Raw genomic sequence first — 130,597 nt, forward strand, 5'->3', positions numbered from 1 at the left:
GTCTCCATCCCGGGGGGGGGGTGTTGGGCTCCTCGCCCCCTCCCCAGCTCCGTACCTCGCTCTTTGCCATCCGATTTCTTCCTGCGCGGGCGGTCCCGGCCCCGCAGCCGGGAGAAGGTCCTCCGCAGCAGCGGCTCCGCCATCGGCCCTGCCCGGACCCCCCCCACCCCCCCCCACCCCGACGGGGGTCCCCTCGGCACCCCAGGGACCCCTCAGCCGGGTCCGGTCCCGTTCAGCCCAGTCCGTTCCCGTTCAGCCCAGTCCGGTCCCGTTCAGCCCGGTCCGGTTCCCTTTAACCCGTTTCTCCCCAATTAGCCCGCTCCGCCCCCCCCCCCCCGCCCCCAGCCCGGTTGGGTGGGGGTCTCCCGTTCCTCCCGGTGGTCCCGGGACCCCCCCCCCCCGGTCAGCACGGCGGGGCCTGGAGCGGCGGCGGCGCCATCCGCGGAGCGAATTCCTGGGATGCCGCCGGGAGCGCTGCCGGGAGCTGTAGTCCGGAACCCCCCCCCCGAGCCGGACCCCCCCCAAAACCCCACGGGGCTCCCGGTAACTACAAGCCGGGACCCCCCCGCCCCGGTTCTAGCACCCCCCGGCCCCGTTCTCTGCACCCCCCGGCTGGGGGAGTCCTCGGGGGAGTTGGGGGAAGACCTGGGAGGGTCTAAGGGGGGGGTGGGGGGGATTTGGGGAGGCTGTGGGGGGTGTTTGGGGGGGCTGGGGGTGTTTGGGGAGCCTTGGGGGGTGTTTGGGGGGGGGGCTGGAGGGGTATTTGGGGGGTCTGGAGGATGTTTGGGGAGGCTGCGAGGGCATTTGGGGGGGCTGGAGAGGTATTTGGGGAGTCTGGGGAGGTATTTGGTGGGGCTGGGGGGATATTTGGGTGCCTGGGGATGATTTGGGGAACCTGGGAGTGGGGCAAGCCCCCCCCACCCCACGTCTGCAGAGGGCTCCGATGTGGCATCACCCGCAAAATCACCGCTGCTCCCCTGGGGGGGACACCAACACCCCGGGGCAGCCCGCACCCACCCCACCCACACCGTCGGGGGGCGCTCATCAGATCAGGGACCTCACTCTGTGCACCCATTTATTATCCCACGGGGACCCCCCCGGTGCGCCCCCAACACCAAATCTCGCCCGGAGTGAGTGGAGGTGCTGGAGGCCGAAGCGGCGAGTGGCGGTGCTGCGGTGCTGCGGTGCTGCGGGGCTGCAGGGCAGACGTGGCGATGGGCTCTGGGGCAGTGACGGGGACTTGGGGGGGGGACACAGACCCTCGAGGTGCCCCCCCCCTGCACGCTCAGGGCTGCCCCTCGCACACCCAGGGGAGCTGACTTGTGCAGGGGTAGTCGAACCACGTGCCGTCCACGCGCACCACGGCGCAATTCTCCTGCTTCCCCCCATTGGGCTCGTCCCTGTGCCAGGAGCTGTGTCGGGAGAAGGGGGGAAGCGACACGGTTTAGGGGGTGGCCCCCTCCGCACCCCCAAGCCCCCCTCGCCCTGTCCCCAGCGCCCGTCGGGCTGTACCTGCGCTCCTTGGGCAGGACGGAGCCGTCTGCCCGCTTCCAGGTGCCCTCGACCTCTTTATCCGTGATGCCCAGCCAGGAGGAGGCTCGCAGAAAGGTCTTGATGTAATTCTGGGGGCAGAGGCAGGGTCACCCCGCTGCAGAGCCCCCCCCAGGACCCCCCCAGGACCCCTGCACATCCTTGGGGACAGCGGGGCTCGGTGCCACCAGCACCGCCTCTGCCCAGGAGTGAGGAGACGGGGGGGAAATTTGGTGTTTTTTTTTGTGCTGGGGGCCAGTTAGAGGATGGATGGGGTCAGGGATGGCAGGATCAGGGCCTCGGGACACTGGAGCAAATTCAGGGTTGAAAGGACAGAATTTGGGTAAAAAAGCAGAGCATCTGAGTGTTTAGAGAATAAAAGTAAGAGCTGGATGCTCAGCAGGAAAAGGTGGCGTGGGGTGACCTCAGAGCAGGCCCTGAAGTCCAGGACAGGATTTTGGGGTCCACGAGAGGCTCGTGGGGGCCGGGCTCTGCCCCCCTCACCCTCTCCTCGGGGCTGTCCACCTCCAGCAGCCGCGTGCCCAGGGCCGAGCAGAAGCCCCGCGCCGTCTCCCAGGTGCTCGGCGTCGTGGAGCGGAAATAGCACGAGCCCTCGAAATAGGTCCAGCCTCTGGAGCAAGGGGGGCAACCTGGGGAGGGGACACAGAAAGGGGGTCACCTCCTCCCGGTAGGGCTGCGGGAGCTGCCAGGATCCCCGCTTGGTTAGGGGTAGGGTTAGAGCCCTGTTGGGGTTTAGGCTAGGTTAGGATATATAGAAAGGATTAGGATATATAGGTTAGGATGTATAGAATCCTATATAATTAGAGCTGTAACTGGGTTTGGGTCCCTTTGGGGTTTGGGTTTAGCTCGAGTCCTCAAAATTTAGGTTTCCAACTGGGTTGGGGTTGGCTGGGCTAGGACTCCACTAGGGTTCGGACTCCTTTAGGGTTAGCTTAACTCAAATCATTTAGGATTAGGCCTGAGTTAGGGCCCTGTTGCCGTCTGGGCTTCTCTTGAGCCATATCCCTGCCAGGCTGGGGCTGCGTTTCCGCCCCTTTAGGGTCGGGCAAGGCCCTAAATATCAGCAGCCGGGGACTGACTGGAGCGCGAGCAGACGTTGTCCTTGCTCCCGTGGGCGACCCAGCGGCTCCACTCGCGGTCCCCGATGTAGAGCATCACGGTCTGGTGCAGGTTGTTGCCGTAATTGAAATAGAGGTCGTGGCCGGCCAGCGCCAGCAGCGTGCCGTCGCGGCACTCCCAGCGCTGCAGCCTGCCGTCCTCCCGGCACGGCTGCAGCCGCACCGTGGACAGGTTTCTCTCCTTGGCCGCCGTCACGCAGGAGCGGGACCCCGCCGCGCTCCGCAGCCGGTCCCCGGGGAGCCACTGGAAGCGTTGCCCCTCGGCCTCGGGCCGGCACGGCGCCGCCGTCAGCTGCTGCCCGCGCGCTTCCACGCACTTGTCGTGCGCTTCGTTGTACAGCAGGAAGGGCGCGGAGGCTGCGGAGAGGGGGACGGTGGAGAAATGGGGCCCGGGGAGACGGTGACACCGTGGAAGTGGTGGGGGGGACAGGGACAGGGACGCGGCGCGGGCACGCACCCACGTTGGGCGGCTGCTTCACCGTCTCCGCTTTGTCCAGGGCCACCGTCAGGGCTGCGACTGGAGGGGGCAAAGGGTCACCGTGCTGGGGGGGGGGTCCCCAGTCACCTTAACGCTGCCCCCAGCAGCCCCAGCATCGTCTCTCAGGGTGGGGGAGCCGCCGTGGCCCCCCCGGTACTCACTGTGCCGTGAGCCGAGGGCGAGGAGGAGGACGTTGAGCAGCACCGAGACCCCCAGGGCCACGGCGCCCACCAGCACCAGCCTCTCCTGGGAGCAGCACGGGCGCGCTGGGGAGGGTCAGGGGGTGACGGCCGGTCCCGATGGGGCTGCAGGGCCCCGATACGGGCTGCACGGCCTCATCCCCACAGGGGTGGGCTCACCTGGGGGGTCAGGAAGGTGCTTGCGGCTCGGCACGGCGATGGGGGGGTCGAGGGGCTCGTAGGGGTTCTCCTCCGCGGGGCACGGGTCGCTGCAGGCTGGAGAGGGGGCAGCAGGGATGGTGCCTGTGGGGGATCCCCTCCCCTCTGGTGCCACCACCAGCCCTGGGGACCCCTGTCAAGCACCACGATGGGGGCGTCCCCCCCATGTCACCACCCTGGGGACCCCCCCATTGGGTACCAGAGTCCCAGGGTTTGCCTGTGGGCAGCAGGGATGGAAACGGGGATCCCCTTTGGTGCCGCCATCTGCCCTGGGGACCCCTCCTCAGATCCCAAAAGGGACAGGCTTGGGGCATGAACTGAGGACCGCTGGGCTCGCCCCCACCCCAGCCAGCACCCCGGGGTGCTCCCTACCTTCCTTGCCGCCAGGCCCCAGCACCCATTTCTGCCCTTCCCTGGGCTGGCTGGGCTCGATGTTGCCGTACATCGTCCCCGCGGCACCGCTGAGCTCCCCACGGGTGTCCCCGCTGATAATGCCTCAGGAAGGGGGGGTCCGGATGTGCCCCTGCCTTGGGGACGGGCCTCGGAGGGGCCCACGAGCACCCACAGCTTCCTCCCCACATCCCGGGGCTCGGCCGGAGGTGACACCGCCTGTGACAGTCCCCAGCGATGTCCCTGGGGGGGTCTTGGCACAAGGAGGGTCATGGAGCCTGCAGGCTGCACCCGTGGGTGCCACACTGGGGACCTGGGCGCACCCATGACAGCATCCAGGGTGTCCCCACACCTTGGGTGCACCACGGGGTGTCCCCAAGCCTGCTGCATGCCCGTGCCCAGGGTGTCCCCATACCGAACACGTCCCTGGTGTCCACCCACACCCAGCTGCACCCACACCCGGCCCAGCACCCATGGGTGATCTGGGTGTCCCCAAGGGGGGGGGGGGAGGGACACGGACACCCAGCCCCATGTCATCTCTGGGGGTGCAGGAAGAGCTGGGTGCTATCAGCACCCACCAGCTTCGGCCACAGCTCCCCAGCCACGGCCAGCACCCAGCTTATCGCGCCCAGTGGCAGTGGGCGCCCGCTGCGGTGGTGACGGGTGACCCGTGGTGGCACTGGGTGTCCCGTGGTGGTGCCACATGTCCCATACTGGTTCTGGGCGTCCTGTGGTGCTGTCGGGTGTCCCACAGTGCCGGCTGTCCCATGGGCTACCCCACCACCGTGACAAGCGTGCCGTGGCAGTGCCGGGTGTCCCCATCCCCTTGCCCATCCCTGTCCTCCCCCCCCATGCACGTCCCCACGAGGCCCCCCCCACGTCCCCTCTCCCCTCCCCAGCCCCATGCCAGAGCACTAGGATGGGGCAGGCACCAGCAGCCCCCGCTGTGGGGATTATTTGGGGATTATTGCTCCCGGCTGGTTTTTGTCTTGCACCGTGCCACGGCCACCGGCACCACGGGGGCAGTCGGTGGTGTCACCTGGCGGTTGTTGTCTGCTGGCCACCGCCAGCCCCCACTCTTGAAGCTTTATTCCCGCAGGAGAAACAGGGCCAGGTTTGTTTTAAATAATAATAATTAAAAAAAAAAAAAAAAGAAAATATACAGCAGTCACTTCTTCCCCCACCACGAGGTCGGTCCTGCGGCAAAGCAGGGCAGGGCCAGGCCACGGAGGGGGGATTTGGGCCAGTGCAACAGTGCAGGATGGGGGAAAAGGAGGGGAGGGGTCCCTGGAGCCCCCGTTGTCACCCCAGCTTGGGGACAGTAGCAGGGACAAGCCTGGGGCGAGTGGGAAAGTGCCACGGGGCTGAGCCCTGGCCGGGGAAGCGGCCATGGAAGAGGGGATCGGGGGGGCCCTGGGGCACGGAGGCAGTGCCGGGGCATCACCCGGGGGGGCTCCTGGGCTCCTTCAGTGCCATCTGGGCTCACGTGTGGGACGTGGAGGAGGCTCGGGCTGGGCTTGGGCGGTGCCGCAGGCTCTTCTCATCCTCCTGGGGAGAGAGGGGACGCGTGGGGGACACCGGGATGGGGACACGGCGCAGCACCCATCAGCTCCCAGCTGGGGAGCTCTGCCCCCTGTAACCCCCTCCACGCACACCTTTGGGGGCCTCCGGACCGCAGGACACCCCATTCTGGGGGTGCTCCAGAACTGGGGCCAGGGTCTGCCCCATGCTACTCCCTCCGTGCAGGGGGTTGGGGCACCCCTGGGAGCCCCCAGGCTCTGAGGGGCCTCATTTTGGAGGGTCCCTGTGGTCGGGGAGCACTCACAGCCTCCAAAGCGCCAGCTCCGGGCCACTCGGTTGGGGCAAACGCTTCCTCCTCGCCCCGCGTCAGCTCCGGCCCCTCGTCCTCGTACTCGGTGAGGTAGTCGGACTCCTCTGGGGAGAGAAAGAGGGGAGGGGGCTCGGGGTCAGGCCCTGAGCCCGGATCAGACCCCCAGCCATGCAGCCTGTCCCCCGCTCACCGTCCGCGTAGCCGTCCGATGGGTAGGGCTTGGCGGGCTCGATGCGCGAGATGATCTCTGCCAGGTCCGTGAAGCCGGCGCTGGGGCACGTGAGCACCTACGGGGCAGGGGGGGAAGGTGTCTGAGATGTGCCCCCAACCACGAGAGGGACGAGGATGGAGGACGTGGGATGGGTAAGGCGGTGGAAGGGCAGGTCCCGTGCAGCCCCTGCCACCTGCGGACCCCGCGGCCACCCCCTGCTCACGTCCATGCGTTTGCTCTCGTAGAAGTCGGCCGAGCGCCGGTCCTTCACCATTTTCTCGATGATGTCGCCCCGGCTCCAACCGTCGAAGACCACCTTGCCGTGCTGGTACCCCACGTCCTGTGGGGAGAGCGACCGCAGCCCGTTCGTGGCCTGGGCACCCCGAATGATGGCATGGGGCACCCCACAGGATGGCCCAGGATCCCAGCTGATGGCTAGGACATCCCAACCGATGGCACGGGACACCCAATTGATGGCTGGGGCACCCAACCGATGGTCAGGGCATCCCAAATGGTAGCCAAGAAACCCTAAACAATGACCTGGGGACCCTGAATGATGAGCCTGGTACCTCAAATGATGGCCAAGATGCTGCAATTGATGGCCCGGGCACCCTGAATGATAGCTTGGGCAACCCCAGATGATGGTCCAGTGACCCCATTAATGGCCAGGGCACCCAACTAATGGCTCGGACACTCAACTGAAGGCAAAGACATCCCAACCAGTTGCTGGGGAACCCCAGAAATAACCGAGATGTCTCAAATGATGGCCTGGGGTATGCTGTTAATGACTAGGAGACCCAATCAATGACCAGGACACCCCAACTGATGGGCCAAAGCACCCCTAAATGGTGGCTGGGATGCACCGCAGAGGGTGGCTGAAGAACCCCAACCGATGACTTTGAGGCACCCTGTTGATAGCCCAGGCCACCCCCTCAGGCTCTCCATCCCCGACTCACGTAGATCTCGTCGAACTTGCCGAAATCCATGGTCTTGAAGCGGTCGATGGGGGGGCGGATGTACTCACAGTACGAGCTGGACTTCACCACCTCCAGCTGCCGCACGCACGACACGTAGGCCAACCGCGACTGGATCTCGGCCATGTCGGGCACCTGCGAGGACAGGGAGCTCAGCACCCCGCCTGCACCGTCCCCACTGCTGTCCCCACATCCCTCACGCTGCTCCTCACCTTGACTTTCTCAGCCCAGGGGTTGAGGCGTTTCCAGAGCAGCCACCAGCCCGACAGGCTGTCCCCGTAGTTGCACAGGTCCGTCTCGTCCTGGCTGCCCACATCGATGGCGATCACCGTCTTGGCACCCATGTTGCGGGCGATGTCAGCTGCAGGGTGGGAAAAGACAAAGCTGGGTCGGCAGCACCCTGGTTTTCCCCGGTCCGAGCCCACCACGAGAGGCGGTGGCACAAGCGGAGCAGGGCGAGGGATCGGTCCCGGCCACGGGCTGGATGGCAAAGCCATGCTGAGGGCTCGTGGGGGGGATGAGGAATGTCCCGTGGGTGCTGGATTTGGGGGTAGGAGCCCCGTGGCATGATGTGCCAGTGGGGAGCAGAGCAGCGTTGTGACCTGCTGCGTGTGTAAAGGTGACAGGAGGCTGCAGGCAAGGTGCGGCGTCCACGGAGGGATGAGAAGCGTGGAGGGACCCCCAGGAGGGCACCCGGTGCCAAGGACACCAGGATACGATGCAGGGCAGATGGAGACAGCTGGAATATGGAGGGAGATGGAGATGTCCCAGGAGGACACCTGGTACTGTGGACATCAAGAAATGAGGTTACAACAGGGAGGAAGGTGACTTGCATGTCAAGGAGGACGGAGATGCTCCAGGAGGGCAAAAAACATCCAGAAACAATGGCTCAGGGTGGCTGAAGTTGGTTTGTGCATGAAGGAGCACAAAGATGTCCCAGGAGGGCAGCCAGTACCAAAGACACCAAAAGGTGTAGGATGGAGGGAGGTGGCTCGCAGAGTATGTCGGTGTCCTGGGAGGGCACCTGGTGCCAAAGACACCAAGAGATGGTAACAGATAGATCGAGCTGTCCTGCATGGGAAGGACGACGGAGATGCCCAGGGAGGGCATCTAGTGCTGAGAACACGAGGATGAGAGGCTGATGCGAGATGGATGGAGGTGGTTGGCAGGTGAAGGAGCATGCAGATGCTCTGGGAGGGCACCACGTGCCAAGGATGCCAAGAGATGACACACGATGAAGGGAGACGGCCTGCAGGTGAAGAAGGATGGAGATGCCCTGGGAAGGCACGCGGTGCTGAGGACATCAGGAGAGGAGGACGCAGGTTGGATGAAAGGGGTTGGCAGGAGAAGGAGTGTGAAGATGCTCTGGGAAGGCACCCAGTGCTGAGGACACCCAGAGGTGATGCAAGACAGAGGGACATTTTTTGTACATGAAGAGTGAAGATGACCTGGGATCACCTTGGTGCTGAGGACACCCAGAGCTGACAACACTGTGTGAATTTTTGTACGTGAAGGAGGATGAAGATGCCCCAAGAGGACACCCAACACCAAGAATGATGCAAGATGAAGGGACACGTCTGGGATTTGAAGAAACACGAAGATGCCCTTGGAAGCCACCTGGTGCTGAGGACACCAAGAGACGACACAAGACAGATGGACGGCTTTTTATGGGAAGTAGGATGAAGATGCCGAGAGGGCGCCCGATGCCGAAGACACCAAGAATCAACGCAAAACCATGCGAGACGGCCCAGATCCAGCCTCAACGGTGGATCGAAGACCCCTGAAGACCCATCCCTTGGTGGGCACACGGCTCCCACCCAACCGCCCGCCACCGGGACCGGACCTGGAGCCGCGTCGGCTGTGGCGGGCGGTGGCGGTGATGCTGGTGGGGCGCTACTTGCCTGGCAGGTTGTTGATGTAACCACCGTCCATCAGCAAGTTGCCGTCCTTGGGGTCGCAGAGTGGCGGTAGGTACCCAGAAAGGGTCATGCTGGCTCGCACGTACCGCCAGAGCGAGCCTGCGCCGGCGGGGAACAAACGCAGTGAGCACGGCCCGCCCCACGCCTGCCTGAGCCCCCCGGGGGGCTGCCCCTCGCCCCTGCCCTTGCCCGGGGACGTCTGCACCCCATGGGGGTCCGGTGGGCACCCATGGGTGGCAGAGGCACCCACCGGGGCGGCACGCACCCTGACTGGCCGTTTACAAAGCCTAGAATGGCTCCACCTGGGATGGGATGTGGGGTTGTTTTGTGTGTTTTTTTTTTTATTTTTGGGTGGGGAAAGGGGGTGTTTTTGGGGGGCCGGTAGCCCCAGCGAGGGAGATGCTGACCTGGGACATTGTTAACATAGCAGCCGTCCACGAGCCAGTGGCTGTCCTTGGGGTCGCAGAGCGGAGGCAGGTAGGGGGTATAGGATGCACTGGCTCGGACGTAGCGCCAAACGCTGCCTGCCGGAGGGAGAGGACACGGTCATGGTCCTGGGGGCACGGGACAAGCACGAGCCCCCGGCAGCAGGTGACCGAGGCTGCTGGCACCGGTGGGGTGTTTTTAGTCCCAAGAGCGAGCCACGCTGGGGAAAACACCTCGGCCACACTGGGATGGGGAAGGACAGAGGGTTAGGGGTGGTGAGTGGGAATTAGTTGGCGTTAGAGGCCAGAGGAGCAGGTGGAGCAAGAGCCAGGCTGTCTACAAACCACCGCGTGCGCCCCATGGACGGCTCAATGTCCCAGGTGAGCTCCAGCACCAGGCAAGGATGAGGGGCAGCCACCACGTTATCCCCACCACCGCCACCGCATGGTCCCCATCACAACGTCCCCATCACCACCACCACCACGACCCCACCAGCAGGTTGTCCCCACCATCACCTTGTCCCCACCACCACCACCACATCCCCAGAACATCACGTTGTCCCGCCACCATCGCGTTGTCCCCACCATCGTCACATTGTCCCCACCACCACCACCACCTCGTTGTCCCCAGCGGGACAGCCCCACACCCCCATGCTGTGAGTGAGGGTTACTGGGGTTAGTGGTGAGCAGATACGTTAGAGGGGACGTGCACACTCAGGGGGGGCAGCTCCACACCCCAATTCTGCTGCCAACCCCATCAAGGACGTGGCGCATAGCTCAGGGGAGCTGAGTTTTGCTGGTTACCAGCATTGTGTGGCCTTGGGACACCACCACTGCCCGGGCTCTGAGCCCTTTGCTTGCCAGGTGGCACCGTTTTTGGGGTGCTGGTAAGGAGGGTGCCCACACGGGGAGACACGGTGGTGCCAGAGAGCATCCCCAGTTCCCTGGGGAGCTCTTACCGTCCGTGTGCACCCGCATGGCCGAGGCCGTGATGTCAGTCGTGACGTTGAAGTAGGGAAGCCAAAGGTCCTGTGGGGATAAGACGAGGTGGGTGACATCGTGGGGACGGTGGCGGTGGGGCGGGGACCCAGCTGGGACCCCCTGTGGGTGGGTGCAGCCCTGGGAAGGGCCGCGGGGCGCACCTCGATCTGCTTGTCCTGGAAAACCTTGTTGATGCTGGCGTTGAAGGCTGAGCCCGAAAACATGGAGGTGATGGGGTAGGTGAGATCCAGGACGGTCTCGAACACCGAATTCATGCACTGGAGGCGGAGGTAGGGGAGGAAGGAGGAGGAGGAGAAAGAGGAGGAAAAGAAAGGAGAAAAAAAGGAAAGGAAAAGGGAAAAAGAGGAGAAGGAGGAGGAGAGAAGGAGAAATAAAAGAAAGGAGAAAATAAAAGAAAGGAGAAAATATAAGGAGGGCGAAAAAGAGGAAGAAGAAAAGGAAGAGGAACAGGAAGAGGACAGGAAGGTGCTTTAGAAACACCCTGGCCACGGCTGGCCCCAGGCAGGCAGGGCGCTGCGCTGCTGTCCACCCAAAACGGTGATGGGGAGGGCTGGGTGCGTGCCCCCACCCCGCTTCGCCAGGCTCCCACCTTGGCCCACTCGCGCGCCCGCTGCTTGGTGCGCACGGCGCTGCGCTCCTCGGCGTACAGCGCCCCGATGAAGGAGCCGATGGAGGTGCCTCCAACCATGTCGATGGGGATCCCCGCCTCCTCCATCGACTTGATCACCCCGATGTGGGAGCAGCCCCTGGCCGAGGGGAAGCAGACGGAGGAGAGGAGGTGGGGAACAATAAGGAGGGGGAATGGGAGCGGTCTCTGGAGCGGGACACCCCTCCCCACCCCAGCGCAGCACCCACCTGGCTCCGCCGCCCCCCAGGACAAGGGCAATGGTGTTACCGGTGAGCACCCGCGCCAGGCGGGAGAAGTCGCTGTGCCGATCGGCGCTCTTCTCAAACACCTTCTCGTACATCTCCCGCTGGGGACAGGGAACAAGGGGTGACGATGGCAGCAGAGCGCAGGGGACACCCGGGGCTGGGGGGCGCACGGCGGTGGCTCCTTACCAGCTTGGCAGGGCTGCGACGGGAGAAGACGCGTCGGGGACACTTGATGTGCAGGTGGCCCGAGCACCAGCTCCGCATGTTGAGCCACTCGACGGTGCGGGACGGGCTGGGGCCGTCCTCGCGGTGCAGGAGGATGAGCTGCTTCAGCGCGCGCACCGCCGTGTTCTCCAGCATCTGCTCCAGCTGCAGAGGACATCAGCGGCACGGCGCTGCGTTGTCCCTGCCGGGCACCCCCTGCCACCCACCCCTCACCTCTCCCAGCGCCGGCTCCTGGTCGCCCAAGCCTACGATGAGGATGCAGTCGGCCTGGCGGATGCAGCGCACGGTCCACGGCGTCAGGGTGCAGTCGGTTTGGTAGAGCACGATGCGGTGGATGTCTTCCTGCTGCGCCAGCCAGCCCGACAGGCGGTACTCCTGGATGCTGCCGGGACGGAGGGGTCAGACGCGGCACGGCGCTGGGTCGCCGGCGATGTCCCTCCTGCCGGGAGTTACCTGTCGAGCGCCGAAGAGCCGAGTCGAGCGCGGATGATGTCGCTGGTGAGGAGCAGCGTGGGACCTGGGAGAGGTAGGACCGTGGTCACTGCGATGTCGTGTGGCCACGGTCGTCACCAAGACGCAGTCACCAGCACTGCATGGTCAACACCATGCCGTGGGGTCCCAATCACCACCAAGCCATGGTCACCACCACACCACGGGCTTCCAGCACCCTCCCATGGCCATTGGCATGCCACGGAGCTGTGGTCACCACTGTGCCATGGTCACTGCTACACCATGGGGCTGCCGTCAATGTCATATCGTGGCCTGGGGCCACCAGCACACCATGGTCACCTCCATGCCATGGCCACCACTGTGCCACGACTGCAGCACTCACCGATGGCGTTAAGGGCGTGCTTGAGCTCCAGCGTGAAGGCGGCCGTGGGCACGTCGTCGCACACCGGCAGCACCGCCACCGTTGACAGGTTGCTGGTAGGGTTGGTGGGCTCCGAGCTGGAGGCCATGCCCAAACCAGAGCCTGCATGACGAGGAGATGCGGTGGCAGCAGGAGGACAGTGTGACAGGGCAGGGGACACTTTCTGGACTCTGCCCCGATGACAGCCACTGGCTCCAGAAAGGTGCACCCCTTGTCACCTTGTCCCCGCTGCCCTTCATCCCTTTGGGACTCACCTGCAAAGGGGCCGCGGAGCTGCTGGAGGTTTCCCAAGATCTTCTGGCTCAGGAGGTGGATGAGACGGGTGACAACCTGTGGGACAAGGAAGGGGACAACCATCAGAGCTGGTGGAGCTCCCTGAGCCAGAGACACATCAACACCCCGGAGCAGGACCAGAACCAGCAGCCCACGTGCTTTTTTGGGTGCTACCACCACCAAGACCCATCCTTGGGGACCTCAGTGAAGAACACCCCTTTAGGACACCAGCCTTTTTCCCCTGCCAGCTCTCATCACTGCCTTAATTCCTTAATTGAAGATGATTTTAATGGGTGTCAGAACCACCAGTTGGGATACTGGGACATGCTTCTTCCCCTGTAAGGACCAGCAGATCCTGGCATAGGGGTCTCCCCATGGACACCAGCACCAGCATCTCTCCAACCTCTCAAATCCCACAAAATGTTGAGGTTGGTGAGGTTTCAAGGCTTCTCCTGAGGCACTCCTCTGCCATACTCGTGCTGATCCCTTCTCCATTTTGGGTTTGGACAGAGAGGATCCATCCCATCTGATCCATCTTCCCATGGGGGTACGGTTGGGACCCCCCCCAGCATAACCCACTGGCAGGATTTTGGGGATACCTGGGGGTACCGACGCTTGATGTTGTTCAAGGTGCCCTCGGGCAGCTTAGCCAGCTCCGTGTCCCGGACCGCGTGGACCGTGGTGGCACGGGGCTGCCGGGTGAGGGCTTCCACCTGGAGAAGACGACGTGTAGCTGAGACGGGGAGCCGCGAGGTACCGCGCGTCCCGGCGCCAGCACGGGTCTCACCACGCCGATGAGGTCCCCGCGGCCGTACTCCCCGATCAGCTCCTTCTTGCCGCTGCCCTTCTGGATGACGGAGCGGAGGCGCCCGTTGAGCGCGATGTAGGTGCAGTCCGACTTGTCGCCCTGCCTGGGGACGCCACCAAAGGGACGTCACCCCCGTGCCAAGGGGGTCCCCACCGAGCCGAGGTGGGGGGCACCCACCTGTAGAGCGCCCGGCCGGCCTCCACCGCCATCCAGTCGATGGCGAAGTCCATCTGGCGCACGAAGGGCGACATGCGGGCGGCCACGGTGTGGGCCACGCTCAGCACCACGCTGGGCTGCTCCCGCATGATCCTACGGACCGACAGCAGCTGGGGGACACGGTGGCGGCCCCAAGAGATGCCACCACCGCAGATGCTGAGCTGTGCTCGGCCCAGAACCCCCCTTCCAGCACCAAAACGCCTTCGTTGGTGCTCGGGACTCACTCGTAGAAGTCCGATTTGGAGATCTTGAGGAAGGTGCAGTCGCGGTTGGCCTTGATGGTGAAGATGAGGGGCTCGCCGGTGAGCACGGCCAGCTGCCCCACCATCTCGCCGGGCTGCGTCAGGAAGAGGCAGACGTCCTCCGCCTTGTCGATCATCCTCTGGTACACGTGCAGGCAGCCCCACAGCACGAAGTGGAGGCTCACGTCCTGCCGAAACGCTGCCCCGTCACCGGGACCCTGCCTCGATCACCCCCCAGGGAACACGGGGACCCCACCGGCAACGCTTGGGGTTTCTTCTGCTCCTCTTCACTACGGGGTTTTGCACCCTCAGCAGCTCTGGGGATGGTTCCTGCCCCCCCCCAAACCCATAGGGCAGGCACCCCATGCAAATACGCGGTAGGGAGAGCAAGATGTCACATCAGCCCCGCAAAACCCAGACCTACCTGGTCCCCTTGACGGGCAATGACCGTCCCGGCTTTCGCATGGTGGAGCAGAACGCGATTGTTGAGCAGAGAAGGGTCCTGGGTGGAAGAAGGATTTCACCTGAAGTGATAGGGACCACCAGAAAGCCAAAGGAAAACTACCACAAAGTGATTGGGACCGCCACGAGACCGCAGGGGCCTGTCACGAGGTGATGGGGACCCACCGGGAGGTGATGGGGACCCACCACGAGGCCACGCAGCCCCAAAACCCGCTGATGGGGAGCACCACGAGGCGACGGGGAAGCACCAGGAGGCCAAGATCTCCCTCTGCGCTCTCACCTCCACCTTCATCAGCTTGACCAGCTCCCGCTTGGCAGCCTCGAAGATGGCGCCGGTCTGGCGGCCCTGGTAGGGCCCGAAAGGCCAGTCCCCGCCGGCCGCGTCGTCCTCGCAGGAGTGGTAGCGGTAGACGCCCGACGGCTGCTCCTCCACCGTCACCGACTTGCGCTCCTTGGGCTCGTGCGAGACGGACTGAGGGGGGCGAGGGACGGGTCCGGCACCGCTCTGGGTCGAGGGTGAAGCGGATTTTGGGGTGGGGGGGGGGACGCGGCGGGCCACGGCCTTACCCGGGAGAAGGCGGCCATGGCGCCGGTGCTGTCCTCCTGCAGCGACACCGAGATGCGGCCGCGCTCGTAGGCCATGTCGAAGTCGGAGCGGGGACACTTCTGGATGCCTGCGCCCCGCCGGGGGGGGACAGGGTGGTCACTGGGGGGGGGGGGCACTGGGACACCGAGCTGGGAGCACTGGGGGGGATTGTGAGGCCGGAGCGGGGCGTGCCTGAGGCTGGGAAGGGGGGGATGATACACGGCCAGGTGGGCTGCAACAACACTGGGGGGGCTGCATGAGCCCAGAGGGGGACATAGGACCCGTGGGGAGGCTTCAGGACCCGTGCAGGAGGTGCATAATCCTCAGGGGGGGCTGTATGATCCTTGGGGAGGTTGCACAGTCCTTGGGGGGGTTGCGTGACCCTTGGGGTGGCTGCACGACCCCTGGGGTGGTTGCAGGAGCCCAGAGCGGGACGCACGACCCCAAGGAGGTGACTCACAACCCCAAGGCCCCCCCCCTTTCTTTCCTCCAGCCCCCGACCCACCGGAGATATCCACTGGCATGGAGATGCAGCGGCTCAGCAGCGGCGGCGCGGGGGCATCCAGGGCTCCGGCTTTCAGCGGCTCGACTGCGGGACGAGACGGCCGTGAGCGGCCTCCTGCTGGGGCTTGGGGGGGCCGGGAGGGTTAGGGGGGGGTCTGTTCGCCCCATCCCGGCCCCTACCCAGCTCCGTTTGCCTTTCCCTGCCCTCTTCGGCAGCGCTGAGCCCCCGCTTGCTGTGGCGCACGGGGCTGGTGCGGGTGGCGTGGCCGGGCTGCGGGAAGAGGCGCAGCGGCTGCATCTCCTGCAAGGGGGACGTGTCAGCAGCGCAAGGACGAGGGGGCGTCCCCCTTTTTTGGGGGGGGATCCAGAGAAAAAAAACATTTTCCAGGAGGCTCCCCCCCCCACATGCTCACATGGCTGAAAAGCTCGTTGGTCAGTCCCAAGTAATTGTGCAGCGCCAGGAAGGTGACGCGCTGCAAGCGCACCATGATGATCTGCGGGGACCAGAAGGCGTCAGCGCCCCTCGCCCACCCCTGGGGACATCCCCCAAAGTGTCCCCTCCCCGGGGACAGGCTCACCTGCACCACCCGCACCAAGCTTTCGGGGTATTTCTCGAAGACGGCTGAGAAGGCTTCGACCGGCAGCCGCAGCACCGTGGAGTCCTCCGCCGCCCGCGCGCACACCGTCCGGTACGGCCGCTGGTGGCCCTAGGGGACAGCCAGCAGTGGCAGTGTCACTGCCAGGACGGCGAGACACCCCCCTCCCTGGCTCGGGGAAGGGCATGGAGGGACAGCTTGCAGCCACGGTCGGGGTGGTGGGGTTGGGGGACGGCCACACTTGGTCCGGGAGAGGTTTGGGGACAGCCACGGTCGGGCTTGGCGAGGCTGGGGACAGCCACCATCAAGTTGAGGGGACCTGGGGACAGCCCTGATTGAGGGGGAAGGTCTGGGGCCAGCTTTAGGGCCGGTACCGTGATGACATCGAGGATGCTGAGCAGGCTGTGCACGCTGTCTCCGGGGAACACCTCCTTCATCACCGTCTCCTTTCCGTCCTACACAGCACAAACCCCCCCGCTCTTTACAGCCCTGTCCCCGCAGCATCCCCAGCCTGTCCCCAGCCTGTCCCCAGCCCCGTCCCCGCACCGGCTCGGTCAGGAGCAGCTCCAGCTTGCCATCCTGCAGCACGTAGATGCTGGTGTCGGGCTGACCGGGTCGGAAGACGTAATCCCCTTGCTGACACTGCTGGAAAACCATGTGCTTGCAGAGCTCCAGGAACAGCGGCTTCTCAAAGTGTCCCAGCACCCTGCGAGGACGGGGACCAGCAGGTGACCCCGAGCCCGACGGGCACCACACCAAAAGGCCCCCCCGGCCCCCCATCAGCTCCTCTCCACATCCCCTGGTGCTGAGAGCATCCTCCGAACGCCCCCAGGCCATAAAAAGGCTTTGGGGTGGGGGTGGTGGGGTCGGATCCCGAACCCCGAGGTGGATCCCGAGCCTCACCGGACGTTTTTGAGCATGTAGAGCACCTCGGAGGGGAGGTGGGAATTGGCCACGTCGAATTCGGTCAGGTCGGCTTCCAGCACGGAGGGGGGGGGCTCCTTCAGCTGCAGCGTGGGCAGCTCCTTCTGGATGCGCAGGAACCTGCGGGGACAGCGAGGGGACAGCGAGGTGACACCGGGCTCTGCCACCCGCCCGCCCGCCCGCCCCCGGTGGCGCCTCACTTTTTGGCGATGTTGAGCATTTTGAGCTTCTTCTTCATGCGGGGCCGCGAGGTGCTGGAGATGGTGGTGTCCACCAGGGAGGAGGTGGACTGGGAGACCTGGCGGGGACCCAGAGGGGATGTCACCCCCGCCGGTGACACCGGGGAGATGCCACCCCCCCCGCTGCCACCCCCCGAGCGTCACCTTGCGCATGATCTTGCGCCCGTAGAACAGCACCTTGTCCCTCTTTCGGAAGCGGTATTTGGGTGTCCCCTGCGCCGGGACCTCTGGGCAGCAGGAAGGGGACAGGTTAAGGGGGGCACGGCCCTGTCACCCCGCCACCGTCACCTCCCCTCTGCGCTTCGTGGAGGAAACTGAGGCACAGGGGCCCCAGGGCCACCGCGCTGTTGTCACCCGGTGTCACTCACTCTTAAGGCGCAGCCGCCGGACCAGCACCACGATGGCAGCGGCCACCAGGACGGCGAAGAGGCTGAGGCCGAGCATCACCCCCAGAACCTGCGGGGGGACACGGGGTCCCCGTGAGGCCCCCAGACCTCCCCATTGCACGGGGACGAGGGCGTGGGGTGACCGATGGCACTGCCACCCCGGTGACACGCATGGGGTGGGGGAGAGGTGCTTGGTGGTGGTGGGGACCAGGATGGGGCCCCAAGGGGTGTGGGGACAAGAATTTGTCCTCCAAGGGGCTGAGCAGCGTCGGGGGCCAGGACGGCGTCCCTAAAGGCCTGGGGACAAGTTTGAGTCCCCTTGGGGGTGTCCTTGGGCCAGGACACTGTCCCTTGTGACACGGGGACAAGTTTGTGGCCCTTCAGATGAGCTCAGCAGTTCTGGGGACTGGGATGCTGTCCCTAGGGCACATGGGGACAATTCCTCTCCCCTGGGGCACAGGGACAAGTTTGTGCCCCCCCGGGGGTGCTCAGCAGCACCAGGGCCCAACCGCTTGGTGTCCCCTGGGGCACGGGGACAGGTTTGTCACCTTCATTTCCCTTAATGGGGAACGCCGCCCCTTGGGGCACAGGGACGGGGATGTTGGGGATGTCGGGGCGCTGGGGGGCAGGATTTGGGGACCGGGACGTTGTCCCCAAGGGCGGGGGGACGAGTTGGTGGCACTCACCGCCCCGGTGGAGAGCTGCTCGTCGGCGAACAGCCTGGGCAGCACGGCCGTCAGGGACGCGTCCTGCGGGGACAGGAGGCTGAGCCCCATGGGGGGGACACCCCAGGGGTGGAGGGGACACCCCGGGGGATGGGGGGGGACACGGACACCGTCACCCCATCCAGCGGCGGTGGCTTTCCCTACCTCCGCCTCCTCCTGCGGCTCCGACTCGCCCTGCCCCATGGCTGCCGCGGGGCTCTGCCCATGCAGAAAGCTGCCAAAAAAGGGGGGAAAACGGGACAAAATAATTCAGGGACAGGTAAGTGGGGCCGACGTCCCCAAATGGGGCGATTCCGCCCCGATTAAATGCACGGGGAGGGTCTGGGGTATCCCCAGGGTGTCCCCGTGGTGCTGGGTGGCACAGAGGGGCCGGGTGAGGACTTCTGTGTCCCTTTGGGGTCTTTGGTGTCCCTTTAGGGTCTCTGGCGTCCCTCTGGGGACTTTGGCTTCCCTTTTGGGGTCTTTGTTGTCCCTTTGGGGACTTTGATGTCCCTTCTCCCCCCGGGGAGAGGAAGCTGTGGCAGGAAGCGTGGGGCGTTGCGACAGCCCCCGACGCCATGCCGAGGCCACCGCTGGTCCCCGCTGTCACCCGTCGGCCCGGGTGCCACCCCAAGGGGACAGTGCCCCCCCCCCCCACGGCGTCCCCCGTCCTTCCCAAGGACGCCCGGGGAGGTGGCGGTGGCCTCGGCAGCCACGGGGACGTCACCGGGGGCTGGCACCGGCCACCCCCTGCCACCGCCACCACGGGTGGGGACAGCGGGGGCCAGGACCCCCCCCGGGGGTGACAACTGCCCCCCCCATGGCTTCTGCCCCCCCCCCTAAGGCCAGTGTTGCCCCCCCACCGAAGACAAAACGCTCCCAGCATGGCCCCCCCCAGGCCAGCATTGCCCCACTCCCCCCCCGGGCTGATATTACCCCCCCCGGGCTGATCTTACCCCCACACACCCTTTAACACCCCCCCAAGGTGAAAATCCCCCCCCCACCCCCCAGCTAACACCACCCCCACCCCCAGCCCCCATATTGACACCATTGCCCCCCCCACACCCGTATTTCCCCCCCCAGGGACCTAACATTACCCCCCCCCCCCATGCATTATTGCCCCCTCCCCAGGCCAAAATTGCCCCCCCCGAGTTATTGCCCCCCCCCCGGGGGGGCATTGCCTCCTCCCAACCCCCCCCCGGCCGGCACCACCTCCTCCCCTCCCCCTCCCCAGCGATAAATCCCCCCCCGGCCGTACCGGGGGAGCCCCCTCCATCCCCCCCCGCCCCCGTTACCGCCCCCCTCCCCCCCCGGGGGGGCTCCGCGCTCACCGCCCGCCGGTCGCCGCCTCCCGCCCCGCTCCGGCCTCGGCGGCGGCCCCCGCGGGGTCATGGCTCCTTTAAGGCCGCCCGCCCTCCCCGCCTGACGTCACGGAGGGGGCGGGGAGCGTCCCGGGGGCGGCGCCATCTTGGGAAGGTCCGCGGGGAGACAGCGGGGAGCCCATTGGTGGGGAGTGCGGGCGCCATCTTGGGTGTGGCACGAGAGTGGCAGTGTTATCGCGGGGCGCCATCTTGGGAGTGGCAGGAGGGGGGCGATGCTATCGCGGGGCGGTCGGGCCCCGGCGCCATCTTGGGAGTGGCGCCCCCAGGGAGGGCGGGGGCACCTCTGGCCTCGTCCCCAGCAGCACCCCAGGGTGGGGGCACCCCAGGGTGGGGGCACCCAGCCCCTGCCCCCAGGGCTGCCCTGGGGTTCCAGCACCCCCCCAGGTCCCAGCTGCCCCCCCCAGCCCCCCCAGGTGCCAACTGCCCCCCCCCAGCCCCAGCAGCCCCCCCACTGCCCCCCCCCCCCCTCCCCCAAGCAAAGGGCACCCATAGGTGCTGGGGCAGGGTCCCACAGAGCACAGAGGCGCCGCTGTCCCCGGGTGCTTTATTCACCCCCTACAGCACCCAGAAGCCGCCCTGAGCACCGCCATCGCCACCGGGTCGCGATTTGGGATGAATTCAGCCTTTTTTCGAGCCGTGCCTGGAGCTGGCAGGCCCCTGGCCCTGCTCCAGCGGGGAGCAGCTGCTGGGCCGCTTACAAAACCTGCCCTTGACCCGGCCGGCGCCGCGTAAACAAGCTGCGGGTGCCAAAAACGCAGCCCCAGGGACACGAGGAGGCCGTGAGCTGGGGCACGGGGACACGGCGTGGCTCCTGGCCCTCTGCTCGGAGCTGGGAAGGGGGCTCCTGGGGCCCTCTGGGCCTGAACGGTGCCCCAAAACGGTTAACGGGGAGGTGAGGACAGGGATAAGTCCCCAAGGGGTGCTGGGCTCCAGGACGTGGCCCCAAACAGGAGCCTGATGGTGCTGAGGGGCTGCAGGGCTCAGGACTAAGAGCAGGGACACGTCCCCAACGTCACCAAGGGGCTGCAGGGCTCAGGGACAAATGCCTCACCATGAGGCTTAGGGACAAACCCCCAGAAATGTCCTTTATGCAGCCAAAGGGAAGCTGGGATGAGAACAAAGCCCCCAGGGCAGCCAAAGGGCTGCGAGGTTTTGGGATAAAGCCCAAGGACTTGTCCCAAAACGTGGCCAAGGGGCAGCTGGGCTTGGTGCCAAGAGCAGGGAGAAGTCCACGACACAGCCCAGGGGCTGCAGGGCTCCAGGCTGAGCCCCCGAATTACAGCTGAGGGGCTGCAAGCGAGCCCCTGAGTTGCTGCTGGCCTCCAGTTGGGGACTGGGAGCGCAGAGGCACGGCCTCTGCCAAAAATAAAACGGGATGAGCATCCGTCTGGTCTCCCCGTCACCTGTGGGGTGTCCGTGGGCACGCGGGCGCCGTCGATCCCTGCTCCTTTGGGGGCTGCTGTTGAGCCCCCAGTCGGTAAAAGCAGACGGTAAAATAAATAAAAGGGCTCGTGGCCGCTGGGAGCACAAAGTGCTGCGAGTCCCTGGGAGCCGCCCTCAGTTCACCAGCATCGTGTTGTCCTGCAGAGGAGCCCTGCGGGTGAACGGGGGGAAAATTGGGTTAATTGGGAGGAGAAAGCTTCAAATAGAGGCAGCTGCAGCAAAAGCGATGCCCCAACACCCCAGAAACAAGTGGCAAACGCAGCCACGAGGTTAAGAATGGGCACTGGGGAAGGAACACGGACCATAAACCCACTGAGGGGCCCGCTGAGGACATTTTGGGGCACAAAAAGCCAGAGGTTGGCACCGAGACACAGCTCGAAGCAACCCAACGAGGCTGGAACTCACAACCCTTGCACCACCGGGCACGGAACCAGCCGAACGCGAGCTCTAAATCCTCCTCCCCCAGCACGGTGGAGGGCTGGGGGTGGAGAGGGGGGGGCTGCAGAGCCCTCCCTGCGCTCACCGTTCGCAGCAGCAGAAGACGGAGCAGGACGGGGCGCTGCCGCGGCGGTACTTGCCCGACTTGGGGCTGTCCTTGCACTCGGCGATGTAGGCGTGGAGCTGGGACACGGGCGTTTCGCCCTCGCACTGGTGCTGCAGGGGTGGGAGAGGGGAGATGAAGCCCTCCGGCCTCGGGTGTTGGCTCCCAGCCCCAGCACAGCCACCCCGGGAAAAGGGAAAAAAGCCTGGAAGCTTCGCTGGGGTTCGGCCTCACCTTTATGGTCTCGTAGGAGCCGGTGATGAGGGCGATGAAGAGGCTGAGGACCATGTAGATGAAGAGGCTGATGAAGGTGTAGAGGTAGATCTGGCTGAAGAGCCACACCAGGTAGCTGTTCTGCTGCATCTCGGCGAAGGTGACGAACATGTCGTCCCCGTTGATGAGGGAGAAGAGGCACTCGGACACCATGGAGAGGGAGCGGAACTGGGGCGGGAAGGGACAGGGAGCTGCCGGACACATCGAGCCACCTCCTCACCCCCCATCCCCTCCGCTATCAGCCTGGAATCTCCAAAAAAAACCACAGCCACGCAGCTCAACACCCCAACGCTGCTGCTCCATCAGGTGCCTCGTCTAACCCAGCCCCACGCCCTTCTCTCCGGAAATCAGGGCGGGGAATCGCCCCCGGAGGTGGGTGAAGCCCACCCGAGCCCATCTCAGCTCAGCCTGGAGCAGCACCTTGACGTGGTAGGGTCCCAGCACGATCCAGCCGCAGAAGCAGTAGCCCAGGTAGATGACGGCCACGCAGCAGCAGAAGCGGATGACGTTGGGGAGGGCCACCCGCAGCGTCACGATGAGAATCTGGGGGTGGAAAAAACCCACGGGGATCTAACTCCGTCCTCTGGAGGACGTCAGAAGTCTGCCAGGAGGGGAAGGGGACCCACAAGGTGGGCTAACGGGGACAATTCCCACAAGAGTAGCAGCGAGGGATGAAGTTCAGGCACTCGATGTGACTCCAAGGCGTCCGGCAGAGCAGGACAAGGAGCCCGGGGCCACACGCAGCAGCCACAGGATGGGCCCAGCCCCACCGAGTGCCTCTGTGCTCAGGGTCAGCCCTGAAAATCGCCCCCTCGGGTCACGGGCCATCTCTCCGGAGCCACTCACGTTGTACTTCTGGAAGAAGGTGAGGTAGCGAATGACTCCGACCCAGACCAGCAGCGTGGAGGTGCCCAGGAGGATGCTGCAGACGTCGTAGCCAGCAAAGTTCTGCAGGGATGGAGGTGAGACTGAGCCTAACGGGCCCCCAGCACCGGCCACGAGCTGGGACAGCGGCAGGACAGGACCCTGCCTGTCCCTTTGTCCCCCCGGTGCCCCCCTACCTTGGACTCGATGCCGATCTTCATGATGGTTCCCAGCACGGTGAGGACGTCGCTGATGACGAGCAGGATGTACCAGCCGTTGAGGAACTCCATGCGGTCCGACAGGCACACGCTCTGGCCGTAGCGGCGCTGGAAGAACCGGCTGAATTCCTGCGTGGGGAGGAGAAACCGGGTCCTCAGGGTGCAGCGCCGCGCTTCTGCCCGCTCCTCAGCACCCAGGTGGGAGCTGGGGCTTTGTTTGAGCATTCTCATGCAAGCAGGGTGTCTTTAAGACGCCCTGTTTTTGAAAAAACATCTTTTTTTTGTTGAGAAAACATCTTGGAGGCAGCTCCAGCCACCCCCAGGGCTTACACGGGGGATGATGGCCACGCTTAGAGCTGCTTCCCGGCGCCCCGGCACTCACGTGCTGCAGCAGCAGGCCCCGGATGATGGAGCGAGCGCAGAGGATGAAGGAGAGGGAGCAGACCAGGATCACCACCACGTCGAAGAAGAGCCGAAACGAGTTGTCACCTGAGTGGGGACACGCAGGGGATCTCATCAGCGAGGGGCGGGGGGGACACCGGGATCGCGGCGTGCCGGGGGCTGCTGCCACCACCCCTACCCCTGCCGAAAATGCTGGGATCTTTGCACTCCTTGATGTCAGCCCGGTTGTCGAGGCGGATTTTCACCCGGCCGCTGTGCGCCTTGTTGTCAAACGTGATCTGGGAACGGGGGGGGGGGACAGACGGGGACTGCTGGAACCGGCAGCCCCCCGCGCCCACCCCCAGCCCCCTCGCCGAGCACTCACGGTGATGGTGAAGGTGTAGCAGTCCGGGATCTCGTTGTTGATGATGGTCTGGATGTTGATGGCCTTCAGCTTGAACTGGATGGTGACGTTGATGAGCCTAAGGGAGGGGACGGGCTGTAATGGCCCCGTACCGACCCCAAAAACCCAGCTCCAAGGCAAGGAGCTGTCCCGCTGGGGGTGTGACCTCTTTGGGAGCACCAAAAGGGCTGTGCAGGACCAAACCACAGCCCCAGCATCGGCGAATTTGACTTCCAGGGTGCCACATCTCCCAGCACCAGCCCTGGGATCCCTCTGCCTGGCACCAACCCCGGCACAGAACGGGGGAGCGGGGTCAGGGCCAGGACCTGGCGGTGCCAAAAAGCTGCCCAGGGGCCACCAAAACATCACCGAAGGCTGGGAGAGTTTCGGGGAGGGAAAGCAACCCTCGCTGCCTGCGTTGCAGGACCGAAGAGGTGCCTCGGGGCCAACAGAGCCGGAAAGCAGCTGCCTCTTGTGCAACCACCCCGGTTTCACATCTCCCTCAGCTCAAGGGCTGAGTTTCTGTCCGTCTCGTGACCGTTTTTAAAACCACCGGGTGCTTTTCCATCCCGGCAGCGAGCCCGGAACCCGTGAGGCAGGAGGAATTGCCTGCACCGGGGATGATGCCCCCGGCACGCGGCGGGGAAGGTGACGGCGATTACTTGTGGAATTTGAGGGTGAAGTTCTTGTAGCTGCGGTCCAGCTCCGGGGGCAGCGGATGCGTGTCCTCGGGGTCCACTCCCAGGCAGTCTGCAGGGAGGGAGGAGCGCCTTCAGGGAAGCCCGAAGACCCCTGCAGACCCCTCGGTCCCTCTCAAATCCAGCGCACGGAGCCAAAAAAACAACAAAATCCACCCCCAGCAGTCCCCAGACCCCTCCCTGGGACCCCGAGGTCCCAGCTGTCCCCACCACGCACCGGTGACGATCTTGGGGTCGATGTTGAAGGTGTCGTTGGCGGGGTCGATGCGCCCTTTGCGGTAGTACTGCTGGCACAGCATGAGGGCCGACTGGTTCCCCCCGCTCTCCCCTCGCACGTAGGCGTAGCGGCCGATGGTCTCGTTGGGGATGGCCAGGTACTGGTGAGGGAGACGCCCTCAGGGGCTGCCCATGGCCCTGAGCACCTCCGTGGCCCCCCCTGGGCACAGTTCTCACCTTCTCCACGGTGTAAAACACGTGGTCGTAGAGGTCGCGCTGGGTGTAGACGGCATAGGAGTCGCCGGCGCCGTCCACGTAGTCCTTGAGGAAGAGGTGCTTGAAGGTGACGGTGTTCTCCTCCTTGAACGTCACCACCATCTGGTTGCTGAGCCCGAAGAGGATGAGCTGAGGGACACAGGGGACTGGGATCAACCCCCCAGCCCCGGCAGCTCCATAAAACGGGTCCGAAACGCAGCCCGGAGCACTCAGGGGAAGGAAAACGCCATCACCCTGAGCTCGAGGTCTCCAGGGAGCCAAGGGCCAGCTCCCTGCGCCCCATCTCCCCCTGATTTCCCCAAAACCGGTGCTCCACGGGGACCCACACATGCCAAAAACCCTAAAGAACCTGCGCTGGCAGAGGGGACGGAGATCTCCCATCGGTGTTTTCCCTGCCTGCGCACTCCAAACCTTGCCCCGCCCCGGTAATTACCTCGCGTTCATCAAGACGAGCTAATTACAGCCGTGTTTACCACTGCACGAGGAGCAGGGGGAGGCCTGGGCTGGCCCTGGGTGACCCCGGGGGTCATACGGTGGCTGCTTCCTCCCAGCCTTGTGACCGCAGCCCGGTGCCTTTGGCCCTTTCTGTGCCCGTGCCACCGCTCTTCCCTTTCTCTTCCCCTTTTGTGGGGAACCCCGGGTGTCCCCAAACGTGTCACCCCCCCCTCCAAGCCCCGAGCTCCCCCAGGTGTATCCACCCCCCCAGAACCCCCTATGATGTCCCCACGCCCCCCCAGTCCATCCCCTCCATCCCCACCCCCACCGCCCGCCTTTTGGGGTCCCCTCCATGCCCAGAGCCCCCCCCACGTCCCCACGGTGCCACCGTGTCCCCTACGGCCCCCTCCCTGCTGTCCCCATGGCCTTGAGCCCCCCCCGGGTGCCCCCCCCCACCTGCACCGTGACCAGCAGGATCTTGGCCAGCTGCAGCCCCAGCTTCACGGGCCGCCTGCCCCGTGCCCGGTACTTGTCGCAGGGGCTCATGAAGAAGTACTTCAGGCGGCGCCGCAGCTCTTCCTCCTCCTCCTCCTCCTCCTCCTCCTCCGCCGCCGCCACCGGGGCCTCCGTCGCGCCGTAACCGGGCCCGCGGCTCAGCAGCCGCTCAGTCTCTGCGGGAAACGGGCCGGTAACGGTAAGGGGCCGGTAACGGTGACGGGAGGGCCCCACCGGGCCCACCGCCCAGGCCCAGGCCCCGGTCCCGGTCCCGGTCCCAGCCCCGGTCCCCGCTCACCAGACGCGGCCGCCATGGCACCGCCTCACCGCGGCTTCAGCCGCCCGCCTCACGTGACCGGAAGCCGGCGGCCCCGCCCCGCCGCCGCTCTGCGCTCATTGGTCCCGCCCACCCGTTGCCACGCGCCCCGTGGCCCCGCCCACCCGTTGCTACGCGCCCAGTGGCCCCGCCCACCCGTTGCTATGCGCCCCGTGGCACCGCCCACCCGTTGCCAAGCACGCCGCATCCGCCTCGCCGTTGCTATGGACGCCGTGGCCCCGCCCACCCGTTGCTACGCCCGCCGGTGGCGCGGGGCATTGTGGGAAGGACTGGCTGCCTCCGCCCCGCCCCCTGAGCCGTGCCCGCTGGGTGACCCCTGGGGTGACCTCTGACCTGGCCTTGACCCCGGCGTCCTGCACGTGTCCGTGCTGGGGACACGATGGGGACACGATGGGGTCATGATGGGGTCATGATGGGGTCACACTGGGGACACGATGCGGAAATGCTGGGGACATACTGGGAATGTGATGGGGAGATGTTGGGGACACATTGGGGACATGTTGGGGACACGCTGGGGACATGCTGGGGACACAGTGGGGACACCTGGCACAGGGTGGCGTCCCCACGCAGGGTGACACCCCGAGCCCCAGGGGACCTCCCCGTCACCCCCACGTCCCCCACCCCGACCCCGTGCCGCCACCACCACGCCGCCGTCCCCGCCGTGCCACCGTTTATTCCCTGCTGGTGGAGCGGGGGGGACACGGCCACCGCCTGGGGTGTCCCCGTGTCCCCCTGTCCCCCCGTCCCCGCTCCTCAGGCCTCCTCCGGCAGCGGCTCCAGCCTCAGCCAGAGCCCGTCCTCGGCGCGGAGGATCAGCTCGGTCTTGCGGCGCACCGGCCTCGCCGGGTCCGGCCTCACGGCGAAGCGAGCCAGCGTCAGCGCCGCCACCACGCGCAGCTCGGCCATGGCGAAGCTCTGCCCGATGCAGTTCCTGCCACCGCGTCCCCCCCGGGGGGTGTCACCGTCGGGCTCGGCACCCCGGGAGCTGGCGGGTGGCACTCGGGGACGGCCGCGTCCCCACCGTGACTTACCTGGGCCCGGCGGAGAAGGGGATGAAGGCCAACGGGGACCGGCCCTGGCTGTTCTCCGGGCTGAAGCGCAGCGGGTTGTAGACCTGGGGTGACGAGGGACGCTGGCACGCCGTGGGGACACTGGTGACAGGGACATCCCGCAGCCCCACAGCCCTGCCAGCGGTTGCTCTACCTGGGGCTCAGGCCAGATTTCGGGGTTGTGGTGGGTCCCGTAGATGCTCATCAGGCAGATGACCCCTGGTGGGACGGACACGGGGACGCCTTACGGACCGGGGAGCGGAGGGACGGGGACGTTGGGGACGTTGGGGACGCCTCGGGGCTTACCCTTGGGGATGACGCGCCCGTCACGCATGGCGATGTCCTCGGTGCAGCGCCGGGACACGGCGGTGACCGGGGGGTGCAGGCGGAGGCTCTCCTTGATGCACATGGTGGTGAAGGGCAGGCGGGACAGGTCGTCCCTGGGGGGTGGGGGGGTGCAGGACAGTGACACCGGGGGTCCCCGAGCCGGGTGGCCGAGGGGACGATGGCACCGCGGGGGGGGGTCTCTCACCACTCGATCTCCGCCACGTCCCTGCCCTTGAGGAGCTCGCGGGCCTCCTGGCGGCACCGCTCCTGGTAGTGGGGGTGGTGGGCCAGGTTGTAGAGCAGCCAGGCCAGGCCGCTGGCCGTCGTGTCGTGCCCTGTCGGGGACAAGGAGGGGGTGAGGGGACATCCAAGTGTCCCCGTGTCCCCCCCGATGGCACCCTGTGGCCTCCCTCACCCTCGAACATGAAGGTGTCAGCCTCGGCCGAGATGTCCTCGTCCGACAGGGTGTTGCCGTCCTCGTCCTGCAAGGGTGAGGGTGGAGGCTGAGGGTCTCCCCGTGCCCACCATGGCCACCGGTGACATCCCGTGGCCACAAGAACGTGTCCGGCCTTTCCCATGGCCACCGCCATCCCCTTATAGTGGCCAACCCTTCCCAGGGCCACCACGATCCCCTTGGCCACCGTCATCCCGCTATGGCCACCACCGCATGGCCAGTCCTCCCCGTGGCTACCACCATCCTACTGGGCACCACGGCTCCTTGGCCGTCTCCCCGTGGCCACCACACTACCCCCAACCCTCCCCACGACCCCAGCGCCCCCGTCCCCGTCCCAAACCTTCGTCAGCAGCAGGAGGTCGATGAAGTCCATGCTCCTTCCCTGGTGGCTCTCCAGCCAGGCCTGGTGGCCGAGGCGGTTGAGGGCTCGGCGCCGGCGCTGCACCACGTCGGCGGTGAAGTCGTGCACCGTGGCGCAGGCGCGGGCGAAGCGGCGCCCGTCGGCCGAGAGGCGGTAGAGCCACGAGGGGTGATGGAGCAGCCGGTGGTGGCGCCGCACCACCAGGGTGCTGAGCTCCAGGATGGCCTCGATGTACTCACTGGGATGCCTGCGGGATGATGGTGGGGACTGCTGGGGACACAGCCACCAGCGTTTTGGGGGGGAAACACCAAAGGGACGGTGCCGGGGAGGTGGCACCTCGCTGGGGACAGGGCTGATGGGTGTCCAGGGAGGGATGTGATGGGGTCGGGGGGGGTCCTTGGCGTGGGGACGGGGCCGCACTCACTCCTGGCAGCGGCTGTCGTGGCTGAAGATGCATTTCTGGAGGCTGTCGAGGGTGAGGAGGCTGAGGTGCTCCAGCACGTTCAGCTCCGCCGCGCCCCCCGCCGCCTCCGCCGCCGCCCGCCACTTGGCCTGAGGGCAGGGGGTGACGGTCAGGGGGTGGGGGGGTGGGATGGGGACAGGAGGCAGGGGTTGGGTGAGGGGAAGGGTCAGGGACCGGAGTCTGGGTGAGGATTTGGGTGAGGATCCAGGGTCTGGGTGAGGATTTGGGTCAGGAACCAGGGTCTGGGTGCGGATTTGGGTCAGGATCCAGGGTCTGGGTGCGAATTTGGGTAAGGAATCAGGGTCTGGGTGAGGATTTGGGTGGGGACACAGGGTCTGGGTGAGGATTTGGGTCAGGAGCGGGGGTCTGGGTGCAGGTCGGGGTGCCGGGGGTCCGTGCTCACGTGCATGATGTGGGTGCTGCTGTTGAAGATGCTGACGTAGGACTTGAGGATGTCGAAGTGGAAGGCGGGCGTCAGCAGGCGCCGGTGCCGGGCCCATTTGTCCCCGTGGCTCAGCAGCAGCCCGTCCCCTGCGCGAGGCTCCCTGTGCCATCTGTGGGGCACCCATGGGTGCTGCCCTCCCCACCCCCACCCAGGGACCCCACTCACCCAGCCAGGGCTTGAGGAAGCCGTAGAAGAGTTTGTCCTTGGGAGCAACGAAGGCTGCAAGAGAGGGGAACGAGGACATCCAGCGGGGAGGGGTGGCACTGGGGGTGGCACCAGGTCCCCTTGGGGGCTTGAAAGGGGCTTGGGGTTCCTGAGGAGCGGGGATCCCCCCCCCCTTGTGCACCCACGGGGGGGTGTCGCCACCACGGGGTGGGTATTTGGGCACAACCAGGCCAATTTTGACAATTTGGAATGGGGACCCTTGGGGACGGGTTGGTGGCCACCACGGGTGCCTGGGCACAGCTGGGTCACCAAATCAGCCCCAGGTGACACCTTTGGGTGACTCCGGGGACCTTCCAGGACAGGTCGGTGGCCACCACGGGATGAGCATTTTGGGTTGCCCATGGCTCACACCTTCGGGCAGACCCCGGTGTTGGTTTGTGGCCACCAGAGGATGGCACGGCCGGGCCACCCGCAGGTGACACCTCTGGGTGTCCCTGGGGACCCTCCGGGACAGCTTGGTGACCCCCGTGTCCCCCCACCACCACCTCCAGCGTCCCCCATCGTGGGCTACCTGAGGCCAGGAGCACGGGGCGCAGGGTGTCGGGGTGGAAGAGGCGGAGGACGGGCAGCCACGGGGACACCCACCAGAGGCAGCCGCGGCGGTAGCGTGCCACCAGCTGGTCCACGTCCTGCAGGCCTTCCTCCGTGTTCTTGCCCTGCGCCACGGGGCACCGCGGGCTCACCGACGGCTCTCTCCCTGCCGTCACCCCCCAAATGCCACCATCCTGCCCCTCCTGTCCCCCCCCCCGCCGTGGGTGTCACCACCTGGGACTTGCTGTCACCCCCAGGTGCAACCTCTCCATCCCTCCTGCCCCTGCCGTCACCCCAAGTGCCACCACCCTGCCCTGCTTCCCCCCCAAAAGCCACCCCCCTGTCCCCACTGTCCCCGTCCAGTTCCGCCGCCCTGTCCCTGCTGTCCCCACCGGGTGCCACCACCTCCTTCCTGCTCCCCCTAACCCCAAATGCCACCGCGCTGTCCCTGCAGCCCCTCCTGCCGTCCCCGTCCCCGTGTCCCCTCACCATCCCGGTGTGCCCCAGCAGCCAGTTGCGCCAGGGTGGCCGGGGGAAGCGGTGCAGGTGGTGACAAGTGGCTCGGAAGCGGGTGACAGCGGCCACCGCGCCCGGCAGCCACCCCAGCAGCAGGGCGAGCAGCAGGGCGCCCAGGGGACCCAGCACCCAGGCGGCCACCATGGTCCCCCCCTGGCTGGGGACGCACTTTGTCACCCGGAACGGGGACGGGGCGAAGGTTGGGCCGGGGGTGGGGACGCAGCACGGCGTTGTCACGTGTCCTGGTGTGTCCTGGTGTGTCCTGGTGTCACTGTGCCACCGTGTGTGTGCTGGTGGCATTGTCCCCTGACACGTCCTGGTGGCGTTGTCCCCTGACATGTCCTGGTGGCATTGTCCCCTCCATGCGTGTCCTGGTGGCTACATGCAGTGACACATGTCCTGGTGGCATTGTCCCCTGACAGGTCCTGGTGTCCTTGTCCCCCCCATGCGTTTCCTGGTGGCATCAGGCCCCGACACGTCCCGGTGGCACCGCCATGCCCTGACACGTCTGCTGGCAGCGTGTCCTGGCTGCTGGGCCACCCCTAGCACGCTGCAACCCTGCCACCGCACCCATGGGTGCCCTGGCCACCCACAGCATGGCGCAACGCTCCCACCGCACCCATGGGTGCTGGGGCAGCCTCAGCGTGGCACCCGTGGGTGCTGGGGCTGCTGGGCATGGGGAGCGGGGGCTCCCTGGCTGGGACCCAGTTTAACCAGTAGTGCAGGAGGTGGGGGAACTGGGCGGGGGTGGAAGGGGGCTGCAGAGTCGGTGCAGACATGCGTACACATATGTGCGCACACACACGCACACGCATGCACACGTGTGCCATCACGTGTGCAAACACCTCTGTGCACGCATGCATGTGGACACACGTGTACGCACGGTGCGTGTGCGCACTCCATGTGCACTCACACGTGAGCACGCACACGTATGTGCACACACACGTGTCTGCACCCCCCCAGGGACACTCCCACGCACACGCACACATGTGTGCACACGCACACACACGCAGGTCCCCTTCCCAGGCTCCACCACGCGCACACCACCTTGCACACGTGAGCCACCCACACAGCACACACGTGCCACATGCGGGTGCCACCCCCCGGTGCCCATGTGTCCCCCCCCCGGCCCCCAGCGGCCCCCGTGCCCTGGTGACACCCCCAGGCCTTGGGGACAAAGTCCGTGCCATGCATCGACCGGGGGCCGCGTCCTGCCCTGCGCCATGCTCCCCTGGCTCGTCGTGGCGCTCGGCCTCTGCGCCCGGCTTGGCACAGGTAGGGGGAGGCCCCGTGGCCGCGTGTCACCACGGACCACGGCACGTCGCGATATGTCACGACGCGCTGCGGCCCCGCAAGCCCCGGTTCTGGCCCAAACGGCTCCAGCCACGCTTCTCTCTTCCCTAATTAGTGAGGTTTTAGCCCAAAATCGAAGCAGGTTGAGCGTCTGAGAGGGAGAGGGGGGAGGTGTTTGGGGGGTGCCCCCACTTTTGGGTGCGTTTTGCTTCCATTGGGCTCCGGGTGCTCATACCGGGAGCTGTCACCTTGTTTTGGGGGTGCTTTTGCCCTTTTCTGGGTGTTTTTGCCCTTTTCTGGCACGCATCCATGCTGCTGTGGGTGCATTTTTCCCCGCTTTCAGTGTTTTTGACCTTTTCCGCGTCCCTTGGCCCTGCTCCAGGTACTTTCACGTTGCTCTCTGGATGCATTTGCCTGATTTTGGGGTGCATTTGCTCAATTTTTAGTGCATTTGCCCTTTTTGGGCTGCATTTGCCCTGTTCTGTCCACTTTTGCCCATCTCTGGGTACATTTGCTCTGCTTTGAGGGCTTTTCCCCATTTTTGGGGGTGCTTTTGCTCTTTTCTGGGTGCCTTCGCCCTGTTCTGGGTGCATTCACCTTTCTCCGGGTGCATTTACCCTTTTCTGGGTGCATTTTGCTGGGTGTTTTCCGTCTGTGTTGGGTGCTTTCCCTCTGCTTTGGGTGCTTTCCCCCTGTTTTTGGGTGCTTTCCCTCTGGTTTGGGTGCCTGCATCCTGCTCTGTGTGCATTTGCTCATTTCTGCGTTCATTTGCCCCATTTTGGGTCCGTTTGCCCTTCTCCGGCCCCTTTTCACCCACCTCCTCGTGCCTTCCCCCCATTTCCCACGCAGCGTGGGTGCGCCTGCCTCCTTTTGGGTTCAGACCCTCCGTTCCGGGGGCTTTCCCTTCCCAGTTTCGGGTGCGCCCCCCCCCCACCTGCCTCCATCCCCCCCTCCCAGCTCTCCCCCCGCGCTCCATGGACACGGTGGTGCAGATGGTGGAAGCCCTGGAGGCCGCCGAGGAGCTCAGCCTGCCGGAGCTGGCGTGGGTGCTGGGGAGCTGCAGCACCCCTGGGTGCCTCGCCGTGCTGGGGGCCCCCCTCGATGCCCCCCTGGACGTGCCGGCGCTCAGCCCCGAGCAGTGGGCGCTGCTCACCCACCTCCTGCGCCCCGACCCCACGGCACCCGAGCGCGGCGCGGTGCTGGCCCCCGACGGCTCCACCGTGGCCCTCGCGCCGCTGCTCGCAGGCATGGAAGTGGGGCTGAGGATGGCGGGGGGGTGGCCCGGCCCCATTCCCGAGCCCCCCACTGCCCTCGATGCCCTCTACGCCGTCACCATCACCGAGGCGCTGGGGATGGCTTTCCTCTTGGCTCGTGCCCGCAACCAGAGCAGGGCCACCCTGGGACCCGCCGGGTGCTGGGACGACGTGGAAAACCCCCAAAACTTCACCCTGCTGGGTCCCCCTTCGCCCGTCCCCGAGGCCGTCGCCAACGGGGCGCTGGATGGGGTGCTGCTGGGTGCCCGCTTGGCCGAGGCACCCGTCCCGCTCGCCCCCCTGCTCCGGAGCTACTACGGGACGGACAACGGCACCGCGAGCGGGCGGCCCCCCAGCAGCTACCGGCGCCAGGATTTCGGGGCGCTGACGGGGCTGAAGAAGCTGGAGGAGGAGGTGGTGGCGATGCTGCACCTGCTCCGGGTGCTGCCGCCCACCCGAGGGCTCTTGGAGGACGTGGGTGAGGAGGAGGATGTGGCCATCGCCCGCCGGGCGGCGCGGGACTTCATGCAGACCTTTGTCGGTAGGGAGGTGGCACCCCCCCAGGATGAAAAGTTGGGTGGGAGGGAGGGTGCTGGGTGCCGGGATGGGTGCTGGGTGCCGGGATGGGTGTCATTGTCAAGGTCTGAGGGTACAAGTGGTGACACATGGACTGGCGTGGCCGGACAGCACCGTGTCCCCCGGAGTGGGTCCCCCGGGACAAAGCCACGTCCTCAGCCAAGGGCAGAAGCCCCCCGCTGCCACCCGCTGCCTTCCCTCGCAGAGTGCCCGGCCATCGTCCCCCGCTGCATGTGGGGCGCCCGTCCCTACCGGGGCACCCCCAAACCCTTGTCCCTGCCCCTGGGCTCTGTCTACATCCACCACACCTTCGTGCCCAGCGCCCCGTGCCGCACCTTCACCGCCTGCGCCCGCGCCATGCGCTCCATGCAGCGCTTCCACCAGGACACCCGGGGCTGGGACGACATCGGCTACAGGTGAGCCCGACGGCACCGGCACCCCGCTGCCAGCCCCGCCACCCCGCCGCGGTCCCCGTCACCCCGTTGCCATCCTCACCGCCCAACACCCTTGGGTGCCCGCAGCTTCGTGGTGGGCTCGGACGGGTACCTGTACCAAGGCCGGGGGTGGCACTGGGTGGGTGCCCACACCAGAGGCCACAACACCAAAGGCTACGGCGTGGGCTACGTGGGCAACTTCTCGGCCACCCTGCCCGACCCCGACACCATCGCCTTGGTGCGCGACGGCCTCCTGCCCTGCGCCGTCAGGGCCGGCCGGCTCCGCCACGACTACACCCTGCGGGGCCACCGGCAGGTGGTGAACACCAGCTGCCCCGGAGACTCCCTCTTCCAGGAGATCAGGACCTGGCGCGGCTTCGAGGTGGGCACCGGCTTCAATGGCATCTCCCAGGGGTGGGGGTTTGGGTGGTCCGAGCCCACCGAGGTGGGAGCGGGTTCGGTGCCGGGACTGCCCGTGGGTTCTGCTCTCCTTGGCAGTGAGGACCGGCCTCCGAGGGCGCTGCGCTGGGGGGGTGCTGGTCCGGATGGGTGCTGGTCCGGATGGGTGCTGCCGAGGTCGGATCCTGGTCGGGGCGGATGGAGGCCGGATGGGGGACCACGGACACCAGCCGGACCCCGGTCCAGACAGACAGATGGACGGCAGCCCGGACGGACGCTGGTGCGGGTGGGCAGCCAGGGGATGCCAGCCCAGCAGGACCCTGACCCCAAATGTCCGCAGCCCCGAAGGGACACCGGCCCGCACGGGTCCTGCTGGGGTCCCACTGGCCCAGCGCACCGTGCCCGTAGCCACGAGCACCCCCCTAATAAAATCAGTGCCCGGACAGCAGCTCGGCCCCTGGGGAGCGAGGGGGAAACTGAGGCATGGGGCAGTGGGCGGCCGGGGGGTCCCGCACCCTGTGCATGGGTGCGCACGTGCACACGCAGGACCCGTGCCCATCGGGACAGCCCGAGCTGAGCCCACCTTGGAGACCCCCCGAGCCCCCAGCTGGGGTCGCCCACCCTCCTCACCCAGCCCCCGGAGGCGTCCCCGCATCGCCCCGCGCCGTGATGCTCCAGCGCCTCCGTCTCTGCCTCCCGTTCACTCTGAAACCTAATGATGGCCACTGAGCTGGACGAACACCGCTGGCCTCCGGCGCTTCCCGAGCGCCTGGCGGAGGGCCCGGCGCGGCTCTCCCGGCTCGGTGCCCCCCGGGGCCGTGGCCGAGCGTGATCCGGCCGGGCTGGGCGCCCCGATAACATCAGCGGGGCAGAGGCGGAGGTGAGGGTGTGACTGAAACTCCTGCCTGGTCACATGGGGAAGCCACGGCAGGAACCGGGGCGGCCGAGCCTGGGTGCCGAGGAGGCAGCAGGCAGCCGAGGTACGGCGGGGATGGGGGGGATCCGCGGGGAGGTGGCACCCTGGGGTGATGCTCCAGCCTTGGGAGCAGGCGGGGGTGGGAGGGAGCCAAAGGGGGGGGCGTGGGGTGCCAGCATGGGGTGAGGCAGCTCCCTGCTGAGCAAAGGGTGCTCTGTGGGTGCTGGGGGTGCTGGAGGTGCTGCTAGCTGGGGAGGGGGGAGAGTGCACCCCAAAAGCACCGGCACCACCCCCAGCTCTGGGGCACCCTCCCCAGCTCAGCACCGGGGTGCTGCCACCCCAAAATTGGCGGGCGCCTGCAGCTCGCTTCCACCCTGCGGGTGCCCCCCCAAGGAAGCTGCGGGGTGCAACCAGCACCACGGGAGCAGCCCCCCCGCCTTGGCCTGCACCCACCCTGGGGTGCGGGCTGGGGATGGGGGGGGTTGGGGGGGGTCACCCATCCCTGGAGCCCCCCCCGGCAGGCGTGGGGCACGCGCAGGGTGCAGGTGCCGGGAGGAAATGCCGCGGCAGCGCGGCCGCGATGGCGACGGAAACATCTCCGGCACCCGCCTGCGCCTGGGGCCGGGGTGGCTGCGGGGCCACCCACCCCGGGTGTCACCCCAACACGGTGTCACCGCACCCCAGTGGCACCGTATCCTGCCACCCCTGCGCCCCGGCACGGAGGGGTGCCGCGGGGAGGGCCCCCAGGGGAGCTGTCTGGCCCCAGGGGAGCTGTAACGGCCCCAGGGCAGCTGTCTGGATACAGGCACCCAAATTGGGGTGCACAAATTGGGGAGCAATATAGGGGTGCCCCGATAGGGGGACATGGAAGGGGGTGTCCTGATAGAGCCCCCCCCTAGGTGAGGGCACCCAGGTAACGGTGCCTGGAAGGGGGTGCCCCAGAAGGGATGCTTGGAGAGGGGTACCCAAATAGGGGTGCCCACATAAGGGTGCCCACCCCGGTCCCCACCCCAGCCCGTGGCCGTGGCTCATGGGGCTCTCCCCATCCCGCAGATGGAGGTAGAGAAACCCCCAGCGGCAGCCGAGACGCCGACGCTGCTGAAGACCTACAAATGGCGAACGGCAGCACCCATGGGTGACCGGGAACCCGAGCGGGGCACGGGGTCCCCGGGCAGCCGGCGCTGGACCCGGCTGCAGGGCTGGAAACGTTCCTACAGCCAACCCGAATCCGACGGCCCCGACGATGGGGCTGGGAAGGGGGCACCCAAAGCCAGCACCCGCCGGTCCCTGTTCCAGCGGGCTTTCTCGGCCCCCTCCAAGGTGGCCAAGGAGCCACGGAGCCCCGAAGGTGGCAAGGCCACCCTGCAGAAGTATTTGCGCTCCATGTCCAAGAGAAAGGGCCACGGGGAGAGCGGTGCCAGGGCCGAGCGGGCGCACCGCGACGCTCTGCCAAGTACGGGGGTGCTGGGGGGGTTGGGTGTGGGTGCTGGGTGCTGGGGAGGGGGCGACGGTGGTGGGCGATGGGTGGCGGGCAGGGGACGTGGGAGATGGACTGGGAGGAGGTGGGTGGTGGGTTGGAGGCAACGGGTGGGTTGTGGGTGAGGGGTGGTGGAGCCCATGGGGGTCTGGGGGGTGATGGGTGGGTGCTGGTGAGGGGTGCAGGGGGCTGTGAGTGGGGCAGGATGTGGGGCAGGCTCTGCCGGTGCTGGGTAGGGGGGCACCCATGGGGGCAGGACGGCTGGGTCCCTGCATGTGACCTGTAGAGGGTTTGGTCGTGGCCACGTGCGAGCCGGCATTGCCACGCTGATGGTGGCACCTCCACGGCCACGCGTCCTCCAGCACCGCTGCCCCCCTGGTGGCACGGCCACGGCCGCGTGGCTCCCGGCATCGCAGCACCCAGGGTCTCACAGCACCCTGTGGCCCCTAGCACCATCACCCCAACCACGCTGTGGCCCTGACTTGATCACACCTTGGTGGCATGGCCACAGCCACGTCCCCTGGTGCCACCACGCTGACCATACGAGCACCCACCGGGGGGTCCTGACACCCTGCTCTGCACCCCCAGCCCCGGAGAGCACCCACAGCACCCCGACAGCCCCGCTGGCTCCGGCACCCGATGTGCCAGTGTGGGACGTCTCCAACTTCTCGCTGGTGGACGGACAGCTGATCCACGTGGGCAGGGACGAGGAGGTGAGGACACGGGGACCCCGGGGCACCCCGGGGTGCACGGGGTGCTGGAGGTGGCGGTGCCTGACCCCGCTGCGCCCTCAGGCTTCGTGCAGGAGCAGGAACCGGACCGGGAGCTCCATCTCCGAGAGCACCAACCTGCACCCAGCGGGTGGCAGGAGGGACACCGGTGAGCTGCTGACACGGGGCGCTGCCAGCTGCTGCTGCGAGCTCTGGAGCAGCTCCTGTGCGTGGAGCCTTTGGGCCTTGCACCACGCACCGTGCCCCACGCCCCACGCCGTGCATCGTGGCCATGCCCCGTGCGATGCCTCGTGCCATGTTCCATGTTCCACCCCGTGCCCTCTGCACCGTGCCACGCACCCCACGCTGCACCATGTCCCACGCCGTGCCCCACTCTGTGCCCCGTGCTGTGCCCCACGCCGTGCGTCGTGCATTGCGCCCCGTGCCATGCCCCGTGCCATGCCCCTCACCTTGCCCCACGCTCCGTGCACCACACCGAGCGCTGGGGCCTGGAGGAAGTCCTCCGTGCAAGGGTGCCGGGTGCCGTCACTGCTTCCTCCACGCTGCTGCGTGTGCTGATCCGGCCGATAAGCGCTTTCGGCTTCCTCCCCGCGCCCCCCATCAGCGCGGGCAGGCGCCACCGCCAACCAGCCATGGGCCCCCGCCGCTGGCTGCTCTGCGCCGCGCAGGGAGGTGAGTTCCCCCTCCCCGGACCCCCCCCTACCCCCAGCCCCTCTGCACCCTTCTCCCTCGCACCCACGAACGGGCTGCACCCGAGGCTTGGCTGAATTTTGGGGCTACAGGTGGGCAGGATTTGGCACCCAGAACCTCCGGGGGCAGGAGGGCTCCGTCCTCCCTCCCGCTTTGGTTGATGTTTCCCAGGGTGGTGGTGGGGGTGGATTGGGCTGTATCCTGCCCCCCTGCACCCTACTGTGGTGTTGGGGGGCTGGGGGTGCACCTGAGGGGGGGGCTGATGTGGGTGGCTCCAGCAGACCCGGCCACGGAGGAGAGAAACACACGGGCAGCAGGGAAAGGCACCGACAGCGACGCTTCGGTCACCTCCCAGTTCAGCAATGTCAAGGTGGGCATCCCGGGCCCGGCGCCACCCTTGGGTGCCACGCCGCACCCAGGAAGTGGCGTGGCATCCATCCCCTTGTCCCTAAACCAGGGCCTGCTGTGGAAGCGGCTCCGGGATCGGAAAGGGCGCGCGGTGCCCAAAACCGAGACGACGGCGGTGGCTGACGGCGAGAGGTACGGCCCCGTGGGAGGCGGCGGGGACGGTGGTGGGGACACCGGGGAGGGCCCCTGGTGGCAGCCGTGTCCCCTCAGGACCCCGAGCCAGAGCGGTTCGCGCGAGTCCCTGCTGCCCCCGCCGAGCGCCGCCGAGCTGGACCTCACCGGGGACAACGTCATCATCCGGCCCGTGCACGGCAGCATCGTGGGGGAGAAGTTCTGCTTCCAGGTAACGGCCCCGGCCACGCACCCGGGACACCCTTGGGAGGTGGCCGGGGCACCCAGGGCACCCTGCACAGGTGTCTGAGGCAGCCAGGGCACCCAGAAATCGTGGCCATGCACCCAGGACACCCTGGAGGAGCACCCAGAGCACCCCAACATAATTCTCTGTCTGGCTCCTGGGGCACCCAGAGCACCAAGGGCACCCTGCCCAAGCCCCCAGGGGATCCCCACAGGGCACCCAGAGCACCCTGGAACAGCCATAAGCACCCAGACGACCCTGAGGCAGGTCCCAAGCCAGGACCATCCCCTGGGCACCCCGGGGTGCCTTCCTGACACCTCCCCTGCACCCAGATCATCACCGCTGAGGGCAGCCGGTCCTTTGGCTGCACGTCCTTGGCCGAGCGCGACCGCTGGATCGAGAACCTGCGCCGAACCGTGCAGCCCAACAAGGTGGGACGGGCACCCATGGGACACCCCCGCCACCCCCAGGGACACCCCCCGGCACCCTGAGTATGGGTCCTGTCCCCACCCATGCCCCCTTTTGTCCCGAGGGCTTGGCTGTCCCCCACGTCCTGCTCCTGTCCCCTGTGTTCCATCCTGGCTCTGGCCCTCCGCGGATTTCCCTGTCCCCTCCTGTCCCCACGACCCCTCCAGTCCCTTGTCCCCTCCTGCCCCAGTGACCCCTCCAGTCCCTCCATGCCCCCTCCTGTCCCCACGTCCCCTCCTGTCCCCATCTCCACCCACAAACCCCCCACGCCGCATCCCCCCAACGCCCCCATTGACTTTTACCCCCCTCCCCTTACCCCTGACCCCACGCTTCCCCCCTCTCGCCCTCCCCAGGACAACTGCGAGCGGCTGGAGCTGGCGCTGAGCCTGTGGGTGTACGAGGCGCGGGACCTGCCACCCCGGCGCCACCTCCGCTGCCACCTCCTCCTGGACGGCGCGCTCTTCGCCCGCACCACCGCCAAGGTGGCCGGTGCCGACGGCGAGCTCTTCTGGGGCGAGCTCTTCCAGCTGGCCGCCCTGCCGCCCGCCCGCGCCCTCACCCTCGCCCTGTGCCGCGATGACCAGGGCCACCCCTGCCAGACGGTGGCTTCTGTCACCGTCCCCTTGGCAGAGCTGGCGGCCGCCCGGCAGCCCCTGGAGCGCTGGTACCCGCTGGGCGGCCACGGCAGCGGTGAGCGGGCGCCGGCGGTGCGGGTGCGCGGGCGGTACCGGGAGGTGCGGGTGCTGCCCATCGTGCGCTACAAGGAGCTGGCCGAATTCATCACCTTCCACTACCGGGAGCTGTGCGCCCACCTGGAGCCCACCATCGCCGTGCGGCACAAGGAGGAGCTGGCCGGCACCTTGGTCCACGTCCTGCAGAGCACCGGGAAAGCCAAGGTGGGGCACGCCGTGGGCGAGGTGTGGTGGACGTGGGGGAGGGAGGTGGGATGGGATGGGTTGGGGTGGGTTGGGGTGGGATGGGATGGGTTGGGTTGGGTTGGGATGGGATGGGATGGGATGGGATGGGATGGGATGGGATGGGTTGGGATGGGATGGGATGGGTTGGGTTGGGATGGGATGGGATGGGATGGGATGGGATGGGATGGGATGGGATGGGATGCGTTGGGTTGGGATGCGTTGGGTTGGGATGCGTTGGGTTGGGTTGGGATGCGTTGGGATGGTTTGGGTTGGGATGCGTTGGGATGGTTTGGGATGGGTTGGGTTGGGATGGGTTGGGATGGGTTGGGTTGGGTTGGGTTGGGATGGGTTGGGTTGGGATGTGTTGGGTTGTGTTGGGTTGGGTTGGGATGGCATGGCATGGCATGGTACTGTGAGTGGGATGGGATGGGATGGGATAGGATGGGAAATTCAGTTCGAGGGGATTCCAGGAGACCCAGGCACTGCCCGGGCTGGGGTTGCCAAGTCCCACTGGGCCCACGGGTTGAGCCCCTCGACGTGGCCACCCCGCAGGCGTTCCTCATTGACCTCGGCGTGGCCGAGCTGGACCGCTTCGACGACCGGGAGGCGCTGATCTTCCGCGAGAACACGCTGGCCACCAAGGCCATCGATGAATACATGAAACTGGTGGGGGGCAAATACCTCCAGGACACGCTGGGTACGGCCGGGCATTAAAAGGCTTTGGGGGCATTACGGGGTGCAGGGCGTGGGCAGGACGTTATGGGGCATTTTGGGCTGCGGGACACCCCCAGCACATCCCTGGGGGCTCGTCACAGCCGTGCCCGTGGTGGGGGCCGGCCAGTCCCTCACCAGTTGCCCCCGGTGCCCAGGTGAGGCCCTGGCCCAGCTCTGCACCTCGGACGATAGCTGCGAGGTCGATCCCAGTAAATGCGCCGGCCCCGACCTCTCCGACAACCAGAACAACCTGCGGCAGGTCTGCGAGGAGACCTTCCAGCGCATCGCCACGTCCTGCGAGTGAGGGGCAGGGACAGGAAAGGGCTCGGGCAATGGGACGGGCACGGGAGAGGGCACGGGGACAGCCACCAGCAGGAAGACCCAGGGACGGGCTTGGGGACGGGCACGGGAACGGGTCCTGGCACCGGGATGGACATGGGGAAGGACACGGGGACGAGTCTGGGGACAGACGTGGGGGACGGGAACAGAGAAAGGCGCCACGCCTGGGATGGACACGGCGACGGGCACCGGGAGGGACGTGGGGACAGGTCTGGGACAGACACGGGACCATCGCGGGGGGACTTCGGGGCCACCCACCCCCCGTCCGTCCCCGCAGAGCCTTCCCGGCGGAGCTGGGCGAGATCTTCGCGGCGTGGCAGGAGGAGTGCGCGGCGCGGGGCAAGGCGGCCATCGGGCAGCGCCTGGTCTCGGCCTCCCTCTTCCTGCGGTTCCTCTGCCCGGCCATCATGTCCCCCAGCCTCTTCGGCCTCGTCCAGGAGTACCCGAGCGAGGCCACCGCCCGCACCCTCACCCTGGTGGCCAAGGTCATCCAGAACCTGGCCAACTTCACCACGTAGGTCACGGCGCACCGGTGGTGCTGGTGGGGAGGGGGGTCCCTGTGGGGTGGCGGCGATGTCCCCTACCGCCCCTACAGCCCCTGCAGCCCCTACAGCCCCTACAGCCTGTGGCACGTGCCCTAAAACGGCCGTGGGGCAGTAGGGATGTCCCCAAGGTGCCCTGAGGCCACGTGAAATGGGGCGGCTCTCCTCCGTGGCATGGGGCTGCAGGGAGGGATCCCACGGGGCACCGGGGACGTCCCCGGCACGCCACGGGGACACGGCAGAGCCCTCACCCGTGGTGGCTGGGTTTGGGGACGCGGCGGTGACCCCGGTGACAGGCCGCCGCGGTGCCCAGGTTCGGCGAGAAGGAGGCCTACATGGGCTTCATGAACGAGTTCCTGGAGCACAACTGGGGCCCGATGACGGCCTTCCTGCAGAGCGTGGCCAACCCCGAGAGCAGTGTCCACATGGCCACCTACGACGGCTACGTGGACCTGGCCCTGGAGCTCGCCACCCTCCACCTCCTGCTCTGCGACATCTTCTCCAGCCTGGACCAGGTGCCACCACCCGTGTGTGTGTCCCCACGTGGGGCCGGTGACCCCGGTCTCCTTCTTGTCCCCGTGCGCTGAGCCGGGTTCTCGCTGCCACGTGTGTGTCACCCGCCCTAGGGCCACCCGACGTCCCCGTAACGTCCCCGTTTTGTCCTGGCAGGCCACACAGGAGGAGCTGGAGCCCCTGCCCACCATCCTCAATGCCATCAGGGAGGGCACCCCCGTCCCCGTCTCTGTCCGGCTCAGCTCCACCACGGAGCGAAGGTACCGGGGGGTGGGCAGGGGACACGTGTGGGGCCAGCAGGGAGACACCGGGAGCTTTTCGGGGTGGTTCTGCTCCTGGTTGGGTCCGGGGTGACTTTGGGTTTGGGGTGACTGAGCCCAGCAGGGTCCCGGGTGGTTTCGGGATGACTCTGCTCCAAGCTGGCTTCCAGGGGTGGTCCCAAGGGTTCCAGGTCCTGCTGTCAGCGGGGTTTGGGGGAGACTTCTGGTGCAGGCTGGGTCCGGGGGCTGTTTCTGGCCCCAGGTAGGTTTAGGGGCTGCTCCTGCTCTTGGCTGGGTCCCCCAAATGCTCACAGACAGCCTCAGGACTGGCCCTAGCGGGACTCGGGGTGGTCCCAGTGGACCCCTCGGGGGTCCAACACCTCCCCGGTGCCCACCCATGCCACCGCCCCCTCTCCTCGCCCAGCCCGGCGGAGAGCCACAAGCCGGGCTTCGTGCCCCCGCGGGACCTGAGCAAGCACAGCCCCCTCATCAAGAGCCAGTCCCTCGTCAGCATCCGCCGCGTCCGCAGCCGCGAGGACGGGACGGACGCGGAGCCGGGGCGGGCGCCGTCCCCGTCCCCGTCCCCTCGCCCCGGCCGGGAGCGGAGGAACGTGCAGCGCACCCAGAGCGTCCCGGCGCAGAACAAAGCCGCCCGCCGCCTGCGCAAGCAGGGCAGCGCCGAGCAGGTGGCGGGGACGCAAGGCGAGGAACCCCCGGGGGTCTCCGGCCCTCGAGATGCCACGGTGAGACAACCCCGGGACGGGATGGGGGGGGGACGCCTCGAGGGTGGCAGCGCCACGGGGAGGTTTTGGAGAGGGATCACGGGGGAGTTTTGGGGGTGGTGGGGCCAGGACAAGGCTGTGGGGACCCTTTGGGGACAATGGAACCATGGGGACCCTTTGGGGACGATGGAGCCATGGGGTCCCTTTGGGGAAGATGGAGCCATGGGGTCCCTTCGGGGACAATTGGGGTCCCTTTGGGGACAGTGGAGCCGTGGGGTCCCTTTGGGGACAATTGGGGTCCCTTTGGGGGTGGCAAGGCCATGGGGAACATTTGTGGTAGGATCACGGGGACCCTTTTGGGGAGGACGGGGCCATGGAGACCCCTCGGGGATCACAGGGTCTCGGGGACCCCTCGAGAAACGACCGCAGAGACCCTTTGGGGGGCGGCAGGCCCCCACCCTGCCGCGCACCCCAGGGTGCCCACGCTGACGGGTGCCCCGGGTGCCGCAGGGACGCTCGAAGCTGCGCTCGTCGGTGTCGCTGCCGCGCAAATCCACGGTGCCGTGGCAGCGCTACGCCGAGGAGGCGGCGGCGGCCCAGGGCGAGCTCTACGCCATCCGTCCCCTGGAAAAGGTAACCCTGGGGGGGGGCAGCACCCGGCCCGGCACCCACGGGGCCTCCCTCCTGACCTCTGCCCTCGTGTGTGTGTCCCCCAAAAAAACAAAAACCAGCACGGGAGGCTGATCGAGGCGCTGGGGAAGGAGGTGGCGGAGAACCGGGAGAAGCTGCGGCGGGCGGAGGCGCGGGCGGGCGAGCTGGAGGCGCAGCACCGGGGGCTGCGGCAGGAGCAGGGCCAGCACCGCCAGCAGCTCGAGAGGCTCCGCCAGCAGCTGGACGAGGCCAACGCGCGCGTGGCCAACCTGGGAGCCAGGTGGGTGGCCCCAAAGCCTGGGGGGCCCCAAAACCTGGAGGACCCCAAAGCCTGGGAGACCCCAAAGCGGTGCCCAGCGCCCAGCTCTGCACCCCCAAACCGCTTCCAGTTCCTGCTGGGGGTCCGGGCTCATCCCCGACCCGAAATTTTAGGTTGACGGCGGCTGAAGGCACGCGGAAGAAGGACCTAGAGAGGCTGAAGGCCAGCGAGGAGAAGGGCCGAGCGCTGGTAAGAGCCCCGGGAGCCCCGGGAGCGGGGTGTGGGGGCCGGGCAGTGGGTGCTGACACCGTCCCCTCGCAGGAGAGCCGAATTTCGGCGCTGGAGCGGGACCACACCGAGCTGCGCGCTGCCATTGCCCAGCTCCGGGGCCACCCGGGCAGGACGGGACACCGGGCCCCGGGGACACCGAGCTGGGACGAGGGCGGTGAAGACGCCCAGGCCACCAGCGTGTGACCCGCGGCGCCGTTCCCAAAAGCTGTTTGACCCCGATCCCAGCGGGATTCCCGTCCCCAAGGAATAAACGGCGTTGGTGTCGCTCGGAGCGGTGCCTGTCAGCACCCCGCGTCCTGGCCCCGGCGCCCTGGGGGGCCGCATCCATCCCCATGGGGCACCAGGCTTTAGGGCAGGGCCGCGGGGGCACTTTGGGGGTCTCAAATTCAAGTCCATGGGGACTTTTGGGGGTGACAGGACCATGGGGGCCCTTTTTGGGTGTCAAGTTCAAATCCATGGGGACCCCTTGGGGCAGGGCCATGAGGGATCTTTGGGGACAGGACCTTGGGGGCCCTTTGGGGGTGTCAAGTCCAAGTCCATGGGGGCTTTTAGGGCCAGGGCCATGGGGGCCCTTTGGGGGTTTCATGTCCATGGGGACCTCTTGGGACAGGGCCATGGGGACTTTTGGGGCAGGACCTTGGGGGCTTTTTGGGGGTGTCACGTCCACGGGGGTTTTAGGGCAGGGCCACGGGGACCCTTTGTGGGTGTCAGCCCCACGGGGACCTTTTAGGACAGGTCCCTGGGAGCCCTTTGGGGCTGACCGGACCTCGGGGACCCCCGGGGGGGGGCTCCCGAGCCCCAGCGCGGCCACCTCGGGGCCGCCCCCTCCCCTCCCCTCCCCTCTCAGCGCCCTCCCCAAGATGGCGGCGCGGCGCGGCCGTCGCGCGGCGATGACGCAGGAACCGCGCCGCCTCCCCCTCTCCCCCTCCCTCCCTCCCCCTTCCCCCCCTCGACCCCCTTCCTCCGCCACTCCCAACATGGCGGCGCCGCCGCGCCGCCGACGTCATCACGGCGGCGCCGCGCGGGGCCAATGGGCGGGGTGGGGGGGGCGGCGGCGGCGGCGGCGGCCGCTCCGGCGGGGCGGGGGCAGGGGGCGGGGGCCGGGGGGCGGCGCGGCCCCAAGATGGCGGCGGCGGCGGCGGCGGAGGCGGCGCTGGGCCCCCCCTCGCCGCCCCCAAGATGTCGGCGGCGGCCCGGTCGCGCTCGGCGTGACGTAGTCAGGCCCCGCCGCCGGGAGGGGGGCGGGGGAGCGGCCGGAGCGGCGCAGGAGGAGGCGGCGGCGGCACCGGGAGGGGCACCGGGAGAGGAGCCCCCGGGGGGGGCCTTAACGGGACCATGGCCTCGGCCCCGCGCTTGCTGCGGGGCCCGGAGCCCGGGGGGAGGCCCCGGGGGCGGCGGAGGCGCTGAGGAGCCCGCGGGGCCCGGCCCCGGGGGGGCGGAGGGGTGAGTACCGGGGAGGGGGGGGGGGGGGGAACGGGCCCCGGGGGGGGGGGGTTAAGGGGGGTTTGGGGAGGGGAGGGGGGAAGTGGGGTTGTGTGTGCCCCCCCCCGGTACCGGGGAGGGGGGGGGAAGGGGCGAGGAGCCCCCGGTGGCGGCACCGTCCGGGGTGCTGAAACGGGGACGGGGAGCGGGGGGGGCTGGGGGGGGGCAGGGAGGAAGGTGACAGCGGGGGGAGGTGATAAGAGGGGGGTGATAAGGGGGGGCGGGGGGGGCTGCAGGTGACAAGGGGGGGGTGGGGGGGGCGAGGGGGGGAGATTGGGACTGCCTGGGGACGCAGGGGGGCTTTGGGGGGGCTTTGGGGGGGGCACCCAGGGGGTGTGGGGGGGTGCAGGTGAGTTTTGGGGGGGGGCACGGGGGGGTTTGGAGTGGGGGGGGCACCTGTGAGAGTGTTGGGGACGTGGGGGGGTGTGCCTGGGGGGGGGGGGCAGGCGTTATGGGGGGGCTGTGGCTGTTTGGGGGGGGGACAAGGGGACAATATCGTGGCCTCAGGGCCATGTCAGGGTGGGCTTCACCCCCCTGACCCCCCCACCCGGGACAGGGTGACCTGGGTGACACAGGACTGGGGGGGGGGGGACACGGTGACATCTGGGGGGGGCGTTTGGACCCGTGCTCCCCCCGTGGCTGGCTCAACATCGGGGTGCTGGGGGGGGGGGACACCACCCCCAACCCCCCCAACGGCCTTCGTGGAGCTCGTTAACGAACTTCGCTTCAACGAGCCTCCGGTAACGAGCGGGCAGGAGCCCCCCCTGCCCCTGTGACCCCCCCGGCAGCCTCAGGTGGGGTCGGCGGTGATGGTGGGGGGCACGGGGGGGGGATTTTCGGAACCCCTTGGAGCCGTTTTCGTCCTGGCGTGGCTCGCCGGGGGCTTTGCGTGGAGGTCTGTCCGTACGGCTGTCTGTCCGTCCGTCCATCCGTCCGGCTGTGTCCGAAATGGGCGCTGGGTTTGGCAGCGGTTGTGGAGGAAGAAGAGGAGGAGGAGGAGGAGGAAGAGCAGCCCCCCCCCCCGGGGGACGCCGGTTCCAGCTCCGGGCGGGCGGTGAGCCCCCCTCTGCGGCACCGCGGCTTCGGAGGAGGTTTCGGGAGCTCGGGAGGAAGGGTGGGGGGCGCTGCCGGGAAGGGACCCGGCCGGGATCCCCGGTTTGGGGCTCCCCCGGTTTGGGGCTCCCCAGATTTTGGGCTCCCGGAACGGCCTCGCTGTCACTGGGAAGGAGCTCGCGGGGGCTTCGTCGGAGCCTCCCCAAATTCCTCATGGAGCGAACTCCCTGCACAATCGCTCCCTTTTGGGGTTCTGCCCCAGAAGAGGCTCCAAGCGAGACCGAAACCCTCAAAACCGAGCCCGGTTTGGCAAAACGACCCCATTGGGGTGGGGGGAGAGGCTCCGAAGCCCACCGGGAGCCGCTTTGGCCCCGCGCAGCCACCCCTGGGCCGGGCGGTGCTGGGCCAGAGCCCCCTGAGCCCGGCTGGCAGGGAAGGAAGCGATTGTCCCCGATCGTCCCCGATTGTCCCCATTTAAAGCGTTTTAGCATTTAAATTGGGGCCGTCCTGCTCCGCCTCCCCATGGCTGCGGGGCGAGGGGCTGGGGGAAGGGGCCGGCCGCAGTCTGGCCCCGGCCCTTGGCACGAGCGGGCGGCGGGGAGCTGGGTAAGGACTCGGAAACTGTGTGCGAAATTGGGGCATAATCTTGGGTTTTTTGCTTTTTTTTTTTTTTTTTTTTTTTTTTAATGTCTCCCCCCAAAAAAAGCAGCGAGCGGGTCACCCGGCGGAGCCAACCCCTGCTGGTTTGGTTATTGTTTTTTGGGGGGGGGGTTGTGGGTGCTGGTGTGGAGAATTGGGGGGAGAAAGGTGAAAATCTCAAATTTTCGGTGAGCTTCAAAACCCAGCCGGGTGTGAGGGGAGGAAGAAGAGGATGAAGGAAGGGGCGGCCGCTTCTGTGCTCCTATGGGGAGCTGCTGGCGTGGCACATCGGAGAGGGGGGGATGCTGCCACGGCTCAAAAAGGGGGAAAAAAGGGGAAAAAGGGAAAAAAAGCCCCTTCCTGGAGGCTGGGTGGCTGCAGGTCTTCAAAAAATAGGGTTGAAAATTTGTGTATTTGAGGGCGTTGTGGTATCGCCCCCCTGGCGCTCGGTGTGTTTTACCCCAAATCCTGGTTTCTTGACCCCGTTGGGATCTGTGGGGATCCCAACGTCTTGGGGCTGGCAGAGCCCAACGGAGCCGCTGCTTTCTGCTTAAACGAGGAGAAAAAAGCCAAAACAAACCCAAACCCCCAGTTATTTAGCTCAGTTTTGATGGGTCCCTTCGCAGGGAGTGCGACGCGCCGCCCCACCACGTGCCCACGCCGCGTTGTCGTGTGGCTCCTTGCTGCTTTCCCTTTTATTCCACTAACGGGCGATGCGTTTTGGGGTGATTTCTCTCCCTTTTGGCTGCACGCCTGCCTCTCGCCGCTTGCCAGCCAGCTTGAGATTAGCCTCCATGCGCCGAGGGTGGCGGGGACCCCTCCTGCTCGCTTTTGGGGGTCCCCTGTCCCCGTGTCCCCCCTGTCCGTGCCGGGGGGGTGGCAGCGGGGTGGGCTCTTGGTGGCCGTCCCCACGTGCGGGCTGGCCCGGAGCAGGTGGCCGGTGGGCTCGCTCCTCCGCCGCTTCCCTCTGCGCTTGGCAAAGGGGCACCGGGCAAAATCTATGGCCCATTGTTTTCCCCTTGGCTCCCGAGAGGAAATTTAAGCCCGCTCTTGAAATCGGGGTGGGTTTCTTTTTTATTTTATTTTATTTTATTTATTTTTTTTTTTCGGTTTCCTTGGACTCGGTGCTGAGGTTTGAGGAACCTGCGGGCAGCCGAGCCGCTGCCTCCCGGGACAACGTGATGGGAGATGCGGGGAGAGGAGAGACCCTCGGGACCCTCGGCCCCTCCTGGCAGAGCTGGGGGGAGGCAGAAGCTTTCCCCGGGCTCTGCCCCAGCCCTTGGGCCCCAGCAGCTTTCGGGAGCCCCCCAGACGGGGGAAGGCGCGGAAGGGATTTGGGACGCTTCGAGCTGGGGCTGCTCCCAAGCCCCAGGTGGAAAAGCCCTCGCCCGGCAGCATCCCCAAATCGAGGGCAGCTGCGGGAGCTGACCCCTTGCTGATGAAGAAAGGCGGCTTTATTTTAGTTTAGTTCACTTTTAGGTCTTTAGTGCTATTATTTTTTTTAAATGGATGGGAAGAAACCAACCCAAGCAAGAGCCGGTTGGGTGCGTGCAGCTGGGCCCCGGAGAGGAAGGCGGCGAGGTGGCTTTTTGGGGGGGACGAGGTGGCTTTTTAATGGGCAGGGTGGCTTTTTGGGGGGCGAGGTGGCTTTTTTGGGGATTTTCAGGGTCATCCCGGTGCCGTGCGCTGGGCTGGGCTCTGCCACTCTCCTCCCGTGGCCCGGGGCTACGTCGGGTGGTGATGGCATCTCGCAGAGCGCCAACGATTCCCTGTCTTCATTTGCATTGTTACCTTGAAGGTATTTATAGTCTCGCTGCCTTCTCCTTCCCCGGCTGGGTAAATTTAGCTCCTCGGCGCTCCCTCGGTGCCTTTATCCTCCGGCTGGCTGATAAGCCGGCCTTTTTAGCGCCCGGTTCCTCCTTTTTTTTTCTTTTTTTCCTCCCCCGCCCCGATCCGGGATTCGGCCCCTGGGTCAAAGCAGGGGCGCTGGAGATCTCCCCCCTCCCTCCAGGTGGTGGAAAGGGTTTGGGGGAGATGGGTGATTTTTTTTTTTTGGGGGGGGGACACAAACGCAACGGGTTTGCCCCCAGCAGCTCCCAGACCCTCGGGGGACCCCCGGGCGCTGTTTTTGGTGAGGGCGATGCTTCGAGCCCGGCGGCTGAACTCATCCAAAAGGCCGCGGGGTCGCAGGGATTGAGGATTTCTCCCCTTTTGGGGTGATTTTGGCCTCGGCGATGGGGTCGCTGTGCGAGGCTGAGGTGTCGCTCCCGCTTCAGCCCCGCTCGGTGGCGGCAGCGGGCCAAAATCCCGTGGTTTTGGGGAGCCAGGAGGCTTTGGGGGCACAGAGACACCCCCGCAGCTGCGTGGTGGTTAATTCTGGGGGGAAATAACGGGCTTTTGGGGGAAAAAGCTTCGTGCTGGGGACATTTGGGGTGTTTTAGGGTACGGCACCGTGTCGGCTACCGGCAGCATCGGTGCTGCCAAGGGGGTGAGCGATGGGACCCGACGCCTTGCCCCAGAGCCTGGCTGGGCTCGGGGGGCAGCAAAAACGGGGCGAGCAGGGGGGCACCGAGGCGATTTTTGGGGAATTCCAGCGTCGGGAACAGCGGCGAGGCCCCGTGCTGGGAAGCTTCAGGGTTTTCAGGAGCCGCTCGCCGCTCTGGCGGCCTCCTCCGCGTGGGAGAAACCCGGGCTCCTCTCTCATTTTCCCCTCTTTTATCCCTTTTTTTTGTAGGTTTTTCGGGCAGTCCCTGGCCGCCGACCCTCCCGAGCCCCGCTGCGGGGTTTTTTCGCGAGCGCCGCAGCGCGATCGGCGAGGGATGGAGAAAGCTGTCCCCGCTTTATCGGAGCGCCAGGGAGATGGAGGCAGAGCCCTGCTAATGACACTGGAGCCAAACAAAGAGAATTTTGCTGCCCTTGAGTGCCCCCAAGGTGAAGAGAGAAGAGCTGCTTTTGTGAAAGATGCGAAAGCGCCTCTGGAGAGCCCGGCTCTATCTGGGACATCGGTGGAAGCGGGGACGGAGCTCAAGGAAGCCGCCTTCTACGCCGCGGACAACCTGGCGATGATGAGCAGGGACGGGAAGGGGCCCCCCGGCACCGAGCTCTGTCCCCTGCAAGAGGACCCCGACTTCTTCTCGCCCCTGTCCCGCCAGGAGCCCGACATCGCCCTGGAAGCCCGCGACGTGGCCGGTAAGACCCCGGGAAGCCCCCGTTGGGTTCCTCCCGCAGGCTGGTGGCAGCTCCCGGTGCTTGGGTTTGGGTTGAGCCAAGTTTGGGCGTCGTGCCCGCGGCCTGTCGGTGGTGCCCCTGCTCTGGTTCGCGTTGGATGTCTTGGTTTGGAGGCGTTTTGTTGTGAGATGCCGGGAATCTGGGCAAAAGGGGGCTCAGCGTGGTGAAAACCCGGCGGGTTTGGGGCTCGGGGTCGTGACAGCAAGCCCGTGCCTGGGTTCGGCGCCAGAGGCAGGGATGTTGTGGGTCAGGCCCCAAAACCGGGCTCTCGGCGAGCTTCCAGCCACCCTGCCCTGCCCCTGGCAGCCGGGCTGGCGTTGTTGGGCTCTGCCCCACCTCCCAAAAACGCCGAGGAGCAGCGAGCCGAGGCTGGGACCGCTCGTGCCGAGCTCAGGGTGCAGCTGGGGAAGGCAGAGCCCCCTCGCTGCAGCCCCCGCGGCCGAGAGCTTTCAGGCGAGTCAAATCTTCCGGCCGTGGATGCTTTTTTTGGGGCCGCGGGAGCGAAAGCTGCACCACCTGCACCTCGCACAGCTCCCCTTGGTGCTTCCTCTTCTCGGAGAGGCTCTGCCGAGCGTGGTCGCGTGCACAAAAACCTCATCCCCCGAGCTGTGGGACGCGCGGGGACCCGTCTGCCACCGGTGCCGTTAGCCCCGTGATACTGATCGCTCCTGATGTACAGGATGAGCATTTTGTTACCCGTGGGAGTTCCTCCCCTGGATAAAATCCCTCCTCTGAGGGCTCGGAGCGATGCTGCTGCGCTCCCGGGGACGTTTCCGCCGCTCTCCTCTCACAGGGGAACCCTGCACGGCTGCTGCCCGTGCTCTGCTCCTCCCCAAACCCCCAATTTCCCAGCGTCTGTCCCCTGCCTGCTTGGAGGATTCGCCTTCTCCCGTGCCAGCCCCAAAGCTTTGGCACCCTCGGGGCCCTCCTCTCCTTCCTTCCCCGTTTCCTCCAGGCGTCCCGGCGGGTGATTTGCCTTGTTAATTAGCCTGCCCCCCAGGCAGGAGGTGGTTTTTGGAGGAGCTGGAAGCACAACCAGCTGCGGAGCTGCTTGCAGGCGATCCTCCAAAGCCAATTTCCCCGGACCAGCTCGTAGGGGTGAGCTGGTCCCGCTGGGATTCGGGTGGCACCGCGCGGCCTCGAAGCTCCAGGTGGAAAATTAACCCGAGGAGGGAAGGAGAATGCAAAGACTGAGCTCTGCAGCCCGGCGTGGGGCAGCTGGGCGTGAGGTTTAGCTCAGGGTGTTTGTGTTGGAGGGCAAATCCCGCTCGAGTTTGGTGTTTTTTGTTATTTTTTTTATCTTCCCCCTGTAGGAATCCCACATGCGAGGCGGGTTTGCCCGAGCACAACGGGCTAACGCCGTGCAGAGTGGCAAAATGGGGAGAAACGGGGGGGAAATGGGGAAATGGTGTCCCCAAAATCACAAGGATGAACCTGGAGATGGAGAATATCCCCGTGTGGGGGGGTCTGCGGGGGTCTTGGGATGTTTCGGGTGGCCTCAGCCCTGCTGAAGGGGCTGCAGGCGTGCGAGTCCCTTGGGCTGCTTCCCAGCTCCGAAAACGCGGTGAAACAGCCCCAAAAGGTGAGATTGAAGGCTGCTGTGTGGGATTTAAGGAGCTGCAGAATGGTGAAAACCACCCCAAACGCTCAGCACTGCCCCCCCCCAGCCCTTGGGGGGCTGTTTCGGTACTGCCAAGGCTGCCAGGAGGCACGGGGCGAGGTGTGAGGCTGTGCCTGCTGCTGGCAACACCCCAAATTACCCCAAATTACCCCAAATTACCCCAAATTACCCCCAGGGCTCCTTGGAGGGGAGCCGGGCTTGGAGGAGCGCGGTGCTGCTCCATCACAGCCCTTTTTTTTTTTTTTTTTTTTAATTTTCCCCCCTCGGGTCTGGGGTTTCCCAAGGAAAGCGTTGCCCGCGGCCGCGTGGAGCAGGGCACGGAGCCAGCTCTGGCGGCCGCTTTTTGGAACCAGGCAAAGTCCACGCCGCCACCGCGGGGAGGTCAGCGAGCAGCCACCGAGGGAGGATTTTATTTTTTTGGGGGGGGGCTTCAGAGCCAGAGCGGCGAGAATTCGGCTTCGGAGGACGGCACCTGAGGGGTTTTTGGCACCCAGAGGCTGCTCCTGGGTTATTTGCATCGAGCTCCCCGCGGGGAAAGGGTTTCTGCCTGCGGAGAGGATTGCGGCGTGGGAAGGATGGAAGGGACCCCGCGGTGGTGCCGTGGCCGGTGGAGACCCTTCCCCTGCCTTCTTGGCGGCCTCGTCTCCCCTCCTTCTTCCCCGGGAGGCTGCTTTGGGCTCTGCCCGTGCTGGGAAGGGGCTCTCCTAAAGGCAATTTGGGTAATTAACCGTTGCAAGGCGGCGTTTCCTGTGCTTGGCTGGAAATGCCGGGGATGGCGAGTTCCCCCGGTTCCTCCTTTGGGGCCGAGCAAGCAGCGTGCCCTCGGGTCCGAATCCCAAAGCCTTTATCTCCGGGCTGCATTTCGAACGGGCTGCAGCTCCTCGCATCGCCGCGGCCCTTATCAGCCCCGAGCTGGGGGGTTTCCTGCCCTTATCAGCTCGAATTGGGGCCGGGCAGTTGGAGCCGCGGGCAGGGCGAGCCGCACCGCGCCGCGGCCCCTCCGGCGACCGCCTGCTCCGTCCCCGCAGGTGAGCGATCCCGACGGGGCAGGGAAAGGGTTTGGGGGGGGATTTGGGGCTGCTGGGGGCCACCTGGGGTCGTGATTTGGGTTTTTCAGCAGCTGGGGGGGCTCGGCGCACGCTGCAGCCACCTCCCCGTGCCCGGGGCTGGTGGCACGAGGTCCCCAACACGGGGACCTGGGGGATGCCACCAAGACCCCGTTGATTTAACGCCAGCAAGTCGGAGGGGAAACGACGCTTCCTATCCTCCGTGGCTGCCTCCTGCTGTGGCCAATTTATCTCTTTTTCCACCTTTTAATGCGTTTAATCGCTGGCACGGCCGGCCGAGCTCCCGAGGAGGGGCCAGCACCGGGCTCTGCTGCTCCCGGCTGCATCCGCGGCGTGATCCGAGCCCTTCTCGGTGTCGTGATGTCCCCGGCGCTGGCACGGGACGGGGTTTTGTCCATCGGGACACCTCACACCGCTCCAGGAAGCCCGAGGTTTGGTTTGGGAACCATCCTGTGCCAAACTGGCTCAACTGGGAAGGGGTTGTATATAGCTCAGTGGGCTAAAAAGGGGCATTTTCATTGCAAATCTTCTGAAACCGGGAGGAGCAACCCAAGATTTGAGGCGATTTGAGGAAATCCGCCCAGCCTTTTTGGGAGGGGGTACAAAAAGGGTGGCCGAAAAGCGGAGCCGACAGGCCCACGGCGTGGGCACCCGATCCCTGGGGGAGCGAGCTGCCGGCACCCCGATGTTTTTACTAATTATTTATTTATTTTACGTTTTTTTTAATTTTTCTTCCTCTCCTTGCTGGAATGAAACTCGAGAGCCCACTCGAGCAGCTCCAAGGAGGCATCATTGGGATGAAATTTCCCCGGTTTGAGTCATTTCTAGAGGGGAACGGTGGCACCAAACCTTTCGGACGGGGTTTTAGTGGGGAGATGAGAGGGCAAAGGTGTTTTTTTCCGCCCGGAAGAGCGAAGTCGGCGCTTAAATAACCCCGGGGCAGGTGAAGATAAGGAGGAAACGGCTGGGAAAGCGGCGGCACTGAGGATCGCAGCTCGCCTGTACAGTAAAAAAATCAATGAATGGGATTTTTGGGGAGGAATTTGAGACCTGCAGGCGTCTCTCTTGCTTGTGCCGGATTGGGTCCGTCGGGCGTCGGGTGCAAAGCAACGGGATTTGGGTGGAAAAGCTGCTTTCTAGGTGGTTTGGGGGAAGGGGCGATAAATAAGGTGATTTTCTGTTGCGCTTACCCTGACATTGAGTCCATCTTCTTGTATCGGAGTGAATTTTAGGGGCGTTTTGGGGGAAAAACGTGGCCTTCTTGCAAGGTGGGTCCCCGTACGAAGTTCTCCAGCGTAGGAAATGTTTCGGGGTCAATTTTGTGGTTTTCAGGGAGCTCCGGTGGCCTCCAAACCCTGCCCTGCGCGCAGCAGCTTACGCCCAGCGTCCCCAAGGTGTGTTTGCCAACTGCTGGGCCGATTTCTTTTATGTTTTTATTTCTTTTTTTTCCCCTTTATGGCCCGCCTTTGATCTCCGTCCAGAAAAGATAGGCGAGTCACGGGACGGGACACCCGAGCGCGGCGCAGCTCCTGCCAATCCCTCGCCGTGCGCCCACCGGTGACCAACCCCATTTTTTGGGGCTTTTTTATTTTTTTTGGGGTGTTTCTCGCGTGGCAAATCCCCGCGGCGTTCCCCACGCTCATGGGCGTTGGGCTGAAGTTGAGCCTTTTGGCTTTCCAACCCTCTCCCTTCGCCGCGGAGGCTGAGCTCGCGGTCCCAGGAACCTTCCTCGCTAATTAGCGCTCCGTCAGCCTCGCAGCCTGCGAGCGGTGCCAGGAAAGATGTCATGTTGTTGCCTAGCAAATAAATAATTGAACGCTCGAGTCCAAGACAACAGACAGAGCTCGGCTGGAGCCGGGACGTGGAGTACACTTGGTAACCCTAAGGTTGCATGGAAAAAAAAAAAAAAAAAAAAAAAAAAAAAAAGCCCATCCTCCGTGTCCCCTAACGCAGGGGTCGTGAGCCTCGAGGAGGGGAAACTCTTCCCAAAGAGTTTTGGGGCTTGGGACTATCAGGGCACACACCAAAAAAAAAGGATTTTTGGGCAAGGTGATGGCTGGGTTGAGCGGTTGCTTGCGAGCACGGCGACGTCCCCGCGGGGCAGAGGATGTGCCGAGCGTCGTGGGGGGCGTTTTGGTGGCCTGGGGCAACCCAAAACCCCAAAACGGGAGCCGTGAAGGCGTGAGGAGGGGGTGGGCTGTGCTCCCGTCCTGCCTCCCACTCCTCCTCCTCCTCCTCGGGGTTGCCCGAGGTGCGGGGCAGCTGCCGTGCCACTCTTTTTGGGGCTATAAATAACGTCCCGAGGCAGCCCGCGCTAACTGGGCCACGGAGTAAAAATAAGCCGGGGGCACGGCCGTGGGCTCTCCCGCTGCCATCCCAAGTAGGACACGGCCCCCATCCCTGTTTTTTTTAGGGCCGGGCTGGGTTTTTGCTGTGCAGAGCCAGGCTCTTGGTTAGGGCAAGCTTGTAGCAAGGATGCAAACATGCGTTTTGGTTTTATTTTTTATTTTTTTGGGGGAGTACTTGCTTTTGTCCCGCAGCCCAGGCTGTTCTCCAGGCTGCCGGATGTACAGAAAACCCCGGTAAGTGGCCCAAAACTCACTTCTCGGGGACAAAATCCGTCCAGGAGAGCCTAAAGGAGAAGCGGCTCTGCAGCAACGACCCCTTCTGGAAGAGCGACCGGCTGCTGGGTCAAGCTGGGGCTGGCTTTGCCGTCCCCTCGTCCCAGCCCCAGCAGAAATGAGCTCATGCTGCGGCACGGGGCCACGTCCGTCCTCCTCCAGCCCTTCGCTGCCGTGGAGAAACCCAAATTCCTGCTCGCAGCACCACGTCCTCGTGGCAGCGGGATCTGGGGGAGCTTCTCCTGTGCGGGGCCGTGGAGCTGAGCAGCTGCTTCCCGTCCTCTGCCTCTGGCTCGTCCCCCTCGGAGCCGCGTTAATCCGAGGCGTTGTTACAGCTTTGGGCTGTTCCCGCGGTCAAAATCTTCCTTTTTTTTTTTTTTTGCTGGCTCCCAAAAATCACGACTTGTGTGCGTCTTCTGGGAGCTTGGCCTTGAAGGATTCCCGGATGTAGAGGGGAGAAAAAACAAAAAAAGACTAATTTAAGACCCGAGGAGCTGGGAAAGCAGCTCTGCCTGGGTTGTGCCCGATGGACCCCGCAGAGACCTCGCAGACAAAGCCCTGACCCCGAGCCCTGCTGCGAATATCCTCAATTTATCCTCATTTTCCACCCAGCACCTCCAGTGGCCGGTCCCTTCCTGCTCTGCCTCGGGTCGGTCCCATTTTTTCCTCCCTGGGGCGTTTGGGGCCCACCTCCCCGTAGGATGCTCGGGTGGGAGAAGAATCTCGGCAGCTTTTTGGGTCCCATCTGGGTTCGTCCTCCACCTCGCCGGAGCCTGGGGCGAGGTGATGCTGGGAGAAGCAGCCCAGGGATTTCCACCACGGTTTTTCCCCAATTTTGGGCATCTCCAGAAAGCCCAGAAGCCGCAGCTCTCCTCGGTGGGTTTCTGTGATCGGGGAGGACAGCTCGGTAACGGCAGCACCCAGCGAGATGATCCCGATGAGAGTTTTTCCCATATAGCATCCCCAAAACCCTTCGGGGACCGTCTCCCCGGCTAACACTTGCAGGTAGAAGAGCGTGAGCACCACGCTGGCTTTCTCGGGGCTCCCCGGATGCTTTTTTAGGTGCTTCCAACCCCGTTTTAGCGACGGCGAAGCCACCGTGTGCCGGGAGGAGCGAGCGAGCGGGGCGAAAAGATGCAATTTGGAGGGGAGAAGGGGATGGCGACGTGAATCGGCTGCATTCATCGCCGGTAAAACACTGCCACTTTCATGGGAGCAGCCCGTGCGCAGAGAGATCCGCTGGAAAGTTTTTTTTTGAGGAGGGATGGATCCGAACAAGACGAGCTTGCGACAGAGCCTGGATGGCGTTCAGGCAGCTTGGAGAGAAGCCGCTCTTTCATGAGCTGCTGGACGCGTCCTCTGCTGACGAGGAAAGTTTCTGCTGCCCGGCACATAAATCTTGCTTAAAGCTGGACGTGGAGCCGCAGGATGGAGAGGATGGGGAGGATGGGGTTGCTCAGAGCCCTGATAACTCCTTAATGGGAGGAGGGAAAGGAAAAAAAGGGTTTCGACAGCCTCTGAAAAGGCTCCTTTTGGGCACCCATCAGGTAAAAGACCTGAAAGGAAGGCTTGGCACCCGCAGGCAGCGCTCATTCTCACTTGCCCTTTGTTTTTAGAACAAAGCCACGGGATGGGAGAATGCAGGCTTGGAAACGCCTCGGGGAGAAGAGCCCCAAGGGTTTGAAGGGGCAAAGGAATTGGGGTTTTACACGGCGCCCACCTGGGCTCTGCTGCAAACTGGGAGATGCAGGGAGGTGGCTGGGAGCTGCACGAGGCAGGGGTGGCAAAGGGGAGCTCACCCCAAACCCTTTTCCAAGGGTTTTGAACTCTTTTAGGGGTGTGGATATCGATGGAGGGCAAGCACCTGCCCTGCCCCAAGCAGGCCGAGCGCGGTTATCTAGGCTGGATCTTTTTGGACCCGCATCAGGTTGTGTTTAGGAGCTGAAATCGCGCCTCGAAGCCTTCAGACCTCGGCACGGGGAGGTTTCCCCGGGCTCGAAGCAGGTTTGGGGGCTTGGGGTCGCCGTCACTGGGCTAAACGGGACCAGCACGGTCCCAAAAGCTGCGTCGGGCCGAGCATCAATGAGTGCAGCTCAACGAGAGGCAGCAGCCGTGGTCCGAGCGGCGTCCCCCTCCCCAACCTGGTGCAGCTCTGCTCAGGGATGGGGGCGCCGGCTGCGGGAGCCCCAAAACCACCTCCGGACCCCTGGATGGTGCGAGCTTTCCACCTCTGGAAGCAACCAGGGAACTGAGCCCTCGACTGCAGCGCCAGGGGTGGCACCGGTGGGGTCGGTACCCCCAGCTTTGCCCTTGCCAAATCCCCCCGGGGCTGAGCGCCGGGGAGCAGAGAGAAAAACCCAAAGCCTCTGGCTGGGAGCGCGGGTAGGCTGGGAAGGAGAGCGCAGCTCCTCGCTGGGAAAGTGTCAGGTTCCCTCCCGGCCGTGCCAAGCTAAACAAGCCACGCTGCTCGGGCTGCGAGCAGCAAAAAAAAAAAAACCCAAAAAGCTGCTTCCCCCCCCCTCCCGTGCTGAGCCCTTCCTCACACCTGTTTCGGTTTCGGTTAACCTCGCTCACACGCGAGCGGCAGAACCCCCCGCAGGGTCTTGGGTGGTGACGGGGGCTCCCTGCCCCGTCGTGCGAGGCGTTGTGGGGAGGAACGGGGGGGTTTCCGCTTTTTTTTTTAAGGCTTGCTGAAGGTTTTCCAGCAGGGAGCGGATGCCTGCTGCCAGCGGGCTGGCTCCTCTCCGCTGCCTTTCGCAGGCAGTTCTCGAAGTCATCCACGCGCTGCAGGTTGCAAACCACAGTTAAATGTTGATTTTTTTTTCTTCTTCTTTATTTTTTTTTCCCTCTAACCACACCGTGAGTGACTCACAGCTCCCGTGTGCTTGCCAAAGGCTGCAGGTCCTCCATCGTCCAGCTAATGAGCTTCCCATCCGCCGCGGCTTTTCTCCCTTTGGCTCATCCCCGTTTCTCTTCCGATTCCCTGGCTCTTTTGGGCACGGTTTCCCGTCCCTTTCCATCGGGGCACTGCTGCCCCTCTCCCCTCTGCGCGGGGACATCAGGGGACGTTTCTGAGGCACCCTTCGGGGTCAGGAGCAGCTGCGGAACATCGCCGGTAGCTTTTTAATGCAGTCCCTCGATCCGTTCTTCATCGAGTCTTTGCACTTGTACCTGCTTTTTGCACTGGATCTTCTCTAGATCTTGCCCTCCCTCGTGGGTCCCGATGGATTTTGTGCCGCTTCTCCTCCTCTGCCTCCAGTGAGCTGCTCCCTCGGTCTCCAAACCCTCGCTGCAGGGTGGCCAAAACCTCCCTGGAGACCCCGAGGCTTCTGTGGGCTCCGTGCCCGGATTCATTGGGCCCAGCGCCGTGGCAGCAGCCTGTCCTCCTCCTCCTCCTCCTCCTCCTCCTCCTCCTCCTCCTCTGGCTCGGCTCCTTGGCTCGCAGACCCGCAGGTTGGCCTCTTTTCTTGGAACAGAAAGCCCGTGCCGCTGCGCAGCCGTTTCTCAGAAGATGACAGCGCCCAGATGGTCCAGGCTGGAATGTGGGAGAGCTGCGTCTCGCTTCCTCCTCCGGCCGCTTTTGGGTGGCCCTGGTGAGTCCCACCGAGGCCGGAGGCAGCTGGGACAGCCGAGGGAATGCCTCCGAGGCCGTGGCGTGTCTGCAGGAGCCACAAACGTCCCCTCTCCTCCCTGGTGGGCCTTCTCCAGCCTTCAGTGGAATAAAGCATCGCCTTCCTGGCTCCATCCTCTCCCCCCTTGCTGGATTTGAGCTCAGCAGGGAGACGGGATCCCCGACAGCCTCCCCGTGACGGGACGGGGACCTGGGGGATGTCACCGTGCCACCACCACCACCCCGCGGCGCTCCCCGGCCTCGCCGCGTGGCACCGGGGCAGCTCCAGATGTTTGCTCGAGGGCCGCGGAGTCGCGGCGGATCTCGCCGACCAGAAACATCCCGGGGAGCGCAGCCAACAGCCCGAGATGTGTCACGCTTCCTACGGCTCCGTCTTCCAGAAGCACGCGGGGTTTCCTGAGCTCTGCTGACTCGGGCAGCTTGAACGCGAGCCGGCGCACCCGAGCCAGCAGGCCCTGGTTTATTTTAGTTTAGCTCAATCGGTGGTGTTTTGTTTTGTTTTTTTTTTTTTTTTCCTCTCTTCATTTCAGCTCCAGCTTGCAGAAACTTGGGTGAGAATTGAGCAGCGCAGCATGGGTGACTTTTATTGCTCCAGAGTCCCACCACGAGCTCCTCTTGGAGGGCGATCAGCTCGTGCATGGCGAGCGGCGCGGTTCTGCAGGTCGCCCCTTCAGAGGGCTGATGCTCTTCCTGCCCGTGGCCAGCACTGGATGAGCCTAAATCGGTGCCAAACCTCCCAGCTTTGCGAGAAACACGTCTGCTGAGCCTGTGGTGGCACCACAGCTTGCTCCAGACCCTTTCCAGAAAGGTTGGAGCAGGGTTTTGGTCCTGATACAACACGCACCGATCTGTCCGGACCCGCCGGGACGAACTCCGGAGCCGCTGGAGGGAGCGTGCCCAGGCACAGCCGAGCCCAAACGCAGCCAGCACGCGGGGCCCACGTTTCAATGGGAAGTTTTAAGCCTGGGCGTGACAGCGGTGGCAGAGAATCCTGCACGGCGAGAGCCGGGGAGCCCATGGCACGCGGCGAGACGCGACCGACCCCTGCGGGAAACGGGGAGCTTGGAGGGGCCGAGCTCCACGCGGATCCACGGCGCTTCGCTTGGCGTCGGGGGCCAAGCAGGATGGGAAAAGGGAACGGGGGCAAATTTGTGGCACTGAGAGTGGCCGGGCCGACCGAGCTGAGCGTGCAAAGCGTCCCGGAGCCGGGACGAGCTTGCGCTCGCTCGGGTGCTGAGTAAGCACCTCCGATCCCCACCTCCTGCAGCCTCTGCTGCGGAGACCACTTCCTGAGCAGGCGTTGCCTCTGTAACCGCTCGAGGGAGAGCCCGTTGCGGTAGCAGGGACAGGATAACCCTGGGCCCGTGGAGGCGAGAGGGACCCGCTCGCCCCCGCGCACGTGGCAGGAGGCGGTGTGGGGTGCTGGGGTGCGTGGTCCAGGTACGGTGCGAGCAAGTGTTTGGGGTGCAGTGAGCGTGAAGCCTTCATGGAGCCGGGGAGCTTTAGCCCTGGTGTCTTTTTGGGTAGGGAGGTTTGGGTTGAAGCAGGACGGGTTGCTTGCCCGGTCCCATTGGGGGAAAATCTCCGAGGGTGGAGGTGCCGCAGCTTCCCTGGGGGCCCAGGAATCATTTGGGTTGGAGAAGAGCTCTGCGATCATCGAGTCCAGCTGTTACCCGTTCTGGGCCTTCCCCCTGCTCTGGCTCTGCTCCAGCCCCACGAAGCAGCTCGAGGAGCCCGAGGGACCCAGCGTGGACGGCTCTGCTCCTACACCAGCTCCGTGGAGCCTCAGTGAGCGGACTGGGAGCAGTTGGACGGGTGGCGGCACCCCCGCGATGAAAGATTTGGGATCCTTTGGCGAGGGAGCACCGAGCTGCATCCCTTCAGGATGCCCTCACCCCTGCGTTGGGTTTTTTTTGTCCCGTTTGGGATGTTATTTCCTCCGTGGAGTCCTCTTCGCCCCCTGCTCGGGAGGATTCGGAGTTCTCCAAGCTCCCAAGCTGAGCGAAGTCCAGCTCCTCCCAGCCTGGAGCGTGGGGACGGAGCCGAATCCCAGCGGTGGGTTGTTCATCCCGAGCTGATCCCCTTCGCGTGCCAGCCCGCAGCGTTCCCCTCCCGAGACGAGAGCAGGCGTGTCGGGACCTCGGTGTTTGTATCCCCCCCGAGCTGCGTGGTCTGCAGTCGCTCGGCCCCTTTGCGGTGCCTTTTCCTGCCCGTGCAAAGTCCAGCAGCAGCAAACTGCAGCACCTGGGTGCTGCTTGCACAACCCTGGGGCTTTCCAGCCCTGCCATGCGTGGATTTCCAGCACCCTGCATCTGCCGAGGGCGAGGGGAACGTGACGGCGCCGTCCCCGGCTCTGTCAGCAGCCCGAGTCAGATGGGACGCGGTGTGCTGCCAGCACGCCGGGCTTTGAAGAGCTCTCCTCAAGGTCACCTGCCCGGGGGCTAAGGAGCGTCCTTTAATACTGCCCTGATCTGCCACGGAGCGAAGGAGAAAGAAAAGCATCTCGTTTCCAGCTGCAAACAGTCGAGAGCTTTCACCGGCGCCGCGTGCGGGAAATTTGACCCAAAACACGACCGTTTTCAGGAGGAAACGTGAAATTCACGCCTCAGTCCAAGCCCTCCCGCAGCAGCCTCCCGTTCTCTCGCCAGCTCATCTGTATTCAGGAGAAGGAGCAAAATCTCCAGCTTGCCTCTGGCAAGCCACAGCAAAGGGACGGAGAGCGCCATGGTCTCGTCGGGCTCCAGGCAGGGTTTGGACGCTTGCGTGAGGCATCGAGTGGGATGATTCCCGCTGGAGAGCAGCTGTTGTGAGCGTGGCGTGATGCCGCGAGCTTGGGACGGGGCAGAATTCGCTCTGCTTGGGGATTTGGGGCAGGAATGCCATCAAAGAGCTCGTGGAGTGATGCCGTGATCTTCACATAGAGAGCAGTCCACCCTGCTTGGGGACTCAGGGCAGGAATATCGACAAAGAGCTTCGGGAGCAATGGCATCCTTTTGGGGTGGAGGCGTAATCTGCCCTACCCAAAGCTTTGGGGCAGGAATACCTTCAAAAGAGCTGGAATTGGGCTTGGGTGGCCACCCAGCTGTCTACAGGAGCCCAGGCTGCTCTTGGAGCTGGTGACGTGGGGTGTGAGCGGTTGGCTTCTCTTGCCCAAGGGGAAAGCTCTGTGCTCGTGCAGGGGCTGCAGCTCCAATTTATGGTTGGTTGGAGAGGGAAGAGCTGCTGGCCATGGCCTCATGGCCTTTTTTTTATTATTATTTTTTTTAGTGGAGTCGCTGTCTTGCTTCTGCCACACCAATCTCTTGGCTCTCTTAGAGCCCTGCTCTTGGAGAACATTCCTAGCATGGGAATCCTCATCGCGCTGGCTTAAAAACAGAAATACAGACCTGTGCCACCCGATGCAGCAGAAATCCCACACGGTTGGGGTGGTAACGTGGGGCTGCAGGGTTTTCTCCCCGCCATCGAGCGGCGATCCGCGCTGTGCCAACTCGTCTGCTGCTTTTTCAGCCCCGTGGGTCACTGTTGGGTGTTTGGACCACGCATCGAGCCAAAGCTTTGGGGTTTTTTTTCCAGGTTATTTACAATACGTAGAAGCTAACACCAATGAGCAAGTCTTCAGGTACTTTCTGCTCTCAAATTAAAACACCCAAGATGAAAGCGTTACCCTGAGCAGAAGCTAGTCTGTAATTCTGGAGCTCACTCACGCCCTTGCAACATCTTTGCGTTACTCGGAAGGTGATGCAATAACTCACCCCTTGCCTCATGCTGTTGCTCAAATGGCAGGGGCGCACATTCTGGCCGTAAAGGAGCTAAAATCCATCTTTTTGCTCCGTTTAGATAAGCGGAGGAGGGGAAAAAGCCTGGGAGAACACGTGTTGTTTCGGTGCAGGGCTTTTGGAGGTGATCCGCTGGCTTGGGGAGGCTCTTGGAAACCTTTGGTTTGGTCCAAAAGTCGGTATTGTAAATTCCGGTCTAATTTGCCTGTTTTTTTCTTTAAATCTTCACTCTTTGACACTCTTTTAGATTGTTACACAGCTCCCAAAGGGGTGTCTAGTGTGATTCTCCCAGGAGAATACCGTTTTTTGGGTCGAACTCTTCAGAAGGAAGAATCTCTCCCTGCTTCTAGCTGGTCTAATAGAGTCCTGATGGAAACCACCACCCAGAAGACCTTCTTGCTTTCAGCCCGTGCCTGTACCCAGAGCATCGCCAACTTCAAAGTCGTTTGACTCACTTGAACCCCGTCCAGTTGGGTCTGGAGCATCTCCGGGGTGGAACTCATCCACATCTCAATCGCAGTCTCACAGGGGAGACTTTCCCACGTTGTGACTTTCTTCCCCTTTCTGCACGTCCAAGAGGAGTTTGGCTCCGTGTTCTCTACGCCCTCCCATCAGGAGCCGTAGGCAGCACCTTCCTGCTCTCATCTCGAAGCTGAACGAGCCCAACTTTCCCCTTCTTTGTACCTCAGGTCCTCCAGTCCCTGCTGGTTGGGAGCCTTCCTTGGGTTCACGTCATCGGACGTTGGATCTACCAACATCACTGTGAGCTACCCATGGGCAACACAGGTTAAAAAAACAAAAAATCAGATGTCACAACACGATGGTCATTAGTCTTAAATTAAGTGTTGAGTTGCTCCTGTAGGAAAGGAATTTTGGAGACGCTTTCCATGGGAAGGATCTGGTAGAAAACAACCTTTGGAGATGCTTTCTGGGGGAAGGATCTGCCATTTGGAAGGACGGCGGTGTGTAAAAGCACCTCGTGGTGCCTCCCGGTGCGTTCCTGGCTGGTGGTGAAGCTCTAGGCAAAAATTTGCCTCCCCAGCGTGCCGCTGACCTCCGCTTATCAGCCCTGACCGCGACGGCCTCGACGAGCCGGGGCTCTTTTGGCTCTTCAGGAGCTGTCGGTGTTTCTCAACCCACGACCTTTGAAACGTGTTCTGTAAGGAACCAGCGCCAGCAACGTCTAGAACCCGGCACGCCGCGTCTAGGAGAGCTTGCCCTTATCTCTGGCCTTTCTGTGTGTTTTGGCCACCGGTGTTGCTGCGAGCTGACGCGGTGGCTTGGTGTTTGAAAAGCCTCTCGGTGTCCTGGCCGGGCTGCTTTAACTCTTGGGGGAGAGGAAAAAAACAGGGAGGGGAGACCCACGGGCACGGGACGGGGGTGTTGGACCTGCCGTGAGCTCGGAGCTGAGCTGAGCTTCGCCGCGCTGCTCTCCTGGGAGAAGCTGCAGCCGCGCTCCTGCGGTCAGAGGAGCAGCTCCGGCTGGATTACCATAGAGGGTAAATCTGAGCCTGCTAAGTCCAAGACATTAAACTCCCTCATCTCTCGCTGTTTCCAAGGAACCGGGATTTGCAGGGAGCGCAGTTACGTGCTCATCAGGAGAAAGATAAATCACTGCATGTTTTCCTCCAAAGGAGACAGTTTCTAAAAATAGGAGCCGTGCTGGAGCTCGGGAGAACAAAAGAGCCCCAGGAAGGCTTCTGCCACCATCCTCTCCTCTCGTGGCAGTCGGCCCCTCCATCCTCAGCTGCCCCTCTCCTCCTCATGGCTTCTGATTGACTGTTGATTTTTTTTTGGAAGCGTTTTAAAATCTGCCGGTTTGGGAGGGTTGGGTTTTCCCGTCCCTTCCCCCTGGCGTGCCCAACGGGGCCGGTTGGTGACTCAGGCTTTCCTGAATGAGCGCTGCTCATCCCCTGTGACCTCGGCAGCTTGGCCCTGGATCCCGACGGTCTTTTCCAAAATGACTACGAAGCCAAAAAAAAAAAACAAAAAAACAAAAAAAAACAACCCTGATCTCCCAGGGGCCGGGCAGGGATGCTGTCCTGCTGCAGGCTGGCCGCTGAGGACGCTCCTGGATAGCCCCGGTGACGCGCGCGGCCCTAACTGCAGCCAGATGAAAGACCTCAAAACTCATCATCTTCGCTGGACGAGGCCTCCAAATTAGAGATTCTCAGCCTCAAAGGTCTCACCTCTGATGTGCCTCAGCTGGAATGTCAGGAGGATGGGAAACCAGCCCCGGCTTTTCGCATTCCTCCTCCGCTTTCGGGGCAGGTCCTGCCTTGCCTCCTCCATCTCCATAAGCAGCGCGGTGGCCTGAATCCTGCGTTCCCTGGGCCATCGCGCTCGGCTCGTGGCCTGCCGGCAGCAATCTGTGGAATAAACCCACTCTGCACGTGGTTGCATCAGTCAAGGAGGGGATGGAGGGCGGCTGGGGCTGGTGAGGCTCTTGCAGGCTGAGCCCGCAGACCTCTGCAGCAAAAAAAACCCCAAACATCTCTTTGGCCTGGCGTTTCCAAAGCATCCCCCGTGCCAGGACTTGCAGCTCTCTTCCTTCTCCCTCTCCTCTTTTTGCATTCAGCTTTCAAAGCTTTCCAGGCTGTTGGTTGGTGCGTGGTGGCTCTGAGCTGGGTGCCTTGGCTCTCCCCTCTCTCTGAGCGTGGTGTTTTGGGGCTGTGGAGCCCTCGCTCTCCTTCCCCGTGGCTCTCCCGGCTTTTTCCCCGGGGCAGCCCGTGACCCGAGATGCCGCTGAGGGTTTCCTCGTCCCGGGAGCAAGCTGCCTTGCTTGGGGCCAGACTGGGAGGAAGCGCTGGGGATTCACCCAGCTACGCCTCGGCTTCTCCAAGCTCCCCACGCAATAACGAGCGAGTCCCTGCTTTCCATACGGCCAGGACGGGCAACGACACGTGGCTGGAGCAGGACAGGGGGAAGCAGCCAGCACCTGGGCTGTGCACAGCACTAAAACAACGAGCAGCGAGACCCTGGCGAGCTGCCCTGAGCTCCACGGAGCCCGTGGCTGCTCCAGGAGTAAATCCTGAAGTCGGGGACAGCTGCCACCCTCTCCTGGGCATCGCGAGGCAGGGCAGGTCCCGGTGGCAGGGGGACAACTTCGGCTCTGTAGCCGCAACGTGCCGGCGAGTCTCGCTTGTGCCCGCTCCCCTCGCTGCTCACGATGCCTGGGCCAGGTAGGTTGGGTCCGTGCGTCTTCCTTGGACGTCGCCGAAGGCTTTTCCCCCCCTTCTGCGGGGCTGAGCTGGGTGCATCTGAGGTTGGAGGCGTGCGATTTAGCACAGGAGCCAGCCCCAGGGTTAGCCCAGCTCCTCCAAGCCCCAGGTGATGCTCGGCAGCGTCCTGGGCACCCGGAGGACCCAGGCTCGCCAGCCCCACGCGTGTAGAGCTGGTGGGTTGAGGTTTCTTTTGCAGGGAGGACAAAACCAACCCTGCCAGGCATCACTCTGCTGGGCCGGGGTGGCAGCAGCGCAGCCAGAGGCGTGCACATCTTCCCTGTAAACTGCTTAGCTGCAGGACCGATTATACATCAAATGGTCGCGCGTGGGATTAAACCCTCTTAAGTGTGGCTTGGAAATCCTCCCGTAATCCGGACCCGGCCGTAGGAGGGAAGGACGGGCAGCAGGAGCAGAGGGGGGTTTATCTGCTGGGAAAGCTTTGCTTTTTCTCGACGCAAAAAAAAAAAAAAAACACGTTTATTGCAAATCATGCTGGAGAAGCCTCGCTTGGGCACTGACCTTGGAGCTTTCCTCTCTGTTGCAGATGAGCCTGATCCTGCCCTCTCCGGTGCTGTCCCAGCCCCAGCTCACAGGACCGAACTCGGGTAAGTGCCCAGGGGATGTTGCAGAGCACCCAGCAGCCCGTCTCCCCTTGCTGACAGCACTCAAAAAGCCCCAAAACGTCCACCTGGCTGTCCCCAGAGAGGCTCGTCCCACCGCCAAGGGTGTCACCAGGTCCCTCTAGAGCCAGCCAGCGCCTTCCCATCGCTGCAGAGCGACGCCACCCCTCCGATGAGCCTCATTTCTCCACGTCCCACCAGCCCACCGGGCTTCTGCCCACCCCGTGTCACCCCTCGGAGCACCTCAGTTCCTCTTCGGGCTGTCCCCAGTGCAAGGGGACGAGGTGCTGGGAGGTGGGTGCTGGAATGGGGGTCCCCAAGCTGCTTGAGGGGTGTCCCAAACACCTCTGAGCACGCAGGAGCAAGCAGATCTCAAGGTGACAGCCCAAGGCTCGTGCAGAGCAAAGGGCTGGGTCCCTCCTCGTGAGAACCACTCTCTCTTAGGCTGTTTGGCAATCCGGCCAATGCCCGGCACGTTTTAATGGGCTTATTTTAGTATCTGCTGTTGACTGATCCTTCCTGGGCCAGTGGTTTCCTTCGTGAGTTATTTTTAATACCGTTTGCAGGGTTTACAGTGCATATGGGAATCACATTTCCCTGATAGCACACCATGGACAATAGAGAGCCCGTCCTCCCATCCACAGCAATTTCTCTCAAGTTCAAAAAAAAATAAATAAAAATAAAAATAGGGAAAGATTGGAGCTGGAAGGGCGAGCGCAGTGTTGTGGGAGAGTCGGTTAGCCACTAAACTTTGCTTTCTTGGAAATAAAGAGGTTTACAAAAAGATAGAGAGAGGGAAGCAGCACGGGAGGCGAGCGGAGCTGGCAGCGCTGCCGTGTCCAACAAAGGCGCTTTGTTCTCCCGGCGGCACAGCCTGACCCAGGAGGTGGTGTTTTAGAGCAGCTCCTCGCACGAGGGCTCGAGTCACTGGGCTCCTCCGGCTGCCGGGCTCCGCGGTCCAGCAGCTTTCTTCCCGGGGGATGGTTTGGCAGGGGGCAGGCACCGGGACGTGGCCTCGGGGGTTCTGCCGGCATCGGGCTTCTCGCTCCGGTCACGGTTTGAAGTCGTGGCTGCTCCTCGGGGAGGCTGGGGCGGCTGGGTTGTTTGGACCCCGGTTCAGAAGCCAAAATGCGGTGATTTGGTGCTGTTTGAGGCTCTTGGCTTCCCCAGCGAGCCTGCCACCACCCTGGGGCTCCTGGAGGTCGCATCTCATCGCTGCTGGCCCCATACAGACGTCCCCAGTCCCTTGGGGCATCTTGGACAACATCAGGCGCCTTCGTTGCAGCCTCTTGGCCCTGAGCGTGTCCCTTTTTCCTTCTGGAAGGAGCCTCCAAACCCCACGGAGGACTTTCAGGACTGCCCATGGGTGTGCTTGGCCCCTTGGACCCAACGCAACCTTGGTGCTGTGGTGGTGCCCGCAGCGCTCTGGTGGGTGCCGTGGGGCCACCCCGTGCCCCCGTTGAGGCTCTTGTTCTCCAGGTGTTGGGGGTCTTGCTAGCTAGGGGGTCCTTGACGAGGGTTTGGGGAAGAACCACCTCGATCTAGTGTGGCTTTGGGGTATCTGCAACAGGGAGGATGGACAGATGGTGGTTGGCACTTCCCACTCGTGCTGCAGAGAGAGGGACTTGCATTTAACCATGGGAACAAATCGCCTTTTGGTCCCAGAGACCTTTGGTATGGTCCGTGTTGGCGTTTAGCTCTGTTTTTATGCAAGCTCGGTGGCCTGCTCTTTGGCTTGTTGGTACCAAATGTCAGCGCTAAGAGCAAAGATCCCCGGTGAGCTGGGTGGAAAGGCAAAAAGCTGCCCGAGCACGCGGCATCCCGAGGCGTTAGCAAGGGGGAAAGGGAAGGAGCAGCAGAAAGTGGGATGGAGCAAGGGAGAGGTGAGCTCTGGCCCCGTGTTGTGCCATAACGCCCCGGTTCCACGAGGGGCCCTTTGGAGGTTCCACGTTCCCGCTGTCCCGTTCACCAGCTAACGACTGTCAAAACTTATTTTGCAGCTCCACGGACGACGAGCATTTAGAGTTCCAGAAGGCTTTGTACAGAGCGGACGCCAGGAGCTCCTTGGACCTGCGAAACATGACCGTGTCCGGCAGCGTGGCCTGGGACACCTCTGCCCTGGAGGCGAGAGCGGGCGACGGCAGAGAAGAAAGCACTTTAGAGAGACTCTCTGGCTTGAAGGACTCGAAGGACGCGCGGTGCGGGAAGGAGTCGGCGTTCGCAGTGGATCCCCAGGGTGTAAACACTGTGCAGGTGGATCCCGAGGAGCTGGAGAGCGACCCCGAGGAGCTGGACGCCGGCAAGGTGGCGGCGGAGATGCCCAGCCCTTGCGCGGGGGCACCCGTCGGTGGTGGGGAGGAGAAATACCTTACAAATGAACCAAAGCAACTTGAAGGCCTCAGCAAAGAGCACTTAGAGAAAAGCAAGAGGGGAATCCAGAGGGTCGACTGGATTTCCAGACCCAACAAAAGCCCGAGTCCTCACTACAAAGACGTGAGCAAGCCCACAGATGTAGCAACCAACATGCCCTTTCGGGGACAGGCTGTGCGTGAAGTGCCTCCTCCGCTGACTCCGACGGTGTTCCGAAAAACGCTCAACCCTGTCCTCGGCAAGTCCAAACCCCTGGAGAGCTCCTCGGCCCACAGGAAGGGGCTGGTGGTCGACTCGGATCTGGGCGAGATCGGCCCGCTCGGCGCGGCCGAGTGGACGATACAGAAGCCGGGCCTGCAGCTGGGCGCGGAGCTCGCCGTCGGCAAACAGTCCTGGACGGTGAATTCGGAGGACTCGGTGGAGAGGATCCCGCTGATGTCCCTGGAGCCCGCTCCCTGCAGCTCCTATGACGTTGAGATGCGGCCCTACGTGTGCAGCGTCTTGGTGGAGGAGCAGGGGAAGGAGGAGCTGGGCCCGGAGGAGGACCCGACGGTGTACACGTGCATCGAGTGCAGCATCTACTTCAAGAAGAAGGAACATTTGATGGATCACATGCTCCAGCATAACCGTGGACCAGGGAGGGACCAAGACAGGGATGCTTTGGGAGGGCAGTGTCAGTTCTGCTGCAACGAGTGCGGGTGGGCCTTCGGAGACCCCGCGTCCCTGGAGCAGCACAAGAGGCTCCACCAGGAATCCAGGGAAAAGATCATCGAGGAGATCCAGAAGCTGAACGAGTTCCCGGACGAGGGCCGGGAGGCCCGGCTGCAGTGCCCCAAGTGCGTCTTCGGCACAAACTCCTCCAAGATCTTTGTCCAGCACGCCAAGATGCACGTCAAGGAGAGGAAGGACCAAGGGGCGAAGAGCCTGAACCTCTTCGGGAGCACGGGCGGCGGAGAAATGCGGGACAGCCCCGTGCACGGCCTCTACAAACACTTCAAACCAAACGAGCACGTGCCCCTGCAGGTGCAGGTACCCCCTCACGGCAGCGGCAAAGGGCTCAGCACCTGCGTGCTCTGCAGCTTCCCGGCCCCCAACGAGAACATTCTCAAGGAGCACATGAAATACGCCCACTCCCACCTCTCCTGGGACGCGGAGCCCTACGAGGAAGACCCCAATCAGCCAGGAACGAGCCGAGACGCCTACAGCCCCGCCAGGCCGGGCCGCTTTGCGGAGACTGATTATTTCGGCAAAGCTGACCGGCTCTTCCCCCCGCCCCACCAGGAAGGCGCGTCCCAGTACGAAGCTGGTCACGGTTTTTCTCTAACTCACCCCAGACTCGAGAAGAGCAACGGGGCTAGCAAAAAGGACTACCAGTCGTCGGGGTTTCACGCCAGGAAGGCGGCTCCGTACGCCGCCCCCCATAAAAACCTGGGGCTGCCTGGCCTCTCCTCCGCCAAGTTCTATTCGCAGTTTGCTCTGCAGCAGCTGAAAAAAAAAGCGGCAGCTCGGCACCTCGAGGCTGAAGGCGACGGTCTCAGGAGCCACTCGACGGGGCTGGAGGACGTTAGGCACAAGTGGATGCTGATCAACGACATGGGGAGCGTGGAAGAGGAGATCTCCGTCACCCCGGACGCGGACTTGGCTGAGAGCAGAGGCATCAAACCCGTCACCATCCCTCAAGCCGCCTTGGACCTCAAGAGGACGTTCAGAGACACCCTGAAAGCCACGGACTCTTCGATAGCCTCGGAGGAGCAGCAGCACCAGCTGCGGATGATGGTGCCCCTCGTCCTGCTGGAGGAGGTGAACCCGCACCCCAAGGCAGCGAAGCGGCCCCGGGGGAAGCCCTTGAAGAAGAAAGCGGCGCTCCCGGCCCGGGATTTCGTGATGGAAGAGCCCCTTCCCTTGGATATGCTCCTGCTGGACTCTCCTCTGGAGGGTCCTCTGGAGCTCGACGACCTCTTGGACTCCGACTCGCCCATGCTGAAGAACGAGGAGAGGAAATGTCCCTACTGCCCCGATAGGTTTCACAACGGGATCGGGCTGGCGAACCACGTGCGGGGCCACCTCAACAGGGTGGGGGTGAGCTACAACGTCCGCCACTTCATCTCGGCAGAAGAAGTGAAAGCTATTGAGCAAAAATTTTCCTTCCAAAAGAAGAAGAAAAAAGGTAGTATGTATTCAATTCACCGTGCTTTCTATTTTCTTGGTTTTAATTGGTTGGGGTGCGGAGAAAAACCCCGCTGAGGATGGGTACGTATGGTGCTGTGGCCGGCCCGAACGGCAGCGGCCGCGGTGCGTTTCCCTGCCCCTGCCTGTCCCCCTCGCCGGGGGGAATAACGCCCCCCTGGAAGGCCCGGCCCCGGGTTTTAGCCGCTGACTCTGTCCTTCTTTCTGCAGTTGCCAACTTCGACCCCAGCACGTTCAGCCTGATGCGATGCGAGTTCTGCGGGGCCGGCTTCGACACGCGCGCGGGGCTCTCCAGCCACGCCAGGGCCCACCTGAGGGACTTTGGTATTACCAACTGGGAGCTCACCATCTCGCCCATCAACATCCTCAAGGAGCTGCTGGCCAACTCGGCGGAGCACCCGATGCTGCAGGCGGCGGTGGGAGCGGAGCCCTCGTCCCCCGGCCGAGAGGCGCACGGCTTCGTGCCCCGCAAGAGCATCACCCCCATGTCCGAGTGCAGCATTCCACGATCTCCTCTGTCCCCGTTCCCTCCGTCCTGGGGAGATGAGTCCTTGCAGTCCTACAGAGACGGTGAGTGTCGCTCAGCAAGCCAGAAACCCTTTTGGCAACCCCAAGCCGGAGCCTCGCGTCTTTCTGCTGGGTCTGGTCCTGCTTTTGGGCAGCAGATGGAAACGTGGGAGCCGAAAGATCTCGAGGGGTGCACGGGGAGGGATCGCCTCCTGCCTGGGGGCTGTGCTGGGGTGCTCGGGCTTTGTCACGTGAAAAGCGTCGTGTTCAGGTTTCCATCAGCGAAACCTGGAGGGTTGGTGTGTTGGCAAAGCACGTTGGGGTGTTGGCAAATCGTGGCCGCCCTCCTTTTTGGCCATGCAGAGGGCAGCAGGAGCTGTGCTCGCCCCTGGGCTGCTCGTTTTCGGTGAGCGCGTGTTACTGCGGGGGGAGGTGGTAAATCCTGGGTTTGGGTCTGAGCCGGTCTCCTTCCACCAGGGGAGCTCCAAACGGTTCTCACGGGAGCGTTGGTTTCAGGGCAGCGGCCATCCCAAACAGCTCGCAGGTTTCCCTGCGAGGTGCCAAAAAAATTGACTTTGCACAAAGTCTTTGCAACAGCAGCATCCTTCCAAGGATGGAAAACTTGCTTGCAAGTTAGGAAAAAGTAACTCTGGGCATTCCATTACCACCTCCGGATACCTGCCGCTTCTGGTGGGGTCTTTAAGTCCTCGAAGCTTGTTCAGGTTCTGCTCAGCACAATCCTGTGTTAGCTTCTCGCTGCAGGGACGTTTTCTGTCTTTAATTGAAATATCCAAAAGCCTGGAATCCCGGCTGTTCAGACTGCTCCGCCTGCCTGGTGGCTCTTTGGAATGAGTCTCGACCAGAATGAACACAAATAAAAACACGAACGAACCCAGGCTCTCTTTTCTTGGCATGGCAGACCCTGGGAGATCAATAGCTCCCAGCCCAGGGGAGCAGCTGATGCCAACCAGAGGCTTTTTGGAGGGCTCTGCTGGGTGTCTGCTGCCAGTGGCTGGATGCTGTTGCTGCCCTTGATTATCACTCAGCGATTGCTGGGTCTGCCAGTGCCCAAAATTCACTGGCACGAGCCGTTAGAGATAGGGCTGCTGTTGAAAAGGCTCGGGGTTTAGTAGAGGTGGAAGGTGGAAACGTCTCGGTGAAGAAAGAGTGCGGCCACCTTCCCCAACAAACCCCTCGTAGGGAAGGAGGTTAACGCGATCCTTAACGTGGTGCAACGAATATCAAATGTCCCCAACGGTAAGGAGGAGGAGAAAAAAAAAAAAAAAAGCATGGGAGCATGTCTTGAAATCTGATCTTGCTTATCGGTTCAAGCAACGTCACTCAACTTTTCAGCATGTGACGCTGGCACGGGGCTGGGAACATCTCCCACTCCTTTCTGTGCCCAGCTCTGGTTGCCTCGAAATGCCAGCTGGCTGAAACCTAAAGCTGAGTCACCGGAGAGGGGGTCAAACCCCAAGGGAAACGGTGAAATCTGCTCCTCGCTCCGGCGCTTTGTACCTGGTGGTTGTGTGGGGTCATCCCCCTGCAAAATGATGGGGCAGGGGGAGAAAAGCCCACCCTGTCAGGCACGGGATGGACGGGGTTCGATGGGGGAAATCCGGCTGAGAATCGTCTGGCCACAAAGGTAAAAGGAGGGAACTGGAGCTTGACTTTGGCACAGGTCAGTTTAAACCCGTGTGAGATTGGAAAACACAGAGCAGGAGTTCAAAGCCACTTCTAAACAGCACTCCTGGGTTTGCTCGCTCTGAATTTCCTTACAAGTCGCGTCTTTGGGAGCAAATGTGAAGAAAATGGGTAAATCAAGTGAGAAAAAACCCCTCTGGTTAGGACTGTGCCGGGCTTGGCGAGCTGTTGTGCAACCAAGGCATGCAGGCGGATCCCTTGGAGATATTGATCAGTGCGAAGGGTGAGCTTTTGTATTTAAATCCGCTCCTGAGAGGGCTGAAACACCTGGCCCAAGCTGTGGGGAAGCTGCTGCCCTCCCGGGGCAAGAGAAATTCCTGGAGATCAGCAGCCTGCTGCAGCCCTCTGGTGCTGGGCGGTTTTTAAGCGGCACTTCCTAAGAGCACAGGACCTGGCAATCCCCAAATTTGGGGCGTCAAGCAAGCGGGGCAGGAGGCTGCCTGGACTGGGATCTTTTTCCAGAGCTTTGGCAGAAAAAACAAAAAGTGTGTGGCCACTGGAAGCAAGGTTGGGTGACACGGGAGGGCTGCAGGGACTCTCCTTGACTTTGTAGGGAGAAAATTTGGGCGACCAAAGCTCAATTAGGGTTGCAGTTGGCCACTACAGTGCAGGACAATAAACAGTTTTGGCTTTTTTTTCTTTTAATGTGCTACTGCTGGTCCTCCTTTTGCTGTTAATGTTGGCCCCTTACTTGATGAGGTTGGTCAAATGGGAACGTGGGCAGGGCAGGGGCGTTCGATGTCACCTTTGTGACATTGATGATGGGTCCTGGGACACCCGGTGCCCTGACCATGACTACCGACCCGATAAACTCTCTGCCAGCCCCAAACTGGTGTGGGATTTGCTGCTCCAGCTGGATGCAAATCGGGACCTGCTGGGACCCCAGGGTATTCGGAGAGCTGGCTGGTGTCACGGCACCGAGCCTGCCGGCGGCGTGGAAGAATTTTGGGCAACGCGCTTGGACGTGGGGGTTGAAGTCTCTTAGCGAGGCGCGTGGAGATGGCTTGCTGCGAGTTGAAGCCCTCCTTGTTTTGCTTTGAGCCTGAAGCAGCTCCTTCAGGCCGAGCTGAGAGCGTCTGTCGCAACCGATTGAAGAACGGAGCGGCGCTCGTGGCGGTGCAGTATTTATTCAACTCTTGCTCCGGCCGCAGAAAAGCAGCTGAGCAAACAGTTACGGAGTTGTGGGTGGAGGTGGGGGGTGACGGGCGTGCAGCGGGAGGATTTCGGGCTGGTCGTGAGCCCACCTGTCCCCGTGTCTCTGCGAATCACTCGTGGGATGTTCGAGCGCTGGGAGCTCAAGCGAACTCCTCGCGGGTCTTGGCGGCCACGTGGAAACCAAAACCGCTCTTCTTTAAGCCTTAACACTCCCTGCTTGTGTTTTATGCTAATTCCATAATTATTAGAGGGTTTTAAGGACTATTAACGAGATGTGGGCTGGTAGCAAGCTATGGTGGCAGGCAGGGAAGCAGGGATCCACAGCGCCTGCGTTGGGAGCGAGTTTCACGGCGCAGCCCGGCGCGGTGTTTGCAGGATGGCACAGCCGGCTCTGCGCTGGCACGCGCCCGGCACACAGCACGAAGAGCCCGTCTGGCAGCAGCTCGGTGCCTTTCCAGACAGCAGCAGCCCTCCCAAATCAGCAGCGAGCTGCCGGGGATGGAGGACGCGTGGCGCCGCCGGGACGCGCCGACCGCTTGCGGCTCGGCACCTGCAGGCTGCGAAGCGCCGCCTGCTTCCTTCCTGAGCGCTGCCAAGCGAGGAGCACGAGCTGCCAAAAGCTTTCTGCCTGCCTTGCAAGATGCATCTCGAGCTGGTGGTGTTCGAAAGCGGCTGTGCGGTAGGCTCTTGGCTGACCCCCCCCCCCCCCCCGTTGTGCCAAAATCCCCTTTTTTGGGGAGCATTGTCTTGAGCCGTTTCCCGGTTTGGCTGCGGTTTGTGGTTTCTAACTGGGGGTGCGAAGGGAAACGAAGGTGGAGGGCTCTGCTCTGCTCTGCTCTGCTCTGCTCTGCTCTGCTTTGCTTTGCTTTCTGCAGCCCGGGGAGCAGTTCGATGAGCACGGCTGCGTTCGTGCAACCAAATCACCGCCGCGCCGTGCGTCAGCAGCCCCTGGGATGGTTTTGGTGCTCTCGGGGCACCAAAGAGCACCCGGAGCTGCCTGCGGGTGAGATGCGCAGCCAAACCGAAGAGCGGTGTTGGGAAAGGGTTTGGCTGTGGGTTTGACCGCTCCCCTCCTGGCCAGCAGAGCGTGAGAGGTGGGTGGCTGCTGCCGGTCTCGCACACGTGGCTGCTTCTCTAAAAAGCCAGCCTTTAAGCAAAACCAAGAGGCAAAGGGAGGAAGTAGGTGTTTGGCTCTGTGGCTAGAACCTGAACTTGGCCGCGAAGGTCAGAATTGGGTGCTGGGTGTCTGGGTAGGGGCAAAAACAGGATGCTGAGAGACGTTGGGGGACCCCAGGGGTCACCCTTGTTCCCTCCTGCTGCCGTACCCATTTAATGCCCCGTTATGCCCAGGTTGCCCACCTGGTGGACAGAGGCGGTCGATGTGTTTTTTTCTTGGCTTTTGGCAAAGCTTTTGAGACTCTCTCGGTCCCCTTCTGGAGAAAATGTCCAGCTCAATGCGGACACGATGCGATGGGTGAGGAGCTCCAAGGGTTGTGCTCAACGGGGTGATGCATCCGGCTGGCGGTGCTCCCCAGGGCTTGATTTTAGGGCCATTTTTTTATTTTTTTTTTTTAATTTAAAAAATAAAAAAGCTGAGGATACTTGGTGGTTGAGCTGGGAGACGAGAGGGAGGTGCTGATCCATCTGGTGACAGGACGCGAGCTGGTTTTGGGCTCACAGCTGTATCAGGGAGGTTGGATATTAGGAAAAAGTTCTTTCCTGGCGCGGTGTTTGGGCACTGGACAGGCTCCCCAGAGATGTGGTCGTGGCCCCAAACCTGCTGCTGTACCCGAAGGGTCCGGACAACGCTCCGAGACAAAGGGTTTGACTCTCGGGCTGCCCAGGAACTGGACGTGATCCTTGGGGTCCCTTCTGACTCGGGACATTGAAGCTTTCCGTGCCTCGAGTTGCCTTCAGCCCCTTCCCAGACACTCGGAGAAAATAATCCTTCCAAGAGAGCATTTCTCCGCTTCCTTCCAAACACAACACACAAAGCATACCGAATTCCTCCCAGCGATGACTAGCGCCGCTGGCCGGGCCAGATGTCTTTTGGGGTTATTTCCCAGTAGACCCGAACAATTTCCTTCATCTCGCTGGCCCGGAGGCGTTTCGCAAACCGCTTCGGTTCTCCCCGTTCCGTTCCCGACAGTGGCTCCGTCCTTATCTCGCTGCGTCCCACATTTCTGCATTTATTATGCACTTTTTGTGCTCTTCTTCGTGTATACTCTCATACTGCGTTCTGCTCCATGGTTTCGTTGTCTTTTCAGCCAACAAAATCTGCCCTGGTGAGCCAGTCATCAGCACTGACCCCCACCCATTTGGGAGCAGGTTGGATTTGGGGTTTTTTCCCCCCTCCAGATCTTTTTATATATATTTTTTTTTGGTCTGGCACTGGTTTTCCTCGTTCTCCAGGCGCTGGCTCCAACCCTCGTTTGGGGGCTCCTTCCGGGGGACAACCGAGGAAAAAGGGAGAGGGGGTGAGCGTCAGGGGCTGCAAAATTCATTTTAGGGGTGTCAGTGGGGGCTGCAACGGGGTCTGCTCAGAGCCTCGAGTAGGCACGGCCCTCCCCAGCCTCTTGGATTCCTCCCTCCAGCTCTTCTCATCCTGGGCGTGAGAACCGGCGTGGCCGAGGCCAGGAGATGGTCCTGGTTTTGTGGGGTCCGGGATGGGGACACACAAATGTGCTTTCTCTCGTTAATCGTGGTCCCTGCGCTGCAAAAGGGAAGAAAAGAAATGAAAACGGCTCGAGCTCTGCAGCCGGGGTCTCGCGTCCCGCTCATCCCATGGTGGCCGCGTTAATTGCAGGAGAATGGAGGCCAGAAAAAACCCTCTGGAGCTCTGTGCCTGACCCCAGACGCACGTGAGGCCAACTTCAAAGCCACCTCTGGCCCTTCAGGGCCGCGTCACGTTGGGTTTGGAGGGGATGGAGGTGACAAGACCCCCGTCCCCACAGGGCAGCTCTCCTCCTGTGCTGGCCTTTCTGAGCCGTGTCCCCTCGCTCTTGTTCCGTGCCCACCCGCTGCCTGCCCTACTTTCTGCTGTCTTTTGATTCTTTTCTTGAGTTTTAGGTTAACGAAAAGTTCCTGTTGGCCTCCTGCTTCGCTTCCCTCCTTCCCCTGTGTGGGGGAATTGCCCTCGGTGCCATCTTTTCTCCCGGGCTCTGCAGATTTCTGGTGGATTTCGATGTGCGGTGCTGCCGCCGAGCAGAGGGAAGCTGTACTCTGGTTTCTAGCCCAGATTTCGGCTCCGTTTTCACCCAAACCGGGCTACAGCCAGGGAAGAGAGGGTGTGAAACCCCTCAGCCAGGTCTTTCCGTGGTTGCTTTTTCAGGCTGTGGGGCCAAGTTGGGGCAACAAACAGAACCAAACTGATTTTCTGGAGTCCGTGGGATATCGGCTGCTGCTGTGAGCTTTTCTCTCCCCTATTCTGAGAGGAAACGTGGCGCCTCAGCACCCAAAATCTGCCCAAACAACACCCCTGGTGTCATTACAGCCCAAAGCCCAGAGCCTCTGGGGGGCTCTCAGCTCATTTCGGTGGGCTTTGAAACTTCCTAAAACCTCAGGAACTGCCCCGCCGTGGTTTTTATTTTATTATTTTTTACCCTGACAGAAGCTGGCGGCGTTTCGTCTGCTTTTTAAGCTTTTTAAGCACTTGGTAAAGTCTTCTGGTGCCAACACGAGTGGGAATTTGAACCTCTAAAAGCTTCCCCGTGCTGAAAAACCGAGCATCCAGCTCTGGGTTTATTTTAGCTGTGGCTCTCGCGGGTGCTCCCCTCTTGGGTTGGTTTCTTTTGGTTTTGTTTGCGGTGTAATTTCAGGCAAAATCTGCAGGTTTTGGGTCCAGCTCCTGCGAGGTAAGGGCTGCCCGCGCTGCCCTGCGTGCTCCCGTTCCTCCTCCTGCCTCCCGAATTCGTGGTGCTCTGGGCCCCTCTGGCTGTCGTTGGGCTGCGTAGCTCCACCGCTGCCAAAAATTGGCTTTTTGAGCTTTTTTTTTTTCCCCACAGGGGAAAACTGATTTTTTAATGTTTATTTTTAATCCTTAATTCTTATTTTTTATAGGCCTGGGCTCCCTTCTCCCACCACCTGCTGTGCTTTTGGGATCATTTTTGCCTAAAGCCCGAGGTTCTCAGCGGGCAGGGGTAGCACTTGGTGGTGTGGTGGCGGATTGAAATTTTCAATTTTTATTTTTTGGTTTTCAGGGAGACTTTGCTGCTGTTCCTTAAGTTTTTGACCTGTGGTTATGCATTATTTGTGTGGATGGGGGCGGCAGTGCCTTAGGACACAGCTGCTGGCCCTGGACCCCTTTTACCAGGGGGAGCAAAGTTGCCTTATTTTAATTTAATTTAATTATTATTATTTATTATTTTTTACCAGGGGGACAAAATTACCCCTTTTACTGGGGAGTCTGTGGGGCAGGAACGGCCGCGGTGTGAGGGGGGCACGGGGCTGGGCCTCAGCCTGTGTGTGGGGGCAGTGAGGTCCCTGGGGGGAGAGCAGGGTTGGGGGGGGTCCCCACTTTGTGGAGGGGGGATCCCTGCCATGGGGGGGGGTCCTCCCTTTGTGGGTGTGTGTGGGGGGGTCCCTGCTGTGTGGGGAGGGCCCCCCATCGTGTGGGGATCCCCTCTTCACGTGAGGGGGTCTGTGCTGGTCCCTGCTTTGTGGGTGTGCTTGTGGGGGGTCCCCCCTGTTTTTTTGGGGGGGGTCCCTTTGTTTTTTATGGGGGCTCCCCCTGTTTTTGGGGGGGCTCCCCCTGTTTTATGGGGGCTCCCTTTTGTTTTTTATGGGGTTCCCCCCTGTTTTATGGGAGCTCCCCCTGTTTTGGGGGGCGCTCCCCCTCTTTTTTATGGGGCTCCCCCTGTTTTTGGGGGTGCTCCCCTGTTTTTACGCGCCCCCCCCCCCTATTTTTCGGGCCCCTCTCCCTCCCCCGCTCGATGTCTCGGCGCTCCCCTCGGCGGGCGCGGCCTTGAGGCCGGCCCGGGCCCCGCTCGGCGCTCGGCTGCGGGGCCTGGCGGCCGCCCCGCATGTGCCGGAGCCAAGATGGCGGCCTCCACCTCCTCGCCGCCCAAAGTGACAAAAGCGGCGGCGGCGCCGCGGCCCCGGGACCGGGAGCGGGGCGGGGAGGGCGACCCCGGGCCCGAGGCGCCCCCCGAGCCCGGTGAGCGCCCCTCGGCCCCTTCCCGAGCCCCCCCCCCCCGGCAGCGCCGAGCCCGGGCCCGCCCGCGGCCCCCCCCCCGCCCCCTCCCGTCCCCTCCCCGCCGCCGCCGCCGCCCCGGGCCCGGCCCCGCCGCCGCTCTCGGCCCCGCCGCGGGGCCCGGGCCCGGTCGGGGAGCCCCGGAGCCGGCCGCCCCCGCCCGGCCGCCGCTCTCCTTTGTCCTCAGCCGCCGCTTTGTGCCGCACGGGGCCCCCGGCGACCCCCCCGGGCTCGGCCTTCGCGGCCGGCACCGGCTCCCGGTGGCTCCCGGTGGCTCCCGGGGCCGGGCCCGGGCGGCTCCGTGCCCGTTCTCCCCCCCCGAGCCGGGCGGGAGAGCCTCGGCCGTGCCCCAGCGCCGTCCCCGCTGTAGGAAGCATCGCCCCGTGCCCCCCGCTGCAGCCCCGAACCCCCCCAGAGCCTTCCCGGAGCCCTCCCGGGGCCACCGGCGGCTCCGTCCCCCCCCCCGGGGGAGCTGTCACCGGCCCCGCGAGCTCCCGAGGGCCGCTGGCAGCTCTCAGCCCCCCCCCGCTGGGGCATTGGGACCCTTTTCTCCTTTTTTCCCCCCCCCCGGTGTCACCCCAGCGTTACCGTCTCCCCGCCCTGACGGTCTCCTTCTCTTGGCAGTCCTGGCCCCGGAGGAGGAGGAGTTGGTGGCCATGGAGGTGGGCTCGCCGCCGCCGCCGCTGCCGAAGAAAAGCGCTCCCGCCGGGCAGCTGGAGCAGCCCCCGAGCAGGATAGGGACCAAACTGTCTCCTGAGCCGCCCGGGAGCAAGCCAGAGCCTCAGGACTCCAAATGTGAGTTACCTCCCCCCCCCCGTGCCCGGCCGCTCGCTGTCTCTGTCCTCTGGGGGGGGAATCGGCCTCGCTGGGGGCTTCACGGCAAGGAAACGGCGCGGAGGATCCAGCCTCTGGCTGCAGCCTCTCAGAGGTGGGCTGGGAGCTGCTTCAGGGCTCGTGGCTCCGTGTCTTCCACGAGCTGTGGCCTTCCTGAGGTTGTTTCGGCTCGGTGAAGCGAGCTGAGGTGCTGAGCGTCTCGCCTCAGGGCTCGGCCGAGCCCCGCAGCGTCCATGGCGCCCCGAATTTGGGGACGTTGCTCACCAAACCCGAGGCGTGGTGCCCCAAACTCAGGGAGGTGCTGTTGGAGGCTGTCAGAAATCAGGAGGGAGGCGCAGCTCCCCACCCGGGAGGGTTTTTGGGCCTCTTTGCTGAATTCCCTCTGGAAGAGGTTGGCCGAGTTGTGCTCCTGTGCTGTTAATTGAAGCCTCCAGCAGCATCCCAGGACCAGCACGCGTCCTTGTTGTCCTCAGCCCACCTCGGTCAGTCCCTTTGGCCCTTTCGGTGCTTCTGGTGCCCAAAACAGCGCTGTGCGGTGATGAGGTGCACTCGAGGTCCCCTCCCTGCCAGCTTTTGGAGCCTGGCAGGGGCAGGGCTTTCAAAATCACGTCCCAAAGCATCCCCACCAGCCTTTAGCAGGGAGAACAGCAGAGCTGCATGCACAAGCAGCACGTTTTGTCCCCCCACTGCTCTCCTCTCCCTTCCCTGCTCCATTCCTGGCGTCCCAGGGGTGAGCAGAGAGCCTGGAGGTGGGAGATGAGGGCTCGGACAGCCCCCGCTGACCGTGTCGAGCCCTGACTCCCTCTCTTTTCTCTTTTTTTCCCCTCTCCCCGCAGCCCAGAACCTGACGACGTGCGAGGTGTGCGGCGCCTGCTTCGAAACCCGCAAGGGCCTCTCCAGCCACGCTCGCTCGCACCTGCGGCAGCTCGGCGTGGCCGAGTCGGAGAGCAGCGGGGCCCCCATCGACCTGCTCTACGAACTGATGAAGCAGAAGGGCAAGCCCGACGGCAGCCCCATGCCTCCCGGCCTCCTCAAGAAATCCGGCTCCCCCAAGGAGGGGGCGGCGGGCTCCCCCCGGCCCGCGCTCCTGGCGCTCGGCAAGGGCGGCGGCGAGCGCCCGCCCGACGGCCCCGTCAACAAAGCCATCAAATCCCCCCCCGGCTTCTCCAAAAGCCTCTCGCAGCCGGGCTCCCCAATCCTCAAGAAGGTGCCGTCAGCGCTCTCGGGGTCCCCCTCCCCGAAAAACCCCGAGGACAAGAGCTCCAAGCTCGCGCTGAGCCCCCTGCAGAGCTCCCCGAAGGCGCAGTGGCCACAGGCGGATGAGGAAGGACCTCTCAATTTGAGTGAGTCTCTTTTTTTTATTCTTCCTCTTTATTTTTTTATTTTTTTTTACCGTCAGGGTTTCCCGTCAGCTCTCAGGTGGCAGAGATGGAGAGAGGGAAGCCCCTGGCTCCTCCTGGCACGCTGAGCATCCCCCTGCATGGTGCTGGGGCGGGAGAGCTCGGTGCAGGAGGCAGCAGGAGGTGGTGCTGCTCTGTCACGACCCCGTTGCCTGGGCTTCTCTTCGTTCCCCATCATGATTTCAGCAAACTGTTCCCCCTCGCTGGCTCTCTGCCCTCTGAGCTCTTTGTGGCTCTGTCCTCAGCCGGGCACGGCGCGTGCTGCCCGCTCCTGAGGCCGGATGGTTTTTAACTCAGGGTTTGGTCCCGTCTCAGCTTTTCTCTGCCGTTTCCCTGCTCGCTCAACGCGCAGGCTTGCCGGGAAGGACCCGTGCTTCGTGCCTCCCGGTGTCTCCCGGCTGTAACTCCATCCCTAGCCAGGTCTTTGGGATCCCTCGTGCGTCGCTGGTCTCGTAGGACAGCTCCCAGCACAAATTGCTCCAGGGTTGGAGCCGTTCCCTGCAGCAAAGCCCGTGGAGGAGAGGTGTCTGCCCGCTGCCATCAGTCCCTGCTGTGCTGAGAGCTCCGAGCGTGGCTTTGACGCCTCCCGTCCCTCAGCACCGAGGGGCTGGGGGTTTGCAGACCCTGCAGGGTTTCTCCTGCCTCTTGCTGGGGCTGTGAAGCTGCTGTGTCAGGGCTGGCCTCGTGCTTCTCCCAACCCAAATGCTCTGGGACTGCAGCACCTCCCTTCTCCCTAAACTGGGGAGGGGAAAAAAGCTGGCCCCGAAGAACCTGCAGCTCCCGCGGCTCAAGGCAGCAGATCTCCCTTCCTTTGGGTGCCGCCTCATCCCCGTGGCTCCCCTCTCATTGCTGCCCCTTTTTGCTGCCCCATCCCCTCCCGGCCTCACTCCAGCAGCACCCAAAACCCCAAACCAGCCCTCTGCTGCCTCAGTTGGGGTGGTGAAACGAACCTCCTGGCACCGAACACCTCTCCCCGGCTCCTGCCTGCTGCTGGCAGCATCTCGCCTCCCTTCGGGGCCGGGATCTGCCCCGATTCCCCAGCAGGGACGGCTGAAATCACACCCTCATCTCCTCGAGCTGCTGAGGGGGCTGCAGGTCACCCCCCTGAGCCTGGAGGTCTCGCCACGTGTCCCCCACCAGGACGCCACGTGGTTCAGGTGGCAGCCAAACCTTCCTCCCCCTCCTCTTCATCACCAGCAACCTGCTGGGATCCGGGGCCTGGTGGAGGCAGATTTGGGGCAGAGGCTGGGTCGGGTCCTGCTGGTGAGGGGATCCTGCTGGTGAGGGACCCGCTTCTCCCCTTCCTCTCCCCGCAGCCTCCGGGTCGGAGCCGGTGCGGGACATCCGCTGCGAGTTCTGCGGCGAGTACTTCGAGAACCGCAAGGGGCTGTCGAGCCACGCGCGCTCCCACCTGCGGCAGATGGGGGTGACCGAGTGGTACGTCAACGGCTCGCCCATCGACACCCTGCGGGAGATCCTCAAACGCCGAGCTCAGCCGCGGGGCGCTGCCCCCAACCCCGCCGGCCCCGGGCAGAAAGCCATGGCCAAGAGCCTCCTGGGCGGTATGGGACCCCTGGAGCCTCGGGGGCCCGGAGAGCTTCACATCCCCGGCCTCGCCAAGAAGGTCCAGCAAGCAGGCAGTCCCCTGGGGCAGTCTCCTACCTCGTCCCCACCTCCCACTGCCCGGAAGATGTTTCCAGGCCTCTCTCCTCCCTCCTTGCAGAAGAAGCTCAAACAGGACCAGCTGAGGGTGGAAATCAAACGCGAGATGATGTCAGGAGGCCTCCACGGAGACCCCCACCCCTCCGACCGAGCCTGGTCCCCGCGGGAGGAGATGTCTCCCCTCAACCTCTGTAAGTGCCGGGCTCTCGCCTTCCCCCCCGCTGTCCAGGGGGGCCGGGTGGGACCGCGCTCCCTCGGTGCTGGGGCTGTGGGATCTGAAATGTGAGCCTGAAGGAGCTGGGGGTTGTTCAGCACGACGAGGAGGCTCCAGGGAGACCTCGTAGTGGTCGTTCTGTACCTAAAGGGGGCTCCGGGAATGCTGGGGGGGGGACTCTGACAGGGGGGTGTAGCCATAGGGACGAAGGGTGAGGGCTTTAAGCTAAAAGAGGATGGATTTGGGTTAGGTAAAGGGAAGAAATTGGTCACCGTGAGGGTGGTGAGGCGCTGGGGCAGGTTGTGCAGGGAAGTTGGGGTGCCCCATCCCTGGAGGTGCCCGGGACCAGGCTGGGTGGGGTTTGGGCAGGCGGGGACGGGTCCCTGCCCATGGCAGGGGGCTAGAACTGGGCCGGGCTTTAGGGTCTGTTCCAACCCAACCCATTTCGTGGTCCTGTGCTCCAGGAAGGGCTTTGCCTTCTCCTCAGCCATCCCCGGGCGCTTCGGGGTCCTGCTGCGGGGTCTGCTCCCGGCTTCCCAGCTTCTTCTGCGGGTCGCGGGGGGAGAATCGGAGGGGTGGGCGCCGCCCTGCTCCCCCTGACGTCCCCCCCTCTGTCCCCGCAGCCTCCCGAGCTGACCCGGTGCGGGACATCCGCTGCGAGTTCTGCGGCGAGTACTTCGAGAACCGCAAGGGGCTGTCGAGCCACGCGCGCTCCCACCTGCGGCAGATGGGGGTGACCGAGTGGTCGGTCAACGGCTCGCCCATCGACACCCTGCGGGAGATCCTCAAGAAGAAATCCAAGCCCTGCGTCATCAAGAAGGAGCCTCACACCTCCAGCATCGAGCCCCCCAAAGCTCTCGGGGAGGAGGGGACGGACCCCAAAGCCCCCGGCAAGATGCTGCAGGGCATGGCCCTGCCTCCGCTGGGCGGGCGGACGGGGAAACCCAGCCCCGGCGGCTCCAGCCTCGGCCGGGAGCTGTCCCTGGCGTCGCTCACGGGCAAACCCCAGGGCGGCTTCCTGACGCCGCTGTCCGCCAAACGGCCGCTGCAGGACGACCGGCTGGGGCCCCACGCCGAGGTGAAGCACAAGGCCTACATCCAGACCGAGCTGCCCTTCAAAACCAAGCCCGTGCACGACAAACCCGCGCACACCTGTAAGTCAGGACGCACGGGGAGGTGCGTGGCAGGGCCCGCGGCGGGGGTCCGGGGGGGTCCCCGGGGGCTGCGGGGGGAGCTGGGCTTTGTCACGCAGCGCTGTGGTGTTGTGTGGGGTGTCAGCAGCGAGCTCCTTGCTCCGGGTGTCTCCAGCGGGGCACCCAGAGCACATCGGGGAGGGACGAGTGGGGATTTGGGGCCCGCTTGGCGTCCCCGGTCCCCGTTAGCCCGTCTCGTTGGAGCCTCCCCTGGCTCTGGGGTCTCCACCAGACCCTCAGCAGGAGCCTCCTGGAGCTCCTCTGCGACAGAAACCAGAGTTGGGGGGGGGATTTCCCTTCAACGGCTGCAAACGGGTGGTGGCGGGGACACGGCCGGGCCGGGGATCTGTCCCCAAGCCCCCCCCTGCTCACCCCCTGCCCCGTGCCCCCCCCCCCAGCCAGCGAAGCCTGCTGCGAGCTCTGCGGCCTCTACTTCGAGAACCGCAAGGCCCTGGCCAGCCACGCGCGGGCTCACCTCCGGCAGTTCGGTGTCACCGAGTGGTGCGTCAACGGCTCGCCCATCGAGACCCTCAGCGAGTGGATCCGGCACCGGCCCCAAAAAGCTGGCGCCTACCGCAGCTACATCCAAGGCGGCCGACCCTTCACCAAGAAATTCCGCAACTCCTCGCACGCCCGGGACCACGACGGCGCCCGGAGGATGCCCCTGAGCCTGCAGCCCGGCGGCGTGGCCCTGCTCAGCAAAGGGTTGGCCGCGGACCTGGCGCACGGCGAGCCCGGGAAGATCCTGGACGGGGGAAGCGGCGGCGAGCGCCCCATGGTCACCTCTCCCCTCTCCCTGGTGAAGATGGAGGAGCATCAGCGCCCCAATATCCACAGTGAGTCGGGAGCCAAGCAGCAGAGGGGGGGCTCCAGCGCCGCAGGGAGCTGGTGGAGCTCCGAGAAGCCCCTGCCCCGTCCCCTCTGCCCACCCGTGGGGCGTGGGGGGAGCTCTCTACCCGAGATCCTCCCCCCACACTTCAGAGAGGCCGCGTTGCGCCGTGCCCCCTCCGCCGTGACACCTTTTTTTGTCCCTCATTCTCCCCCCGCAGAGTTCGAGCGGAGGCAAGCGAGGCCCCTGGATAACCCCCTGCACCGGGAGGAGGAAGGGGCCGACTTCCAGCAGAAGATGGAGGAGACGCGCCAGCCGCCGCCGAGGATGAGGCCGGTGCCTTCCCTGGTCCCCCGCCCGCCGCAGACCTCCCTGGTGAAGTTTGTGGGTAACATCTACACCCTCAAGTGCAGGTAGGTCGGCTCCGGGAGGGATTTGGGGGGGGGGGGTTTCCTTCCAGGGAGGGCAGCGCGCCCAGTCCTCGTGGTTGCCCTTCCTCACCCCACGCCGACCCCGCTCTCCAGGGGTCTCCGCTGGCGGCTGCCCCCGGGGGGGCCGATGGAGAAACCTCGGCCAAAGCCCGAGCTGACGCCGCTGTCCCCACAGGTTCTGCGAGGTGGAGTTCCAGGGGCCCCTCTCCATCCAGGAGGAGTGGGTGCGGCACCTCCAGCGACACATCCTGGAAATGAATTTCTCCAAAGCAGACCCCTTGCGGGGCGAAGCCCCGGCCCCCGAACCCCCCGCCGTGGCCGAGGCTCAGTAACGGAGCCGGCCCAGGCTCGGCGATGGAGCCGCCCCCCGGGGGGCGCCCTCCGCCCCTCCCGTGCCTGCACGTCCCCCCCCCCACGGAGCAAACCTCAGCCCCCCAAACCCGGCACACGGTTTCCCAGCCGGGCTTCGGGGGGGCCCCGGCCACAAGCACTACATGGAACAAGACGCCCCTCCGCCGGCAGCGGGGTTTGGACTCTGCCCCGGGGTCCCACCGCTGGGGGGGGGGGCACACAGGCCGGTTCCCTGGCTCGGGATGGGGCAGGGGGACCCCCGGTCCCGGCCTCGGGGCCGCTTTAGCCCAAAGACGGGGGAGCTGCGGCCGCTTCTGCTGGCTCGGGGCCGGGGGGGGGGAGCGAGACGCCGGATGGGAGGGGAGCGGCTCGGCCCGGCGAGCGCTGTGGGATTTGTATCTGGCCCTGGAGTTCCTGTATATTCCATGTGCGTAGACGACGAGTTTAGCTCACCTAGGTGTCGGCGTCCGTTGTTGCGGGGTTGCATGTTGCCCAGCTCCCCTTCCCCCCGGGGGCCAAACGCTGCCCCCCCTCCGCCACAGCAAACGGCAAAGTCACGGATTCACCGCTCCCGCCTCCTTCGGCCCCTTGCCATCCGGTGTCGTCCCCCCCCCCCCACACCCACCCACCCCCGTTTCACGCGGGACCGCGGGCTCCCGGCACCGGTGCCGCTGGGCGGCGGCAGTCGGAGGGGCAGCGGCGGGCACCAGCCCCCCGTGGGGGCCGGGGAGCGGCGGCGGCCACGGGGTCGGGGCCGTTTCTCTGACCCCGCTGCCCACGGGCTTGGCGCTGCCGTCTCCCCTCCGCCCCAGCCCCTTTCACGGTTGCTTTTTTTCTCCCCCCCCCCCCTTCGTCTAGCTGCATAGACCTTCGACTTTTTTAACTCTAGTTTTGTGTAGAGGAAAAAAAAAAAAAAAATAAGGAGCATTCATTTTTATTTCCAAGTCCCGAGCCCGGCACGGCTCAGAGGGAAATCGAACCTTTTAACTTTTTTCATCGGGCATATTCTGGTTATTAATGTACCCGGGAATATGTACATTAGATTAAACTCTTCTGGAAACGACCCCCGGGAGGCTGGAGTGTGGTGCGTGGGGGGCGGCCCCTGGCTCCAGCCCTTGTGGGGTCCTCGCAGAGGCTTTTTTTGGGGGGAAACAAGGCGTTTTCGGGCCACGGGGGTACTCGAACCCATTCCTGGCCCTGCAGGGGTTGGGTGGCCGTGGGTTGTCACCGCAGTGGTGGGGACAGCAGGGCTGGGCTGTGTCCTGGGAAAAGGACACCTGAGGGCCAGGTGGGGCCGTGCCTGTTAACGGGGGGGCTGGGACAGCGCTAAGGGCTCACGGTGTGGCCGTGACCACGGGCGTGGGGACCCCGGGAGGGGTTGGGACACGGCCCAGGGCTGTGGGGACAGCGGGATCCGAGGGTGTGGGGACAGCAGAGCTGGAACGTGTCCAGGTGGGGCGGGGACACCGCGCTTGGGACGCGTCCCGCGGCCACGGGGACACCGAGAGAGGGACCCCCGGGGCGTGGGGGCCCTGTCCCGGTGGCTGGGGGTGCTGGGGTGGGGGGACACGTCCACGGGTGACGCCCGCTCGGGGCCACCCACGGGAGCCACGTGGGGGCTGCGCTGGGTTCCCGCGGTCTGAGGGCACCACGCGGCTTGGGCGCGCGCGCGCGCCCTCGGGGGCGGGGCCCGCCGGCGGCCGCAGCCAATGGCGGCACGGGAGGGGCGGGGCCAAGCGCCGCACCGGAGCCGTTGTGGCGGCGCTGGAGGCTCGAGGCGGGGCCGCCGCGCCATTGGTCCAGGCAAGGCTCGGCCCGCCCCTCAGCTGGCCAATCAGAGCCCGGAGTAAAAGCGGTAACGCCTTCCCGCCAGGTGACGGCGGCGCCGGCCAATCAGCGCTCTCCTTCCCCGGGGCCATTCAGAAACCGCTGGAGGCGCGGCGATTGACACCCGCCCCCGCCAATCGCCGCGGGGGCCGCCCTGTGGAAACGCCGGGGGGCGGTGAGCGACGTCCGGGGACTGCCAATAGGAGCCGCGAGCCGCGGGGAGGCCGGGCCAATGACGGCGGCGCGGAGGCGGGCGGCGGAGCCCCGCCGGCCAATAGGACGCGGGGGGGCGGGGCGCTGCCGCCGTTACCGTCTGGCGCAGGAGGCGGCGGCGGGGCCGCCATCATGAGCTACTCAGGTGAGGGCGGCGGCGCAAGATGGCGGCGGGGCGGCCCCGCGGGGACCGGGACCGGGCGGCGGCTCCCGGGGGGGGGCCCCGAGGGCGGCGGCGGGGCCTTCCCGAGCCGCCCGGGGCCCGAGGGGCGGAGGGGAGCGGCCCCCGGAGCCCGCCGGGAGCCGGCGAAAGTGACGGAAAACGGGGTGGTTGTGCCCGGCTCCAGGAGGGTTTTGCCCAAATTGAGGAGGTTTTCGCCCAAATTCCCCAGGTTTTTCCCCGCTTCCGTTCAAATTGCTGATGTTCCCCCCGCTTTTGCCTGAATTCAGGAGGTTTTTGCCCAAATTCACGAGGTTTTCCCCCGATTTCGCTCACATTCCTGACGTTTCCCCCGGTTTTGCCCAGATTCCCCAGTTTCCCCCCTGCTTTTGCCCAAATTCATGAGGTTTTTGCCCAAATTCACGGTTTTTACTCAAATTCTCCATGTTTCCCCTCCCGCTGTTGCCCAAATTCCTGAGCTTTCCCCCTTTTTTTTCTCCCTAGATTCATAGTTTTTTCCCCAATTACAGGAGCCTCTCCCTGTTTTTTGCCTGAATTCAGGAGGCATTTGCCCAAACTCCTTGCTTTTTGCCCCAATTCCCCAGCTTTCCGCCTTGCTCCTTCCCTCGGCTCCTACTCTTTTCACGCCTTTTCCCCTATAATAACAAATTTCCCCCTAAATAACGAGTTTTTATTCAGGGGGGAACCCCCCCCCCCAGTTACCCGCCAGGCAGCGGCGCCTTCCCCAGAGCTGACGGCTCGGTTTTGGTGAACGGAAGCCGCCGGCCGCTAATGAGACTAATTGGCTTGGTAATTACTGCTGCCTAACGGCTTCCAGTGGGTGCCCATCGGGTGCCCGTGTGGCTCGGGGCTCTCCCTCTCCCAAATTTTGCGCTTTTCAGCTGCTTTCCCCCGAGGGCAAAGCGCGGGAGGGCACGGAGAAGCAATTTCGCCCTGAAAGGGCAGGTGAATGTCAGGCCCGGGAGGCTCCGGGTTGGTTTGCGGTGGGATTCAAACTTCCCCCGAGTCCCGGGGCCGCTTTCGAGGCTCCTCTTGGGGCAGGGTGGGGTCCCCAGGGGGTGCCAGCCCCGCTGCTTCACCCCCAAAACCCTCACGTTGGGGCTGACCCCGCTGGGAGCACGCGACCGTTTTGGTCCCGGCCCCTTCCGAAGCTGCTGCAGGAAGCTGGGACTAAAAGTGTCTTCGAAGTGTTCAGGAACCTGTCTCAAACTTCAGGTTTTGCAAAATCTGCGCACGGATTTTGCTTTCTGGTGGCCATGTCCTGCTTGTCATTGCCAGGGCGACGTTTTGGGCCGTTTTGGGCTTGGCTTTTCAGGGCGCCGCTCTTTTTCGCTGCGAATTAACAAGAATCTCTTTGGCTGCAATCAAACCACACTAAAGAAGCCTCTAACAGCTTTTTTTTCGTCTTTTCTAGGTTATGGAGAGTGGAACTCTGGGACAAACAGAGGTAACTGCGGTGAAAACTTGAGTAGTTTTCTGGTTTCTTGGCTTCAAACCTGTTCACTGATCCTGTGAGAGATGTGCTGAGGTCGGTGATGAACCAGAGTCCTGCTGTAGCATCGAGCCCGTGCCGCCTCGTGGCTTTCTATTTTTTTTTCAGCTGCTTTCTTTGATTTTAAAGTTCTTGTTGAACTCGGCAGAACAAGCAGAAAAACTCTGCTGCTGCTCCTGATGCTGCGCGTGCAGGGAAACCTGTTCTGGTCGAGATACGAGGCTTTTTTTGCCCCCCTAACAAAGCCTTTTGGCACTTGGAGTAATTTGAGCGAGGTTGGGGCAGGTTGTGACATAAATTCTGTGCTGGGGAGACAGCAGAAGGAGCTCTGCACACTTCCGAGCTACGTGCACACCTCTACATGCGTCCCAGCACGTAAAAGAGATGGGGAAGAAAAGGCTAAATTTGGAAAATTTAATTTATTTAAATTTATTATCAAATTTAAATAATTAAATTTTAAATGATTAAATTTTATTTATTATTAAATTTAAATTTTAATTCATTTTTTGTTTGTTTAAATTCCCTGCAGTGATCTCAGGGGTGCTTTTGCATCCGAATTGAAGTTAAAGCGTTAATAACCAGAAATTGAAGCGTTAATAACCAGAAATTAAAGCAGCTGATCGTTTTCTTCCAGGGTACGAGGGCTACAGTTATGGCTATGGCTACGGGCAGGATAACTCGGGCAACTACGGCTACGGCATGGCCACCTCCAACTCCTGGGAGATGGGCGGCTCGGACGTGGACATGAACCCCGACGCCTCCAGCGACGCCGTCATAGCGAAGATGAACCAGCGCCTGGACATGGGGTCGCACCTGGACACGGACACGATGCAGGGAGGGCACTACGGCTCGGGCGGGGACAGGTGAGCGCGGCGCTGCCGAAAGCTCTCGCGCCCGGTTGGTGTCGATGTCTTGCCCAAAAAAATCCGTCTTCGGTACTTAAAAGCTGGGTGTTTGCCACTCGTGGGGGAGATTTCGTGTTCTTCAACACGACTGAGAAGCATCCTCCTCGTTCCTCTTCGTGTTCTTGCTTGAGAACTCCTAGAGCAATGCGAAGGGAGAAAGAGGCGCTGTGTTGAGCCGTTTGGTCTGAGTTTAATTTCCCAGCTTTTTTTACCGAGCTGTTTTTGAGCGGGATTGCCAAATTATTGCTGGGATCCTTGTCTCCTCAAACGTCGTTTGGGGCTTTCTGTGTTTTGTTTTTTTCCACGTCTAAAGGTCTCCGGTTCCTCCGGCACTTGCAGGGGTGTAACAGAAGCGTTACAGCCGCTAACGGCCCCTGGCTGCTCTGTGCCGTGCCCCAGCCCCGTCCCACGTTCTGGGACGCATCTGATGGTTAAAAAAATCCCGAGAAAAACCTATTCCGAAGGGTTTTGTGTGCTTTGCCTCCGCTGTTGTTTCTTGGTGAGCTCTAACGTCCTGCTTCGGCGCTTCCTCACCCGCAGGTACGACTCGTACGAGTCTTACGACTCGCGCTCCTCCATGAACGACCGCGACCTCTACAGATCCGGCTATGACTACAACGAGGCTGAGCACGACAACGACAGCGCCTACGACGGGCACTACGACGGCCCCTACGATGGGCACTACGAAGGGCACTACGACAGCTTCTACGGGAACCGCAGGGACCAGTACCAGAACAGGGCGCGGGACAACTTCGGCCAACGGGGTCAGAACTGGGCGCGCGACGGGCGCAATAACAGACCCATGGCCTCGTCCTACTCCGGGCGCATGGGTGGACAGTGGAACGAGCCCCCGCAGGGCATGGGGGCGCGGGGCCTCGGCCCCCACGGCTCCTCCCGGCTCCCCTCCCTCTTCTCCCACAACATCATCCCCGAGCTCGGCATGTTCCAGGGCATGCGAGGCTTCTCGGGGAACATGCGCTTCGGGGGAGGCATGATGAAACAGCGCATGAGGAGGAACTGGAAGATGTGGGACTCGGACTTCAAAGTAAGTGCTTGCTGCAGCATCCTCCCGCCTGCTTGGTCTTGAGCTAAACGTTTCCCAACTGGCTCCAAAATGTGCCCTGGGAAGTGGTACTACGCAGTTCTACGTGGTACTGGCTTGGCTTCGTGGCTTTTTTTCCTCCACAGCAGACCAAGGCTCAGCCACAGAGCAGTGTTCGTGTGGGCGATGCTTTAATCTCAAAACTTTGTTTCCTAAAAGCAAAGTTTCTTTCCTAGAAGTTTCCTTTTCTTAGTCGCTGTTACTTGGGGTTTAATCTGTTGTATTAGAGAGATGCTGGTGCTGGATTTTGTCCTGTCTGCTCAGCTCTGCCCATTGGAAACCTACCTGCACGTGCAGGAGGCTTATAAACGAGTAAATTATTAAAACTCAGCTATAAAGGAGTAAAATAAAACGTTGCTGGATGAGGAGGGCGCCTGCCTTTACCGCAGGGATTGACCTTTCTCTTCTCTCGCAGCAGCAAAAGAAGAAAATGAAGAAAGATCCCACTGGGAAGAAGCGGAAGCAAACCAACAGCTCCGAGGAACCCGACAGCAAGGCGGCAAAGACGGACGGCTCCGACAACTCCGACTCTGACAACGGTGAGAGCAAAGCTGGCGCTCGGCTCGCTTCCCTGCGCCTTCTGTCTGGGGGTAAATCTGTTCGGGGGGGGTCTCGGCGGGGTTCCTGCCTACACTGACCGCGCTGTTCCTTTCAGAGGAGGGAACCGAAGGAGAATCGGGAGAAAAAGAGGAGAAAGAGGGTTCCAGAGGTGTAAGTAACTCTCGAAAACTTGCTCGTGATAAAAGTCGCGGTGGGAGTGGTGCTGCAGCCAACGAGGGTGGGTCGCTGGGCTCCCGCCTTGTTCCCAAACTGAGTAATGTGGGAAAACGGATGGCAGCATAAACCAAAATCTGCTGCAATGTGCTCTGGGATCCTTTGGCTGTGCTGGCTGCTGAGGGTCAGGTCTGCTGGAGGTGCTGCGCCACGCGTGGAGCGCCTGGAGGGAGGGTTTGAGGGGCAAATGTTGAGGTAGCATCCAGACATTCGCTCTCTATAGGCTAATGCGTGAATTTGGATGGCCTTAACATCCCGATGTTGCATTTTAGGAGGGGGAAGACGATGAAGGAAGAGACTCTGAGAAAGGTGAGTTGGTGTGCGTGCGTGGCAGCTCACACAACAGAGAGCAGAGGGCTTGTGCGTGCTCTGAGGCTGTGTGCGGAGCGTAACCCACCTCCAGCTGAGGGCTCGGAGGTGGCCAGAGGGGATTTACAGCTAAATCTTTCAAATCTGTTCAGCTTTCGGCTTCTGCAAATGCCCCCAAGTCTCCTGAGGACGCTGGGCTAAGTGCTAGGGGTGGGCTGCCACCAGGGAGAGCTGGCAGGGCTCGGCACGGGTGAGGCTTTGGTGGGAAGGAATCGCCAGGGCTGGCGGAGAGAGATGGGGCACGGCTCAGCTGCTGTTCAGGATGAGACCTGCCCCATCCCCACATGGACAGGGGCTAGCTCCGCTCCAACACCTGCATTGTCAGACGAATCCCATCCTTTGTGTCTGCTCAGGGATAAGGAAATGCTGTAAAAGCCCTGCTAGGGAGGAGCTGGAGCCCTTGCTCAAGGTAGGTTGGCCCTTTGGGGAAGCTGCCAGCTTGGGGCGTAGGGAACGGGGTTCAGGGGTTCGATTTCTTGCCATGCCCTAGATTTGGGGAAGTCACTGGGCTTGGGAAGGAGGATGGAGCTTTGCAGGCACGTCCCGCTTCAGGGGGTAGCGGTGGAAGTGCTGAGCAAGCCAGAGGAGCAGGAGGGCTGGAAGGGAGAGCTGCTTGCAGGACGTGTGCTGGGTCCGTGCTGCCCACCCTGCTGCTGCGGAGCTAAATTTGGGACTGCCCTGCTGCTGGGACGTGCCTGTGGGTACACCGGGGCGGACAGACAGAGAAGCTGCTTCTCCATCTCGAACATAACTGTGCTGTAAATTGGTTCCCCTTACCCTTTTTGTTGTTTTTTTTTTCCATTATGAGGCCAAACAACTCGGAGTGGGTGGCACTTAAAAATCAAACCCATAACCGATTGATTGAAAACCTGGTAAAAGCAGAAAGAGTAAATGAAAATAAAGGCTGAGGAAACAACTTTGGGTGTTTCTTTCGACCGTGCCACGTTCCCCAAACGCACCAGAGGGATGGCAGCGTGGTGTAGATGGGGTGCAGCCGTAATGGGCCAGAGGGAGGCACTGCAAGGGAGCAGCTTCTCGACTCAGAGGTGTCTCTAGGCTGTGCGTGTTGGTCGGGCCAACTACTAAACTTGTCCAGGGAAATTCTCTTTAATCAGGTGGTGCCCTCGAGTAGTGCCCTGAAATACACCCTGCTTTAAACACTTAGGTGCTTTAACAATTCAAGAAGAGATCAGTCAAATCAAACGCAAATTGCAAGCGGGCAAGAAAACTCAAGAGAGGCAAAAGAAGAGGCATCGGGATCGTATGGTAGAAAGGTAATTCTCCCTTTTACCTTTTTTTTTCTTTTTTTTTTTTTTTTAAGTGATGTTGCTTCCTTCTCTGTGAGGGCAGTAGCAGTCTCATCCTGGGTCCTTCCCTTTTTTCTTCCTTTTCCCAGTGCTTTGCCTGTTCCCTTAGGAGAGCTTTGCTCTCCTCCCAGTCATCTTGACTGTGACGTTTGGCATGTTCTGGTTGAGATGAACCTTGAGATTTTGGTTGCATCCTTCCACGCTGATACAGAAAAGGGGAATTCTCTGGGGGAAGTTCCTAGAAATGCTGAAAGGATTGAAGTCTTGCATGAGTAGGGCTTTGTCTGCTCCCCATTAGCTGTAGATGCAGTGAGCAGGTTTTTACAGAGCAGAGAGCTGGAGTGGATTGAACATCCCTTCCGTTCACATCCAGCTGTCTCAACAGGATCCAGTTTGTTTGTTCCTTATGCAAATACCGGACCTTCTACGACGATGAGATGAACAGCCACCTCGAGAGTAAATTCCACAAGGAGCACTTCAAGTTTGTCGGAACCAAACTGCCTCAACAGACAGCCGACTTTCTCCAGGTGAGCCTCTGGTTATGTTAGTCCACCAGACTTCAGAGTTTTTTGTTTTTTTTTTTTTTGCTGTTATTATTTTGGAGAGGCTGAAAAGCTGCTGAAAAGCCACTTTGAGCAGTGTGTGAAGCTGCTAGGGGAGGTGGAGTAAAGTTGGGCTAAGGTACCAGAGCTGCTATTCCAGCTATGCCTTCACTGCCCTCTCGCTTTGAACAGGTCACTTAACTCTGGTCTTACTGGTTGCAGTGGCAGAAAATAGAGAAAATCCCTGATTACCGTGGGTTTTATGGCAAGAGTGGGTGATGGAAGTGCTCAAACACAGCACTGTGTGTGGGACAAGGTGCAGTTGGTTTTTGCAGGACTGAGAGGATGAACGGGCTAGAGAGATGCATCTGAGAGGGAAGGGAAAGAAAGGACTTAACACAAATACTCTGCCTTACAGGAATACGTTGCTAATAAAACTAGGAAAACTGAAGAGCGCCGTAAAGCAATCGAAGACATTAATGCAGTTATTCAGCAGATTTATAGGGACCAAGATCTTACGCAAGGTGAGTGCCTGCACAGGTGCGTGGAAGAGAGTTCCTTTGTCACGTGTAGTGGCTGCCTGGTCAAAAAAAAAAACCTCTATAAATAGTTTAAAGGAAAAAAAAATAAAAATGGAAGGTTGTGAGTATGCAGAAGCCTGCTGGGGTTGCTGAAAAGTAAAACCTCGTATGTTCAAGTGTACCATCAGCCCCTTCAGGTTATTACCCAGCTCTGACAAAGCTGGCTGGATGATTAGCGGGCTGAAGAGGCTTTTTTTCATGCCCTCAGTGCTGATGCAGCTGCAGCCTGCACTGCTCATCGTGGTGAGCCACCAGCATTCAGCTAACCTGCCTCTGCGATGTGCTTTCTGCCTGGCTCCTGTCCTTCTGCCTGGCTCCTGTCCCGCTCCCTGGGAAGACTTTGGGTGCTGGGGGGGGTGTTGAAAATGAGTTTGTGATGCGGGCTGCAGGGAAAGCTGGCACCCAGTGCAATCCCCCGGATGACTTCTGGCTTAATACCGTTCTTCCTTTCCTTTCCAGATGTTGGCATGGAGCATTTTATTAAGAAGGTGGAGGCTGCTCACTGTGCTGCTTGTGACCTCTTCATCCCGATGCAGTACGGCATCATCCAGAAACACCTGAAGTCTCTCGACCACAACCACAACCGCAGGGTGAGCATGCAGCCTGGCGCCTCTGGCTGGCCCCCACAGCCTGGCTTCTGCCACGGGAATCCCACGTCGGGGGTTTTGTAGACTTCAGCTGCAAGAACAGAGCCAAAAAGTGGCTGGGTTTGCTTCACCTGGTTCCTGAGACTGGGGAGAATTTTTCTTAATTACCTGTAGTGCGCTCTGCTGTCATTGTTTCCTCGTGTATCAGCATAATCAGAATGCACAGGCTTTAAACTTCAATATTCAGAGACTGAAAGCTGAAGTAATCCCACCTGTGGAGCTGGGTGAAGCAAGCCAGGTGTCCTTAGGATCATAGAATCACTTGGAGTGGAAGAGAACTTCAAGATAATCAAATCCAGCCTTCAATATGACCTGCTGAGTCCCATCACTAAGCCACGTCCCTCAGTTCCACAGCCACACGTCTCTTAAATATCTCCAGGGATGGGGACTCCCCCACTTCCCTGGCAGCGCGTTCCTCTCCAAGGGTCCCTCCTTGGTTGCCTGTTCTTCATCTTTCCAAAGCCACGTCCAGCACAAAATTTGGGAATATGCGTAAAAATGCAGGTTTCTTAAATCTTGTCCTCTTCCCAAATTCCTGAGCGTGCTCTGGGTGGGTGCCCCTGTAAACTGTTTTCAGCTGTGGCTGTAACTTCTGGACTTGTCAGCTAATTCAGGCTGAAATCTAATTAGCGTGCTTCCTTTGTGCTCCCTTGCAGGCCATGATGGAGCAGTCCAAGAAATCCTCGCTCGTAGTTGCGAGAAGCATTCTGAACAACAAACTCATCAGTAAGAAGCTGGAGCGGTACCTGAAGGTGGGTGCTCGCAGAGCAGCTTGGGCTTGGGTTAAGCAGCTCTGTTGTGCTGTTGGAGTTGGGCAGTAGCTGCTGTTTGACTGCAGGGAGTGCTTTTTAGCTGAACCTCAGGGCAGTTTGGGGCATCCCGATACCCTGTCGGATCTCGGGTTGCTGTTGATCATCGAGCCTCTGCCGTGCAGGTGATGAAATATCTGCCCCACGTGCTGCTCCAAATCCTGAGGCCTCCAGCAGGATGTCTTTAGCTTACACAGAACTTGGTAGTCACTTAGTAGTGATTGAAAAACAAAAAAAAAACTTTCTGGGAGGTTTTGCACGTAGCTGGTGTGTGCCTGGTGTGAGCTCCTCGGGTGTGACGTTAGCAGCTGGAGAGAAACTGTCAGCAGGTAAATAAATGTGTGTCTTCTCTTTCAGGGTGAGAATCCTTTCACAGATGATCTAGAAGAAAAAGAGGAGCATGAGGAAGGAGAAGGGGGAACCAGCGGAAATGCAGAGGAAGGGACAGCGGAAGGAACAGATGAAAACAAGGATGATGAAGAGAATCTGGAGGAGGAAAATCTAGATGGTGAAAACAAGGAGGAGGAAAATCTAGATGGCGAGAACAAGGAAGAAAATCTAGGTGGTGAAAACAAGGATCCTGGGGAGAACCCAGAAGCAGAAGGAGCTAAAATTGAGGAGGAGCAAGAAGAAATGGGGACAGAAACAGAAACTGAGGCACAGCCCCAAGCACAAACAGAGGTGGAGGCAGGAGCAGAAAACACGGAGGAGACTTCGCAACCCACAGAGGAATCTGTCCACGAGGAAGAGGAGCAGCAGCCAGAAGGTGGGAAGGTAGAAGACGAGGACAAGGAAAGCGAGGAAGCTGCTGCTCCAGAGGATGAGGATGCTGAATAAGTACAATGTTGGATGGGAAAGCTGATGTGTAAAAGACCTGACATCTTTTTTAAAAAAAAAAAAATTAAAAAAGCATAACTGTACCTGTGAATTTCATAGCACATTTTGCGTTACCATTCTACTAAACTCACTTAGGCAGTGGAAGCCTTTACCTGTAAAGTGTTTTTGGAAAATAGATTATTATTTTTTTTTTTTACCAAATCTTCATTTTAGTAGCTAGGTTTTGTGCAGTCTCTGTTTTTTAGATGGCTTTGTACTAGGAGAATTTCCTTTGAGCATGTGTACAAACCAGTGCTACGTCCCAATCTGGCAAATGAAATCTCTTCCCCTTGAAACTTTTGTATATTTGCCGAATATACAAAGCGGTTTGTCCCCTTAGGCTGTCTGTCTGGAAACATCCGAAGTCTGGTTCCAGGGTTTTAATTTCTGCCGTGTACGCTGTAAGGTTCTGCATAACTTCCATGTGACTGTAATATTCCTCCCGGTGTTCTAATGCAGAGCGAAACTAAGTGGTGTCAATGTCGTGGTGTTTGTAAAAATGCTTTCATCTTGAGGTGAATGTTTTGGTGGGTGGAGATAAAGGACTACCCTGAGACGACCCCTGACTCTGCCTTCATTTCTGAAAGTGGAGGTGAGCAGCAGGATGCGCCCCTGCCACTGCTCTGTGCCAGGGACGTGTCTAAAAAAAGGTAAAATATCTTTTTCCCCAGAATGTCCTCGGCGTTGGCCCTGTCTTTGGGGTGCGAGCAGGTTTGAATTTAAAGTGTTTTGGGTGAGAAACGCGTGAGCAAGGCTCCTTCATAACTGGCGATAAAATTGTTCTGTGGGTCAGAGAGGAAGGAAAAAAAGGGAGAAATGTGGGGCTGGAGGAGGTTCTGGCAGGCTCGGGGTTTGGCTGCGTGCTCCTGACCCGCACCTGGCTTCTGGTGCGGCTTTCAGTGGTTTTTGGGGCTCAGGGAGCCCCAAGACCCCCTCAGGGACTCCACTAACCTTAGGGACCCCCAAGGAGCCCCACAGTCACCTCAGGGACCCCCAAGACCCCCTCAGGGACCCCCACAATAACCTTAGGGACCCCGAAGGAACCCAAAGATCCCCTTAAGGACCCCTGCGATCTCCCCAAGAAGCCCCACGACCCCCTCAGAGACCCCCAAGGACCCCCAAAACCCCCTCAGGGCCCCCCCTCAGCGCCCCCCCCCTCACTGAGGGGGAGCCCTTCCCGCGCATGCGCACACCGTGAGGGGCGGGGGGGGAGCGAGTGAGGAGGGGGGAGCAATGTGGGCGGGGCCCGGCGGCGCGCACGCAGCACCAGCGGCGCGCACGCCCCCCCGCCCCCCCTCACAAACCTCCCCGCCTTCCCCTCCCATTGGCTGAAGAGCGCCGTGGCGGCGTCACGTGACCCTGCCCCCCCCCTCAGCGCGGTTTATTCCCCCCCCTCCCCGCTCCCCCCCTTCCACTCCCGCCGTCGGCGGCGGCGGCGGCGGCGGCGGCTCCGCCCCCCGCGCTGCAGTCGGAGCCGAACCGGGCCGGGCCCAACCGAACCGGGCCCAGCTCCCCCCGGACCGGGCCGGGCCCAGCCTCTCCAGGCCCCCCCCCCACCAGGCCCGGTAGGCCCCGAATGGGAGGGAGGAGGAGGAGGAGGAAGAACGGGGGGGGTGGGTCCGGGCCCGGTTGGGGCAGCGGGGGCGGTACCGGGGGGGGGGGCCGGGGGTTGACCTGGCCTCCGCCTCCTTCCTCCTCCTCCTCCTCCTCCTCCTCCTCCTCCTCCCGCCCCGCGCGGCCCCATTGTGCTGGGGAGACAAAATGGCGGCGGGCGGCCGTTGGGCCGGCGGTGAGGAGGGGAGGGGGGAAAAGGGGGGAAAAAAGGGGAGGGGGAGGGCCCGGGGTGGGGGGCGAGGAGGGGGAGACCCCCCCCGGGGGGCTAAAGGGGGGTGGGGAGGAAAGGAGGGGGTGAAGGGGGGGGCGGGGGGCTTTTTCCAGCCCCCCCCCCCCTCCCTCCGTGTTCCCGCCGCGCTTTGTTCTCCCCGCGCCTGCAAATGGCGGCGACCCCCGGGGGGGGGGGCGGGGGTCACCCCCCAAAGCCCCCCCTTTTGTCCCTTAAAGCCCCCCCTTCCCACCTCAGCATCCCCCAATTCCCCCCCCACACCCCCCCTTCCCCCCCAGCACCCTCCTTTCCCCACCCTCTTCTCCCCTTCACCCCCCCCTTTTTCCCCCTCCTCCCCCCCCCAGACCCCCCTCATCCCCTTTGGGGACCCCCCCCCAGCCCACACACGCCCCCCGCCCCAAAACCTCCCCCCCAGTTCCCGTTATCGCCGTCTCCCCCTCTCCAAAGCCGGCTGAAAGCACAAAGGGGGGGGCCAAAATAATCCAGCAACCCCTCCAAAAAAACAAAACAAAACCAAAAAAAAACAACAAAAGAAACCCGTTTCCTCCTCAAACCGGGTAAAACGCGGCTCACGGCGTTCAACTTTCCTCCGAACCCCCCCAGCATCCTTCCCGCGGGCTTTGCTGAACCCCCCCAAATCCCTGCTGTTTTGTGGTTTTGTTTTTTTTTTTTTGGGGGGGGGGGGGCGGGGATGAAATTGGGGGTGGGAGTCGCGAGCAGGCGAGGAGCCTTTCATCGTTTTTTCACCCCAAAAAGCTCTCGGCCCCTAGGAGCGGCGCCAGGGACCGCGCTCGCCTGCGCTTTCTCCCGAGGAGGCGCCGAGCCCAAGATGCTGCCGCCCCCCCCCCGGCCCCCTGGGGGGGGAAAACCAGGGCTGGGGGCGTCCCTGATAAGAGATAAGACCCGTGACACCGTCCCCAGGCATCGTGGGCAGCACCGGGCTGCTTTATTCGAGCCCTTGGAGCATCTTCTGGCTGCCGAAGCCGCGCCATGAGCTCGTGGCCCCGCTCCTTTCTCCAAAAACAACCCCAAAGTTTGAAGAAAATCACCCGTGGGCAGCGGCGGAGCTGAATAAAAACCATCGGAGGTGCAGCCGTCGTGGGACAGGAGCCGATCTCCGCTGTCAGCCCCCTGCAGGTTTGGGATCCTCCCGGCCGCTGCGTTTTGGTGCCCTCAGGCCCAAATTTGTGGCCAAAAGCAGTCCTGGGCGTAAGGGTTTGCAGGAAGAGAATCGGGGAGATTCCCCAGCCGGAGAAATCTCTGCGAATGCCACGAAAACCGACAGCAGCTGGAGGCAAGGAGCTTTCCCCATTCCGCCTGGTTTTTGTTCTTTTTTGGGGGTAAATTCCTCAGGTTGGGAGCCCGAGCTCTGGTTGGAAACCGGCCGGCACCACGGGGCTGCGAGCTCCATCCCAGCCTGGCGTGGCATCGATAAAATGGCACGGCTCTAATAAAGCACCGAGCGTTGGGGCAGCTAATTAGTCCTGTCCCCTCGTTATTCCGTGTCTTGGATGGTTTGGGGAAGCTCAGCTCCGTCGGCGTGGAGTTCGTGGTGGATTCGTGGGCAGCTTCCAGCAGGGAAAAGGGGGGAAAAAAAAGGAAAAGCGAGCCTCATCGGGTGTCATTTTGAGGGAAAGCTGCTGGAAATGTGGACAGAGGCGAGGTTTAGCAGCGGTTTCGGGGCCTGGATTTACAGAACGGTTCCCACGTGGGCCCGGCGGAGGAGCAGGATTGTTTGGGATCGCATCGCCCCCGGTAAATCGGGGGCTTTAAGGAAGAATTTGGGAGGTGCAGCCCAATTAACGACCACTAATTGAGCAGCTGCCGCGCTCCGAAGCCACTCCAGGATGGCATTTGGGAGCTGCTCGCGTCTGAAGGCGACCTGGGGAAGCTTTCTCCCCACGCAAGGAGTGCTCGGTCCTGCAGGACGCGGCTGGTTCTCGCCTGGAAGGCGCGGGGCAGGGAATGGGAGCGCTTCTTTTACCAAGAATTGTACCAAAAGGAGCCAGCTGCCGTGGCGGGGACTCAGCCTCTGGGGTTCCAGCTCCCTCTGAAGGAGGTTTCTTGCCCCAAAACGCCCGGACGTCGTTTCGGTTCCACCTGAAGAGCTTTACACGGTGTGAACGCTGCCTTGGAGGCCGCTGCTGCTGGGGGATTAAAGGAAAGGGAGAGCCGGAGCCACGCAGCCGCCGAATTCCTCACGTCCACTGGGCTGGGAACCCAGCTTGGGTCCTGCGGAGCCTCCGGATGAATTTGGGGTGAAAAAAAGCAGGATGCGGCAATGGGATTTTCACAAGCAGCCTCTCACCAGGCTGGGCAGTCACCAGGTGACAGCAACCTCGTGGAGTTAGACGAGTTTATAGACAAATTAAGTCAGAAACCGTTAATTTTCCCACTGCAAGACGCTGCTGAGCGCGTCAGTGCTTCGTCTTGATTGCTTCACTCTAGAAATCCATGTGGAAGCTTTGCAAAAACCCAGCTTTAATGGGAAAAAGGTGGGGCTTTGGGGTGCGAGGAGCCGAAATAGCATCCTTAGGGCCGCCTCGGTTGCTGCCACGGGTCCTGCTCAGGCCCCGGGAGCAGAAATCCTCGGGAGCAGGGAGCTCGGGGTCCTGCGGCTCTCAGCCACCTCCCTGCTGCCCGTGGTGATCGCTGCCGGCTCCCCCGGAGCTTGGAGAGGTCGTGAGGCCTGACAGTCCCGCTAATTACCCTTTGCTAATTGGCTTTTCCTCTTTCCAGGTGACCAAAACGTGTGGTACCGCTACGGGCGAATCTAAACGAGCGCGGTGGGGACGGCCCCGCGGGGACGGCAGCGCTCGGACGGACACTTGGAAGCAAAAATGGTAAGGGAAGAGTTGAAAAAATGGGAAGAATTCACATCTTTTAGAGAAAAACCTCCGGGTTTGGCCTGGCACTGAACCCTGGGGGTCTTTAAAAGACGTTTAGACTTCGAGCTTGGTGACAGGGTTTGGCAGAGGGCTGGTTAGGGTTAGGGTTGGGTTGGGTGGTCTCCTCCAACCCAAATAATTTTGGGGTTGGGCTGGGTGATTTTGGAGGTCTCCTCTAACCCAAATGATTCTGGGGTTGGGCTGGGTGGTCTCGGGGGTCTCCTCCAACCCAAATGATTCCGGGATGATTTTGGACACCCCCTCTCCTTGCCCTCGCAGCGACCAATGCGTATCTTTGTGAACGACGACCGCCACGTGATGGCGAAGCACTCGGCCGTCTACCCCACGCAGGAGGAGCTGGAGGCGGTTCAGAACATGGTGTCCCACACCGAGCGCGCCCTCAAAGCCGTCTCCGACTGGATCGATGAGCAGGAGAAAGTCGGTGGGGAGCAGCCCGAGGCGGAGGCCATGGAGACAGCGGCCGAGGAGGAGAACAAAGAAGGAGGGTGAGGCATCAGGCGGGTTTGGGTTCGTCAAAACGATCCTGCTGGAGCTGGGGAAGACCCCGTTTCCCTTGGTTTTGGGGTTAATTTGGGGGCTGACGTGGTACTGAGTGATTTTTTTCCTGCCCGGGTGCGGTGATGCTGCACCAGGGCTCGTGCATCCCGTTGGAGCTCCGCAGAGCGATCCCTGAGCTCCAGCTGAGCTCTTGTGCTTGGCTGCAGCCAATTTTCTGCTTTTTGGGGCCGCTGCCATCGTGTTGTGTCCTTTTTGCAGGGATCAGAAGGCCACGGAGCAGCTGACCAGGACCCTCCGTGGCGTGATGCGCGTGGGGCTTGTGGCCAAAGGCCTCTTACTCAAGGGGGACTTGGACCTGGAGCTAGTTCTGCTCTGCAAGGATAAGCCCACGTCGGATCTCCTGGAGAAAGTGGCCGACAATCTTGGCGTACAGCTTGCTGTGAGTAAGGTCCTTGTGTTTGTGCGTGTTGCAGGGAGCAGAACGAGGAAAAAAAGTCTTAAATAGATTAAAAAAAAAAATAAGACACCCGGCGCCACGCCTGTGTTGAGGTGCCTTGGGAACGTGTTCTTGGTTAGATCTGTGGCATTGTTCTGGAATCACTTTCTCAAGGAGCGTTGTTTCATGAGCTGAAATGTCCTGTGCACGCCTCGTGCTGTTTTTTGGTTTGGTTTCCCTCGGAAAAAGGTGTTCCAAAGCACTCAAAACCAGGAGTGAGGCGAGCACTCAGCGCTCCCCTTCTGTTGCAGGCTATAACCGAAGACAAATACGAAATAATCCAGTCCGTTGGTGATGCTGCCATTGTAATTAAGAACACAAAAGAGCCTCCGTTGACGCTGACCATCCACTTGACGTCGCCCGTAGTCAGAGAAGAAATGGAAAAACAGTTAGCTGGAGGTAGGGGAGACTGGAAACGGCCAGCAGGCGCTCTGGAAACGTTGCTGTCGCTAATTGGTTGTTAGAGCGTGCTCTTCAGTTTCATCCAAAGTGGCAAAAACGATTTCTGTGCAAATTCCAAGCTCCTCGAGACAGCCCTAACCTCGTGAGATCGTGGTTATGGTTTATTTGGACCGAGTTCTCTGAAACTGAGCAGCACCTTTCCGATGGTATTTTGTTCCTTTTTTATTTTTGTTTTTATTTTGTTCTTTTTCCTTCGGCCTTTAGTTCACTAATATGTAATACTGTTGGATTAATCGTTTTTTTTTTTTGTATCTAGCCATGTAAGTGGCCTGCACAGTGACGTAAAAAAAAAAATATATAAATGGATACATTTAAAAAAAAAAAAAAATTGAAGGCTTCTCGTGAAATGACTTGCATGTAAATGAGACCGGATGCTCTGAGCAGTTTGTGTTGCAGCAAGAATGATAGGTGCTCGGGGTCTCCTTGCTTGGCTGTTTGACCAGCTCAAGTTCAGAACTCCAGGAAGTGATGCAGAGTTTTGGATAAAGTTAGCCTCTCCATTCGGCCCCAAATTTCTCTCAGAGTCGGAATCCACGGGCGTTTTTGCACCCGAGTGGGCTCGCCGTGGCCGGTCCTGCACCGCAGGCGTTGCTCTGTTCCATCCGCACACCTCCAACGCTCGCTCCGTGCACTAGCCTTATCTAAAACCCTGGTCGTGGGCAACTTTGAGCTCTAAACAAAAAACCTTATCTTCAGTTTTGCTGCAGCACAGACTGGGAAATATTCTTGTGCTCTCTTGACTGTCTTTTGGTTTTGATATCTGACCTCGTCTACCAAGCCTTCTAGTTTGTCAATTTTAGGGACGCTGGACCTTTGACCAACAGGACGCTCTCTGTCACGGGTTGGGGCCGGGGCAGTCAGGCCTTATGGGCGGAGGGGGTTCCCTTGATCCTAGCAAAGCTCTTCCCCCCGCTCCTCCACTAAAGCTGCGCTCAGAGCGGGGTCTTTATCAAATTCCCCTCCGCTGCCTGCCACGGGCCTCGCACGCCGCGACTCCGCTGGAGCCGTGAAGGATCTCGGTCCTCTCCCGCAGGGCGTTCTGCCCCAATCTTTCCTCTCGGACCAGATTTCAGCCCGTCCCCGATCATTAAACCTCCCCCCACGCCTCTGCAGTCTTAATTTCTAAGCGAGGCCGAGAGGCGAGCGTACTGCAGACCCCCCCAGCCAGGTCAAGGAGCGAGAGCACGATCATTTGGGAGCCTCAGCTGCCCGTAGGGAGCTGCCTCATCCCCTCTCCACCTGACAGAACCCCCTTGGTCAAACTGTGCCTTGTCTTCTTATTCCATCCACGAATAGAAACGCTATCAGTCAACGACTCCCCGGACGTTCTGGACAGGCAGAAATGCCTTGCTGCCTTGGCGTCACTGCGACACGCCAAGTGGTTCCAGGTTTGCATTTTGTTCTTATATTTGTCTTTAAGTAGAGAATTTGTAAAAACCTTTTAACGGGCTAACTGTTTTTTTTATTATTTTTTTATTTTTTTTTACTTAAAATACGTTAACGTTAGACGTGCTGAACTTAGCGCCTGTCACCGGTACAGCTGCTAAAGAAGCACTTAAGCAAATTAAACATTGGACAGGAACCTTTGTTAACGAGTAGATGCCTAGCTGCTGCTTTGTGTTAAGAGTAATGTCGCCTTCGTACACTCCAGTTGTAAAATTGCCACGTGGATTACTGTTTACCCTTGACAAAGTAGCACTGCCAAAGTTAATGTCTGCGAACCCGCAGTTCGGGGGTTTCTATTGAATGTGTGTCTGCTTCTGATTCCTCTTCTAGGCCAGGGCGAACGGGCTGAAGTCGTGCGTCATAGTCATACGCGTGTTGAGAGATCTGTGTACTCGGGTTCCTACCTGGGCACCGCTGAGAGGATGGGTAATTGTCCCCTTTGTTTGTTCGGGGTTTTGGGGACCGCTCCTCCGAACCCGTGCCCGGCTCCCTTCGGCCCGCACGCGTTCCGTTTCCAGAAGCGAGCCGTAAGGACGGAAATTCCTGGTTTTTTGGTCCCTTGAAAGCCACCTGCCAGCTTTCCACGCCGTGAATCCTTTTGGTTTTCAGTCTGCGCTGTGAATTTGTAGCAGCTCCTGGAGTTGCGGCGAGCGTAGCGTGCCGCGCCAGCCCCTGCTCCTCTCACTGCCCCCCCAAAATCTCTTCCAGCCTCTGGAGCTGCTGTGTGAGAAGTCGATCGGGACCGCCAACAGACCCATGGGCGCCGGGGAGGCTCTGAGGAGGGTTCTGGAGTGCCTCGCCTCGGGAATCGTGATGCCAGGTTAGGTGGTTCTCTGCATTTCCATTTCAAAGGGACACCGAAAAAATAAAAATAAAAATAAAAAACCAAAAAACGAACGCGGTTGAAGCTTTGACGCGCTGTTGTGTTGCCTGGTGTTTGAGACATCGGCTGCTTTCCGTGCAGACAGCTTAGACTCGAAGCTCAGAAAGCCCCCGGCGTGCGTGGGTACTGCTGTACCCTGCTGCTGCTCAGGGCACGTGTGTTCGAAGCTACGGACCCATGACGTTAAACCCCGCAGAGGGAGCTACCGGTTCCCACCAGTGTAAAAACCCGGTTCTCCGAGTGCTTCGTGACCAGTTTCCCCGATAATTGTACCCGTAAAATAGTCCAGGCGAGTTTCAGAATGTTGGACAGTGGATGGATCATGTCAGTCGGTGTTCTTCGAGAGATGAGTGTTGATTGATGCCAAGGGAATACTTAGTTTAGTTTCTTTAGAAACACCAGGATAATTCTCTGCATATCTTCCTTGTTTCCTGCCTTCAGATGGTTCTGGTATTTATGATCCTTGTGAAAAAGAAGCCACTGATGCTATTGGGCATCTAGACAGACAACAAAGGGAAGATATCACACAGAGTGCTCAGGTATAGTTTTGACTACAGATGTTACAAAAACTTACTCAGTTCAACTGACTCTGAACTTCCATATTGGTTAATGGTAGTTTAGTAACCTCACGGAGGTTGGTGTTAACTTTTTTAACGACCTAGCCAAGTAAAAGAACTCCAAATGGGTCCCACGCCAATAAGGAATTTGTAGCTCGGCCAACCAGAAGCAAAGTATCAGGTTTTAAATAGTGACTTGCTACCATGACCCGTCTTTTGGGCTGAACCTCAAAATTCAGAGAGTCCTATTTAAACTGATGAGGAATTTTGTGTAGGGGTGGGTAGAATGGTCCTGTCTGAAACTGTGCAGTGAACAGAGATGGCTGGGGCAACTCGTGCGTCCCAGTAACATGCGTTTCATCTTTCTAGCACGCTCTGAGACTTGCTGCTTTTGGCCAGCTTCACAAAGTCTTGGGGATGGATCCCCTACCTTCCAAAATGCCCAAGAAACCAAAGAACGAGAACCCTGTTGACTATACTGGTAGGTAATAAGAGAAATAAAAGAAATGACGACGTGTTTGTGAGGCTCCTGCCGCAGTGCTTAGCTCTTCTCTTACGGTTTCCACAGTCCAAATTCCTCCCAGTACAACGTACGCTGTCACTCCAATGAAGCGTCCCATGGAGGAGGATGGAGAGGAGAAATCTCCGAGCAAAAAGAAAAAGAAGATTCAGAAAAAAGGTATTGAGTTAACAAGAGGTAGGTACAAAGGGCTTCCCGAAAGCTGTTCTCAGGCTAAGCTGGGGGTGGGGGGGGGCAGGTTTCAGAAGAGCTCTTGCCAGTGTTTGATCTTGAGCGATGCCGTACGCGGGGGCTGTAGGGCATGTGAATTTAGGAAATAAAGGGGGAAAAAGGAAACTTGGCAGCTGTCAGATTTTTACTTGGTGTAGCTTAAGTGCTCACGAGGTCGGAACTGATAGATCGGAGCTTGCTGTCTGAAATCAGTGAGGCTTCTTCTGAAGAGATGACAAACATCTGCAAAATCTGTTTTTCTGTCCAGAGGAGAAACTTGAACCTCCCCAGGCCATGAATGCACTGATGAAACTAAACCAGCTAAAGCCTGGGCTCCAGTACAAACTCGTGTCTCAAACTGGTCCTGTTCATGCTCCCATCTTCACGATGTCGGTGGAAATTGATGGCAGCACCTTTGAGGCATCAGGACCTTCCAAAAAGACAGCCAAATTGCACGTGGCGGTGAAGGTAAGAGCCGTGTGTGGAAGTCCCTGCTGCAGGGCTCTCCTTCAAGGCAGCCTGGCTGGGAAAAGCCCGGCGCTCAATTAACAAAGGGAGTCTTGAGCATCCTTCTCGATTTTTTTACCCCAAAAACGCATAGGGCACGTGAGAGCCGGGGGTGAGCGCACTGCAGTAATCCCTTCTCCCGCTTTCCTTACCCTAGGTGTTGCAAGATATGGGTTTACCCACAGGAGTGGAAGGCAAAGAATCTGGAAAAGGAGATGAATCAGCCGAGGAGACGGAACAGAAACCTGTCGTTGTTGCTCCTCCTCCTGTAGTGGAGACGGTTTCTACGCCCAGCGCTGCTTCTCCTCCTGCGGATCAGACCTCAGAGGTGAGCACAGCCCAGCGGGGCGAAACGCCGCTGGGATTCCCCGGGGTGATGGCAGGGGACATCCCAAAAAGCACCTTTAGCTACCTGCATGGAGCTCAGTCAGCGGCACAAAACAATTTGAGGGGGAAAGGCATCAGGTGAGCTTCTTCCAGTCCTGTCCCCCTCTGACGTGGTCCAGAGCAGGCGTTTTGGGAGCAATTCCTAGTCCTTTAGTGACGAAGCCCTGAGAAAACCAAGCCCTGCTCCTCTGCTTGCAGAATGTGAAACAACAGGGACCAATTCTGACCAAGCACGGCAAGAACCCCGTGATGGAGCTGAACGAGAAGAGGCGCGGGCTGAAGTACGAGCTGATCTCCGAAACGGGCGGCAGCCACGACAAGCGCTTTGTGATGGAGGTGAGGCCCCTTCCCTTTCCTCTCCCTGCGCTTCCATCCCACCTGGGTCACCCCTACCCAGTTCCTGCCCTCTGCCTTCACACGCCACCATTTAATTCCTTCCCAAGGTGGAGGTTGACGGGCAGAAATTCCAAGGAGCCGGCTCGAATAAAAAGGTAGCGAAAGCCTACGCCGCTCTGGCTGCGCTGGAGAAGCTGTTCCCAGATGCTCCCGTTGCCATTGAGCAAAACAAGAAGAAAAGAGCCCCTCTGCCCGCCAGGGGAGGACCCAAGTTTGCAGTAAAAGTAAGTAAATTCAGCGCCTTTGTGTAACGCAACTGCTGGTTCTCTCCTACCTCTGTCTCCTGATGAATGGTGTTAATCTCTGTCAGCAGGAGAGAGAATAAAATGTCTTGAGAGAAACCAGGATCTGCTCACGGGATTAGGGATCAGAAATCCTGCTGGGTTCCCCCAGAAACCAAGGATCTGCTCACAGGATTAGAGAGCAGAAATCACGCTGGGTTCCCTGAGAAACCAAGGATTTGCTCATGGCCATGGGATTAGGGAGCAGAAATCCCACCGGGTTCCCCACCCTGGGACGTGGAACACGGGGGCCATCCTCATACTAATGATCCTCTTTTTCCCCCCCCCAGCAGCACAACCCGGGTTTCGGGATGGGCGGCCCCATGCACAACGACGTGCCCCCGCCGCCCAACATGCGGGGTCGCGGCAGAGGCGGCAACATCCGCGGCCGGGGCCGGGGCCGGGGCGGCTTCGGCGGCAACCACGGCGGCTACATGAACGCAGGTGAGATCCCGTGCACCTCCTCCTCCCTGCTGCACCCCCCCGGCACCGAGCAGCTCCCCAGCTCCTCCAGCACTCGCTGCTCTGACCCCCGGCGCGATGAAAATTGAAGTTTTGGTGCCCCCGATTTCGCTGTGTTTAAGCTCTGTGTTCCCGTTCAGGTGCTGGGTACGGAAGCTACGGTTACGGAGGGAATTCGGCCACGGCAGGCTACAGTAAGTGCTCCTCTCTTTCATTTTTGGTACCCGTCAGTCCTGCTGGGGGCGTGGAGCTTGAGCGGGGGCGCGACGTGCGGTGACGCGCTCGTGCTGAAGCCGTCGGCAAAGGGTTCTCTTTTTTGAGTGGGAACGAACCCAAAACGGCCTCGGTGCTGGCGTGAAAGTGCAAACCCGAATCCCGGTGACTTCACCTTTCCTCTAAGCCTGTGAATATTTTAAATTTCTCTGCTTTAAGCCATGCGAAGCGACCAGCCACGCTTTTGAATGTGATTTTCCTGAAAACGCACGGCGATTGGTCTTGAGGAGAAGCCTTCATTGGGGGGTGACAGGAGCAGAGAAATCTAAAACATGACTTTCAAATGTGGCGCATTTTGCCCTCTTCAAAAGAGTTCTAATTTTTTTTCTCTGCTCTGTCTCCCCCTTTTGTAGGTGACTTTTTCACAGACTGCTACGGCTATCATGATTTTGGGTCTTCCTAGATCATCTAAAAGTATTGCACACAAAAAAAAAAAAAAACAAACAGCTTTTTACTCCAATTTTCTCGAACTCCAAAACCCAAAGTGTTCGTGCCGTGTCCCCGTGCTTCACTGGGTTTCTCAACAGTGGCTTTTCACCGCAGCTTGTCTGAAACACTCTTAGCCTGCAGAACTTAAGACAGTGGCAGTTTTTATTGTGATTTGCCTTTGAACTTGGCCGTATCGATGTCCACCACAGGGGGATCTAACCATCCGAGAAGGTTTTTTTTGTGCCCTCGGCACAAATGGCAAAGCCAGCTCTGTTCAGCGTAAAGGCAAAAAGCCCATCCTTGCTTTTTATGGAAAGCATTACTTTATTTTTAAGAAAACAGATACCGAAGCGTTTTAATCGACCTTCGTCTTAATTTACAGCAGGTTTTGTACAAAATTTGAGCCTTTTAAATAAATCCCAGGAACTGGGTCCGTGCCTCTTGATACTGGGAAGACTTTTCAACATCTCTGAACCTAGTACAGCCCAGCTTGCTGAGCATGCCAAGTGGTGACTTTGTCCGTGGAATCGTGTGTGCTAAAAAAAAAAAAACAAATTAATCCTACATCCTCTGTAACACGCTGGTGGGTTAACGCTGAGGGACGTGGTTTATTTTTTATTTTATTTTTTTTTTGTGGCTGGTAGCTAGTGTACTTTCAAAGGTATTGTAATTGTGCTTCCAGTACTGATCCAATAAATATCGGGGCGGTCGGAGCTAGCGCCGACACGTCAGCCTTTCACTCCTGGACATGCATGGATTCACTCGTGCCGTGACCGTGGGCTGTCCTGAGCCAAGCATAAAGGGCCTAAAGCACCCCGGGGCCTCTGCGAGGTGTTGGTGCTACCTGGGGATTCAATTCACTGGAATTAGGAACCGCAGGAAATCTGCCACGGGCCAGTCTCTGGCGGTTTCCAAGTGCTCGGTCCTTTATTCTTGCTGCAGTGCTTGTTTTACCGCTGTATTTTATTTGTTTTTTGTTTGTTTGTCACTGTTTTTAGCTGCAAAGCCTGCACCGGGGCGTTCGTTTGGCTTGTGGGGCTCAGCAACATCTGAGTTAACTCAGTAACGAAACCAGTGAAATAAAAGCAAAGCGAAACAAAAAAACCTCTCAGCCACGAAGCACCAGCTGACAAATTCAAAAGTCCGAGGTTTTTAGCAGATTATTTTCAAAAATGGTAATAACAGTGCATGCCCTCTATCCTTTTTCTAAAAAGCTGTTTAAAATAATGACTTTTTATACCAGGGAACAGCTCCTGTCCTGAACCAAGTGAAAAACTGCCATTTTTTTAAGCAAATACCTGTTGAAGTAACCACTTGGGCAGCGGCTGTTTTTATTCCTTAGCTTTGATGTAGGGGAAGGCAAAAGCGATTGGCTGCCGAACCGCACCAAAATTCATAGTTAAATGCGAGGTGGTGATAGCAAACTCTGCGATTTCCAGAAATTTTGGCTCCTTAATGGGGAGGGACTGACTGCCAGCAGCCGCAGCTCGGATTTTAAGCTCTTAGCCCTCGCTCCGGAGACGTCCCTGCAGCCTTCCCACGGGTCTTTGGACCAAATCCTGGGGTTTTAACACCAGGGATGGAGCGAGGGATCTCGGCACCGAGCTGTTTTTTGCCGTGGCTGTGGCAGCGCTGGCTGGAGAGGAGCTCCCTGGCACAACCTTGCCCCCACAGCACCGAGCCCAGGGCTGCGGAGGAACCCTCGGGAGGCTCCAGGGATAGCTGGAGCCCTGAGGAATGAAATCCAGGTGCCTCGAAGCTCTTCACAACACGACCCCGTCACCAATTTGGGGAGCAAACTCCGATTTCACCTTCGGGAGTTGTTCCCGTTGGGTAACGTGGAACTGCAGAGGGCGCAGGACCGGGCTCCTCGGGCCTTTTTTTAGCTCAATTCTCACCCTCTGCGTTTGGCAGGAGGTGCTAGCGAAACCTCTCCTCCTCAGAGGCTGGTACGGACACCGGTGCAGGTTTTTAGTTAGATTCTAGTGGCTTTTCTTCCTCGAAAACGATTGGTTTTGGATACGGCGAGTCCGACTGTAGCGTAATCCTCGGCTGGAGCCCCGCGCGAGGAGCCCCACGCATCGGGAGGGCAGGACGAGGACTGCTCGGTGCTCAAGAGCTTGCCTGTAGTACTGATAAATAAAGGAGAAAAAAAAAAAAAAAAACCACCCACTCGTGGCTGCGCTGTTGCATCCAGGCTTCCTGCAATATTTGGGGGCATTCCGAGGTTTTTTGGGTGACCCGGGCTCCGAGGTCGTGGCGTGGTGCCCGACGCTGGGGGCGAGGTCTCCCCCTTCCTCTCCCCCTCGGGTTGTTGCTGCTCATCCTGCACCTAACCCCTTTTTGGGGCTGGGGGCGTGCTAATTGCTCGTTAGGGGAACGAGTTTCCTCCCCGTCCCCGCGTCTCAGCGCTGGAGGCTGAGCATCAGCTGCTGCCGGTGGCCGGCTTGGCTCCAGGAGCGCCAGACCTTCAACCGTTTTGGAGCTTTTTAAGTCAAAAACCATTAATTATCTTAACGTGCGTGAAAGGAACGGCCGTGCCCCTGAGCCTGGGGGCTGTGCTGGGGTGAGAGCCGGACGCCGACGTCCTCCAGGGAGCCTCTTGGCTTGCGTGGAGCATCCCCGAGCTGCTCCCGAGCCCTTCCCGGGCCTGAAACCCGCCGGTGCCCTCCCGAGCAGCGTGGCAGGGCCGGGGTTGACGTTTTTCTCTCTTTTTAGGCCAATTCTACAGCAACGGCGGCCACTCCAACTCGGGGAGCGGCGGCGGAGGCGGCGGCTCCTCGGGCTACGGCTCCTACTACCAGGGCGGCGACAACTACAACTCGCCCGTGCCCCCCAAGCACGGGGGCAAGAAGCAGCAGCACGGGGGGCAGCAAAAACCCTCCTACGGCTCGGGCTACCAGTCCCACCAGGGCCAGCAGCAGCAGTCCTACAACCAAAACCAGTACAGCAACTACGGCCCGCCGCAAGGCAAGCAGAAAGGCTACAACCACGGCCAAGGCAACTACTCCTCCTACTCCAACTCCTACAACTCGCCGGGCGGCGGGGGCTCCGACTACAACTACGAGAGCAAATTCAGTGAGTGGCGCTCTATTATTTTGGGGGGAGGGAGCTGGGGGGGGATAAAACTACAAAAAAGATGCTCCAGCCCTTCGGTCCCGTCCGCTGGGTGCACAGGAGCGACTTGGCAGGCTCCAAGAGCTCTGGTTTGGGTCATTTTGCTGGTAAATGGGTTCAAGGCGTGGTCAGGGTGCTCGCTGCTCCGTCCTGAGAGGCCGCTGCTGCCTTTTGGGGGCGAACGGGGAACCACGGGGGTGGTTTGGGACAACCAGGTGGGTGTAAGCTTGGGTCCCCGAGGGGCAACTGTCCCTTTGGCCACTGATACCTATCAGGATGGCCACTGGGAGCAGCTGGGATGGCCACTGGGAGCAGGCAGGATCGCTGGGTGCCCTGCAGGAGGAGCTGCAGCCCGCGCTCAGCCCCGGCTCCCTTCCAGGTTACGGCAACAGCGGCCGCGGCGGCGGAGGGAACAACTACTCCGGAGGTGCCTCGTACAACACTGGCTCACACGGGGGCTATGGGGGAGGATCTGGGGGCGGAGGGTCCTCGTACCAAGGTAAGCAAGGTCAGTACAAAACGCTTCCCCGCGGCTCTTTCCCTTTTGGGGCTCTTTTTTTGTTTTTTTTCGGGGCTTTTTCCCTTTCGGGGCGCGGGGGCAGGTCCCAAAATCCCACCCCCGCAGCACTGGAGGAGCTCCAGCGTTACGGCCCGACCCTCAGCAACCTCCTTTCTCTCTCCCCTCCCTCCACAGGTGGATATTCCTCGCAGTCCAACTACAACTCCCCGGGCTCCGGCCAAAATTACAGCGGCCCCCCCCAGCTCCTACCAGGCGTCCCAAGGCGGCTACGGCAGAAACGATCACAGCATGAACTACCAGTACAGATAAAGCAGCCCCTTCCTCCGCGGGCGTGGGGCTTTGTTACCTCCTGCACTCGCGCTCCCTTTGAATATTCAGTTTTATGGCCTCACAGTAAACATGTAACCCCCCCCCCTTTCCTCCCTTTCCCCCCCTGTTTCCATGTTGCAGTGCTCTTTGTGATACCGGTCACTAATGGTTGAGTACCTGTAATTCCATACTTAGCTGTATTTTGGGCATCTATGTATTTAATGGTTTGTTAGTTGCCATTACAACTTTGTCTGAATAGGGTTTTTGAGTTACTACAAGTTTTCGGTATCCTTTTTCTATTTAAAAAGTGGCGTTGACGTGTTACCACAGTATGGCTTTAAATAGATAAGGGATATGTCATCTGTTAATGCTTTCGTGAAGTGAGTTAAACGAGCTTTCTGTATTTTAATGCTTTAGTGTTTCAGTTTTATAAGTGAAGATTTTATTTTAAAAACCAGTGGGACAGAGTGGGTTTTGTATGCCTGAATTGTTCAGGCAGTACACCTGGATTAAGCTGAATGTAGACAAATAAACACAAACTCTTGATGGCTTTGTCTCCGAGCGCCTGCTTTTACCTCGCCAGCTCCTGCAGCGGCCCCTGGGCTCTGTCGAACCCAGATGGAGGTTTTTTTCCCCCAAACCCAGCTCTGTTTTTGGGGTTTTGGTTCCCACGTTCCCCTTGGCACGGCGGCTGCAGGTTTGGACTCCCATCCACGCCCCGATTTCGGTCCCCGCAGGGGTTTGATGGCATCTGCCAAATGTCAAGAGGCACCGGGGCGTGAAGAACGAGCCTGGGGCAGGGCTGGATTACGGGGAATAAACCACCAGCCTGAATTTACTGCCCCGAATCCCTGCCAAAAATGCCGCCAGCTCCCTGCCAGAGCTGTCACGGCGCGGTGACGCAGAGCAGCTTCAGGGACAGCCACATGCCGGCCAGCCCACGTGGGACGGGGAGTTTGAGGACAAAGAGGGGATTTTCCCCCTTGTTCCGGGTTCAAGGGGAGAGATTTGAGGCAATAACGCCCGGGGCTGTGCGCCACCAGGCACTTCCCGGTACGTGCAGACCTCGCCGCTCCTGGAGCTAACAGCAGCGGGATGTAAAAAAAAAATAAACAAAACAACAGGAAAGGAGAGCGAAAAGGCAATAAAAAAGGGCTGTGGTTTCAGCCAGGTGAAGGTGCAGCGCTGCTTCCTCGGGGTGAGGCCGTGGGCAGAGCGATGGCGTGGGGACGGGGCGGCTGCTGCTCCCCACGGGGGCCGGGGGGTCCCCAAAATGCATCCAGCCAGGGGTGGGAACCAGCCCCGAAATTTGGGGTGGAAAAGGGGACTTGGAGGAGCGTTCCTGGTGCCTCCAGCACCTCCTCCTCCTCCTCCTCCTCGTGCTTTTTTCCCCTGGCTCGGTGCCACCCGCTCGGTCCAAAACCAACAGCGCCGGCTCCTTCGCCTGGGCGGGGGGGGGGCAGGGGCAAACTCTTCCAGGTCCACCTGCGCCATCCTCCCCTTCATTAGCTCACCTAATAATTACCCCAGCCGGGAGCCTAATTACCTAACGAACCTAAGGACCGGCCCGGGGAGGGAGGTGCCCAAACCCCATGGGCCCCTTCGGGGAGGTTTTGGCCCCGTCCCGCTCGCCTGTTTGCCAACCCTCCCCGCGCTATCGCGGCCTCCCGAAACGGGGCTCGGCCGCGCCCCACGGCTGCCCCACGGCTGCCCCACGGCTGCCCCACGGCCCCCCCACGGCCACCCCCCTCCACGCTTGTTTGAGCCCCAGCTATGTCAACACCTTGAGCAAACGGGGGCCGGGGCGGCGACGGCCGTGCCAGGAGTGTGATGAGAGCGGGGGGGGGGGCAGAGTCCCTGGGGGAGGCTGGGGGGAGAGGCTGGGGGCAGCCGTGGATGGAGCGGCCCCAGCGGGGGGCTCCCAACCCCATCGAGGTGCCCCCAGCCCCATTATGGTGCCCTCAGCCCCACTGTGACCCCCCCCCCGCCCAATTGCAGCACTCTCAACCCCATCACTGAGGTGCCCCCAGCCCCATTACGATTCCCCAGCCCTATTGTGATGCTCCCAGTTCCATCATCAAGGTGCCCCCAGCCCCATTACGGTGCCCCCAGCCCCATTACAGTGCCCCGAGCAGCAAGGAGGCGTTGGGCAGGCTCGGTCCGGCCGGCTCAGCTGCAGCCCTTTTATTACAAACAGACCAATGACGGACAAAACAAAGCCATAATTTAAGGGGGGGGGGACAGGGTGGGGGCAGCACAGCTTTCTGGGCCGCGGGGGTCCCTGGCTCAAGGGCAGACTCGGCTCGGAGGCGAGCACAGTAACGAACATCAGAGATAACGAAGCGGAGGCTCCGGCCCCGGAGACCTGGGCTCCTGCTGCATGGCTCAATTTGGGGAGAAAACCTCCCCGTTAGGGATTTTTTTTGGGGGGGTGGGGAAGCCCCGAGGTTTTTTGAAACGGCCCCGAGCGGCTGCTCGGGTGCCAGACACTGGCCAAAAAGTCGGGGTTGGGGGTGTGCAAAACCTGAGGGGGGGGACACGGCCACCCCTAGGGGGGACACATGGAGACGCGGCCGTCCCTAGGGGGGACACGTCACGTTGGCCCCCTGGAAATGGGGCCAGAGGCTGAGCACCTCCTCGGGCTGGTAGTGGTGCACCATGACCAGCCGGGAGAACTTGCACTTGTCGTAGGGCAGCCGGTGCATGTTGAAGACCCCCCAGGGGCTGCTGGTGACGCCGAGGCCCAGCGCGTGCAGGCAGACCCCCACGAAGGAGTCCTCCATGTTGAGCAGCGGCAGCGTCTGCGCCACCGCATACACCTTGGCCGCCAGGTCCCCCGAGAGGACGTAGGCCGGCCCGCCGCAGTAGGGCGGGTAGGTGTCGTTGGGGTAGACCTGGCGGGGCACGTACCACTTGTAGGCCTTGCTGCGCAGCGGCCCCGTGTCGCGGTAGATGTAGCCCGTCATGAAGTCCCTCTTGGGGGGCAGCTGGGGCTGCAGGAGCCGCCCCACCAGGAAGGCCAGGTTGAGGAAGACGTCGCGGTCGGCCTTGAGCACGTAGGCGGCGCCGGGGCAGTGGCGGCTCACCCACTCCATGCCCATCAGCGTCTTGAGCGTCAGGTTGTTGTAGGTGTCCAAGAAGTCCTGCTGCAGGATGTCGCGGTGCAGGGCGCTCTCCTCCTCCAGCACCCGCCGCAGCGGGGCCCCGAACACCGGGTGGACGCCGGTGAGGAAGAGCCGCAGGATGGAGACGCCGGGCACCGAGCTCTCGTTGCCCCAGGTCTGCCGGATGGCCGCCCTGCCCGCCGTGTCCGCCGGCTCCGTGGCCACCAGCAGCACCAGGAAGGGCGCCCGCTCCCGGCACTTGTGGGGCTCGTTGAGGAGGAAGCGGTAGGGGTAGGGGTAGGGGGGCTGCAGCGGGTGGCGGCTGGGGGGGGGTGGCTTGGCCGTGGCCTTGACCGACGATGACGACGACGATGATGATGATGACGACGCTCGCCATTGGAAGGCCGCCATGTTGATGGCTCCAGGGCCATCAGGTCTACCATGACTACCAAGTCTACCAGGGCCACCAGGTCTACCTTGACTACCAGGTCTACCAAGCACACCATTGGGTCCACCGGGTCCATCGGGTGCGTTGGGTGCACCGGGTCCGTCGGGTCCTTGGGGTCCATCGAGGGGCTCCCCGGAGAGGCGCCGCTGCACCCGCACCCCCAGCAGCGCCAGCGACAGCAGGGCGGGCAGCAGCAGCAGCGCGCGCGGCGGCTGCGGGCACCTCATCGTCGTACGGCTGCCGGGGGGGGACGGGGAGGGGCGGGCGGGGGTCCCAGTGGTGGTGGGGAAGGGTCCTGGAGGGAGGGGGAGGAGAAACAACGGCTTGGACGCGATGCCTCGGCCACCGGCGGGTTTGAGCGTCGTGCGGCCAAGGGATCGCCCCTCGCCCACCCTAAAACTTGCCCCTCGCCCCCCAGCCCCTCACCACCCAAAAATTTGCCCCTCGCCCACCCTAAAATTTGCCCCTCGCACCCATCTCCCCACCCCTTGCCCCCCAGCCCCTCGCCCACCCAAAAACTCACCCCTCGCCCACCCGAAGGCTCACCCCCAGCCCCTCTGGGACCCCCTCGTTCTGCCCCCTCCCCGTCCCCGTCCCCTCACCCCGGCCTCCCTGGAGCTCTGTCGCCCGCGGGGCCGAGCGCTGATAAGCGGCGCCGGCGGTGATAAGGGAGCCCCGTGGGAGGGGGCCCGGCACAGGCACGGCCCCGGGGGCTGCCGTGGACCCTGCCCCGGCCCTGTCCCCACCCCATATCTCCAGCTCTGTCCCCAGCCCTGTGCTCTGTCCCCTGTCCCCATCCCCATATCCCCAGCCCTATATCTCCGTCCCTGTCCCCCTGTCCCCATCCCCATATCCTCACCCCATATTCCCAGTCCTATATCCCTGTCCCTGTCCCCACCCCATACCCCTATCCCCATGTCCCCACCCCAAATCCCCACCCCATATCCCCAGCTCTGTTCCCAGCCCCACATCTCCTGCCCCACATCGCCCTCCCTGTCCCCATCCCCAACCCCAACCCCATATCCCCCCGTCCCCATCCCCATCCCTATTCCCATCCCCGTTCTTGTCCCCATATCCCCCCGTCCCCATAGCCCCGTCCCCCTGCCCCCCAGCCCCGTTCCCGTCCCTGCCCCCCATTACCCCATTGGGGTCAGGGTCCACTGGGGGCACCCCCATGGGGCCGGCCCCACTGGGGCTGGGCTGGGGCGAAGGTCGGGGGCCAGGAAAGTCACAGGGGGGTCAGGGGGTTCACAGGGGGTTCACGGGGGGGTCATGGGGTTAAGGGGGTTCACTGGGGGCAGGAATGGGGCTGGGGGGGTGACGAGGGGCTCGGCCCTGCCCTGGGGCCCCGAGGAGCAGCTCCCAGCCCTGCCCAGTTTGTCCCAGTTCACCCCCAGGGCTTCAGCCGTACCCAGTCCTCCCAGTCCTCCCAGTTCACCCAGTTCACCCCCCCCTCCACCCCGGGGTGCAGCTCCCAGCCCTTCCCATTTCACCCCATTTCTGCCCAGTTTCTCCCAGGGCTCCTTGTGCTGCAGTTTCTGGCCCTGCCCAGTTCACCCCAGTTCACATTGAGGTGCAGCACTCAGCCCAGTTTGTCCCAGTCCTTCCCAGTTCCAGCTGGATGTTGCTCCCTGCCCTGCCTGACAACCCCCAGTTCTCCCAGTTCCCTCAGGGGTGCAGCTCCTGAGCCTTACCAGTCTGTCCCAGTCCTCCCAGTTCACTCCCAGCTACAACTCCCAGTCCTGCCCGTTCCATCCCAGTCACAGCTCCCAGCCCTGACCAGTCTGTCCCAGTGCTCCCAGTTCATCCCAGGTACAGCTTCCAGTCCTCCCAGTGCTCCCAGTTCATTCCAGGTACAGCTCCCAGTCCTCCCAGTTCATCTCCCAGTGCTCCCAGTTCTCACCTGCGGTGCCGCTGTTGGTGTGGCTGCGGTGCCGGCGGCGGCCCCGACGTGTCCCGGGGGTGACGCAGCCGAGGCCGCCCCCCCCCCCCCCACCCCACCCCCTGCACAAACTTCCTCGGGCGCCCCGGGGTGACGCACGGCGGGGTGGGGGGGGGACGGGGGGGGCACTGGGATCCGGCTTGGGATCCGCTGGGATCGGGGCTGGGGGGGGGGATCTGGGGTCTGGGGGGGGGATTTGGGGGGGAGATTTGGGGTCTGGGGGAGCTGAAGGGGGGAATTTGGGGTCGGGGGGGGGTGGATTTGGGGTCTGGAGGGGCTGAGGGGGGAATCTGGGTTTTGGGGGGGGTATCAGGGATCTGGGGGGGGGGAATCTGAGGTTTGGGACAGGATCTGGGGGGGGGGGGCTCTGGGCTGGGGTCCTGGGGGCAGACTCGGGCGGGGCACTGGGTGCTGGGGGGCGCTGGGGACCCCGTCCTGGTGGGACCCTCCAGCCTTCACGGTCCCCAATCACCCCAAACAGCCCCCCCCCCCCCCCCCCCATTTAATCCCCATCGCCTCCCAGTTGTTTTGGGGCACGGAGCCCCCCCCTCAGTAAGTGCCCGGCTATGGGGCTGCCCCACTGCAGCCCCCCTTCTTCTATGGGGGGGGGGGTCACAGGGCCACCATCCCCACCACCACCCAGGTGTGATCCCCCCCAGATTCGTGTGTGCCCCCCCAGACCCATTTGTGTCCCCCCCCCGACCATTTATGACCCCCGCAGACCCACTTGTGCCCCCCCCCAAGCCATTTGTGCCCCCCCTAGACTCACTTGTGTCCCCCCCAGACCCATTTATGTCCCCCCGGACCATTTACGCCCCCCCCCAACCCCTTTATACCCCCCAAAACCCTTTGAAAAAAAAAACACAACCACACTCCAAATACAAAAAACCACACAAAACCCATACAAAACACCCCAAAAATCCAGAATAAAAGCGTGGGGGGGGGCTGGGGGGGCGCAGCCCCCTCACTCCAGCACGATGCCGGCGGCCTCCAGCGCGTGCCGGGCCCAGGGGGGGCAGCGCTCGGGGCCCCCGTAGCGGGCGCGGACGAAATCCCGCACGAAGTCGGGGAAGCGCTGCCCCACGATGCTGTCCCGCATGGCCCGCATCAGCTCGAGCTGGAAGAGAAAAAAGAAGTTATTTTGTGTTTTTTTTTAATTTCTGGGGGGGTTAAGGACCCCCCCCGTGTTGTTTCGACCTTCCCCGTTTTCGCCCTTTTTGGCCCCAAAACCTGGTAGGCGATGTTGTGCACGGTGAGGTGGTGCAGGGCGGCCGGGTCGCTGCGCAGCAGGGCGTGCAGGTAGGCACGGCTGTGCCTGCGTGGGGCACAATTTTGGGGTTGGGGGGGTCACTTTGTGGCCCTCCCCACACCCCAAAAAATCCCCCCCACCCCCCAAAAAAAATCAAGCCCACCGTCGGCACGTGGGGCAGCCGCAGCGCTCGTCGATGGGGCGGAAATCCTTGGCGAACTGCTGGCTCTTCAGCTGCAGCGACCCCCAGGGCACCAGCGCCGAGCCGAAACGCTGCGGGGACACCGAGGGGGGGGCACGGGGTCGGGAGGGGTCCCAGGGACCCCCCCCCAAATGGAAAAGGCGCCCCCCCCACACACAATTTGCTCCTTACCGCCGTCCGCGTGGGGAAGACGCAGTCGAACATGTCGCAGCCCAGCGCCACGCACACCACCAGGTCGGTGGCGTAGCTGCGGGGGGAGAGGGGCTGAGAGAGCCCCCACGGCCTGCCCCACGGCCCGCCCCATGGATCCTGCCCCATGGATCCTGCCCCAGGGGTCCTGCCCCAGGGGTCCCATCCCACAGCCCACCCCATGGATCCTACCCCACGGATCCTGCCCCCATAGATCCTGCCACGAACCCTGACCCACATCCCGCCCCACACACCCTGACCCACATCCTGCCCTACATCCTGGTCCACAGATCCCGCCCCACGGATCCTGACCCACATCCTGCCCCACAGATCCCACCCCACAGATCCCACCCCACAGATCCTGCCCCACAGATCCTGCCCCGGACCCTGCCCCACAGATCCCACCCCATGGATCCCATGCCCCAGATCCTGCCCCATGGACCCTGCCCCACAAATCTCACCCCACCAATCCCACCCCAGATCCTGCCCCACATCCCCTGCCCCACATCGCCCCCCGCCTACCCCACGCCCATGAGGTAGCGGGGTTTGTCGGGGGGCAGGAGGTCGGTGCAGAGCTTCACCATGCGCCAGAACTGCTCCTTCTCCTCGCCGCCGCTCAGCCCGCCGATGGCGAAGCCGGGGACGTCGCGGCGCGTCATCTCTGGGGGGGGGCAGCGTGTGGGGCTGGGGGCAGCGGGTGGGGCAGGGGGGGCAGGATGTGGGGCTGGGGGGGCAAATGGTGAGGGGGGGGCAGATGGGGAATGGGAGGGGGGGGTAAATGGGGCCCAGGGGGGGTAAATGGGGCCCGGGGGGGGGATGTGGGGCACAGGGGGGGGTAAATGGGGCCCGGGGGGGGTCTCGGTCCCCACCTTCCAGGCAGCGCCTGCGCAGGGCGGGGTCGAGCCCCCCCTGGATGATGGCGAAGAGGCTCTGCTGCGAGGGGCGCCGGTGGGCGGCGATGCAGCGATCCAGCCAGCGGACAGACCTGGGGGGGGGGGCAAAATTTAGGGCTGGGGGGGGCACACCGGGACCTGGGGGAGGTCCTGGGGGGGATTTGGGGTGGTTTTTTTTTGGGGGGAGGGGCCTAATTTAAGGCTGGGGGGGGCAAACCAGGACCTGGGGGAGGTCCTGGGGGGGATTTGGGTTTTTTTTTTGGGGGGGGGGACCTGTGCATGGCCTCCTCGACGCGCGGCCCCGTGGTGGTGCTGCTGACCACGTCGTCCAGCTGCATGATGATATCAGCACCTATGGGGGGGGTCAGGAGGGGGTCGGGGGGGGTCAGAGGACCCCCCCCCAAAAAATATCTGCCCCCCCCCCAGCGCCGAGGGCTCACCCAGCGCGTTCTGGATGTGGACGGAGCGCTCGGGGCTCAGCAGGAGCTCGGCGCCGCCGTAGGGGGACAGGAAGCGAACCCCCCCCTCCGTCACCTCCGAGAGAGCCGCCAGGGAAACCATCTGGAAACCGCCGCTGTCCTGGGGGGGCACAAAAAAAAATTAGGGGGGGGGGGACAAAAAAAATTGGAGGGTAACCAAAAAAAAATGATGTGTGGGAGTCCCAAAGTATGGTGTATATGGGGGGGGGGAGGGGATGGGGGGGGTAATTGGGGGGGGGGGGGGGTCTTGAAGGGGGGTCTCTAAATGCTGGGGGGGGTCTCAAGTTCTGGGGGGGAATGGGGGAGCTGGGGGGCTTCTGGGAAGGGGGGTTAATGGGGAGGGGGGGGGAATTGGGGGGCACTGGGGGTCCTTGGGGGGGGGGTCTCTAAATGATGGGGGGGGTCTCAAGTTCTGGGGGGGGGTCCCCAAGTCATGGGAGGGGGTCCCGCAGGTGTCCTGAGCTCCAAGGGGGGGGCTTGAGGAGGGGTCCCGGACCCCTTGGGGCTCTGAGGGGGGGGGGTTGGGGGGCTCTGGGGGGCTTGGGGGGATTTGGGGGTCCCCGGGGGGATTTGGGGGTGCCCGGGGGGGTCCCGCCCCCCCCTCACCGTCAGCAGGTTTCGGGCCCAGCCCATGAAGCCGTGCAGGCCGCCGGCGCGCTGCACCAGCTCGGGGCCCTGCGGGGAGGAAGGGGTTAAACCGATGGAGGGGGGGGCGCTCGGGGGCGTGGTCGTGTCAGAGGGGGCGTGGTCACGGCCAGGGGGCGTGGTCCAGCCAAAGAGGCTCAGGGCGGGTTCCCCGCTGGGGGCGTGGCCTCCCGGGTGCGGGCGGGGCTTGTGTGGGCGTGGCCTCTTCCGCGGGCGAAGGCTGGGTCCTAAAGAGCCGCGGTCGCCCCCTCCCCGGTCCCTTCCCGGTGCCCCGGTCCCGGCCGCCCCCGGGCCCCCTCCCCGATTCCCCCGCTCCCCCCTCGGTTCCTCCATTCCCCCTCCGGTGCTCCCGGCCTCCCCCAGGCCCCCTCCGGTTCCTCGTTCCCCCTTCCCGGGACCCCAGGACCCTCCCCGGTTCCCCCGCTCCCCCCTCCGGTCCCTCCGCTCCACCCCCGCTTCCCCCGGACCCCCCTCCCCGGTTCCCTCGCTCCCCCTCCCGCTTTCCCGGGCCCCCCCAGGACCCCTTTGGCTCCTCCGCTCCCCTCCCGGCTCCCCCCTCGGTTCCTCCGTTCCCCCCCCGGTGCTCCCCGGTCCCGTTCCCGTGCCCCTGGTTTCCCCCCCCCGGTCCCCCCCCGGGTGCTCACGGGCCGCGTCCCGAGGTGGTAGGTGTTGCCCAGGCAGATGCGGCAGCCGAGGGCCGCCAGCTGCGCCGCCGTGATGCCTTTGGCCGTGCCGCGGGTGCCCACGGGCATGAACACCGGGCAGGGCACGGCGCCGTGAGGCAGCAGCAGCTCGCCCGCACGGGCCCGGCTCCGGCTGCACTTGGCCACCACCCGCAGCAGCGGGGCCGGGGCCGGGGCCGGGGCTGGGGCTGGGGCTGGAACCGGGGCCGGGGCCTGGGCCCGGGCCTGCTCCGGGCCCTCCGTGGGCGCCGCCATTTTGTGGGGCCGCCCGCCCGCCGCGCCGGAAGTGGCCGTAACCAGGGGCAACGCGGGCGGGCGCCATGTTGGGGCTGGGGGCCCCCCCTCTGAGGGGACCCCCACACACAGTGGGACCCCCCCCCACCATGAGGGGACCCCCCCACGGCTCGTGGTAGCCCCGGGTGGCTCCTGGTGGCCCCCGTGTCTCCGGGGGGGCCCCTTGTGGTCCCTGTATCTCAGTTTTTGCCCCCTCCCCGTGCCTCAGTTTCCCCTCACGGGACCACTCAGCATCTCACCCCCCCCAGCCGGGACCCCCCCCCCGGCACCGGGGGGAGGGGGCTGCCAGAAATTCCTAATTTTGACCTGAAAAACCCCCAATGTGCCCCAAAACGGGGCCCGCCCAGAGGTGCCTGGAGGTTGGGGGTGCGGCAGGAGCAGGTTTAATTAAAATTTAGTTAAAACAGAATTAATTAGAGGGCAGACCCCTCCCCCGGTGGTCCCCCTCCCCGGTTATCCCCCCGGATTCGAATGCGCCGCTACAGGAGGGATTACGGCCGCCGGGGAGAGGGTGGGAGGAGGGAGGGCGCAGCCAGCCAATGGGGTGGCTGAACGCGGTGATTGATAGAAGCCTGGGCGTATCATGAGCGGGGATCCTGTCAGTGGGGTTGGCTCTCGGAGTGGATTGGGCGGTGTGGGGGAGTGGCGGGTGCGCTGTCCAATGGAGGGAGAGAAGGCGAGTAGAGCGGGAGGGGAGAGGTGGGTGGGACTGGCAGGCGGCGATTCGCTAGCTGGATGGATGGGCAGCCGTTTTCGCCAATGGGATGGCGGGAGCGAGAGGCGGGAGTGGGGGGGGCGGGAGGAGCAGCGCCGCGCCTCAGCTGACGGCCTAACTCCGCCTCCCATTGGCTGCCAGTCCTGAGCGGCGCGCCGGGCGGCCAATGAGCGGCGAGAACCGGGGCGCGGCACCTTCCCCTCTGAGTGACAGCTCGCCGAGCCACTCCCGCCGCCTCCTGGCGCTGACTGACAGCCGACTCGCCCAATAGCGGCGCGGGCCGAGCGCGGCGGGGCGGGGCGCGCCGCCAAGTGCCGGATGAGGAGCCGCGGAGGGGAAGTCGGGCCGCCGCCGCCGCCCCGCCGCCATGGGGAACCGCGGCATGGAGGAGCTGATCCCGCTGGTCAACAAGCTGCAGGACGCCTTCAGCTCCATCGGGCAGAGCTGCCACCTCGACCTGCCGCAGATCGCCGTGGTGGGCGGGCAGAGCGCGGGCAAGAGCTCGGTGCTCGAGAACTTCGTAGGCCGGTGAGCTCCGGGCCGGCGGCGGCCGCGGAAACGGCGTAAAAGCGCTTCGTGAATCGCGGACGGGGCCCGCGGGGCGCCCTGCGCAAAGTGCGGGGAGCGCTACGCAAGTTGCGCGGCGCCCTGCGCAAAGTGCGCGGCGCCCTACGCAAAGCGCGCAGCGCGCGGCGCGGCGCCTGCGGAGCCCTACGCAAGGTGCGCGGCGCCCTACGCAAAGTGCGCGGCGCGCTACGCGGCTCCTTACGCCGCCGGCGTAGGGCGCGGGGCGGGGCAGCGCGGCGCTGGCGTAGGGGCGCTTTGTGAATACGGAACCTCCAAAGGCGGGGGGGGGGGGGGAGGCCTGCGGGCGGGCCGATAGCGGCGGGGCCCCCCCGGCCCCCCCCGTTGGGGCCCTGCGCCCGCCCGATAGGGCCCGGCCCCACCCAGCCCCTCCCCCCCCTCGATTTTTGGGGTCCTCCCCACGTTTTGGGGTCCTCCCCCTCCATTTTGGGGTCCTCCCCCCCGGTTTTGAGCCCCCCCCCCAGCTTTGGGGCCTCCTCGCTGGTTTTTGGGGTCCCCACCCTCAGGTTTGGGGCCCCCACCCCTGTTTTTTGCCCCCCCCCTCCCGGTTTTCGGACTCCCTCTGTTTTTTGGGGCCTCCTTGGTTGTTTTTGGCACCCCCACCCTCAGTTTTGGGGCCCCCACCCCCATATTTTCAGCCTCCCCCCCCGGTTTTGGGTCCCCTCCTGCTCTCTCGAGGGCTGGAGGCCGCAGCATTAACAATGGGCGGCTTCCTGCGCCGCGATTCCGGCCTGGCGCCCTCCTCATCCTCATCTTCATCATCATCATCATCATCCTCATCATCCTCATCGTTATCCTCCTCATCATCCTCATCTTCATCACCCTCCGGACTCCATCACCGCCCTCATCCCGTCCCGACGCCGTCCTCGTCCCGTCCTGCCACCATCCACCGACCACCAGCCGCAGCTTCACTGCTCACCAGAAGCCAAACGCCTTTTTCCAACATTTTTGGGGCTTTTTAGGAGCTTTTCGGGACTTTTTGGGGCTTTTTGGCCCCGGGACTGTGGCACTGACACCCCCTCAGCTCCCATCCTGGGTGGGAAACGGATCCACAAAGGCTCCGTGCGAGTTTTCCCCACTTCTGTCTGGTTTTGTTCATGTTTTCCTGCCTTTTCCTTTCCCCTTTGCCCTCCATCCTGGGCTGGTTTTGTGACCGGGCGCGTCCCGGTGGCGCTAACGATGCGCCCGTGTTAATGACCGTGGTAATGAGGGGGTAATTGTGGCCAGGGTGGGGTTCTGGTGTCCTTGGCGTGGCAGCGCCTCCTCCTCCAGTAAAGGAAGAGGAGAAGGACTGGGGGACGGAATAACGAGGGGTGGAATAACGAGGGACGGAGACCATCCTGGGGTGGAATAACGAGGGAATGAAGGTGTTGGGGAGCGAAATAACGAGGGCCAGAGCTCGTCGGGGGATGGATGGAGGAATCCTGCGGTGAAATCTCTCCTGGGAGCGCTCCGAGATTCCCCCAGGATGGCCACGAGGCATCAGGGCCACGAACCGCGGGGGCTCTGAGCTCCCTCCACGCTTCAGGCTCCTCGCGCCGAGCTCCTGTGCTGCCCTGCGCTTTGGAAGCAAGAAATAAAAGAGAAGGGAAGGCAGCCGGGTGAAAAACACGAGTTTTCCAGTGCAGAAACGGGGACAATTCCACCCAAACAGCCCCCTCTGCTCCAGCAGGAGGTGAGCGGACGGCGCTGGTCCCTCCAGCCTGGATTTTCGCCCCGCAGCCGGGCGTTTTGGAGCCGTTTGGGGAACCACTGCCGCCCGCGGCACAGGGGAAGGTTTCGGCGGAGCTGCCTCGCTGCCCAAAAAACCCAAAAAGGAGCCGGGAGACGAATTCCACAGCTCCGAACCCGCGTCAGGGCCGGGATTCAGCGTGCCCGGAGCTCATCTCACCACCCCGTGAGCCTCGGCGGGCGCCGGATTCGCTCTGCAGAGGAGCAGGGATCGAAGGCACTGCGCTGAAAGGCCGCCAGTGGCCGTGGCAAACGCCATCGACGTCCCGCTGGAGCCCTGGGAGCGTCAGCACGAGGACAATGTCACCCCGCGGTGACAATGGGGCCGTTGTGACGGCCTCAATGGGGCTTTATACGGCACCGGGGGGGCACCAGCGGGGCCAAAAACACGGCCCCGATGTCCCGGGGCGTTGAGGAAGGGGAAAATCCGGCTCTGCTGTTGACTCTTCGCTCGGTGCCTGACGTCTGCGGGGTTTGTCTGGCTGCAAACACCTCGGCCGTCGGGATTAGGGCTGCACATGGGAGGTTGGCCTCGCTCTTACACCCCCAGACACCTGGTGTCTGCAGGAAGGGGTTGGTCTTCGTGATTACGTCCACAAACACCTCTTTGACTTCCCTTTGACGTCTACAAACACCTCTCTGACTTCTCTTTTATGTCTACAAACCCCCGTTACGTCTACAGGAATGAGTTTGTCTTTTAATGACGTCTACAAACACGACTTTGGCTTCAGTTTTACGTCTACAAACACTCGCTTGACTTCACTTTTATGTCTACGAACACGCGTTACGTCTACAGAAATGAGTTTGGCTTCGCTTTTACGTCTACAAACACACGTTACATCTACAAACAGCTGCTTGACTTCAGTTTTACGCCTACAAACACACATTATGTCCCCAGAAATGAGTTTGTCTGCTAATTATGTCTATGAACACCTGCTTGACTTCACTTTTATGCCTATAAACACCTGTTACGTTTACAGCAATGGGTTTGTCTTCATGACTGCATCTACAAACACAGGTGTGGCTTCAGTTTTACGTCTACAAGCACCTGTTTGACTCCACTTTTACATCTACAGCCACGTTATGTCCACAACAATGAGTTTGTCTTCGCTCTTACATCTACAACCACACGTTATGGCTACAGAAATGAGTTTGTCTCCGTGCTCACGTCTCCCAGCACGCCTTTGACCTCGCTCCTGTGCCCACGCAGGGCATCACCCCACGAGGATTTCCTTCCCCCCACACCCCCGAGTCACCCAAAGGCTGCTCGCGAGCCCTCCACCCGTGGGGGAGACGACGTTTTTGGGGTGTTGGCCAGCTCTGGAGGATGCTTCGTGCTCTGCCCCTCGTTCTGACGCTTCCCCAGCCCCAAAATGTTATTTTTTTGTGCCTTTTTGGGTTGATTTCGCCGGGAGGAAGTGGCGGCCGTGCGGCATCAGAGCGAAACCGCGGCCGAGCGAGCGGCACCGAAATAGAGCCGGCGGTGGCAGCCGCCCTTGCACGGGCCCGGCCCGTCCTCCCGGTCCTGCAGGAAGTCGTTAAGCAGTGATAAACCCACGGGGCGGGTCGCA

The 130,597-nt window shown here is 62.4% G+C and overlaps 13 protein-coding genes across 24 annotated transcripts in view; 6 read left to right on the forward strand and 7 right to left on the reverse strand.

Moving 5' to 3' along the window:
• The window catches only part of SYDE1 (synapse defective Rho GTPase homolog 1), a 5,674-nt gene extending 5,379 nt beyond the window's left edge, over positions 1-295 (reverse strand). For both annotated transcript variants that reach the window (XR_004254267.1, XM_032205021.1), the window contains exon 1: positions 56-295. Coding sequence is in view for 1 of the 2 variants with exons in the window: in XM_032205021.1 (XP_032060912.1) it covers positions 56-143 (88 nt within the window). In the remaining variant the exon portion in view is untranslated. The remainder of the gene's footprint in view (positions 1-55) is intronic.
• A 990-nt stretch (positions 296-1,285) lies between these two features.
• On the reverse strand, positions 1,286-3,990 carry LOC116500048 (macrophage mannose receptor 1-like). The gene is made up of 7 exons (XM_032204943.1): positions 3,918-3,990; positions 3,507-3,602; positions 3,127-3,186; positions 2,631-3,026; positions 2,035-2,180; positions 1,513-1,622; positions 1,286-1,412 (listed from the first exon to the last, which is right to left on the reverse strand). The coding sequence occupies exons 1-7, from the start codon at positions 3,988-3,990 to the stop codon at positions 1,286-1,288; spliced, it is 1,008 nt and encodes a 335-aa protein (XP_032060834.1).
• Positions 3,991-5,078: 1,088 nt separating this feature from the next.
• Positions 5,079-19,569, reverse strand: PNPLA6 (patatin like phospholipase domain containing 6). 3 transcript variants are annotated; one of them, XM_032204971.1, is made up of 36 exons: positions 19,538-19,569; positions 18,372-18,441; positions 18,189-18,251; positions 17,485-17,572; positions 17,261-17,343; positions 17,078-17,175; positions 16,857-16,997; positions 16,500-16,659; positions 16,328-16,408; positions 15,936-16,064; positions 15,771-15,851; positions 15,538-15,658; positions 15,359-15,442; positions 14,835-14,941; positions 14,548-14,739; positions 14,230-14,307; positions 13,788-13,993; positions 13,525-13,656; positions 13,327-13,450; positions 13,139-13,252; positions 12,521-12,596; positions 12,228-12,368; positions 11,849-11,912; positions 11,609-11,777; positions 11,357-11,539; positions 11,153-11,271; positions 10,887-11,043; positions 10,438-10,554; positions 10,255-10,324; positions 8,853-8,969; positions 7,164-7,312; positions 6,934-7,086; positions 6,201-6,317; positions 5,957-6,053; positions 5,761-5,870; positions 5,079-5,483 (listed from the first exon to the last, which is right to left on the reverse strand). In XM_032204971.1, exons 2-36 carry the CDS (start codon positions 18,408-18,410, stop codon positions 5,418-5,420), a joined length of 4,026 nt encoding a protein of 1,341 aa, XP_032060862.1. In that variant the 5' UTR covers positions 18,411-18,441; positions 19,538-19,569; the 3' UTR covers positions 5,079-5,417. The 3 variants fall into 3 exon arrangements, with proteins under 3 accessions (XP_032060862.1, XP_032060863.1, XP_032060865.1); XM_032204972.1 differs by lacking the exon at positions 8,853-8,969 and adding an exon at positions 9,278-9,394; XM_032204974.1 differs by lacking the exon at positions 8,853-8,969.
• Positions 19,570-20,125: 556 nt separating this feature from the next.
• On the reverse strand, positions 20,126-26,169 carry MCOLN1 (mucolipin 1). The gene is made up of 14 exons (XM_032204975.1): positions 26,130-26,169; positions 25,793-26,007; positions 24,863-25,030; positions 24,627-24,786; positions 24,374-24,461; positions 23,694-23,790; positions 23,508-23,607; positions 23,310-23,416; positions 22,907-23,056; positions 22,692-22,793; positions 22,266-22,388; positions 21,807-22,013; positions 21,555-21,685; positions 20,126-21,182 (listed from the first exon to the last, which is right to left on the reverse strand). The coding sequence occupies exons 1-14, from the start codon at positions 26,143-26,145 to the stop codon at positions 21,146-21,148; spliced, it is 1,701 nt and encodes a 566-aa protein (XP_032060866.1). The 5' UTR covers positions 26,146-26,169; the 3' UTR covers positions 20,126-21,145.
• Positions 26,170-26,828: 659 nt separating this feature from the next.
• LOC116500076 (cytochrome P450 4F22) lies at positions 26,829-30,683 on the reverse strand. Its single transcript, XM_032204976.1, has 12 exons — positions 30,513-30,683; positions 30,004-30,148; positions 29,433-29,486; positions 29,226-29,353; positions 28,784-28,911; positions 28,339-28,606; positions 27,960-28,026; positions 27,750-27,879; positions 27,524-27,657; positions 27,372-27,436; positions 27,200-27,282; positions 26,829-27,099 (listed from the first exon to the last, which is right to left on the reverse strand). Exons 1-12 carry the CDS (start codon positions 30,681-30,683, stop codon positions 26,922-26,924), a joined length of 1,551 nt encoding a protein of 516 aa, XP_032060867.1. The 3' UTR covers positions 26,829-26,921.
• Positions 30,684-32,806: 2,123 nt separating this feature from the next.
• PGLYRP2 (peptidoglycan recognition protein 2) lies at positions 32,807-34,650 on the forward strand. The gene is made up of 4 exons (XM_032204944.1): positions 32,807-33,626; positions 33,867-34,077; positions 34,183-34,477; positions 34,594-34,650. Exons 1-4 carry the CDS (start codon positions 32,807-32,809, stop codon positions 34,594-34,596), a joined length of 1,329 nt encoding a protein of 442 aa, XP_032060835.1. The 3' UTR covers positions 34,597-34,650.
• A 1,813-nt stretch (positions 34,651-36,463) lies between these two features.
• On the forward strand, positions 36,464-44,930 carry RASAL3 (RAS protein activator like 3). Its single transcript, XM_032205015.1, has 18 exons — positions 36,464-36,863; positions 37,476-37,600; positions 37,682-37,766; positions 38,590-38,678; positions 38,766-38,848; positions 38,927-39,059; positions 39,404-39,502; positions 39,893-40,435; positions 41,009-41,153; positions 41,326-41,470; positions 41,787-42,023; positions 42,365-42,566; positions 42,721-42,824; positions 43,249-43,567; positions 44,057-44,179; positions 44,278-44,477; positions 44,630-44,705; positions 44,778-44,930. Exons 1-18 carry the CDS (start codon positions 36,464-36,466, stop codon positions 44,928-44,930), a joined length of 3,261 nt encoding a protein of 1,086 aa, XP_032060906.1.
• Positions 44,931-50,673: 5,743 nt separating this feature from the next.
• Positions 50,674-88,364, forward strand: WIZ (WIZ zinc finger). Of its 2 annotated transcripts, XM_032204995.1 has the most exons (12): positions 50,674-51,110; positions 67,634-67,694; positions 69,710-72,249; positions 72,477-72,836; positions 81,448-81,618; positions 82,494-83,000; positions 84,374-84,681; positions 84,781-84,910; positions 85,557-86,087; positions 86,525-86,962; positions 87,176-87,368; positions 87,562-88,364. In XM_032204995.1, the coding sequence occupies exons 1-12, from the start codon at positions 50,741-50,743 to the stop codon at positions 87,716-87,718; spliced, it is 5,766 nt and encodes a 1,921-aa protein (XP_032060886.1). In that variant the 5' UTR covers positions 50,674-50,740; the 3' UTR covers positions 87,719-88,364. The 2 variants fall into 2 exon arrangements, with proteins under 2 accessions (XP_032060886.1, XP_032060885.1); XM_032204994.1 differs by having other exon boundaries at positions 69,710-72,246; positions 84,374-84,910.
• A 1,505-nt stretch (positions 88,365-89,869) lies between these two features.
• Positions 89,870-99,921, forward strand: AKAP8L (A-kinase anchoring protein 8 like). 3 transcript variants are annotated; one of them, XM_032205011.1, is made up of 13 exons: positions 89,870-89,922; positions 91,373-91,405; positions 92,085-92,313; positions 92,896-93,400; positions 93,873-93,996; positions 94,113-94,168; positions 94,504-94,540; positions 95,766-95,874; positions 96,281-96,434; positions 96,868-96,973; positions 97,490-97,620; positions 98,334-98,429; positions 98,844-99,921. In XM_032205011.1, the coding sequence occupies exons 1-13, from the start codon at positions 89,910-89,912 to the stop codon at positions 99,321-99,323; spliced, it is 2,073 nt and encodes a 690-aa protein (XP_032060902.1). In that variant the 5' UTR covers positions 89,870-89,909; the 3' UTR covers positions 99,324-99,921. The 3 variants fall into 3 exon arrangements, with proteins under 3 accessions (XP_032060902.1, XP_032060904.1, XP_032060903.1); XM_032205013.1 differs by having other exon boundaries at positions 96,293-96,434; XM_032205012.1 differs by having other exon boundaries at positions 93,876-93,996.
• An 873-nt stretch (positions 99,922-100,794) lies between these two features.
• On the forward strand, positions 100,795-116,416 carry ILF3 (interleukin enhancer binding factor 3). Of its 6 annotated transcripts, none has more exons than XM_032204983.1 (20): positions 100,795-100,927; positions 103,945-104,048; positions 104,373-104,599; positions 104,871-105,051; positions 105,360-105,507; positions 106,867-106,958; positions 107,347-107,442; positions 107,725-107,836; positions 108,341-108,438; positions 108,826-108,937; positions 109,025-109,153; positions 109,455-109,654; positions 109,851-110,021; positions 110,279-110,416; positions 110,524-110,700; positions 111,048-111,201; positions 111,360-111,413; positions 114,640-114,999; positions 115,418-115,546; positions 115,733-116,416. In XM_032204983.1, exons 2-20 carry the CDS (start codon positions 104,046-104,048, stop codon positions 116,038-116,040), a joined length of 2,889 nt encoding a protein of 962 aa, XP_032060874.1. In that variant the 5' UTR covers positions 100,795-100,927; positions 103,945-104,045; the 3' UTR covers positions 116,041-116,416. The 6 variants fall into 6 exon arrangements, with proteins under 6 accessions (XP_032060874.1, XP_032060873.1, XP_032060876.1 ...); XM_032204982.1 differs by lacking the exon at positions 100,795-100,927 and adding an exon at positions 101,097-101,151; XM_032204985.1 differs by lacking the exon at positions 100,795-100,927 and adding an exon at positions 101,097-101,151 and having other exon boundaries at positions 115,418-115,537.
• Positions 116,417-118,446: 2,030 nt separating this feature from the next.
• On the reverse strand, positions 118,447-119,646 carry LOC116500050 (beta-1,3-galactosyltransferase 2-like). The gene has a single exon (XM_032204945.1). It carries the CDS (start codon positions 119,644-119,646, stop codon positions 118,447-118,449), a length of 1,200 nt encoding a protein of 399 aa, XP_032060836.1.
• A 2,655-nt stretch (positions 119,647-122,301) lies between these two features.
• On the reverse strand, positions 122,302-125,956 carry QTRT1 (queuine tRNA-ribosyltransferase catalytic subunit 1). The gene is made up of 10 exons (XM_032204946.1): positions 125,663-125,956; positions 124,980-125,048; positions 124,335-124,473; positions 124,168-124,246; positions 123,871-123,986; positions 123,524-123,662; positions 122,984-123,059; positions 122,774-122,883; positions 122,592-122,676; positions 122,302-122,478 (listed from the first exon to the last, which is right to left on the reverse strand). Exons 1-10 carry the CDS (start codon positions 125,954-125,956, stop codon positions 122,326-122,328), a joined length of 1,260 nt encoding a protein of 419 aa, XP_032060837.1. The 3' UTR covers positions 122,302-122,325.
• Positions 125,957-127,047: 1,091 nt separating this feature from the next.
• Positions 127,048-130,597, forward strand: part of DNM2 (dynamin 2) — an 18,425-nt gene continuing 14,875 nt past the window's right edge. Inside the window, 1 exon segment of the mRNA XM_032205009.1 lies at positions 127,048-127,238. Within this exon segment, the coding sequence (XP_032060900.1) occupies positions 127,078-127,238 (161 nt within the window). The 5' untranslated portion in view covers positions 127,048-127,077.

The sequence above is a fragment of the Aythya fuligula genome, chromosome 30, assembly GCF_009819795.1.
Source record: "Aythya fuligula isolate bAytFul2 chromosome 30, bAytFul2.pri, whole genome shotgun sequence".
NCBI classification, from domain to species: domain Eukaryota; kingdom Metazoa; phylum Chordata; class Aves; order Anseriformes; family Anatidae; genus Aythya; species Aythya fuligula.

Coding starts and splice junctions, on each gene's coding strand:
- LOC116500048 (XM_032204943.1), bottom strand. CDS start 3,990: ATGTACGGCAACATCGAGCCCAGCCAGCCCAGGGAAGGGCAGAAATGG. Junction 3,603..3,917: donor GGGGCCTGGCGGCAAGGAAG/GTAGGGAGCACC, acceptor CCCCCTCTCCAG/CCTGCAGCGACCCGTGCCCC. Junction 1,413..1,512: donor GTCCTGCCCAAGGAGCGCAG/GTACAGCCCGAC, acceptor CTCCCGACACAG/CTCCTGGCACAGGGACGAGC.
- PNPLA6 (XM_032204971.1), bottom strand. CDS start 18,410: ATGGGGCAGGGCGAGTCGGAGCCGCAGGAGGAGGCGGAG. Junction 11,044..11,152: donor CTGGGGGGCGGCGGAGCCAG/GTGGGTGCTGCG, acceptor CCCCTCGGCCAG/GGGCTGCTCCCACATCGGGG. Junction 7,087..7,163: donor CCTGGGCTGAGAAAGTCAAG/GTGAGGAGCAGC, acceptor CTGTCCTCGCAG/GTGCCCGACATGGCCGAGAT.
- MCOLN1 (XM_032204975.1), bottom strand. Junction 23,791..24,373: donor TTCACCCTCAAATTCCACAA/GTAATCGCCGTC, acceptor CCCCTCCCTTAG/GCTCATCAACGTCACCATCC. Junction 22,014..22,265: donor TGGGACCCTACCACGTCAAG/GTGCTGCTCCAG, acceptor TTCCCGCCCCAG/TTCCGCTCCCTCTCCATGGT.
- LOC116500076 (XM_032204976.1), bottom strand. CDS start 30,683: ATGGTGGCCGCCTGGGTGCTGGGTCCCCTGGGCGCCCTGCTGCTCGCC. Junction 29,354..29,432: donor CTTCCTCAAGCCCTGGCTGG/GTGAGTGGGGTC, acceptor AGCCTCGCGCAG/GGGACGGGCTGCTGCTGAGC. Junction 27,437..27,523: donor CGGGCGCGTCATCCCCAAGG/GTAAGCCCCGAG, acceptor CCGTCCCACCAG/GGGTCATCTGCCTGATGAGC.
- PGLYRP2 (XM_032204944.1), top strand. CDS start 32,807: ATGGACACGGTGGTGCAGATGGTGGAAGCCCTGGAGGCCGCCGAGGAG. Junction 33,627..33,866: donor CTTCATGCAGACCTTTGTCG/GTAGGGAGGTGG, acceptor CTTCCCTCGCAG/AGTGCCCGGCCATCGTCCCC. Junction 34,078..34,182: donor TGGGACGACATCGGCTACAG/GTGAGCCCGACG, acceptor GGGTGCCCGCAG/CTTCGTGGTGGGCTCGGACG.
- RASAL3 (XM_032205015.1), top strand. CDS start 36,464: ATGGAGGTAGAGAAACCCCCAGCGGCAGCCGAGACGCCGACGCTGCTG. Junction 38,679..38,765: donor CCCAGTTCAGCAATGTCAAG/GTGGGCATCCCG, acceptor TCCCTAAACCAG/GGCCTGCTGTGGAAGCGGCT. Junction 43,568..44,056: donor CCGGCCCTCGAGATGCCACG/GTGAGACAACCC, acceptor CGGGTGCCGCAG/GGACGCTCGAAGCTGCGCTC.
- WIZ (XM_032204994.1), top strand. CDS start 50,741: ATGGAGAAAGCTGTCCCCGCTTTATCGGAGCGCCAGGGAGATGGAGGC. Junction 67,695..69,709: donor GCTCACAGGACCGAACTCGG/GTAAGTGCCCAG, acceptor CTTATTTTGCAG/CTCCACGGACGACGAGCATT. Junction 72,247..72,476: donor CCAAAAGAAGAAGAAAAAAG/GTAGTATGTATT, acceptor TTCTTTCTGCAG/TTGCCAACTTCGACCCCAGC.
- AKAP8L (XM_032205011.1), top strand. Junction 93,997..94,112: donor CAACTCCGACTCTGACAACG/GTGAGAGCAAAG, acceptor TGTTCCTTTCAG/AGGAGGGAACCGAAGGAGAA. Junction 96,435..96,867: donor AGACAGCCGACTTTCTCCAG/GTGAGCCTCTGG, acceptor TCTGCCTTACAG/GAATACGTTGCTAATAAAAC.
- ILF3 (XM_032204983.1), top strand. Junction 106,959..107,346: donor GACACGCCAAGTGGTTCCAG/GTTTGCATTTTG, acceptor TTCCTCTTCTAG/GCCAGGGCGAACGGGCTGAA. Junction 115,000..115,417: donor CAACTACGAGAGCAAATTCA/GTGAGTGGCGCT, acceptor GCTCCCTTCCAG/GTTACGGCAACAGCGGCCGC.
- LOC116500050 (XM_032204945.1), bottom strand. CDS start 119,646: ATGAGGTGCCCGCAGCCGCCGCGCGCGCTGCTGCTGCTGCCCGCCCTG.
- QTRT1 (XM_032204946.1), bottom strand. CDS start 125,956: ATGGCGGCGCCCACGGAGGGCCCGGAGCAGGCCCGGGCCCAGGCCCCG. Junction 124,474..124,979: donor GGGCCCGAAACCTGCTGACG/GTGAGGGGGGGG, acceptor GTGCCCCCCCAG/GACAGCGGCGGTTTCCAGAT. Junction 124,247..124,334: donor CCACATCCAGAACGCGCTGG/GTGAGCCCTCGG, acceptor CCCCCCCCATAG/GTGCTGATATCATCATGCAG.